We start from the raw sequence: 144,179 nt of genomic DNA, 5'->3' as shown, positions 1-144,179 counted from the left end.
CTCCCAAAACAGGGTTGTACTTTCCTCAACAGTTGTCGTCTTTGCATTCACAGCTTACAGGTTACGTGCAATCTCTGCAACGGGAGCTGCAGAAGATACACCATCGGGTTCGCAAATCGCTCCCCGATCCAAATGCAATAACAGGTGTTTTTTCTATTGAGCCAGGTGATTGGGTCGTCCTAAAGAAACATCAAAGAACCAGACTTGAGCCACGGTTCACCGGACCATACCAAGTCCAGCTGACGACACCTACCTCACTCAAGCTCGAGGGACGAGACAACTGGGTGCACGCAAGCCACTGCAAGAAGCTTTTCAGCTACACCAGAGAATGAGGGGTGTCATTTTTCCTTTTTCTTTTTGTTTGTATGTCTTACATGTGTGTGAACGGAGGAAAAGACGGCAGATACCCCAACCTTTTATTTAAAATGCATCTGCGTTTAGCCAGAACCGCCAACAAAACCAACTGTTGGGTATGCTCTAAGCCCCCACCCAGTCATCACATGTCTGCAATGGCCGCTGTTCATGCCCTATATGACATCCGCGTCGGCATGATAAAGCAAGGGACCCCTGGTCAGCCCCCACGTAGACATTTGTCGGTAGAACTTAATGACACATTTTTAGGTAGCATCAGTTTTAGCACCAATATTAGCTCTAGCTCCTGTAGGACCCTCGTCAGTCCATTATGGGTAACTGGACAGCTAGGCAGCCATCAGGTGTGCTTTAACATCAGCTTTGGCACAGGTAACAAGTTTGTTGGGACTACCACCTGTGAGGGAGGTATAACTGTCAATCTGACTAACCAGACTTCCCTTCTGAGTAACCACACTGACCGACCAGACCACGTTTGTTGGAAGGACGGATGTGATGTGCAGACTGAGGGAGCAATCCCCCAGTCTGTGCAACTGTTGCTCAGTACCAGAGGCCGAATGAGGAACTCCTCCTGCTCTGCTCTGACAGGTCCGTACTATTTTCTGTGTGGTTCGGCAGCCTATAGAACATTTCCCCAGAACGCGAAAGGTTCGTGTGCCCTCATAAAGCTAATCCCAGCATCCTATGTAGTGATGGATCATGAAGAGTTGATGGTCCACAAGAAGGTAAGGATGGCAGGGAGAGTTCGCAGGGAACTGTTCTCTGAGGGCGACCAGGCATGGGCTTGGTTCCCCTCATGGACAGGTTGGGGAATAGAACTTATGAAGCGCCTGAACAATTTTTCTGTCATCGTGGATAGTATGTTTAATGAGACCGTAGAGGCTGTCAGAGAAATTGCCCAAGAACAACGGCAGATGGGAATTTTAGTGCTTCAGGAGAAGATGGCCCTTGATTACCTTTTAGCCGCCAAAGGGGGATTCTGTGAGTTCATCGGAGAGGATTGTTGTACTTGGATAGAAGACACCGATGACAAGGTCCAGGCCCATATGGACAAAGTTAGTGAACTACAGGGAAAAGCTAGAGCTATAGCTAGTGAGGGTTGGAATCCGTTCAAGGGTTTGGGAGGATTAGGAGATTTCCTGTTCTCCATTGGATCTTGGTTGAAGGAAGTGAGAGTGTATATCCTGATGCTTCTCTTTTTCCTCTGCCTCTTATATGCCGCGGTGAGATGTTCCTATTGCCTCATTGACCGTGTAAGCCAAGCTCGGGCAGACAACCACATCTCCATGCCCGCTCCTGGGATCCCACTCCAACCACTGATCGGAGGAAGACCTCACCAACCAACCACCTTCTCTACAGATTACATCCTGGCTTCCCTATAATTTATCTCCCTGAAGACCACATTCTCCAAGACCTCCAAGCAAGCTTCAAGCCTCATCATGGTTTGTGTCTGCGATTTGGAAAACTGTCTGGGTTGAGACCAGCCTTGTGTGACCCCGTCTGCAGGGGCAATTTGAGAATCTGTTGCTGGATCTCCCCAGACCACCGTGGGATCACAAGCCTTATTCATACCACAAGTCTGTTTGTGGTTTTTGCAAGAGCCTTCCTGTAGTGAAGGTTCCAACGCTCTTGAGGATCATTGCTTTAATCAAGCCTGTTTGCGTCGAGTCTGCGTCGGGTCTTGTTGTTTCAGGTACCCCGTGGAGCTTTATTCTCAGGGACAACTACAGGAACTCTTTGAGGTTTTTGACACTACACCCATCAAGCTGAAGAAGATCAAGAAGGGACACGAGGAGAATATGATAAAACAGGAGGGAATGTCATGGAAATTTTGTATTGTTGGTTGAACTTTAAATGTGTCATATATTAGTGTTATTCATATGTCTCTCGTGTGGCTTAATTAAAGCTCTGAAGGCTGCAATTGGGCCATGCGCATGTACAATGTATGTATTACAGTACTCAGCTCGGTAATGGATGAGATGGTGGATCTGCGCTTAGAGACCGGCGTGTATACCACCACGGCATTCGATGCGAATGCCGCTGGCAGTAGACCGCGGGCCTGTATGCACATATCAGCAGCATAGTACCACATGGACTTCATAACGCAAGGCGCCAAGCGGTACGAACTCCACGTGTAGGCTTATGCATATCTTACAACCAATTACCAATCTGAACTGTATCTGGATGGATGTGTTTTAATAAAGATCGTATCGGGCCCATCCAGGTACAGACTGATGTTCCTAGGGGATGCTTGTACAGGGAATGGACATACTGCTAGAAGCTGGGAAATATGCTCTCCATAGAAGGGTCATGGGGGGAAGGGGAGGAGATATGCTCTCCATAGAGGGCTCATGGGGGGAAGGGGAGGAAGTCTGCTGACCTCAGAAGGCTCATGGGGGAGGACCAGTGATAGATAATAGGAAAGGCTATGCTCCAATCGGAATGTATATCCTGTGTATAGGCACTCCCCATTGCATTGATCGATGGGAGGGGATTGACTTTATTCATGTGGGGGGCATGTGTCTGCTTGTAATAAAACCGGGGGCTGAGTCTGAAGCCAGTCTCTATGTGAATTCCAACAGCAATCTGAAAGTGCCGTGTGATCATTTCCAGGTATAGGGAGCTCCACCCCCCGCATCTCAACAGAAGCTAAAAGTAGTTGGATGGGCAGGAATTGTGTAGTTTAGCTGCAGTCGTGGTAAGCAAGATTCGCACAGCTTTATGGGGGATTTCTGCGCATCCAACTGCGAGTACTCACGGTAAGGAGAAATTCGTTAAAGCGAATTTCCAAGACACTATCTATCTATCTATCTATATACATTCCTTATATATATATATATATATATATATATATATATATATATATATTTATACAGTGCTCAGCATAAATGAGTACACCCCAACAGATTTCTCAGAAAACCTTTACTTTCTTTTCAGAATCAACATTTTCTATGGGACATTATACTACAAAATACTCAAGGGCCATTGATTGCAAACAAGATTGTTAATTTGCACACACAAAAAAAGTATTTTTCCTAATAAATTCATTCAAGGCCATGTTGCAAAAATGAATACACCCCCATGAAAGTCTTAGGAGCAAAGCTAAATTTTAGACAATAAAATCCTAATTAACATGAATTCAACTACAGGTGAGTCTATTATTAATTAAACAGGTGTCCAGCAGACAGTTGACTATAAAAGGGCATTACTTAACAAAGAAAATCCCTCCCATTTCATGCTGTCAGCAATGGCACCACATGGAAGACAAATGTCACAAGGCCTGAGAAAGAAAATAATTTCCTTACACAGGAAAGGTGAAGACTGCAAGAAGATTGGCAAAGGTTTACTTATCAGTCAGAATACTGTAGCAACAGTGATACAAACATTTAACAAAGATGGAACAGTAACCAGCTCCCGGAGACGTCCAGGCCTTCCATAGAAGTTAAAACCTTGACAGGAGTGTCTTCTGATGAGAAGGGTTGAAGAAAATTGCCATGCAAGTTCACTGCAGTCAGATATAGAAGTAGAAAGCCAAACTGGGGTGATTGTTTCCTGTAACACAATATGGCATACAATGCAGAGAAATGGCATGCATGGGTGTCGTCCATGAAGGAAGTCTCTCCTAAAGCCCATGTACAAAAAATCCCACCTAGGATTCGCCAGGGCCCATGCTGAAAAAGAAGAAGACTACTGGGACTATGTACTATGAGATCAAGAAAAATGTTTTTGTAAGTGATGGCTTCAAAACTGTATGGCGTTGCAAAGGTGAGGAGTACAAAGGAAAATGCATGGCTGCTACAGTGAAACATGGTGGTGGCAGTATCCTTCTGTGATGCAGCATGAGTGCTGCTGGTGTCGGGGAGCTGCATTTCATTGATGGTATCATGAATTCACAGATGTACTGCTCGACATTGAAAGAGAAGATATTACCATCACTCCGTACCCTTGGTCATCGTGCACTTTTCCAACATGACAATGATCCAAAACATACATCTAAAGCCACTGTTGCATTTCTGAAGAATAACAGGGTGAAAGTGATTCAGTGGCCAAGTATGTCTCCTGATCTGAACCCAATCAAACACCTATGGGGAATTCTGAAGAGACAAGTTGAGCATCAATCTCCATCCAGCATCCAGGCTCCAAAAGAGGTAGTTCTTGAAGAATGGAAAAAAAAAAAATGTTGCAATATGTTGCCAACTTGTTCATTCTATGCCTAGAAGACTTTGTGTTTTCCTTACAAATCATGGAGGTCATACAACATACTAGATGCAGTAGTTTTAGTTGTAGGGTGTATTTATTTTTGCATCAACTAATTTGAGTAAAACTGAAGATTTTGTAATCTAAGTTATATTAACACTACTTTCATGTAATGAGCTAAACAAATGTTCTATAAAACTTTTGTCAAAATTTTGGAAATTGTCCTTGTATTCATTGAGATATTGATTAAAATCTTACTTTTCAAAAGGGGTGTACTCATGCTGAGCACTGTATATAAGGAACACTTTGAAAACACATCAGATCTCAATGGGGAAAAATATCTGACCCTAGCCAAATGTAAAACTAGTGAAAAGCAGTCAGAAAAGATGAGTAGGGAAAAAAATTTCAGTGGCCTCCACCTGTAAAACCATTCCTGTTTTGGGGGTTGTCTTATTGTTGCCCATCTAGTGCACCTGTTGTTAATTTCATGAACACCAAAGCAGCTGAAACTGATTAACAACCGAATCGATTCATCCAGCATGTATTGTTGTGATTAGCTGTGAATGGCCACAACTAATAACATGGTACAGATGGGTTGTTATTGGCCCTATCTGTACCATGTGATCACTGTGACAAATCACAGTGAGCAACACAGTAGTGCACAATGCATGGCTATGAATGGAAGTCATCCATTGTATACAATTGACATGAGATCTGCTATTATTGGTCACAACGATCACATGGTACCCGCACCAGCCCGATACACTGCTATGCCTGGTGGACACAGCGGGTGACAGATCATGCTGCAGTGTGACCCAATCTTGGCAGGACATCATATAATGTCCACCCAGAACATTTCAGCTCCCACTTTTCTGTCATTTGACTATAGACCGGTAGAGAAGCAGCTAAAGAAACAGTCTATGCTTGACCAGTATACCTACCGATAGACAAAAAGTGGGACCAAGACAGCTTTTTATGGAGTACACGGCAGTGGGCTCATGGGCCATAGAGGATTTCTTCAAAAGATGTCAGTATATGTACCGAGGGTGTCCCTCGAAGCTTCGCAGAAAGACGTCAAGATCCAATAATGTAATACAAATCCCCCCACGGTCTGTAATAGGGGATTCCAACAAGTGCTACGAAAGGGAACACAAATGGAGAGGTAGACATGGAGGGAACAAAACGACCCCAAGCTATATACCACAAGGCAATATTTGCTAAACTATTACTACTAGCGAAGATCAACTGTTTCATCTACAGTAAAGAACCCACCAAACAGTCTCACCAGGTGACATAATCTATGATCTTTTATGCTACTTGGACCACGCAGCTGCAAGACCATAGACAAATATGGTTAAAGAATTGGTGATCACAATTGCTACTTCGGTAATGGGAAAATACTTATGCCTGGCAACCGACACACTGGGCAACACGAACATGACAATACTGTTATTGAAGTGGTTAATATTTTGCAGCCATTTTTCTTTAATGGGACACTTATGTTTGATTCTACAGTTTTTACTTGGTCGTTGCCGGTCCCATGTCAGCCTGGTGAGGGTTTTGGCCCTTGAGTCCTCCCCGGTGGTCTACGTCACTTCTCAACAACCCTGGGTGAGATGGGGAATCCTCTTCGCCTATGCAGCCCTAAGAAATATTTTACTGCCGATGCCTATTGTAATGTTGGTGTGTACATGTTTATGATTTGCTTGTCTTTCTTTACTTTTATAGAACTCGTCTGCTCTCCATACTTATGCATAGAGATTTGATCTGCTGGCTGTCCATATGTTCCTGAATAATGTTACCTTAGATACCTGTGATACGTTATAACATTGTTAATTGTTAGCTACTACAGGAACAGCTGGACAGCCTGCTGGGAGCCTTAATTTTAGCATGACTTCCTCAATTGCTGATTTATTTTTTTAATTGAAATTGTTGTAATAAATATTTTCTATGTTTTCATGTTCATGACGTTACCTAGAAAATTCACACTCCTCATTAGTCTTTTTTCTGCTGTTCTCTTGGGATGTAGGTATCATTATTATAATTATCACATGTCTGACACATATTAATTAATACATATACTCTATCTATCTATCTATCTATCTATCTATCTATCTATCTATCTATCTATCTATCTATCTATCTATCTCTCATGTACTGTGTGTATCTGTGCAAAAGTTTAGGCAGGTGTGAAGAAATGAAGTAAGAATGCTTTTAAAATTGATATTTTAATTATTTTTATCAATTGCAAAATTATCAAATTATCAAAATGCAACATGAGCAAATGAAAGATTTAAATCCATTTAATATTTTGTGTAACTACCCTTTGGCTTCAAACCGGCATGAATTCTGACACTTGCACACTTTGGAAATTTGCACAAAGTAAGGGATTTTGTTCATCAATTTCGTATCTAAGATAAAACACAGTCATTAAATGAAACAGAAACAGCTGTGTAGGAGGCTTAAACTGGGCAAGGAACATTCAAACTCTGCTACTAAAGTGAAGTTGTGGAAGACAGTTTCATGTCACAGGTCATATACCAGGGCAAGAATGAATACAGCAACAAGACACAAGGTAGTTATACTGTCTCAGCAAAGACTCTCTCAGGCAAAGATTTCAAAGCAGACCGGGGTTTCAAGATGTGCTGTTCAAGTTCTTTTAAAAAAGCACAAAGAAACATTGAGGATCATAGATGCAGTGGTCAGCTAAGGAAATGTAATGTAGCAGATGAAAGGCACATTGTGCTTACTTCACTTTGATATTGGGAGATGTCCAGCAGTGCCATCAGCACTGAACTGGTGGAAACCAGTGGGACCCAGGTACACCCATCTCCTGACAAAAGTGGTCTTCATGGAAGAATTGCAGACAAAAAGCAATACCTCCAACATATTAACAAGGCTAAGAGCTTCAACTATGCATGAAAACACAAGAACTGGGGTGCAGAAAATTGACAGCAGGTGCTCTGGGCTGATGAGTCAAAATTTTAAATATTTGGCTGTAGCAGGAGGCAGTTTGTTAATGAAGGGCTGGAGAGCGGTACAATAATGAGTGCCTTCAGTCAACAGTGAAGCATGGTAGAGGCTTCTTGAAAGTTTGGGGGTGCATTTCTGCAGATGAAGTTGGAGATTCAGGAACAATGGTGTCCTCAACGCTGAGAAATACAGGCAGATATTAATCCATCATGCCACACCATCAGGGAGACATGTGAATGGCCACAACTTTATTCTGCATCAGGACAATGACCCTAAATATGCAGCTAATGTCATTAGGACCTATCTTCAGTGTAAAAAGTATTGAGACACCCTTCCAAATCATTGGATTCAGGTGCTCTAATCACCTCCATGGCGACAGATGTATAAAATCAAGCACCTAGGCATGCAGACTGCTTCTACAAACATTTGTGAAAGAAAGGGTTGCTCTCAGGAGCTCAGTGAATTCAAGCATGGTTCTGTGATAGGATGCCACCTGTGCAATAAATCCATCCGTGAAATTTCCTTGCTACTAAATATTCCACAGTCAACTGTTAGTGGTATTATAACAAAGTGGAAGCAACTGGCAACAACAGCAACTCTTCCATGAAGTAGTATGCCATGTAAAATAACAGAGCGGGGTCAGCACATGCTGAAGCACATAGTGCGTAGAAGTCGCCAACTGTCTGCAGAGTCAATAGCTAAAGACCTTCAAAGTCATGTGGCCTTCAGATTAGCACAACAACAGTGCATAAAGAGCTTCATGGAATGGGTTTCCATGGCCGAGCAGCTGCATCCAAGCCATACATCACCAAGTGCAATGCAAAGCGTTGTATGTAGTGGTGTAAAGGATGAATTGAACAGAGACTGCAAGCCAGGCCTTCTCGTCTGACATCAGTGCCTGACCTCACAAATGTGCTTCTGGAAGAATGGTAAAACATTCCCATAGACCCACTCCTAAATCTTAAGGACAGCCTTCTCAGAAGAGTTGAAGCTGTTGTAGCTGCAAAGAGTGAGCCAACTCAGTATTGAACACTATGAACTAAGACTGGGATGCCATTAAAGTTCATGTGCATGCAAAGGCAGGTGTCCCAATACTTTTGGCAATATAGTGTTTATATATATTTATATATATATATACTTTTTTTTTTTTTGTCCGGTGGGTGTTCAGCTCTAGTGGTAGATGCATTTTCCAAGTGAGTTCATGTATGTCCATAGTTTAGTTAAGGACCTGGTAGCCCACTTTTATTAAAAAGGCAAACAAGTAAAGCAAAAGTCCAACGTAAGACAAATTGCCAGACTATCTGTACCCCCTAACTGCCTCAGTTTTCTCAGCTTCCCAGACCCTCTAATGGTCTCCAAAGCCCACCTACCTTTCTCAGTCCTTTGGAAAGAAGTCCCTGACAAGGGAATGTAGTCTCTGAAAGGTACCAATAACTCTGCTGACAGGGGTCTGTGTCCACATGGCAACAACTGCAAATCCAAATCTCACTTCACTTGCAACCCTCACCAGAACATTATTATAAGTGCTGTGTGTTCCTGTACACATACACTGTTGGTTGTCCTCAATGCCCGGATACTGGATTAGGGATTTCTTCTCTCCCAAGCTATTTTAAAATCTCCAAACTACAGAGCCCCATCCGAAAATTCCAAAATCCAGAGAAATGTGCAAAAGCAGTTTCCTCTGTACAAAAGCAATGCTTTGTAGTCCTGTACTCAATAAATGGGCAAACCCTATGTCCTCTTTGAAAAAAAGTGGATGTGTGAGGACATCAGTGAAACAAAAACAATCCAAGGAATAAACTTCATTATCTTGATTTTACAATATACACTGTAAGTGTGGTTATGGGTTATGCTATACCTTGTTGCATATGTTTGTCACAATTAAATTACATTGTTGTCCTCAAATAATAGACATGTAATATACAATATTTGCCCCAATGGGCCAAGCTGCAGTATCACATATCTCATGCTAAGAGTGGTATATAAAGTATTTATATAAAATGTTATTCATTTATAGGAAACAAGCAGTTTTAGAGCCTGGCACTTTTTGAGGGCAGAGATGCATGCATTAATAAGGCTGAAATGTTTCCCTTGAGGATCTTCTCTGAGTTAGGAACCCTTTTCACTAGTTGAAAAAACTAATTTTGTGCTATGATTGCTTTAGCTTTACAGATGGTAGACACATGTGAAAAGCTAATTATCACTTGGTTGACAGTGCTTCTTTTACATGAAGGAGCACCACAGATTTAAAAAAAATTGATCTTTACATTACAGAATATATATTGCAAAAGCAATATATCTGTAAAGTGGATATATATTTTTACATCACAGAAACCTGACACATTAACAGGGGTCTGTAGACTTTTTATATCCCATGCATATATATATGTATATATATATATATATATATATATATATATATATATATACTTTCTGTCTTTCTGTCCATATTAGGTAGGGATATAGGATTAGCGTTATATTAAATTTTCTTGTTAGATATTTGTTAAACATTTTTTATTTCTTGAAAATCGCTTCAAGAGAATTCTGCAAAAGTGCCCAGCCAAGTGGCTCCAGCAGGTTCTGATTTCTGGAGAAGTGGATATTGTTCATTGGCCTATGAGAGAGACAAAAGAACTCCACTGGGTCTAATTCACCAAGCCCCAAAGGAAGGGAAACTAGGTTCCACAAAATAATCTTCAGTTAACCGGGATTCAGTAAACCAGTTAAGGAAAAAGTTAAAGTGGATCTATACTTAAAAGTTTTAAGTGATTGCTTTTGAATTGAGTGGGGAAGGGTTAGCAGTCCTGTCAGGTTTTTATTGTTGTCCACGTATAGAAAGAAAATATTTTATGAAGCTTTATGGTTACAGACAATAATCTTGTCAGACAAAAATGTATAATTTTGCTAATACATGAATTTAAATTCCATTAAAAGTACTTTCTAAGACATATCATTCATGAATACCTTCTTATACCCATCATACATAAACATATATGCATAGCTCCAATTCATCAAAATAGAATGTCCGCTTGATCTCAATATACATTATGAATGTATGAAGTGACTATGGGGAAGCTCTCATTCTTTTGAGAATTTTCTGGTTCCCAGTATTTTTTCCTTACTTCATACTTTGATGCTTTATACTGAGATCAAGTGGATATTCTGTTTTGATTATTTGGAACACTGTGCATATACTGTATGTTTATGTACGATGGGTATAAGAGGGAGGTATTCATGACTGTTAAATCTTCAGATTTAACAATTTCAATTATGAAATGTTAGCATTGTTGACTGACACGATATTATACTGTATGTACCCTAAAGCCCTATACAATCTATTCTTTCTCTACTTGTATAAATTTCTCTGGCATGTTGGTACACCCATTAAATGGAACTACATAATGGAGTCTATAAGCATACATGCATATGTAAATATTATTGTTGTCCATGTCTGTCTGGAGAGATTTACTCTCTATTTGTCTTAGCAACTATTGTCAATTAACTAGTTGAAAGTAAAGTCAGTGGTACATGGACCAAAATTTGTCCAGTGCAACAGGGACTGGTCGAGTTTCATTCCTTCTATGAGCACTGTGGTTTTACCTTCTGATCTACTTCTGTAAAACTATCAGATTATCTCTGCTTGATCAGTGCTGCAGGTTATAGCCTGCAATGCTGATCAGTGTATTCTGACTGTGGGAAACTCTTCCTACTGCCGGAATACTGTACAATAGCAGAGTGGGGAGAATTCCCTCATCTACCTCAAATGTGTAGATGGGGGAATCAGAACTCATCTATGGACTGATTAAGAGAAATTGCAAATTTTGTAGCTGTCACTGGAACATAAATAAAAGGGAAATCATTCCAAGTGGAAACTTGTTCTGATAACAACTGTCTAAGAGGCAATTTCTCTCACTTTGGTGAGATTTCTTACTTCTTTTCTCTATGGGACATCAAGTAAATGGAAATTTTCCCAGTCAGACATACACTGTGTACACAATTATTAGGCAAGTTTTATTTTTGAGGATTAATTTCATTATTGAACAACTACAGTGCTCTCGGTCAATCCAAAATGTTAATAAACCTCAAACCTGAATATTTAAGAAAGTAAAAGTGAGGTTTTGGCTTTCTTTGGAGAATATCTATGTGTGCACAATCATTTGGCAACTATTAGTGTGCAGAATTATGCAAATGTAGTACCCTCCTAGTTAGCTAGGGGGAGCTAACAAATCATTTTTTTTCAGCTAGGAAGCTGAATAGCAGAGGTGATAGTCAGAGAGTCAAATTTTGGTCAAGGTTGAGAGGCTTTGCAGATTAGCTCTCTGATACCTCCCATTGATCTAGGGATTTGGAGAAGTCTCTAGAACTCAGTGAATGGAGGTGAGGAGGAGCTGGTCTGCACTCTTGAGGGATCCTGGCCAATCCCCAGGCAGGAGGCTTAGCATTGGTTCAGGACAGCCCTTAAGAGTGATTAAGCCTGCTCAGTAGCAGAAGAGCTTGGGTGGAAGATGAAGTGAGAAGGCTGCAGGCAGGAGCTGGAAGGGAGGATCTCTCAGCCTCAGCCGTCCCATTAGAGAGGAAGCCTGGGAAGCAGGAAAGGAGCAAGCCCAGCACATGGCCTGAAGGCAGCTACTAACTCCACAAGCTTGCAGGAGAGGACTGTGAGTAATCCCACACCCCCTGGGAGAGATAAGGAGAGATAGCATTCTGGTGGGAAACCTGACTAGCCCCCTTCTGGGATTGCTGATATAAAAGTGGCAGATTCTGGGTCCCCTTGCCCAGGAATTTCCTCAGGCAGCTGGGTGAAGAGGAGAATTCATCAGGGGTCTGACATGGTACACCTGGAGAGCTGAAGAGCCCCTTCAGCTAAGAGACTTTGTTGTCTAACGGACTTGTACGTAGTTGCTAAGGAGTTTGTCCTCAGTTCACAGTTCCTTTGGCATCCTGTACGCCCCTCAACCCCATCCAAGTTCTATACCCCTTATAAATAAAATCCAAAAACACAAGCTCACTGACTGTTTACTGTCTCCTGTTTCCAATGTCTGAAGAAAATGCATGTTGCCTGGCTGTGCAGGACTACAGAGGAACCCAAAACTCAGCAACTCCTAATGGGGTAGTGCTATACAACTAAATGAAAAATGAAAATGTTTCCATCTCACTTGCTTATTTTCATCTCTTAAAGTGAGAATAATAAACAAATAACTCAAAATTTACAAAGAAACATTTCTGACAATAAAAAAAAATAAATAAAAAATTAGTGACAAATATAGCACCCTTCTTTTCAATAATAGTCATAAGCCTTCCATTCATGAAGTGTGTCAGTTTCTTGATCTGTTGACTATCAACTTTTTGTGCAGCAGCAACCACAGCCTACTATTACTAACCTTTCCCATCTCTATCAAAAGCTTTGGTTTAGCCATACTTTAAGTTTGTCCTTATCATAGATTCACCAGCACAGTTTTATTTAACAAATAAGTAAAAATAGTATTTGTTTACCATTCCCAATTAGAAGCAGCAGAGCTCTCTCACATATATGACAGTGCCTAGACACACTCTGTTCTTCTAGCCGCACAGGTAACGACTAAGACTAGCATCATAAGAGACATGCTGTATGCAACTTACTCCTGCTCCTGAATTCTGGAATTATATCAGTGTTGCACAGCTCAAATTTGCCACATCTCAGGGAGTGGGCGTACAGTGCCACATCCAAATATATCAAAAGAACAAGAACAAGAAAAGTAACAATGTTATGGTTTAAATATAGGACCTTTAAAGTCCCTTCATTTTGAAGGTTGTTCTCCCTTGTTGTTCTTTGGAATTACATTAATGTTGTCATCAGATGGCTGGACGGCACCACGAAATGGATCAAGAAATGGGCCTAGAGGCGGCTACAGAATTCTCACCATAAGGGCTCTATGATTTACAAAGGAAATATCATGAACTGTTTTAGGGAATAGGTTGTCTAAGCCAAGGTCCCCTTTAAAAATTAATGGTTCAAAACTAATTAGGTTGATCTAAACTTTTAAACAGCATTTTATACTTTATAGAGTCTGTAGTACTGATCTGTTCTATAACCAGCCAGAAAAATCTAGTACAGCAAATGCAATCCCTTCCAGATCTGTTTTCTGTTGCTCAGTTGATTGGATTATACAATTACTAAGGAAGCAGAATGACTTTTACATTACTAGTCTCCATCGTGCTTAGATTTGTGAAGCCTTTGTGAATGCTAGTGTACTGGGATTAAGGGTCAGGAAATCCAGCAATGAAATGAAGTCTCATAAATACATGACTGTAAATTGAAAGTACTGTGAGTATGTAACATTTGGAGGGGGCTGCCCAGGACACGGATCCCAAAGCACTTGTCTCAGGAATAAACAGACCTAGCTGGTGACCTGTCAGATCCACTCAATCCATCAGTGAGGAAGGTTGTCGTGCAAACTGACAAGCAGGCAAAGCATAGCAGGGAAAATGGGGATGAAGAGGAGGGGAATGAACCTGCAGAATGACTACACCTTGGTTTAACCCTGATTGCGGAAGTTAGGAATGATCACTGTACTGTGCAGCCTTTGTGAAGTTTATAAGACTCCTGCACAGAAGGGTTAAACTGCTATGGCCTGTAGCGCTCACAGAGGTTGGTCTCTGTGCACATAATTTTTATTTTTTTAATCTTGTTTAGTGCTTCATCTCAGATATACCAGATTTGATGCTGGCTTTGTTCTATTTCATGTGAAGCAGAGAAACAATAACCTAGCATCTAACAGGTCATTAAAAATATTACGTGCCTTACAAGGTAGGTTGTCTGAAAGAGAAACTATAGCTATATCATGTTGCTCTTTCAATTTTTAGGTATATGCATAAATACATAATTATCTTAAAGAAGAACTAAAGGCATTTTTTAAATTTTGGATAGAGCAAGGGAGACATACTGTAACTAAGGTTCAGCTGTTGGAACTTTTGCCCTTCAGGCCCCCTGTATGGTGGGAGCTGAGCAGCATATATAGGAATGGTATTTCTATGGCTTCTATATACTGTATGAAAGCTTACCACTGTCCTTGATTTCTAAGGAAGCAGCAGATGCTTGCACCCACCATGTCCCTAGAAACAGCTGATAACACTCAGAATCCTCGCAACATAAGCAAAGGGACGAGGATATCAGTAACATCACTGCCCCCGCCCCTTCTCTTATATAACTAATAGCTCAAGGAGCTGTCATGTGGCTAGTGGTACTGATAGGATCAGTCGTGTGTGCTGGGTCATCTGGGGTTTTTTGCTGGCTAGTTGGCAAGCAGCAGTTATCATGATTGACGATGGATTTACAACAGGCAACATTTTTTTAGTATTTTTCAGTCTTTTAATCAAAGACGTGTCAAATATTTTTTTTATGAATGAATAGGGGTAATATATGCACCAAATTCTGATAAGCCCCCGACCACAGACCCCCATGTAATGGACCCCAGACACCCACGACTGGGTATCTCCATCAAGAAGCTGCTTCTCAGGCTCTGGAACACGAGACCAGTGAATCTGGCTATTGTTACCTCAAGATCCAGACAACACCAGATTTGAAGTAAACCAGAGGTAGACTAGTTTATTTGAACTCAGATACAAGATATATACACTCAGGGGACAATCCCCCCTCCCTGCATAATGACACAGGGCGGGGCAATCTACATTTAGTAACAAGAGACACACAGGCATTCAAACTTCACACCAGCAGACAGTCCCATCAGGAGGGAGGGCTGCTGGAGACCCCCCCCCCCCCACTAAGCTAATACACATAAACACATACATCCCATAATAGTTTGCTCCCAAGCCAGACAAACAATAGAGCAATGGAATGCAGCCACATGACATTAAACAATCAACAACCCCCCACCCCACCTATCACCTAAACATGTCTACACAGTCTGAGACAAAGCTCATACAATATTAGGACAGATCACCGTGTGCCCCTAACAGGTACAGGGTGATTTACACATAAGAGAGATATGGGGAGCCCAGACAGGGGTTTCACCACATCTCCAAAGTAAGCTGGGTTCCATGGGCCCCCACCCAAAGTGACTCCTGTCACACCCAATAACCAACGACAAGGGTTGTGGGGAAGACACCCTTGTTCATATCAAAATGAGGATAATGTGCTTTGGCATGGAGGCCCCTGGCAAGGAACCCCCCATGTTGAGGGTATGTGGGTATGTGACCTGGTATGATTCCTGACTGGCCGAGCTGCATAATTAGATTATCAGATTAAGGGTCTGGGATGGATTTTTTCCTTTTTTTGAGGTTTCCCCTTAAAATCCGTACCAGACTCAAAGGGTTCTGTATGTATTTTAGGAGGGACTCTATGCAAACTTTTCTTTTAATTTTTGCTGTAGGATGTACTACAGCAAAAGTGGCATTTAAAAAAAAAAGCAAAAAAAAAAAGCAAAACAAAAAAAAACAAAAACCAGCACACAGACTCCAAAGGTCCCTCAAAATACATAGCAGACCATTGGAGGGTTCTATGTGCCTCCCCCAACCCCCTAGCTATATTTAAAACCAACTTGCCTATTAGCCCATAAGATGTTATAAGATATTTTGACAGATCGGCTCCCACTGATTTGAAAGGTGTTTGGGCATAACAGGTGCAGAGACAGCAATACAAACCTCACAGGTGTTCTAATTTGTCTCCACTTTAACCAAAATTAAAAAAAGCCTTTAGTTACACAGGTGCCACCCCATTATGGCACTGCTGGAGTCAGTTGCTTAACTTTTCTTTGAGTACTGACCTTCCTGAAATGCAGTCATACTGATTTTTTGTTATCTGCGGGGTTTGGCAACAAATGGGGTGTGATTTTGTAGGTGAGCATAATTGATAGGATGCCTCTGGATTTAATTTTGGAAATCTGGTAGCCATGAACAAATAAGTAAAAATTGAAATTCTGTTTACAAATTGAAAAAAAAAAACATTAACAGAATTTATACTAAGAAAAGGTCATTTCTATATATAAGCTATGCAGTTAATGAGGCTAGTGACACTTCACTGCATACTAGTTACTCTTCCTATGCAAAGAAAATAGGTGTTACTGTTAATTAGTTGTTTCTAGTGATTTCAATAGCTGTTCATTTTAGAACCATACCTTAATTAATTGTTTTTTTTTTCATCAAGGGGTTAGCTCTATGGCTGTTGGTTCTTCCAAGAGCGCTATGCTAAATTGTGTGTGCATTAGTGTATGGGAGTATTGTATATGTGAGTCTTCTTTTTGGTATTTCCACAGCCCAAAATATTTATGGGTAGTAGCCTTAAAAGCGAAATGAAGTCACAGAAATAGATATTTAGTTTGAAATACGTTGTACTAACAACCTTTAATTCATAGCTTTACCTTACCTTTCTCGTTGCAGCATTTTTGTGTAAATAAGACGGCCCAGAGTGTGTGTGTATATATCATGCGCTGCCAACAATAGTCTCAGAAAATGAAGTAGCTGCTAACACCTGGCTTTACTATGATGTATAACAAACTGATAAAGAAAATGGTGTAGCGCTGTGTATACTGTGATATACTTAATATAAATGGTGAAAAACAATACAAGATGTAAATAAAAGTAACTTGGTTCAATTATTGGTGTGACACTGTGTATGATCAATAAAAAAGATGTGAATAAAAACAACTTAATTCAAATATAAATGGAGTATGAAGTGTACCATGATTCAAATAAATAGTATAAATATTTTAAGTATATCAAAGTATACACAGCGTTACACCATTTTCCTTATCAGCAACTCAAAATGGTACTCAGTAGTTTGTATGGCCCCCACGTGCTTGTATGCATGCCTGACAATGTCGGAGCATGTTCCTAATGAGACGACAGATGGTGTCCTGGGGTATTTCCTCTCCGATCTGGACCAGGGCATCACTGAGCTCCTTAACAGTCTAGCAGCATCAGATGGACCGAAACATGATATCCCAGAGGTGTTCTATTGGATTAAGTTAAGGTGAGTGTGGGGACCATTCAATGGTATCAATTCCTTCATCCTCCAGGAACTGCCTGCATACTCTCGCTACATGAGGCCAGGCATTGTCATGCACCCGGAGAAACCCAGGACCCACTGCACCAGCGTAGGGTCTGACAATGTGTCCAAGGATTTCATCCCGATACCTAATGGCAGTCAAGGTGCCATTGTCTAGTCTGTAGATGTCTGTGTGTCCTTCCATGGATATGCCTCCCCAGACCATCACTGACCCACCACCAAAACGGTCAAGCTGAATGATGTTACATAACGTTCTCCATGGCTTCTCCAGACCCTTTCACGTCTGTCCTATGTGCTCAGGGTGAACCTGCTCTTATCTGTGAAAAGCACAGGGCACCAGTGGTGGATCTGCCAGTTCTGGTGTTCAATGGCAATCAAGCTCTATGGTACTGGGCAGTGAGCACAGGGCCCACTAGAGGATGTCAGGCCATCCTCATAAAGTCTGTTTCTGGTTGTTTGGTCAGAGACATTCACACCAGTGGCCTGCTGGAGGTCATTTTGCAGGGCTCTGGCAGTGCTCATCCTGTTCCTCCTTGCACAAAGGAGCAGATACTGGTCCTGCTGATGGGTTAAAGACCTTCTACGGCCCTGTCCAGCTATCCTAGAGTAACTGCCTTTCTCCTGGAATCTCCTCCATGCTCTCGAGACTATGCTGGAAGACACAGCAAACCTTCTGGCAATGGCACACATTGATGTGCCATCCTGGAGGATTTGGATTGCCTGTGCAAACTCTGTAGGGTCCAGGTATCACCTCATGCTACCAGTAGTGGCAATGATCCCTGCCAAATGCAAAACTAGTGAAAAACAGTCAGAAAAGATGAGTAAGGAAATAAATGTCAGTGTCCTCCACTGTAAAACCATTCCTGTTATGGAAGTCATCTCACCGTTGCCCATCTAGTGCACATGTTAATTTCATTAACACCAAAGCAGCTGAAACTGACTAAGAACCACCTCTGCTACTTAATTGGCCAGATCAATATCCCAGGAGTTTAATAGACTTGGTGCTATACTCTGATTAAAGTGTTGTTTTAATTTTTTTGAGCAGTGTATTTCCTGGATCCTCCCCATGTCAGCCTACCATAGGTCAGCTCCGCCCTCTCTGACCCCTCCAGGACAACTTCTTTCTTAGCCCATAAGAGCAGCTGTCTCTCCTCACTCAGCGTTCTTTTTTCATACTTGCTCTGGACACCTTTAAAAAAAAAATCATCTTTTTCTCTACTATGGCTATCCCAGGTTCAGTCTCTCCTGGGTAAGGCCCCTCGTTTGGTCTGTAAACCTCCCTGTGCAGTGTATTCCCTTGGCGTGAGTATTTTTATGCATGCAATGTAAATGACTGCACGTTGATTATGCCACCCTACAGCAGGTATTTCCATGGGGCAGTATAAATTACTGCTAGGAAGGCGGGTTTACATACTGTACTTGTGCATAGGTTAGATGGCGCTTATAGTTCCACACCTCAGGGCTTGCTGGCAATTGTAGTCCCATATCTCAGCATGTCTGTGGGCTGGCTGGCACTTGCAGTCCCACATTTCAGCACATCTGGGATCTGCCTGGGGCTAGTAATCCCCACATCATGGCGGTGGCATTTGTTCCAGCTACAGAGCAGGCTAGGTGGTATAGGTGCGGGTGCTGAACCTTCCGGGTTGCCATGGAGCTGCCGGGATGCTGTGTGGCTCAGGAAGCTGCTGCCTTATGGGGAGGCTGTCTCTCTGTCTCATGCTTCAGCTCTGTGTCTGCTGCAGAGGCTGCTGTGTCCACCGTGGGTCCTTCTGATGCTCTGCTCTCTGTAGGTCACCTCAGCTGTTTGCCTGTTTGCCGTGGCTGCATGCACATGTAATATGACTTTGAGATGTGCGTTAGGTTATATCCCCTCTTAGACTGTTACTAAATCTCCAGCTTCAAGCATTGAAGATCTAATGGAGAGGTATTTTTATTTTTATTTGTTATTTAGTTATTTCTTTTCTCTTTTTTCCCTGCTTTCTGGAATTATATTTTTTGTACCTTTTTGGCAGAAAGAACACTCCAGTGTGGAATAAAGCATCAGCCCAAAAGCTCAGTCCATAGCACTGTCTCCTGTTGTTCAGGACAAGTTACTTCACCAGAACAATCCAGGGTGGATTAAACATCCACCAAGTGGTTGTTCTAGGACACCATTGCCAGTTGCTCATTTTTGCAGAAACGGGATGAGGAAAATCATGTCACCAAAAGGCTCCCAAGAAGAGTAAATCCTCTGGCCAGCACAGGAAAAGATCTTCTATCACTTCCAGAGTCTCTTCTCCAACCCACCCTAAAGTAGGGCTTGTTGGAGATGTTCAGCTGAGGCATTGCCTGGAAAATTGGTGTGCATTTCCTATCTTAGGTAGGGGGCATGTGACAAAGCTGCAGACGCACAGCAGGTAAAATTGTACATTAAAAGATGCAGTAAAAGAAGGCTTACAGAGTGCATCAAAGAAAACATCTCACAGGCAGCATCTTCCTCAGTCTACTTTGGAGGATTCAGGTCCCACAGATACCTCAAAACGTGGGCCCCCAGAGGTTGGAAGCCCTGAATTTTCTGATGTGGACATTGAACTGGAATCTTGTTCATTTCATTTTTCTCTGGTGCCTTCCCTGGTGGAGACAAGAAAGGAAGCCATAAGGTGGCAGGAAGTGTGTTCTCCACCCAAAAGACAGAGAAAGTACTACCCAGATTTAAAAAAAAAAAGACAGTTCCTTCTTGTCCTTTGGAGACAATTGAGGATGAATGGCCAAAAACCTGACAAAAAATTAAATGTTCATAACAGAGTTTCAAAGTTATACCCATTTTGTCAAAGGGATGGCGGATTATGGAATATAGTTCCCAAAGTAGATGCCTCTTTACAGAGATTGGCCCACCACATACTGTAACTCTTCCACTTGAAGATTCATTTTTTTCTTTATGGAAACAAATGGACCGAAATATTGATACTGATCTGAAAAGGATGTCCACTGTGGCGGGAGCATCCTGTAGGCCAGCCTTTGCCTCTATATGGCTCTCAGAGTTTAGGTGGCAGAAATGGACTCCTCTGGTTCAGGATAATTTCAGTTTTTCAGGATGGATGTGGACTTCAGTGCTGAAGCGGCAGTGGATCTAGTCAGGATGATAGTAAAATTAATGGCTCACACAGTAGTGCCAAAAGAGCCTTATGGCTAAAACATTGGTCTGCTGACAATGCCTCTAAACACAGCCTTTGCTTGATTCCATTTGATGGGAAGCTCTTTTTAAGTCAAAACCTTTACAGCTGCCATTCAGCGGGTATCTGGTGGGAGGTCAGGTCTTACCCCGCAGGAGAAGACTTGGCAACGTCAGTCCTTTCGCTCTTTCAGAAGAGTTAAGGATAGTTTCAAATAATCCAGTGCAGTACAGGCCTGGTGGCCCATTTTTCAGATATTGGAAGAAGGTCAGTGTGGCATTTCCCAAGTGAGCCAAGTCTAAATCAAGCCAGCCAGTTAAGTCTTTCTGAAGGTGCCTCCATCCAGCCCTCTCAAGTGGGAGCAAAATTAGCTCTATTCAGGGAGGTCTGGGTAAAAGAAATGTAAGATACTTGGATTCTGGATATCATCCGAAGTGGATATCTGTTAGCATTCGCAGAAAGGCCCCCTCATGGAAACTCAAGTACTGGTGTATCCAGAGAAACTGAATTGTTTGCAGTATATATAAAGGAATTGTTAACAGCTTAAGCCATTTTTCCTGTACCAAAACAAGAATGGGGTGAAGACGTGTATTCCTCTTTGTTTCTGGTAACCAAGTCCTCAGGCGCCTTCAGACCAGTTCTAGGCCTGAAATATCTGAATTCCTTTATGAAGGCCCCAGATTTCAAGATGGATTCCTTGGAGACCATAATTTCAGTAATAAAAGTCAGAGACTGGATGGCCTCAGTGGATTTGGCAGGTGCCAATCTGCATGTCCCCATAGATCTGTCTCATTATCTCTTTCTCAGGATTGCTGTACAAGTGCCACTTTTTCAGTTTGTTCTTTGCCATTCAGGCATTACACCACTCAGAACCTTTACAAAAGTGTTGTTGCCCATCATAGCTGTTCTGAGACTCAAGGGTCTTCAGATATTTCAATACCTCGATGACATTCTTCTGTTGGCCCCCTCGAGGAGTCTTCTGATGGATCATGTACTGTATCTTAATCTGTAACACGCTCAAATGCTTTGGATGGATAGTCAACTATCAGAGTCAGTTTCAACTAACACAGTTCCTCAATATCTTTCTCCCCCAGAAGAAAGTCCAAGAAATCCAGACTCGGATGAGGGAAGTAATGAGTAGGCCTTGCTTATTGACAAACGAGTGTATGCAGCACCTGGGCCTTCTGTTATCCACAATCCCAATTGTTATTTGGGTCAGATGCTGAAGAAGGAAGTTTCAATTCAGTTTCCTTCACCAGTGGGATTATCACATATTGAACCAGAAGATACTCATACCAGATCTGATAGCCTGTTCATTAACCCGGTGAAAGGTTTTGTGCAATAAAAAAAAACCATGCTGGTGGGTTGGGGGCGTCCATTGCTTGGGTCACCAGGTGCACGATTTTTGGAAGAGGCAGACTACATAGAGTTCCAATCTGCTAGAGTTAGTAGCTTCCCAACTCACTCTGCTAAGGTTCCAGTATCTGTTATGTGAAAAAGTGGTGAAGGAGCTCTCAGATAATCTGGCTACAGTGGCTTACTTGGCCTGTCAAGGGGGCACCAGAAGCTTGCCTCTCCTGAGAATAGCCTTTGGGTGGTAGGGAATGTAGTCTCGCTTCATACCTCCAAGGAACAGAGAACATTATGGTGGACCAGAGTCGGAGTTTTGTAGATTGCAGCGAATGGGGCCACAATTCGAAATTCTTGGGGAAGAAACATGGGTGACACCAGACGTGGATCTGATGGCATCAGCCAAGAACTTCCAGCTTCCCCTCTACTCCTAATTTAGGACCAACAAACCCTGGGCCAAGATGCCCTTTCCAGGCTGTGCATCTGACACTAATGATGGTGCCCCATCATTAGTGTCAGTGGGAGGAATACTACTCCATCAGTGTCAGTGGGAGAAATAGTGCCCCATCGTTGGTGTCAGTGGGAAGAATCGTGCCCCATCATTGGTGTCAGTGGGAGGAATAGTGTCCCATCATTGGTGTCAGTGGGAGGAATAGTGCCCCATCATTGGTGTCAGAGCGAGGAATCGTGCCCCATCATTGGTGTCAGAGCGACGAATCGCGCCCCATCATTGGTGTCAGTGGGAGGAATAGCACCCCATCGTTGGTATCAGTGGGAAGAATAGCGCTCCATCATTGGTGTCAGTGGGAGGAATCGTGCCTCATCATTGGTATCAGTGGCAGGAATAGTGCCCCATCATTGGTATCAGTGGGAGGAATAGTGGCCCATCATTGGTATCAGTGGGGGGAATAGTGCCCCATCTTTGGTGTCAGTGGGAGGAATCGTGCCCCGTCATTGGTGTCGGTGGGAGGAATCATGCCCCGTCATTGGTGTCGGTGGGAGGAATCATGCCCCGTCATTGGTGTCGGTGGGAGGAATAGTGGCCCATCATTGGTATCAGTGGGAGGAATAGTGCCCCATCATTAGTATCAGTGGGGGGAATAGTGCCCCATCTTTGGTGTCAGTGGGAGGAATCGTGCCCCGTCATTGGTGTCAGTGGGAGGAATCGTGCCCCGTCATTGGTATCAGTGGGAGGAATAGTGGCCCATCATTGGTATCAGTGGGAGGAATAGTGCCCCATCATTAGTATCAGTGGGGGGAATAGTGCCCCATCTTTGGTGTCAGTGGGAGGAATTGTGCCCCGTCATTGGTGTCAGTGGGAGGAATAGTGCCCCGTCATTGGTGTCAGTGGGAGGAATAGTGCCCCATCATTGGTGTCAGTGGGAGAAATAGTGTCCCAACATTGGTGTCAGTGGGAGTAATAGTTCCCCATCATTGGTGTCAGTGGGGGGGGAAGGAATAGTGTTCCCTCATTGGTGTCAGTGGGGGGTGGAATAGTGCCCCATCGTTGGTGTCAGTGGGGGGGGGGGAGGAATAGTGCCCCATCGTTAGTGTCAGTGGGGAGGAGGAATAGTGCCCCATCGTTGGTGTCAGTGGGGGGGAGAAATAGTGCCCCATCGTTGGTGTCAATGGGGGGAGGAATAGTGCCCCATCGTTGGTGTCAGTGGGAGGAATAATGCCCCATCATTAGTATCAGTGACACCAATGATGGGGCACTATTCCTCCCACTGACACCAATGACACTTGCTGACCCCTGTTCCAGTATGGTGCTGCTGCAGCCAGCATATGTGGTTGCAGCAGCACCTCTGCACGGCACACTTACCTGCCGCTCCCTCACTCGATTTTCGCGAGGCCGCTCCGCTCTGCTTCCTCGCTGGTGATTGGCCGCCTGTGTGCCTTTCCTGAGCTACAGTTCTGGCGGCCAATCACCGGTGTGGAGGCGGAGCCGAGCAGCCGCGCGAACATCGAGCGGCCAAACTGAATGAAGGAGCAGCCGCGCTTCCTGGACTGGATCGTCGTGGGACTGGGACAGGTAAGAAACAGCAGCCCCCTGCCCACCCCTGTACTTAGTGTCCCTTCTGTTGGAAGGGGGGGGCGGCGGCGACACTGCGCCACCCCCCTAAAAAGTGCCGCCCTGACACCAAGTGTCAGCATGCCGTATACTGGCGTATAAGACGACCCCTGACTTTTGAGAAGATTTTCAAGTGTGAAAAAGGCGTCTTATACGCCGGAAAATATGGTATTTAAAAAAATAAGTCCACCTCTACGAGCTCACATGTGTTCAATGAATTCCATTCCTTAAATAGAATGTACAATGAATGATACCATTCTTAATACATGTGCAAGTTTTTCCCTTATACATGTCTAGTAACAGTGGCAGCATTAGAAAAAGTATATAGTTAATGTAACACCCTCTAAGTAAGCTATACAGGCTTTATTGTTTTTCTTTAGACAGAAGCTGGGTAGCAGCCTGGTATGAGTTAGCCTGGGAGTGAGGTAGTGAGTTCACCTCAGGATAGGCTGGGAAGCTCTGCAGACCAGGGCTTCTGTAGCCCTCCCACCCTTCCAGAAACTTAGAGAACTTTGTGGAAGAGGTTTGGAGGGGGGGAGGAGGCCAAGATCTGCATGTTTATGGGACCTTGGCCAACCCCCAGGCAGGGGTTTCCTTTCCCTGTCCTAACATGGCCATCTTTTTCTACAACAGTTTACTCTCATCCGAACTGGACACACTTGATACTATTTGACCACCCACTCCTTCTCAATAAACTCCACTGCCTTGGTCTCCGAGATCTAGCTCTATCCTGGTTCCTCTCCTACCTGTCACAGCACTTCTTCAGTGTAACCTATAACTCTTGTCTCCTCCTCTCCACTACCTCTTTCTGTAGAGTGCTCCAAGGCTCTGTTCTTGGACTCCTTCTCTTCTCTTTCTACACCTCCTCTCTTGGTCACCTCCAATGGCTTCACATACCACCTCTATGCCAATGACACCCAAATCTATCTCTCTACTCCTCACCTCATTCCTTCTATCTCCTCTCGCATTACTAACTGACCTATCAGCATGGATGTTGCACCACTTCCTTAAGCTAAATCTCTCTAAAACTGAGCTGATAATATTCCCTCCCCTTTGTGTACTCCTAAATGACTTTCCATCAAGATCAATATTACAACTATCAGTCTCTCCTCTCAAGCCAGGGTACTAGGTGTAATTCTAAACTGTGACCTATCCTTTTGGCCCCAAATCCAATCACTGTCAAAGGCTTGTAGACTTCACCTCCATAACATCTCTAAAATGTGCCCCTTCCCAGCCAATTAAATTAAAAATACTAACAACATACAAAGCCATCCACAACTCTGCCCCCAGCTACATCACCAATCTTGTCTCCAAGTATCACCCAAACCGTCCCCTCCGCTGCTCTCATGTACTCCTGCTCTCAACTTCCCCGGTCTCCTCCTCCCATGCTCCTCTCCAGGACTTTGCCAGAGCCTCTCCAATCCTCTGGAACTCTCTACCTGAATCTGTCTGGCTATCCCCTACTCTGGCTGCCTTTAGGTGATCCTTGAAAGCTCATCTCTTCAGGGAAGTCTATTATGCCTCTGAACAGACATTTATCACTTCCATCTGCTCATCCCCCACAGTTATAAACGTTTGTACTACTTGCCCCACCCTATTAGATTGTAAATACTTATGAGTAGGGCCCTCTTAATCCTCTTGTTTTGATTGTATTGTAGCTGTACTGTCTCCCTTTATATTGTAAAGCGCTGTGTAAACTGTTGGCGCTATATAAGTCCTGAATAATAATATTAATCACATGCACCTAGTTAGCATTACTAACCCAGTCCCCTCACCTAAAGGTGGAGATAGTGGTCAGAACCCTAAAACACAATGTTATATAAGAACACATAGGGCTTACTAAAACTGGTGCACACAGAATCTGGTGCAATCTGTGTATAGTAACCTATCAGCGTCTAGGTTTTATTGTCAAAGCTTAATTGATCTAACTAAAGTTAGAAGCTGATTGGTTACTATGCACAGCTGTACCATATTCTGTGTGTACCGGTTTTATTAAACCCCCCCCATAGTGTGCAGTAGACATTCAACTTTGAAGAAGAAGGGGTACTCTCTAAACTTGTTAACATTTGCAGGCCCTTGTGGCATCTTCCCAGTACATCTGGAGGCATGCACAGGGGTTCTGATCATTTCTTCCTTTTATATTTGTGATGAGCCATTAATAATGTCTGTTTGTGAGTATAATTATCTACTTTTATCTTTTGAATAAATGGTGTCATGATTAAAACACTAGGATGGTCTTTTGTCTTTTTGTATAAACAACATGTGGTTGAAATGAAGCAACATGTTGGACAACCAAAGGCAGTAAAAAAATGGCATGGGCAGCATTAGGACCAGGATCACCAGGCAAGAGATAGGGGTGGAAATATCCTGGGTGCTGGGTGCTAGCAACAGCCCTGGTATAGACACTTCTGTAAAAGACAGGATGCTGCACACAAAATCTTGCATTTAGCCTGGCAGCAGGATCAGAGGTAATAAATATCACTGCAAGGAATTTGGAGCGTGAATCAAATGTTATCATAATAAACATTATTTTCAAAGAGTGATTTTAATAAACATAACTGCCATTCAAGGACATCTAAAAGCCCATGGAAGATAAGTTACAATGTTTATACACCGACTATGCTGTACTGTGGAGATTTAATTAAAATGACTTGTGCGTACCAATCATAACTAGAAGTCTGGAGCAGGAATGCCTCTTTGCACGTGTCTGATGTATATGGTCAAATGGAGAGAAATCAGACAAAGCACAAATCCTGCTAATGAATCTCCTAGAGGACAAATGAGGGAAAAGGAAAATACTTTTCTAATCATAATTAACCAGAAACAGAATAGTTTTTTTCCCATTAATTGCTGGTCAGATTGACTTTTCAGTTTCTTGTAAATGTAGTTTAATGCTAATCATTAATTTTTGCGATGGCATTAATTGCATGAGAATTTGTTCTTCAGATCGTTGTTTCATGGATCTACTGTATTTTGAAGTGTACATTTCTTAATCATTAGGCCCATGCACATTTACAAAGCAGTAAAATGAATTCTAAGCATTGGAATGCAAAAAATTAATAATTTTTTTTTCATCATGTGTATTTTTTTTACTATAAAAATAGTAGAACCAACCTAGTGCTCTGTCTAAAACGTTAGTAGTGCTTCTACACTTGGCAATCATACATGGGGGGTTATTTACTAAAACTGGAGAGTGTCCAAGCTAAACTGAACAAACAGAAGTTAGAAGCTGATTGGCTACCATGCACAGCTGCACCAGATTCTCCAGTGCTCCAGTTTTAGTAAATCTTCCAGAATCTCCCAGAACTTTGCACACTTAAACTATGTCAGCTTTCTGCAACTGTCACTCCTGTATGAAGTACATCCTGCTGTTGTACAACTTATAGCCTTTTCCAATTTCAAAGGGATAAAACACGTTAATTCCAATATGTTCAGATATGCCTAGCAATTTTGCAAATATAACCTATAAATGATGTTTTATTTGCTGCAATGCACTCATGCAATCGTAGCCCAAACCATTTACAAGTAGAAGTAGACAGAAAATGCTATAGAGCAATGGTGTATTATCCAGTGTGCAAGTGTGTGTGGGGTACACTGGACCCGAGGAACGGGAAGGGGGCATTGTGCCTTGTCACACACTGCACACAAGGAGTAACCCGTTACCCAACCAATCCTCTGCAGCACGTCAATTCACCCTCCCAACAATGACCTCCTATTGCTCCCTTGCAGATGCCAGCTTCTCCTCCTCTCCAGCAGCTTTGAGTGCTGCAGGGGAGCCACAAGGGAATTCAACTGTCCAGGTAGATTCCTCACCCCTGCTCTGAAAAAAAACCCCATACTAGACTGGCATCCCACTCACTGATCCCCTGGTGGTGCCCCCTCCCTGCAGTGCTGCTGGCTGGATTCCTCTCCTCCTCCTCCTGCCGGCTGCTGCTGCTGGGGCAGGAGTTCAATGTCAGGATGGAGAGTGGGGGAAGGTGTGATAAACATGTCATGCCCTTCCTGAATGAACACAATGAATGATTGGTACTGATCACTCCTGTGTTCATTCATCACTCTGCTTTAATTTGTGAATGAATAGTAAACCTCTGTATAGAGGCTTCTATTCATTCATATGCAATGCAGCTAAGGTAGTGGAGAAAGGGCCATATTTAGAATGCCTCATGCGAACGAGGCCTTAGCAGGAATTTAGCAGAAATTTTGTAAGTTACGTTGTGTTTATGTGAGCTAATAATCGTTTCGTATATTCTGATTTATTTCTTATATGCATTGTTCTGAATCGATTTGTACTTCAGAAGTTATTTCAGAAGATTGGCTATATTCATTTTAATGTGTTAATCCGTTATTTCAGGAGATTACTTATGCATTCTGTTTGGTTTCGGTGGCAGTGGATCCATCAGAATCTCTGAATCATAACAAATGGAAAGAAAATAATTTGGGATTAAGAAGTTATTTTGGAAGATTGGCTATATTCATTTTAATGTGTTAATCCATTATTTCAGGAGATTACTTATGCATTCTGTTTGGTTTTGTGACAGTGGATCCATCAGAATCTCTGAATCATAACAAATGGAAAGCAATTAATTTTGAATTCAGTTGTTATGTTATGATTCGGAGATTCTGATGGATCCACCTCCATCCAACCCAAACACTATAAAAAGGAATCATCAACTTATTTCGCTTTCATACCTTACTGTATTTATTGCAATATGTTTCTATTTCATATGTAGTGCATTTTTTTATAATAATGAAAAATATGAATGCAACATAAAAAGTTAATGGAAATCAATTTGGACCATTCATTATGTTATGTTATTTTGAATGCTCCAGACATCCAAATGAAATGAATGAAACAAATGAATTTCATTGTTTCATTATAATTTACTTTGGACTTGTTAAAATAGTTACTATTGTGATTCGGAGATTTGGGTACATTCTAATGTCCGAATAACAAAACTTTTATAAGTTTCAATGAGTAACAAAACAAATCATACATGTCTAGTTGACAATAATGTCCTTTCTTCTGAAAATGCTAATTGCCAGGCTGTAACGCTGATCCTCATGCTTCAATATTTTTTTGAGTATCGAGAGCAAACAGGTAAATAAGGATTTTTTACTTTTTTCTGCCTCTCCTGATCTACATACAGTATGTGCTCAAAATCAGTGACTGGGAAAAAATGAAGCCAGAGAGAACCAAACAACTACAATTTTGAGAAGGAGATCAACAATGGTAACCTTGTATTTCTCTCATAAAAAGTGTTCTTTTAGGAGAAAGTACAAACAATAATGAAAACAGGTTCATATTGATTTGTGAGTGTCAAGAATTGTAGCAACAGCAACCACTGGATTTTTTTAGGTGACAGCTGATTTGCCACTGAATAAAGGACTATATATTATTAATCCATATATACAATTTGCTTTGGAAATCTATATGTAATTGCATCCATTCCTTGTTTAATTCCCATTGCTAAGTAACATGTGCTAACTTTCTCTACCTGACAGCACTGTCAATACTAATATTTTATTTTTTATGATTTATTAAGAAAAAAGGATTCATTCTAGCAAACATTAGTCCTGAGTGCTTGCAGTGGTTATGGCCAACCAATGACTCTCCAATATAGACAGGAGAAAATAAAGTAGTGATTTTTCTGCCTACATGCTATTTTTACTGCAGATATTATTTAAAAATATTTTCCTCTTTTCAGGAAAAAAACATTGCTTGAAATGTTAGATTTTAATACAAATAAATAACTAAATGGTGTAGCGCTAATAAATAAGTACAGAAATGTGCATAACACAAACATTAGAAAATGAGATATACAGTTGCAAGAAAAAGTATGTGAACCCCTTGGGATTACGTGGAGTTTTGCATGAATTGGGCAGAAAATGTGCTCTGAACGTCATCTAAGTCACAACAATAGAAGAACACAGTCTGCTGAACATAATACTACACAAACATTAGATGTTGCCATGGTTTAATTGAACATAACATGTAAACATTCACAGTGCAGGGAGGAAAAAGTATGTGAACCTTTGGACTTAATAACTGGTTGACCCTCCTTTGGCAGCAATAACCTCAACCAAACGTTTCCTGTAGTTGCAGATCAGACCTGCACAACGATCTGGAGTAATTTTGGACCACTCCTCTTCACAAAACTGTTTCAGTGTAGCAATATTCTTGGGATGTCTGGTGTGAATCGTTCCCTTAAGGTCATGCCACAGCATGTCAATCGGGTTGAGGTCAGGACTCTGACTGGGCCACTCCAGAAGGCTTATTCTGTGCTATTGCAGCCATTGTTTTGTTGAATTACTTGTATGCTTTGGGTCATTGTCCTGTTGCATCACCCATCCTCTGCGGAGCTTCAGTTGGCGGACAGATGGTCGTACGTTTTCCTGCAAAATGTCTTGATAAACTCTGGAATTCATTTTCCCATCAATGACAACAATCCGTCCAGACGCTGGGGCAGCAAAGCAGGCCCAAACCATGATGCTCCCTCCGCCATGTTTTACAGTGGGGATGAGGATTTGATGTTGGTGTGCTGTGCCTTTTTTTCTCCACACATAGTGTTGTATGTTCTTCCCAAACAACTCAATCTTGGTTTCATCTGTCCACAGTATATTTTGCCAGTAGTGCTGTGGAACATCCAGGTGCTCTTTTGCAAACTTCAAACGTGCTGCAATATTCTTTTTGGACAGCGATGGCTTCCTCCGTGGTGTCCTTCCATGTACTCCATTCTTGTTTAATTTTTTCCTTATTGTAGATGTGTCAACAAAAATGTTAGAATGTGCCAGAGATTTCTGTAGGTCTTTAGCTGACACTCTGGGATTCTTCTTTACCTCATGCAGCATTCTGCGCTGTGCTCTTGCAGTCATTTTTACAGGACGACAACGCCTAGGGAGAGTAGCAACAGTGCTAAACTTTCTCCATTTGTAGACAGTCTGTCTTACCATGGACACATGAACATCAAGGCTTTTAGAGATATTTTTGTAACCCTTTCCAGCTTCATGCAAGTCAACAATTCTTGATCATAGGTCTTCTGAGAGCTCTTTTCTGCGAGGCATGGTTCACATCAGACAGTGCTTCTTGAAACCAGTAAACCCAAAACAGGTGTGTGTTTTTTAAGGGCAGGACAGCTGTCAGCAACACATCCAATATCATCACACTGATTGGAGTCAAGGTTGGCTCACTCCTGGCTCCAATTAGCTCTGGGAGAAGTCATTAAGCTAGGGCCTCACATACTTTTTCCTCCCTGCACTGTGAATGTTTACACGTTATGTGCAATTAAACCATGGCAACATCTAATGTTTGTGTAGTATTATGTTCAGCAGACTGTGTTCTTCTATTGTTGTGACTTAGATGACATTCAGAGCACATTTTATGCCCAATTCATGCAAAACTCCACGTAATCCCAAGGGGTTCACATACTTTTTCTTGCAACTGTATATGAAATAAATGAATCACACGTGGCACACAAAACAAGTGAATAATACCACAAAAACCTGTGAGGACACAGGCAAAACCTCCCTATCCCCAACTGGGGGATCAAAACACAGATAGGATAATCAGTGAATAGAAGTGACTCCCTTCTCTGGGGAAACATATATATATATATATATATATATATATATATATATAAAAAAGTGCAACCCCTAATGGGGAAAACCTAGTACAAAGTGATGTGTGTTAAAAACACTTGACCACAGCAAAACAAACAATAAACAAAATGTGATAAATAAATGATGTTCAGTCCATAAAACAAGTCCACTCTGACAATCTCATGTGAACACGAATGAAAACGCAAATCGTGCACGTGATGAAAGTGAAACTCGTGCCAGCAATCGTGATGAAAAATCCTTAAATGGCCTGAGTGCCCCCTCACCTCCTCACAGTGACCACACGGGCCAGCTCACTTAATGGATCAACCACGTTACTCACAGGAACTACCGCGTCACTAGAAAGATGACCGCACTGGATAACATCAGTAGTACTAATATTCCTCCTGAGCACCCTCCAATTAATGGATAATCTTGCAATGCCGCTCACATCAGAGGATCATAATAGAAACAAAAAAGATCCTCCATAGGGTAATTCAGTAATTTATTAGAGTAACAACGCCAAAGAATGCCCACTCACATAGTAATGAATTCCAATCAGCCTTTCACGTCATGTAATGGGTGTACTGCATGATTTTCTGGTGTCCCAATATGGCGCCCATGCCGGAAATGACGTCACCACGCACCGGAAGTCCTGTCATGGAGTACCAATGCGTTACGTCACGGTAGTCACGTGACTTCATATCCTGATGACTACCGTGACGTAACGCGTTGGTGGGCGCCATATTGGGACTTTTTTATATATATATCCCCAGAGAAGGGAGTCACTTCTATTCACTGATTATCCTATTTGTGTTTTGATCCCCCAGTTGGGGATAGGGGGGTTTTGGCTGTGTATTCACCTCACAGGTTTTTGTGGTATTATTCACTTGTTTTGTGTGCCACGTGTGATTCATTTATTTCATATATATCTCATTTTGTCATGTTTGTGTTATGCACATTTATGTAGTTATTTATTAGCGCTACACCATTTAGTTATTTATTTGTGTTTCACTTATTGGTATAAGGAGTGGGTGTGAGCAGCTTAGGTTAGGGATTATCTATTGAAGCACAGGAGGATTTTTCCATATTCGCTAGATTTTAATACAGTAGTGCTTCGAAATCTACACTGAAACCATACGTCACCTACAGTAGATTGAATGTTATATTAGATATATGTGAGTTTTATCCCTTTGTCATTCTTACTCCATCTGCTGGTCAGATCCAATATTATTGTTGCTCTAATCTGACATAATGGAGATCCATTAACTTTAAATATTGGGCACAGTGGACTTTAATCCTCAAGTATTATAAATAATAATGAGATAAGAGTGTCATTGTTGTTTTTTAACAGTGATTCTTTTGTTTACATCCTGCTGACAGCAGATGAGTCATGGTTGTTAAGGACAAGGCGACCGCTCGCTCCTTAACAACCACAACTATTCACAATTAATTCATATCTGTCCGAAGATATACCGGGTGGATTAGAAAACCTTTCAAATTCACCAGGTATAACAAATATATGAAATTAATCCCAAAAACAAACCTGGGCCAGAACAATGAAAACAAATAAATAAAATTGAATACCTAATGAATGCATCCGAAATTAAATGAAATAGAATTTTCTGGTGTGCACATGTTTATTGATCACCAGCCCCAGACAGGCTGAGTATTGTAAAAATTTGTTTCTGTATTATAACAGTAACCACTTGTTCTTCAGAGAATGAGTTGAAACTATAAGTATCATTTTAAGTGGAGCTAAAGGCTAAAACTTTTTTTAATCTTCAGATAGAGTAAGGGAAAATTATAACTTCTTTTGGCTTTATTTTTGCCATCTGTGTCCCATTAAGAAAATGTCCCTTCAATTTCTGTCCCATAGTCCAAACAGGAAATAAGACAAAATCTCTCTAAAGTGAGGGAATTCCTGGTTGTCACCAGGGTCACGAGAACAAGTGCTCCCATTGGAAGATTTCCCCTCTATTCCTGTACTGACGACAACTCAAACTTTGTGATTTTCTTTTACTTTCACTTGTTCCTTTATTCGCTGATACTGGTAAACAGGACAAATAGAGAGGGTGAATCTCCCCAATGGGAGGACAGACAGCAGGTGTTCTCATTCTTCTCCACTCTTTCCAACAATAGGAAAAGTTTTGCCATTAGTTATACTTTAGGGATGTAATCATTGAATATCATCTAAATTTTAGTTTTGCTGAATGTAGATACATTTGCAAATTCTGCATTGGAGCCCTCTGCTCTCTTGGAGTGCAGTCATTGAAACCTTGCTAATTTACCAAAATAAATGTTAATCTATGCTTCCATTATTTAATGTGCCTAGAACTTTGGTCATTATGATGGATTTTGGATGAAAAGATACAGGCAAATGAGATGCTAATCGATGCACATTTCCTCTTGGCCCTTATGATTTGGATTAATAGACCTCATCAGTCTTCAGTCAGTTGTTGGTTATTTCAAAGCTGCTGTTTGATTTTGGTCCCTGTAATTCCCCTGGATCTTCTCTCTGATCTCTCCAGTTGGCTGAGAAGTTGAGACTCTGGCGTATCGTCAGCCATGCTGTCTGTTATTTAAAGCCAGGGATAAGTCTGGCCAGGAAGCCTGCTTGTGTCATTATATTGAACATGCTAGCTATGAAGTACTGTTTTGTGGCTTCATTTATCTCCCACTGGTTGATAGCAACCTCCACCTCATAGATAGGATGATTTCATACCTGTCAACTTAGTCCAGAATGATTTGGGTCGGTTGTGGCTATTAACATAAGCTACCAGTGATTTGTACTTCTGTCTCCGTCTATATTAAACATGGAACTACAAATCCCCAGACACTTAAACCATTGAAAATCAGAGATAGCGGGATGCAAGTAGATAACTATAGAAATAAACAGCATGGGAGGAAGAGTACTGGATACATACAAAGGAAATAAATGACTGCTTGAATAATGAAATATGTAATTTTATATGGTTTTTCAGTGGCTTGATAATTTGAAGAGTTTAGTTTGGCGATAAGTGATAGGGAGCAGAATGGTTCAACAAGTATAACTAGCTCCTGAATACTAATTTTTCTGATCATCACTTAAATAATTTGTTATTTTAAGGCACAGAATGTTGACAAAAAAAAACTTTCTGATTTTGTTTTCTAAAATATTCAGATGTAATGCCCTCCTGTGTAGATAGTTTTTTTTTGTGTATTGCTAGAAGCTTGGGTGTGAGTCAGCAAGGTTACTTCAGGTTAGAGCCGGACAGGTAAGTTCTCTGATACCTCCCTCTGCTCTAGAGAATTTTCTAGAAGTCAGTGGGCAGAGGTAAGGAGGAGCTGATCTGCATACTTAGGGGAACCTGCCCAATCCCCAGGCAGGAGACCAGGCATGGTGGCTAGGTTAGCCCTTAACCACTTCAGCTCTCATACCTGTTTACCCCCTATGGTCAGACCATATTTTCAAATTTCTGCTATGTGGCTATTCAAGAGTCTAAATTTGTAATTACTTATGATACAGAATTGATACATATATTGTTTTATCACAATGCTGATGTCACATCAGTTTTTCATGTCACATCATGTTGCAGATTCCAGTGCACATACAAATTTGCACATGATACTGTGTTGTGGTGTGAACAGGGCATATAGAGAACAATTGTTTTCTTTGTGCTTTTGCAGAACGTGTGCACTAAAAGAAACTGACATCTCTGCACATACTGTGAGTGAACCATTGACATAAAAAGGGGAGTAACAAAAGCAGTACATAGACAGGTTAGTTTCTTAGCAGGGTTTTAGGAATGCGAATATGTTGCAGAAGAGTTAGTACGATGTTACAGGGGGTGGGCTGCAGTTGACAAATCATACAAATTTAAATACATGCATATACATAGTTTAAAATTTCTCTGAGTTATATACTGTAGTTTTTTTATTAAAAAAAATTGATTGTGATTCTTTAGTTGGTTCCCAAACATTGTTATGTACTGTAAATCTGTTGTATATAAACCCTAACTGGGTGACATTTAGTTTACTAAACGTTCTATATCATAAACAATTGACAATTTAGTATTAAAGAAGAACTCCGGGATAGGCAAAAAAAAATCACCCATTAGTACACCCCTCTACACAAAACACTAAACAGTTAATACAATTTTGAAAATCCTTACTATTTAGGAGAAAAGTCTAATTGAATTTTCATGACCTCATCTCTGTAATTCAAAATATAACATCATCTGCTCTGCCATGGAGGAGGTGTAACAGCAGGTATTACATCATATCCTCTCCTCTCTCTCTCTGCAGTAATAGGAAACTACAGTTCCCATCAACCACAGGAAATTGTAGTGAATGTGTGCGGGAATACTAGGCATGTACATGTTGAATTTGTCTGAGAGTCTTGGTCTGCCCACCTTTGCAAGTGGGACTGAATTACATCAATGCTTCCTGGAGAACGAACTACAGAAGGGATGTGCCAAGACCAGTGGCTGTAGGAAGAGGAGTCATAGCAACCACTGGTTTTACAAACAGGAAAACAAATAGAATTAATGGTTTGATTTGAAAATGAATAAGCTTTTTCAGAGCAACTACTTTGTGAACCAGAAGATTGATGACATATTCGGTGAAGGTATGAAAAGCAGCAACAAGGGCATGTAAAGAAGCTTTTGCCCAGAGTTCTGCTTTAATGAAATACTGTTTCCACCTTCCTATATTCAATTCTTTTTTGCATCTCAGAAACTGCCTTCACCCTTCCAGTCTACATGCACTCACTCCAGTGTTCACTGCAAGTCACTGCTCAAAGTTAACTTCTTGATAGTTAGAGGAGTGCGTCCTGTCTGTGACATGGTGTTGGCAGGGTTGGTTGTAGTTCCCACAGTGATAACAAATGAGCACCATTGGGAGACAATTGTCCTCCTATAAACGGACCTGACTAAACAAGGATGGGTCTCCTAGTAATCACAGGACAGGATCACCAGGTATTCTTTTAATACAAGTTACAAATTTAAAACAGTTCGGACCAACTAATAAAATAGCATTAACATGTTCACATTTACATATTTTATCAATTGGGTTTAGAGTTACAGTATGTCAAATTAAAATTACCATTGGACCTCTTGCCAACTATCTGCAGACCACTAGACCACCACCTATGGGGTAAAAACAGAGCTGATCAGAGGCCAAAGAATACAAAGCAATTCAAGGGTTTTTTTATGAATAGTGTTTTTATTGAAGTAATTTGCTCATAATCACATCAATAACTAATAACTGCAGGTGTGATGTGAATTGGTCCTATAGAAAATAATTACATTTAACATTTTCCTTTGGCTGCCTGTGGGAAATGTAATGCATTATCACGCAGAAACCTTCACAAGTGTGAAGAGGCCCTAAGAGGCACTTTACACTTTTTTTCTGTAATCAGGGCGGTGTTTAGTATTACTAAGCACACATGTATGATATACCCTTTGATACAGTTTCCGCTGTTTTCACTGCCAACTGTGATATGTAATTAAAATTATGAAAATATAAAACCAGAATGTAATATTTGTTCTTTACTTTCCTTACTGCATTGCCACAGTCTGCCATTCTACATCCTGCAGAGAAACAAATGAGGGATATGTTACTTGATGTTGAAAAACACCTTGGAACTCCTTTAATGTGGACACACACTTAATAAGGGAAGATTTTCTATATTACAGAGAGTATATTGAGAAGTTTATTTTGCAGTACCCTGAAACATCTACATTTTGCCAAGAATTCCTCCTGAAAAATAGCCGTGCACTTTCTGATATGAGTGCCTAGGCACCCCTATTCTGCAGTTCTTATTTATTTCAGGTACTTATATAGCGCCGACAATTTACTCACTGCTTTACATATATATTTTACATTCACATCAGTCCCTAACCCTCAAGGGGCGTACAATCTAAGGTCCATAACTCACATTCATACATACACATACTAGGGCCAATTTAGACAGGAGCCAATTAACCTACCAGCATGTCTTTGGAGTGTGGGAGGAAACCGGAGTACCCAGAGGAAACCCACGCAAGCACAGGGAGAACATGCAAACTCCAGGCAGGTGGTGCCATGGTTGGGATTTGAGCCAGCGACCCTAGCACTGCCAGGTGGAAATGCTAACCATTTAGCCACTGTGCTGCCCATTTAGCTGTATATGTGCGTTGTGGGGTCATCTTGAGCATATGGTGTTGACATATCATTCTGTGGATCCGAGCTTCTTCTGTCACTCCTACTGCATCTTGATAATTGAACACAAGTAGTGATGGGCTGACCACCCACCTGTTCGACTGTGAACTTCAAACAGAGGGGACAGTTCACCTGAGTATGCAGTAAGGTACCGCACAGCTACTAAAATATCAAGTCATGCGGTATTAAAGTAGTGAAAACATTCTTTCATGTTTCAGCGGACAGTGTGGTTCCCTGCTGGCAGCTGAATGTAAAAAGAATTGCCAGCATTGCCCGACAATTAAAAAAAAAAAAATGGGGGTCCCTCCCAATTATGCCAAGCCCTTTACATCTGGTATAGATTTTGAGGGGACCCCCCCTCTTGAACCATACCAGGCCACATGCCCTCAACATGGGGGGGTGCTCTGGGGCAAGAGGGCTCCCCCCAAAGCACCTTGTCCCCTTGTTGATAGGGACAAGGGCCTCTTCCCCACAACTGTGGCTGGTGGTTGTGGTGGACTGCAGGCAGAGGGATTATTTGACTCTGGAAGCCCTTTTAACAAGGGGGCCCCCAGATTCCACACCCCCTATGTGAATGAGTATGGGGTACACGGTACCGCTACTCATTCACAAAAAAAAGGGTAGTGTAAAAAATGACAGCAGACAATCTTTGACAAGTTCTTTATTAAGAACAAAAATTAAAAAATGTCCCCCAAAGTAGATCCAACATCAATCACGATGCCTGCTGCCACCACCGACCCGAAAAAAAATAAAAAAATGCTCTGCTCTCGACTCTGGCTCCCGGCCGTCTGACAGCTGCACCAGGCTGACAGTTCTTTAACACTGTGATGATGTCACAAGGGGGTGGGGTCACCCGCCCCCTTGTGACATCATGCACTGTGATTGGCCAAAGAATTGCACCTGACCTGTGGGCGCAGTGCATTGTGGGGAACATTGAGTGAATAGCCCTACGAACGCCCTTACTATTTATATGTTTGCTGAACACACAAACGGCCAGTGTTCAAGTCAAATTTATGTTCAACTCGAACATCATGCCCAACAACACCCATCAGTTCACCAGTCATTTGGGAGCAGCTCTAACATTTAAAGGAAGGAAAGCCCAGATTCTCTACCAAGATGACAGTTAACCTATCTATGAATGCTCCGGAATCTGCAGTTGACCATACTGTCTTGACTGATCAAAAATTATGGAGATATGTCAATGTATAATGTGGCAGTTGAGACAGAACATGCAGTCTTATTAAATAAGGTATGCACAGTATACAGTGTACAATGCAAATAACTAATACAACAACAGTACTGTGGAATCATATTCCTTTACCTGAAAAAGTTGATACTCTTGTGTAACCCAAAAATCTCATGTTCAAGCTAGTTATCTCCAGACCTAATAAGGTATGGACTGTAAATTGCCTCCAGCATTGTTCCTTTTTCTTCTTGCTGGAGGCTGCCATTTTGCTGAAGCTCAGAACCCCTGAGCAGCAGTAAATCTTCTGTTTGTCAGTAGATTGGCCTCTAGTGGCTCTGATTTTCAGGCACAATACTGAAAATGTAGAACAACTGCACATCTGCAGAGCAGGGTGAGAAAGTGTATTGCTGTAATTTAAACACTATAGGCACTTATTTTTAATGTGGTAGTAAACAACACTTTAAAAACAAAAGTTTCCCCCTGCAAGGTAATTTCATAATGTGCTAGTATGCATTGTCAAACATTGTCATACATCTGTCAAAAGTAGCGAATATCACCTAAATGGTGCCAATGCATCTAAGAATTGGTAAGCTGCAATATAATAAATGTTTGTGTTTTGTTTAATGCTATAGCTATACCTGTAAAAGGGACCAGCCTGAAGTGAACTAGCAGGACTTCATTGGACATAGAGAAGAGAACGTTGCAGATGGACAGGTACAACTTATATAGGAGGGTTTGTTTCAGCTCTCTGTATCACCTGAGGCCAGGCACTTCACTGGGTATATGTAAGGGTTTACAATCACTTTAAAACACTTTGTTACTGTGCTATAGCTGAAAAACAGCTACAGCATGGCTCTGTTTTCATGGGAGGAAGTCCATGGACATCTTTCTGGAACTATACCCCCCCATATGCCCCCTGTAGGGCGCTCCCAACATGCTCTGTGATCACTGTGTCCTTTGGACACAGCTGATCACATATTGAGGTAAAGGGCCAATCACAGCAGCCCTAATCATGTGATCAGCTGTGACCCATTGCAGCTGATCACAATGTAAATGCACTTACCAGTTATCGGCAGTACTTTCTTCACACGCTGTCACAGCGTGAGGAGAGCAGAGCCAGCAACCGGCAAGTGTGACAGGGGCATGTACACAGATAGTTAGGGCACTGATCACCAGTGCCCTGATAATCAGTGCAGCCCCATCAGTGCCCATTAGTCCTGCATTTCACTGCCCATCAGTGCTGCAATCCTCATCAGTGGTCATCAGTGCTGCCTCAACAGTGCCACCCCATCAGTGCCAATAAGTGCAGCCTATCAGTGTCCATCAGTGCAGTCTATCAGTGCAGTCTATCAACATTTAACAGTGAAGGAGAAAAATTACTTATTTGCAAAATTTTATAACAGAAACGAAGAGAAAGGTTTTTTAAATTTGTTTTAATTTCTGTGTTTTTTCATTTGTTTAGCAAAAAATAAAAACCAGAGTGGTGATTAAATACCACCAAAAGAAAGCTCTATCTGTCTAAAAAAAATGATAACAATTTCATATAGGTACAGTGCTGCATGGCTGAGCAATTAATATCCAAAGTGCGATTGTACTCAAAGCTGAAAATTGTCCTGGTCAGGAAGGGGGTCAAAATGCTGGGTAGGCAAGTGGTTAATGACTGAAAGAACTGAAATCCAGTGAATGAGAGGGGCAAGTCAGGTACAGTAGGCCTGGGAGGAAAGAACTAGATGATGCTAGCCAACCTCCAGCCTGAAAATAGGCAATTTTAAAAAAAAGGAGAGGATCCATACTTCCCAACTGTTTCTTGATTTCCAGGGACTGTCCCACATTCAGTACAAAGTCCCTTTGTTGTCCCTCTTTCTTCCTCATTTGTGTCTCATTTTGGTCTGATCTATATAGTTGTATATAAAATGCACTATTTATCATTCAAAAAGTGTTTCACAATGCTAAACCTTTCATCCAGTTTCAAAATTGTATTTGCAAGTTTCAAAAGCCAGTAAAAAAGAATAGTAGTGGTAAAAAAAATAAATCTTTTTTGGTATAATTCCCCTTTTAAGGGGTGTGTGTCCTATGCCCACATATATTTGCCAATAGGTGTCCCTCGTTCCCATCTCATAAAGTTGGGAGGCATGGAGGATCCGATTGTACAAGACTGAAGGTAAGGCTGAAATTGAGTTTTAACCTGCATTGAATAATGAATGTGTAGGTTGGGTGGAGAAGACATCTGATCATATAGAAGCGTATACAACCTTCTCATCCATGATAATCTCAAGGCTCCATGCACTCTGGGTGTTTTGAGAACACTGGTAATGTTAGCTATGTAAAGTCACATTAAAAATGAGTTTTTCAGCTTTTTTAGCATTTTTGCATTAACGTTTAGCTGCGTTTTTCCACGTTTGCAATTTTTGGCATTCTTTTACCCCAAAAATTTTTTTGGGTCAAAAAAAGTCCAAAAACGCCGGTTTGCTGTGGTTTACCACAATTTACTGCATTTTACAGCATTTTGCCACGTTTTTCAGAATTTTTACAGCTAAAAAATCCCTCTAGAAATCCACTAGTCCTGTTTTTTTTTCCAGCCAAAAAACATCCCTGCCAAAAAATGTTGATTACAGTCTATGTGTGCATGGACACATAGGATAACATGCTGGGGGGTTTACTAGCTGTATAAAAAAATGTCAAAAGCCAAAAACAGCAGCTGTAAAAACGTCCAGTGCGGATGAAGACTTAATCACCATGCATTTAACCAGGTTTGGCTGTCTGCTTTATTATCCCCACTTAGAGCAGCTCAGTATAAAGTGCACTTAGTCAAAAAGCAAACACCTTTTGTGAAAACTGTTAAAATGAATATGTTGCATTCTGTACACATTAAAAGGCTTCATTGTTTCTGTAGTGACTTTCTGTGCATAATGGCGATCGATGCTTGAGCTGTTTCATCTATAGTCATGACCCTAGTTGTACCCCACCTGGGATTATGAAAAGTCATTAGGATTATCCTAGCCCTTATAAATATGTATTGTGGCAGAGGGATCTTGTGACATTGGCTGCACACTGCTGGTGTCAAAGGGCTATGTAAATGTTCTTTTATCAGGCAATATGCATATCCTGATAAAAGAATGATGTTTACATTGTAAAAGAAATCATTTCAACTGCATATCAAACCCAACTGTTTTCTAACCATGGTTTGCCCTAAAAATGTAAATAAGGTCAATTAACATCAAGGCCATATGATTCCGTCTAACTGGAATCTACCATTTTTTTATGTTTAGGTATAGTTGTAAATGTGACCATGAAATTGAAATGCTGTCAACACATGTTCACGTTTTAAACACATCCAGAAAAATTTAATTTAAGAAACCTTAAAGTATGAACACATTAAAATGCTGATATACAAGCCCACGGCAGCTTTCTTCACTGTCAGAACCTGTTGCATTAAACATTTCATGCTATATAGTAGCAAGGCATGCTAAACATATTGGTACAGTTAATGATGGTCATTAAGCCAGCAGTGCTTAATGAACATGCCACCACAAAAGAGATTTGTCTGCTAAGTGGAGTAATGTTGTCACTACTGAATTTCAGCATTTTCATTTAGATATACAGACAATAAATATTATTATTTTTAAATTATTACTTTTTATTATACTGGATTTATATAGCGCCAACAGTTTGTGCAGCACTTTACAACATGAGGGCAGACAGTACAATTACAATACAATTCAATACAGTAGGAAACAGAGCGCCCTGTCCGTTAGAGTTTACAATCTAAAAGGGAGGGGAGGGATTTATATCTATATATACTGTATATACACTATATTGCCAAAAGTACTGGGACACCTGCCTTTCCAAGAACAAGAACTTTAATGAAATCCCAGGCTTAGTCCATAGGGTTCAATATTGAGTTGGCCCACCCTTTGCAGCTATAACAGCTTCAACTCTTCTAGGAAGGCTGTCCACAAGGTTTAGGAGTGTGTCTATGGGAAATGTTTGACCATTCTTCCAGAAGCGCATTTGTGAGGTGAGCACTGATGTCGGACGAGAAAGCCTGGCTTGCAATCACTGTTCTAATTCATCCCAAAGGTGTTCTATCGGGTTAAGGTCAGGCCAGTCAAGTTCCTCCACCACAAACTCGCTCATCCATGTCTTTATGAACCTTTGTTTGTGCACTGGTGTGCAATCATGTAGGAACAGGAAGGGGACATCCCCAAACTGTTCCCACAAAGTTGGGAACATAAAATTGGCCAATATGTCTTGTTATGCTGACACCTTAAGAGTTCCCTTTACTGGAACTAAGGGGCCAAGCCCAACCCCTGAAAAACAACCCCACATCATAAACCCCCCTCCACCAAACTTGGCACAATGCAGTCAGGCAAGTACCGTTCTCTTGGCAACCACCAAATCCAGACACATCCATTGGATTGCCAGACAGAGAAGCGTGATTTGTCACTCCAAAGAACACGTCTCCACTGCTCTAGAGTCCACTTTACACCACTGCATCCAACGCTTGGCATTGCGCTTGGTGATGTAAGGCTTGGATGCAGGTGCTCGACCATGGAAACCCCTCTCTAAACCATAAAGAACTATTTTGATCTTGTCACTCCAGATTACAGTGTGCCAAAAGCTGTGAGGCGTGTTAAGGTGTTGTCAGGCATATTGTAACCGGGCTTTTTTGTGGCATTGGCGCAGTAATAGCTTCTTTCACCATACAGCTAATTTTTGTTCAAGTATTGTCATACTGTGCTCCTTGAAACAATCACACCATCTTTTTCCAGAGCAGCATGTATTTCTCCTGAGAATGCCTGTGGGTTTTTCTTTGTATCTTGAACAATTCTTCTGGCAGTTGTGGCTGCAATCTTTATTAGTCTACCTGACCTTGGCTTGGTATCAAGAGATCCCTGAAATTTCCATTTCTTAATAAGTGATTGAACAGTACTGACTGACATATTCAAGGCTTTAGATTATTTTTTATATCCTTTTCCATCTTTATAAAGTTCACTTACCTTGTTACGCAGGTCTTTTGACAGTTCTTTTCTGCTCTTCATGGTTCAGTATCTAGCTTGCTTAGTGCATCCATGTGAGAGCTAACAAACTCATTGACTATACAGAGACACTAATTGCAATTTAAAAAGCACAGATGTGGGAAATGACCTTTAATTGCCATTTTAACCTGTGTGTGTCACCTTGTGTGTCTGTACCAAGGCCAAACATTTCAGGGTATGTACATTTTGATGAGGGCCATTTTAGGGTGATTTCTGTTATCATTATGATTTAAAAAGGAGTCAAACAAATACATGGCTTCATATGATCACTATCCTTAACTAAAAGACCAATTTTTGGCATGATCAGTCATATTTTTAATATCAAGGCCAAAATTTCATGATTTTTGCCAGGGTATGCAAACTTTTGAGTATAACTGTATATATAAACATATACTGTACATATAAACCTTGGACAAGAATGAATACTATACGTGCCAGTATCTACTCTATTTATCAGCTTGCAATTGACTGGACTCAAAAACAGGAGTAAAAACATGTTCCATCAATAGCTTTGTGTACATATATACATATGCAAATGTATAGTCCACCCAAGGTGTGTTGTCCAAAAAATGTTTAAAGAATTTTTTTATGATTATCTGCAAATAATCTAAAGCACAAGTGTCAAACACAAGGTCTGCGGGCTGAATCCGGCCCTCCAGGCCAATTCATGTGGCCCTTGCACCTCTCCTGCAGGTACCCCTTTGTCTCCATCCACACCTTGTCTCAGCAGTCGGCAGCAGAGAGGAGAGTAGAACTCCTCTGCTAAATCCTGCACCTCTCAGGGAAGCCGCAGCACCCCTTCATCTCTGCCTCCCCTGGTCTCGGCATTCAGCAGACTCTGGCAACTGATTCGAATCCTCCTCTGGTCCACCTCCAGACCCTGCACTTTCTGCTTTCCAGCTCTGTCCGCAAAGGGGTGCACAGTGATGTTAGGGAGGGTGTAGGATTCTTGACATTTGATGTAATGGGTGGCGGGGTGCTCTGGACGTCTACTCTTACACATACAACACATACAACCGGCCTTCTGAGGGAAACCATAATGTTGATACGGCCCACGATGAAATGGAGTTTGACACCCCTGATCTAGAGGGTGAACAATACTGGAATATCTTAGGAGAACTGAAAACAGATATCTTTCCTAGGGTGGGCACAGTCCTTTATTATAAGTTGTGATAAAGCAGTATTCCACCAAAGGATTATGTCCAATATAATTTTCCATGAGCTCTGGGGTCAAATGTTGTCAGCAGCTCCCATATTTTAATATCAATACACTTTGTGCTTCCATACAAGGGTAAGAAGATCTTATATACAGCCTATAGAATATAGCAGGGGCATATAAAAACACACTGGGGGAGATTTACTCAAACTGGAACACTCTGGTGCAGATAGCTTCTATTTTCAGCTTATGCAATTAAGCTTTGACATTAAGCCCTGGTTCACACTGGATCCAATTTTGAAATTGTGAGACTTCACTTCACATGTCAGTGCAACCTGGCAGACATCTGTATGACTTCATGCACAGATATCAATCCAAGTCACACCAGAAATTGGCAAAAGTAGTAAAGGAACTACTTTTCAAATCAGTTCTACTGCTGATCAGAATGGTTCTACTGCCGATCATAGGGTGCTACTTGTCATGCGATTTGACACTGTCGAATCACATGACAAATTCTATCAGTGTGAACCAGGGCTAAAACCTGGAGGCTGATTGGTTACTATGCACAGCTGCACCAGATTCTGTGTTCACTAACTTTAGTAAATCCCCCCCAAAGTGTAAATATCAGTCAATGACATCCTTGAAGTTGTCTTCTTAAGCCTCAATCATTAGAAATCAAGCAAAAGCAAATAGAACTCTTCTGCCATTCTGTGTTGTGGAGTCTACAAAAGACACAGCAGACTTTCTGAACATACCATGGGTGTACAGCAGCATCTCCATGCCCCTGATGCCAAGTACCATCAAAACTGGTCAGGCAATGGTTAGTAGTTACAGTCTATTGCATGCTGATAAATAGGGCAGATACTGGGGAGGTATTTTAATTATTCTTGGAAAATGTATTATTATTATACAGGATTTATATAGCGCCAACAGTTTGTGCAGGACTTTACAATATAAAGGGAGACAGTACAGTTACAATACAATAAAATACAAGAGAGTTAAGGGGACCCTGCTCATAGTTACACAGTTACTCTGGCTGAAAAAAGACAAAAGTCCATCCAGTTCAACCATAGAAAAAAAAAAGTTATAATCCTATACCCACAGTTGATCCTGAGGAAGGCAAAAAAAAAACCCAGCAAAGCATGATCCAATTTGCTCCTGCTGGGAAAAAAAATCCTTCCTGATCCCCCGAGAGGCAATCGAATATTCTCTGGATCAACTTTACCTATAAATGTTAGTATCCAGTTATATTCTGTGTATCCAAGAAATAATCCAGGCCTTTTTTGAAGTAATCCACTGAGCTGGCCAGAACCAACTCTTGAGGGAGTCTATTCCACATTTTCACAACTTTCCCTGTAAAGAAACCTTTCCGTGTTTGGAGATTTAATTTCTTTTCCTCCAGATGTAAAGAGTGCCCCCTTGTCCTCTGTGATGACCTCAGGGTGAATAGCTCCACACCAAGTTCACTATATGAACCACTGATGTATTTATACATGTTGATCATATCCCCCCTTAATCTCCTCTTCCAAGAGAATAAATTCAGTTCCTCTAATCTTTCCTCATAGCTGAGCTCCTCCATGCCTCCTATCAGTTTGGTTGCCCTTCTCTGTACTTTCTCCAGTTCCCCAATGTAGGAGATTACAATCTAATATATATATATATATATATGTGGTATACTGTATATATACAGTATATACAATTTTATGTGTAAATAAATTAAGCTTTATGTATACAGTATGGGGCCTGGTTCACACTAGTGCCGGCCCTGCGGCCTGCGTTTTGTGGGCATGGCAGTTCATTCATTTGAATGGGCTGCTGTGCCTGCGTTTCACGCAAGGAAAAGGTGCATGCATCTTATCCAAAATGCATCTGCAGGGAAACCAAATAGACTTTTTGACCATGCAGTTTCCATGCTGTTCCCACACCCGCGATCACGCTGCGGAATGAGATGAGTGGGGGTGCTATTCAGAATGTCTCTCAAGAGAAATGTGATGCAGCTGCAGGTGGTTGTGGGTGCTGGAATCACATTGATTCCTTCACCCGCAACCAGCCCGCAGCATATGGGCTAGCGTGATCCAGGGGTCAAGATGTGAGGTCATGGTGGTTGTTTGAGTCCAAATCAGATGTTTATGCATTCTCTTTGGAGTGCTTGAATCTTCCTATTAAATGAAAGCCCAGCTTCAGATAATATTTTTTAAGCAATTACAGCACCTTTTCTTTGCTAAAAAAGGGTTTTAAATCCTAAACATCCCCACCCAATGAAATTGTTTGTTCCAGCCCCTGAAATTGCCTCTTTTACTGGACTGCTTGGTCTGTTAAAGGAAGTGGAAAAATATCAGCTGTACAGACTGGATCAGCGGGTTAGAAAAGCATGTCACCTGGTGTTTAGAAAAACAAAAGCTTCTATGTTATTGCTACCATATGTGTACCATATGTGTTTTTTTCCACTAGTTATTTCCATTCAAACAATGACAAAATTAGGACATTGCATTTTTATCATTATTAAACAATGTATTAATGTATGTACATGCACGCACACACCCACATAGAGAAGGCATGCGCTGAACATAGAACACAATTCTACTTATTAAAGTTCTTTAGGCATTTCACTAAACAATCTAACAGAGTGCAATTACAAGCTTTTGAAAAAAATAAAGCTGAAGGACACCAACAGAGGCACAAAAAGATCTGTCTGCATTGTCATTTGCTTATTCTTTAGTAGGTTAGCAGCCTGGGTTCTCCTTCCGGTTTCCAAGGACCTTTAATGTAAGTTTCTTCAATCCTGTTGATTTCCTATCTCTTTCACCTTACATGACATCTGGTGCAATGCATAACAACAGGGGTAAAAGCATATGGAGCAAAACTGCACTGCGGTCCCACAGATTTAAGTATATTTGAGTTTCTTAGCTACCAGCACTGCATGATGTTTCTGTTCTGGTTAGATGAACTTTCTTTTCAGATGAAAACCTTCTGTATATACAGTACCCACTTGTAGAAGCACACACAGCATGATCTAGACACCACTGAAGACTCTTTAATGAACCTTCTATAATATCCCACAAGGCCAAGGAAGCTTATTAAGTCTTGCTGGTACAAAAGGGTCACCAATGTCTTCATTTTGCTTTGTCTAAGTGGGAGGCCACTTCATCTGATGACACCATATGGCAAAATGTTCACAGTTTAACATTTTAAGCCATGGCATGTCTGAGGCTTCAATTTAAATCACACAGGCATACTCATTTAACTGATTTTGAGTGTTCCAGAAGTTGCAGAAGAGATATCTATCCCACATACACACACACCTACACCTAAAAAGGGGTAGATGTCCCAGGCTCACCAGTCTAGAGGGCCCAGAGCATTGCTGCCTGGGCCCCAAGTCAGTAAATATGCAGTGCAAATAAATCCCCCTTTCTGTGCCCCAGCTGTATGACCTGTGACGTGAGATATCTATCCCATATACACACACACCTACAAACAAGATGTGCTTTAACTGCAGACTGTCAGCTTTAATTTGAGGGTATTTACATCCAAATCAGGTGAACGGTGTAGGAATTACAACAGTTTGCATATGTGCCTCCCACTTGGTAAGGGACCAAAAGTAATGGGACAGAATAATAATCATAAATCAAAATTTCACTTTTTAATACTTGGTTGCAAATCCTTTGTAGTCAATTACAGGCTGAAGTCTGGAACGCATAGACATCACCAGACGCTGGGTTTCATCCCTGCTGATGCTCTGCCAGGCCTCTACTGCAACTGTCTTCAGTTCCTGCTTGTTCTTGGGGCATTTTCCCTTCTGTTTTGTCTTCAGCAAGTGAAATGCATGCTCAATCGGATTCAGGTCAGGTGATTGACTTGGCCATTGCATAACATCCCACTTCTTTCCCTTAAAAAACTCTTTGGTTGCTTTTTCAGTATGCTTTGGGTCATTGTCCATCTGCACTGTGAAGCGGCGTCCAATGAGTTCTGAAGCATTTGGCTGAATATGAGCAGATAATATTGCCCGAAACACTTCAGAATTCATCCTGCTGCTTTTGTCAGCAGTCACATCATCAATAAATACAAGAGAACCAGTTCCATTGGCAGCCATACATGCCCACGCCATGACACTACCACCACCATGCTTCACTGATGAGGTGGTATGCTTAGGATCATGAGCAGTTCCTTTCCTTTCCTTCTCCATACTCTTCTCTTCCCATCAATTGGGATAATGAGGGAATAACACACACCTGGCCATGGAACAGCTGAGAAGCCAATTGTCCCATTACTTTTGGTCCCTTAACAAGTGGGAGGCACATATGCAAACTGTTGTAATTCCTACACCGTTCACCTGATTTGGATGTAAATACCCTCAAATTAAAGCTGACAGTCTGCAGTTAAAGCGCATCTTGTTCGTTTCATTTCAATTCCATTGTGGTGGTGTAAAGAGCCAAAAATGTTAGAATTGTGCTGATGTCCCAATATTTATGGACCTGACTGTATGCATGTATATATATGTCAGTGCTGTAGCTTGCCACATTGGTAGAAGGAGTGAATGTCAAACTAGGTTCTCACAAATGTAGGTTGAGGGGCTCCAGAAGGTTGGTTCTGAGTAGAGAAAACTGGCTTTCAGTTCTCTCCAGGATTGGTGATTCCCAGATTGCATTCTGGAGTCAAGAAGCTTTGAAGAGTCTTGGGAGGGATGAGGTCTCTAACCCTATGCTCATGTCTTACAGGAGACCAGCAGGCTGAGTGTGAAGGCATGTTCAGTCTTTAAAATCAAGGGTCTGTTTGTAATTCAAGGCTCCACCCAGAAGGAAGGTTGTGAGCCAGTGCAGCAGGGAGATGCAAGTTAGCTGAGAAAGAGAGACCAATGCAGAGTCTAGAGTTTTGGTGAGCCAGTCTGGAGGGCCACACCAAGGCCTGGAGTGTGTGACCAGAGTACTGGCACTGCCAGAGCAAGCTTGGAAGCTGAAGGAAGCATTTATGTTGCTGTGTAGTTTTGAAGAGGAATTTTGAACATCCATGTGAAGGTAAACTTTTCATTGTGCTGGATTTAAACTTTTCCTTTTTTTTTTAATAAAAGTGGGTCAACAAGCTTGGAACCATCCACAGGAGTAAGTGCCATGGAAATTATTCTGGCAGCATGCCGCAATGAAGGGGGCTGGCCTTTGCATGTCACAAAATGCTCACAGGACGTAGAGACAATCACTGAAAAGCATATATGAATGACTTTATTCAAGTAAGCCTTTTCTTTTTTGTAAAATATTTTTGAAGCTTAAAGTGATTGTGACAGCTTACATGTTCTTTTTCGTTTTGTTTTGTTTTTTTTTAATGACAAACATGTTATACTTACATGCTCTGTGCAATGGTTTTGTACAGCAGAGTCCCAAACCTCCTCTTCTTGGGTCCCCTGCCAGTGTTCTTGGCTCCTTCTCTTCTCTTCTCTGTGCCCCACTAGCAAACTGTGTACTATGGGGGCACATCCAGAGCCAGGCTGTGAGCATCTATAGTGTCAGGGCTCTGTCCACAGCAGAGGTACTCGGAGACCTGGCATTCCTAAAAAGTACCTTGCATGGCCACAGAAAAGCACAGGCGCAAACTTATGCGCATTGGCACACAGACGCGAGCTTGAAAACGCATGTGCCCTGGTGCATAGTTATGCATGCATTAGCCCAGTTTGGTGCCAGAAAGCCTTTATAAGGAAGCCCATCATTCCCTCAAATTGCTGGTTGATCTCTGGCTCCCCAGTACCTTTGTCTGTGTTCCCTTGCTACTGTGATCTGCTGTTACCGATTTAGCTTGTTCCTGGCTGAATCTGCCTGATTCCTGATCTGACCCTGGCTTGGCTAACGGATATTCTCACCTGCTCTCCTGATCTGACCCCAGCTTGGCTAAGAGATATTCTCACTTGCTCTCTTGATCTGACCCCGGCTATCCTATTGACTATGCCTGCTCCAATCTCCACCCGGCATCTGACCTTGGCTTTGAACTGACTTCTCTGTGGTCCTCTGCTACTCTGAAGGCCTGCACACCTCTCACGGGTGCCTCCTGTCTGCAGACACCATTCCAGTGCGTCAGCTGTGCTCCTGGGTATACCTCTGACAAGCACTCCTACACCCGTGCTACTTTGGGCCTGACTCCTTCTGTTTCATATCCAGGGGAGTCTAGAACTTAGCTGCAAGGGAAGCGCTCTCTTCATTGGCCTCTAACACCAGGTACATGATATACAGTATAGTCAAACACAGCGTGGTACGACCCCATCTCCTGCTCTCTCCTTTTCTGGTTTGACTGAGAGCAGCATGAGTCAATGACTTCTGCTGCTCTCAGCCAAGCTTGTGAGAGCACAGAGAGGGGAGAGAACAGAAGTCTGGCACAGCACTGGATCGATAAAGGGCTCTGGTAAGTGTCATAGAGGGAATCTGTGGGGCACTGCTATTGTAAGGTTTTTTTTACCTTATCGTGGAGCTTCATTCTCTCAATCAACATGAACTATTTGTAATCCTTATGCTGCTAGCATTAGTAAATAGATAGGAAGTTACATCATATTGCCAAAAGTATTGGGACACCCCAGCACCTAGGCATGCAGATTGCTTCTACAAACATTTGTGAAAGAATGGGTCACTCTCTGGAGCTCAGTGAATTAAAGCATGGTACTGTGATAGGTTGCCACCTATGCAATAAGTCCATCCTTGAAATTTCCTGAATATTCCACGGTCAACTGTTATTGCTATTATAACAAAGTGGAAGCAACTGGGAACAACAGCAACTCAGCCATGAAGTGGAAGGCCTCGTGAAATGACAGAGCGGGGTCAGCACATGCTGAAGTGCACAATGCACAGAAGTTGCCAACTGTTTGCAGAGTCAATAACTAAAGACCTCCAAACTTTGTGTGGCCTTCAGATTAGCACAACAACAGTGCGTAGAGAGCTTTATGGAATGGGTTTCCATGGTTGCGCAGCTGCATTCAAGCCTTTCATCACCAAGTACAATGTAAAGCGTCAGATGCAGTGGCGTAAAATACGCTGCCACTGGACTCTAGAGCAATGGAGATGTGTTCTCTGGCATGATGAATCAGGTTTCTCTGTTTGGCAGTCCAATGGATGTGTCTGGGTTTGGCAGTTTCCAGGAGAATGGTTCTTGCCTGACTGCATTGTGCCAAGTGTAAAGTTTGGGGGAAGGAGGATTATGGTGTCAAGTTGTTATTCAGGGATTGGGCTTGGCCCCTTAATTCCAGTGAAGGGAACTCTTAAGGTGTCATCATAACAAGACATTTTGAAAAATTTCATGCTTTCAACTTTGTGGGAACAGTTTGGGGATGGCCCGTTCCTGTTCCAACATGACTGTACACAAGTGTACAGTCCTCACCTTAACCCAATAGAACACCTTTGGGATGAATTAGAGCAGAGACTGCGAGCCAGGCCTTCTAGTCCGACATCAGTGCCAGACCTCACAAATGCTCTTCTGGAAGAATGGTCAAACATTCCCATAGACACACTCCTAAACCTTGTGGACAACCTTCCTAGAAGAGGTGAAGCTGTTATAGTTGCAAAGGGTGGGCCAACTCAATATTGAACCCTACAGACTAAGGCCGGGATGCCATTAAAGTTCATGTGCACGTAAAGGCAGGCGTCTCAATACTTTTGGCAATATAGTGTATATTATATTTACTTGTTTTAAACTTTTTTTAACCATTAGCCGCCCGGCCAATGGCCGTTTGGCAGCTTCAAATGTGCTGCTGTATTCCGGGTGCATGCCATTTGGCGTGCTCCCGCACATGCGCAGTTTGCGCTAATGCAGATCTGTCACCGGCCGTGCACCTTGGACACGGCCGATGACAGATCCGAGTACCAGCTCCCGTTGCTGGTACCATGTGACCTGCTGTGACCAATCACAGCAGGTCACATGACAGTTGTATACAATGGATAGCTTCATTCATGATGCCATCCATTGTATTCTAGTGCCTAGCTGTGAATGGTCACAGCTAATCACATGCACATGTCATGTGATTAGCTGTGACCAAATCACAGCTAAGCACAAAAAAAAAAAAAAGCTGAATGAATCGATTTCATTCAGGTAAATGCTTGCTTATAGCAAAGTAATTCTTTGCTATAAGCAAATTGTGTAAAAAAAAAAAAAAAAAAAATACTGATCACTTCCCCAAAGTAGTACAATGTTACTATGGTAACATTGTACTACTTTGGTCATAGTAAAATATGAAAAAAAAAATCTTAAAAAAAATAAAAAAATGTAATAAAAAATTAAATATAATAAAAAAAATTAAAAAAAAATATATACCAGTCAGTGTCCCTGTTCACCGCCATGCCAGTTATATGATGACGCTGTACTGCACTGGTGACAGTATGTAAAAAAAAATAAATTGTGAAAATCATTTTTTTAATATTTTCATTTTCCGAAAAATTATGACAAAAAAATACAACTTCAAAAAACTCGCCATGCCTCTTATGAAGTACGTCGGACTGTCTACTCTGCAAAAAGGGGTCATTTGGGGGATATCTGCACTATTCTGACATTCTTGGACCTCAAGAAATTAGATTGGCTGTCAGTACTTCAGGATTGATCAATATTCAGATCTATACCATAGTTTGTGAACTCTATAACTTTCCTACAAACTAAAAAATACATCCTAATTTGGGTTATTTTCACCAAAGACATGTAGTAGAATACATCTCGGCCTAAATTTATGAAGAACAATTATTTATTTGTAAACTTTTATAACAGAAACAAAAGAAAAATGTGTTTTTTTTTTCTAAATTTTTGGTCTTTTTTTGTTAATTTAGCAAAAAATAAAAACCCCAGCGGTGATTAAATACCACCAAAAGAAAGCTCTAGTTGTGTGAAGAAAATGATAAAATTTTAGTTTGGGTACAGTGTTGTATGACCGCGCAATTGTCATTCAAAGTGTGAGAGCGCTGAAACCTGAAAAATGGCCTGGGCAGGAAGGTGTAAAATCGCACGGTATTGAAACGGTTAACATGTCTTCAGTTACTCCCTGGTTTTTGGCCTAGGCCAAAATTATGTAATACATCCCATGAGTCTTCATGGGAGGAGGGGCTTTCTCAGCTAAGCATACTCTCCTGCCTGCATGCCCCAGATAAGGACAGATAGATTCCAGGAAGTAAATGCTACATGAATCATCTGCCTTTACTCAAAAAGACCACTGCCAGAAATGCTAGAGGGTGTTCTTCAATGTGATTTATCAACAAAATAAATAATGGAGACATGGATGGATAGGGGAGTTTGGGTTGAATATTTAACATAATTGTAATGGTGTTTTTGATTTGTGGTGCTCATATGCAGTGTAGTTCTACTTTAATGTAAAAAATGCATTGCAGTTAAAAACCTTAGCCTTTACAACTACTTTAATTTTAAACGTACATGTGCTGAGTTGCAAGCACAAACATAAAAATAGCCTTTACCTAAATGTCAGTAGGATTATCTAACCAAAAATCTTATGAAAGAATTATAGCAGAGCCCATGGGTTGAATACCAACACCCAATGATTTCCTTGGTGAGACTGGCATAAGATGCCTCCTCGTTGGCGCTATGACCACCACCTCTCTCTATTGTTTCGCTCTATTGACCAAATAATAATAATAATACCTTGCTGTTTGTATTACTTTTGATAAGATTGATATTTTGTTGACATACTGGTTGCTTAGCTTTTAGGCATCTAGCTGTAGATGTATGTATACAATGTATTTGTACCTTTCTCTATGGCAAAAATAAAACATTGAAAAGAAAAAAAAGAGTAATAAGGCATAAAGGAGTTCTATGGTTACAACATACACTTTCATTTGAGAACATCAGCATTGTAATAGCAATACAAACAAGGTTATTTTTGACAATCCAAAATAAGCTTACTTGAAAAATCTCCTTTCATGTTGTGAGTTCTGCCTGTCTACTGGCTATCTCTTTCTGGATTCCCTGCATGCTTTGTAGTTTCTCCTTTGCCATTTCCTTTCAATTTCTAAGGACTTTAAGGTACCTTGCTGTCTGCAACCTGTGATTCCTACCTCCCGAAAATCCTCCTCCCAGCACCTTTGTAGTTCAGAAGGTAGGCTCTGTGAAATGTGTGACACAGCAGTGCCTACCCACAGGGCATAGTGAATACATGTCACAGAATTCAGGGAAGTAAATGTGTGGAGATCTTCACAAAGTACATTTATAAACTTCAAGATCATTCAGATTAAGAGGAGTAAGCTAGAAATAATTGGGAGGAAGTGAATATAATTTTTTTTACATTTTAACCATTGATATGCTTTTACCACTTGCCCTCCAGAGGATTTACCCCCCTTCCTGACCAGGCCATTTTTTGCAATATGGCATTGCGTTATTTTAACTGACAATTGCGCGGTCATGCAACGCTGTACATCAAAGAAAATGTATGTCCTTTTTCCCACAAATAGAACTTTCTTTTGGTGGTATTTGATCATCTGTGCGTTTTTTTATTTCTTGTGCTATAAACAAAAAAGATTGACAATTTTGAAAAAAAGAAACAATATTTTTTACTTTTTGCTATAAAACAGATCCAGTAAAAAATGTTTTCAGAATTACATTTTGTGATAAATTTAGGCCAAAAAATCCCAATACATGTAAATTAATTGGTTTATGTGAAACTTATAAACTTATAGCATCTACAAATGGCGGTATATATACACTGGAATATTTTTTTTTTTTTTTTACACTAGTAATGGCAGCGATGAGCGACTTATAGCAGGACTACGATGGGCATTCTGACACTGGGAGGGAACTGATTAACTGACACTAAAGAAATAGATCCTCCTGCGCTTATATGGGTGAACCTACTATAAGCTGCTATCACTCAACCTATATGATAAGTGAATAAACAATAAGTGTAAATAGTGAAGCGCTAGAAATGAATATGATATCAACATAAACTATACAGTGTACTGGTAAGATATTAAATATTATAATATTATAAATGTAGTAATAATGTTAGTAAGTGACAAACCAATAAATAAACACACTGGGCTCTGATCACATTTGGATCCAATAAAGTGCAACTCTAGTGATAACCACAATAACACTTGTGGTGACACTCCGTGATACAAATCCCACTTATTTGAATCCTTATCAGGATAAACTTGGTGATTAGACAATCGTGGTCCCTTATATAAAGGGAAAATATAATAGTGCTTGGTGCCTTATAAACACTAAATAAAATGAATGAATAATATTCAGTGCCTTCTTAAAGAGAAAAATAAACTAACAAAATACCCAAAATTCTGCATAAATAACAAAATGCTCCCAAAAAGTCCAATGAACACATATGCGTGATTCTCCAAAAGAAAAAAAATCATGCAAGTGATGAAGTGAATTGGTGATCTTCACTCTGGTGCCAAATCCTCAAAACAGCAGTGAAAGAAGCCCATATTACATACATTACAAAATGTTAGGCACACAATTAACCCCTTGATTGCCCCTAGATGTTAACCCCTTCTCAGCCAGTGTCATTAGTACAGTGATTAGTGTACAGTATTATCACTGATCACTGTATTTGTGTCACTATTGTTGTTAATGTTAGTTAGTCCATTAATGTACCAGCCAGCATCAGCTAGCACCAGATTGCCCGCCACACTATCACAGTCTCACTCGTTGATCATAGCCATTACCAGTATATATCATAGCTGTGTAAATTCCAGTATACTGTATATACCATAGTATACCATAGTTTGTAGACACTATAACTATTGGCACAGACCAATAATATACATATCAATGCGCTTTTGAAGGCTGTATGTGCTTAGGCATGGCGGTCCATTCATTTGAATGGGCTGCCGTGCTTGCGTTTCCTGCAGAAACCATTTTCCAATTATGACCTGCAGGGAAACCGGTAATTTTGACCATACGATTTCCCTATTTTTCCAGCACCATCACATGAGCTGCATTTTTACATGCGTGGGGGGTGCCATTTTCTTTATATAATAAAACATAAAAAAAAAAGTGTTGATCAAATACCACCAGAAGAAAGCTCTATTTATGTGGGGGAAAAAATATATAAATTTTGTTTGTGTACAGTGTAGCATGACTGCACAATTAAAGCAACGAAGTGCTGAATGCAAAAATGCTCTAGTCATGAAGGGGGTAAAACCAGAGGTCAGGTGGTTAAGTATAGCAAGATTGTTTCTATTAAAAAGTCTATAGTCAGTCACAAATGGTCCAAGGTAGAAAACTCCATACAGCACCAAGACGTGCTGAAACGTAGGGACGATGCTAATTACAAACTAGTCTGCTTCCCTCTACCTTTTCATTGCAATCACATTGCATAGAAGAAAACAGTCATTATATCTGTATATAATCCCCCTTTCAAGAAAGAAAATGTGTTGACCCTTATCAGATGAACTCCAGGTTGCTCTTATTATACAGTAGCTGAAGTAGATAATTATGTGGCTACAATTTTATAAAATACAATGCAGAATACATCTTGGATTCTCATTTTAAAAAAAGTATATGATTCTGCAAGAAAATATTCAGGGTCAAACTTTGAGATTGCATACATGAGTGGCAATTAGAAGGAACTGTTTGAAATAGGAAACCTATAAGCTACAACAGAGAACTAGAAAAGCTACAATTTCTGGAGAAATTGTGTGAAGTGTTCTTGCCTCCACCAGTAGTCTACAACTGGAGTGGGCAGAGTAACTGGGTGGAGTGGCTTGAGTAACTGTTGTGTGGTTGGAGTGGCTGGAGTAACTGTGAAAAGGTTGGACTGGGCAGAGTAACTTTATGGAGTGCGCAGAGTAACTGTGTGGAGTGTTTGGAGTGAGTAAAGATAGTAAACATTACACTAACCAATTGATTGATCAAATTTAAAAAGTGCACATGGCAAGCTTGATAGAGTGAGAAATGCATTTCAACTTTTAATTATTTAAAGTTTTAAAAACTTTAAATCCTACAGTGAAGAGCTTTATATTGTGAGAATCACAATACCCAGACCTACATTTTGATGCATATTATGTCTCTGAAATATTAAAAATGAAGGCACAGTCGCAGTTTAGAAATTGCCCTTCAAATTTGAGGTGGCTAGAGTGGAGTCTCAATGAATGTCAATGGGCGGCGTGAGTTGCAAACAAATGGTCATATTGTAAAAACTATCAGGACTATGGCTTATCCGTGGACATTTTTAGTGGCAGCAGGGATAGCTGAACATTTTGATATAAGATTTGTGTAGGTGGTCTTGAAAATGAGGGAGTGATGGTAGTTTAGAAATCATGTCCTGATTTTTCAGCTCACACTCTAGCTTTTGTCAGCTCCCACTCTAGTTTTGAACATTCCGCCATTCATTCCTATGGGACCAATTTCACCACAAAAACGCTGATATTTCGTGAACCATTCGGCGAAACGTTCCACAAGATAATAGCACACCAATCGGGAACAATCCACACGTTTCGGTATATTACTGTCTATGTAGTGTAAAAACTGTGGGAGGAGTTAGGGTGGTTAATTTGGCTATAATAATAAGAATATATATGTGAGATAACAGTAAGTGGTCTTGCCATGCAAGAACACTTAATTAGGAGATAGCTGAATGATACCCAAAATTCATTGATTCTAATGTCCTCTTTTAAAGAGCTCCAGCCAGCAAAGGCAGTAGAGTCACACCATAGCTTACGCCACTCCATGTACATTGCTATAGGCATTGCAATTCTTTTATGTGTGTTGCGGTACTTTTTTTGTTTTGTGCGGTTTATTCGATGGCACATTATTTTTCATTTACCTAACACACAGTATAATGTGTCACAATGTTCCATGATGCTTTTAAATGCTGCTTTATGGTGAGCACTGTGGGGGCATGCATGTGACATTGGATACAGCACGACTTTGGCAGCTGATTTTAGCCAGTGATTTTGCCTGAAGTCAGCTGCTTGGCTGTGTCCAATCACACACAGTGTTCTGTGTTTACAAAAAAAACTGAATTCTTTGTACAGGGAATAGTAATCTGGCTCTTTTTTTCTCTCTGCTAAGTAGGGAGAAAAAAACAGCCATATAGTTAAGTGAAAGAAGCACATATTACATACATTACAAAATGTTAGGCACACAATTAACCCCTTGATTGCAACTTGATGTTAACCCCTTCTCAGCCAGTATCATTAGTACAGTGATTAGTGTACAGTATTATCACTGATCACTGTATTCGTGTCGCTATTATTGTTAGTGTTAGTTAGTCCATTAGTGTACCAGCCAGCATCAGCTAGCACCAGATTGCCCGCCACACTATCACAGTCTCACTATCAGTCGTTGATCATAGCCATTACCAGTATATATCATAGAGGTGTAAATTCCAGTATATATACCATAGTATACCATAGTTTGTAGACACTCTAACTATTGGCACAGACCAATAATATACATATCAATGCGCTTTTGCAGGCTGCATGTGCTTAGGCATGGCGGTCCATTCATTTGAATGGGCTGCCGTGCTTGCGTTTTTCCGCAGAAATCATTTTCCAGATGCAGGGAAACCGCATGGTAATTTTGACCATACGATTTCCCTATGGTTCCAGCACCCTCACACGAGCTGCATTTTTACATGCGTGGGGGTGCCATTTTGTTTATATAATAAAATATTAACAAAAAAAGTGGTGATCAAATACCACCAGAAGAAAGCTCTATTTATGTGGGGGAAAAAATATATAAATTTTGTTTGTGTACAGTGTAGCATGACTGCACAATTAAAGCAACGAAGTGCTGAATGCAAAAAAATGCTCTAGTCATGAAGGGGGTAAAACCAGAGGTCAGGTGGTTAAGTATAGCAAGATTGTTTCTATTAAAAAGTCTATCATCAGTCACAAATGGTCCAAGGTAGAAAACTCCATACAGCACCAAGACTTGAAACTTAGTGACGATGCTAATTACAAACTGGTCTGCTTCCCTCTACCTTTTCATTGCAATCACATTGCATAGAAGAAAACAGTCATTATATCTGTATATAATCCCCCTTTCAAGAAAGAAAAATGTGTTGACCCTTATCAGATGAACTCCAGGTTGCTCTTATTATACAGTAGCTGAAGTAGATAATTATGTGGCTACAATTTTATAAAATACAATGCAGAATACATCTTGGATTCTCATTTAAAAAAAATAAAATATGATTCTGCAAGAAAATATTCAGGGTCATACTTTGAGATTGTATACATGAGTGGCAATTAGAAGGAACTGTTTGAAATAGGAAACCTATAAGCTACAACAGAGAATTAGGAGATAGCTGAATGATACCCAAAATTCATTGATTCTTACATCCTCTTTTAAAGAGCTCCAGCCAGCAAAGCCAGTAGAGCCACACCATAGCTTACGCCACCGCATGTACATTGCTATGCGCTGCCTTTAGGCATTGCAAGTCTTTTTATGTGTGTTGCGGTACTTTTTATGTTCTGTGCTGTTTATTTGATGGCACATTATTTTTCATTTACTTAACACACAGTATAATGTGTCACAATGTTCCATGATGCTTTTAAATGCTGCTTCAGTGCATTGGTGTGAACTGACAGAATAGAAAACTGGTCTTTCTGCCTTGTGTATTCATTTGACTGCATTAACCAGCTGCAACATTCGCCTGGTGCAAATCCTTTATAAACTGACCCATTAGTCTATAGAGTGGGTGGAGAGAGTGGATAATAGTTAGAACCTCCGTCAGATTTGTATTGCTGTCTTTGGCTCCATTGGGAATATTTTCCTCACATCCTGTCCTAATGATACTACTGTCACAGGAAAGAAGGATAAAGGTTCCCTAATAAAAGGACATAGCAATAAGCGTTTGATCACACCATGTCCGTTGAGCTGCCTTGATCTATGCACACAACTGTTTTCTAAGAGCCCATCGCAACACACTGTTGCGCACAAAGTTGCATTAAAGGAAGCTTTTTATTAACTTTCAAAAAACTTTAAAAATAACCCTGCCCCAGTAACAACACTTTAAATCCTAAACAAGGTAGTAAAAGAAGACAGTACATACTTTTCTTATTTCCAGTGCTGTCAAACTTCTCTTTGCTGTTGAGAAACTTTCTAAGATATCCAAGAGAAGCCAAAGCTCCTGGAGTGGGTCCCCCACAACTCTCCCTGGTTCCTTCCTCTGACCTCTTCCCATTATAGAAGACAGTACTGATGTATAGATCAGCAGGCAGGGTGGCAGGCAGGGCAGGTGAGAGCTGCAAGTAACCTAGGAGAATGGTATACTTGGAGCACTGGTTTCCATTTGGACTTCTACAGAAGATTTCTTAGCATTGGACAGGAGATCAATAATGCAGGAAAAGTGCCTTTTTTTCTGTCTTCCTTTACAGGTGTGCGTTGGTTTTAGATGCTGTACCCAAAATGTTTTGTTACCCCCCATTATGATATGACACAGAATGACAAACCTTTTGGACATCTATCATAGTAATTTTTTGTTAAATTAGATGTTCACATCTTGAACAGTGACTCCTGTGCCACTCCAAAACCTATGCTCCTGTTTGCATAGATATATATGTATCATGACACCTGTTGCTCCAGGCTGTGACACATGAAGGTGTTACGACACTATTCTTGAGAATCACTACCCTGGAGACTGTTCATTGATTCCTGTAAATTACCAGGACCGTCACCTGTTATCATAGCTGCTGTGCTAGTTTTGTCTATTGATTGCAACTCCTACATAAAATAAGACATTTTTAGGGTGCTTGATTTACCATTAACCCTCCAAAGGAACCGATGCATCTATTAATCCACCGCACATTCAGGGAAACTCACAACAAAATAAAATATATGGCAGACAGAATTGATTTTTTACTATTACTGTCATGATGGTTGGTAGTAATCATTTTAAATATTTATGACACAAACATTGCAGGAATATTGCACATTAAAATAATTTAAACAAATAAGCATGATTTCACTTGTATTAGGCTCTGCTTAAGAAGTGTAGTCGGAACACAGCTACAGGTCTGAGTTGTGTTCAGTTGTATATTTTATTTAGTGCCAACATTTTCAGCAGCATTTGCAAAGTATTGTTTACCATTCACATCAGTCCCTGCTCCTTTCATGCTCCAAAAGTTTAATTTCCTTTGTTTTCACACACTTTAGGACTACTTTAGGTATAAGTTAATTAACACAAACCTTGATAGGACCTCTAAACTAGCCATAGTGATATAAAACACATCCATCTTCCTCAATAATCAATAACAAAGCAAGGGAAGCTGGAGGGGATGGCCAGTTATAAATTTAGTGTTGAAAAGTTGATATTTGCATATCAGATAATCCATGTTTTGAAGGATCGCTTGACACTCAAAGAGGCTATTGCAAGTATGTGCAGTCAATTGAGGGTGCCAAATCAACATTGCTAAAGTTGTTTTATAGGTTTTATCCTATGAAATAGTTCACTTTATGCTCCTGGTTTATTAGTAATAAAGTGTTATTGCTTACGGAGGACACAGAATATAGACATACAGGTGTAAAATGTTAAAAATTAAAGGAAAATCGTAGGAGTCGCTGGAAATTGCTCATGTTCTTTTCCCAGTAGATTGTCTCGCAGCCAGGCACATGACCACCACCACTCTTTGGCTCAATAACAAGTCTAGGGGTGTTCTTTTTGTTTTTATTTTTGGAGTAAGAGTTGAGGAAATTGACTGGGAAACTCCAAAAAGAGAACTATGTACGGGTTGAGCACAGTAAACTCCTTTCTGAAAAGCCGAAGCAGAAGTCCTTACATATAGCAAACTGTGGACCTGGCTTTTTGTAGTAGAAGCAGGCTTCTTTCTTTAGAGCAATTAGAGCAGAGTCCCTTCACATAGAACTAGATAGACTAAGCTTTTCAGGACACCAGCTGATGCCCCCTTTGGTCAAACACACAGCTGGCTCTCTAGGACAAGTGGGGTGGCAGCAGCCCAAAAGTCTTTAAGATCTCTCTGAGCAGTCTGTACTCACAAATGTCCAGAAAAAGTTGGTTGCCTTCTTCCAACTCCCATGCGATAACTTTCTCCTGTGATACCAGAGTAGATATTCATCAGACAGCCCCTCAGTCAGCTCTTTGTAGCTTCAGCATCCAGGCCCTCAGGTCATCCATCTGAGGCCTCATGAACAGCAAACATGGCAGCACTGCTCAGAGGGCAGCAAGCCCTCCAGGCTGGACTTTCCCTCTGCAAGCAAAGATTCAGAAGCTCTGTGTCTCTGAATATTTATAAGACTCCCAGCAACCTTCCCTGGGATATTCATGTCTCTATTTGCATTGCTTCACACCTATGTTCCAGAGCAGGGTTTCTCAACCAAGGTTCCATGGAACCCTAAGGTTCCCTAAGGTTCCTCAAGAGGTTGCTAGGGGTTCCTTGAGCAAAGAGCAATTTCTGCCTCTTAGATACATTCTCACTGACACCATTGATCTTTTTAGCTATATATAAGGAGGTAATTCTTCACAATGGTCACAAATGTAAGGTGCATTCTTCTCACTGACCATCACACTAATGTACAATATATTGCCAAAGGTATTGGGACACCCCTCCAAATCATTGGATTCAGGTGTTCTAATCACCTTCATAGCTGTATAAACTCAAGCATCTAGGCAAACAGATTGCTTTTACAAACTTATTACTAATTATTTCACAGCTAACTGTTAGTGGTATTATAACAAAGTGGAAGCAACTGGGGACAACATAAACTCAGCCATGAAGTAGTAGGGCACATAAAATGACAAAGTGGGGTCAGTGCATGCTGAAGCACACTGTGCGCTGAAATTGCCAACTTTCTGCAGAGTCAATAGCTAAAAACCGCCAAAAACTTTGTGTGGCCTTCATATTAGCACAACAACAGTGCATAGAGAGCTTCATGGAATGGGTTTCCAAGACCAAGCAGTTGCATCCAAGTCTTACATCACCAAGTGCAATGCAAAGCATCGGATGCAGTGGTGTAAAGCACGCCACCACTGGACTCTAGAGCAGTGGAGAAATGTTCTCTGGAATGACGAATCATGCTTCTCTGTCTGGTAATCTGATGGGCATGTACTGTGCACCAGTGCACAAAGCAAGGTCCATAAAGACATGGATGAGCGAGTTTGGGGTTGAGGAACTTGACCAACCTGCACAGAGTCCTGACCTCAACCCGATAGAACACCTTTGGGATGAATTACAGCGGAGAGTGTGAGCCAGGCCTTCTTGTCTGACATCAGTGCCTGATCTCACAAATGCGTTTCTGGAAGAATGGTCAAACATTCCCATAGATTCACTTCTAAACCTTGTGGAGAACCTTCACAGAAGAGTTTAAGCTGTTATAGCTGCAAAGGATGGGCCAACTCAATATTAAGCCCTATGGACTAAGGCTGGGATACCATTAAAGTTCATGTGCATGAAAAGGCAGGTGACCCAATACTTTTGGCAATATAGTGTATCTACATACCATTCAATGAACACCTGTGAGCAATTCTTTGTTTGTTCCTCTCCTACCTTCACATTTCTGATTTGCCAGGAAGAGTTTTCACATGCATCAATTTCTTCTCAAACACATCCACTCATCAGTGACCAACCATAAATAACTTTACACCCTGATAGGGTCACTCTGTCACTGCAGAACTAAAACAGTAAACACCATTCTTTCCTGATACCCCAATACATTAGCATATTCCAACCAACTGAAATGAATGGGTATATTGTTTAGCTACTGCATCCTAAGCGTTTCTACAGGATCCTAACAGATGTTTGTTAAAAAAGCAATTAGGGGAAAAAAGGACTGGAGTCTTTCCATGAAAAGGTGAGTGCTTTCCTCTATTTATAAAGTCTTCTGGTCCCAGCTATTTCTTAGGTTAGAAATACCAGGTTTGGAAGCAATTTGCTCCTTTGGGAAGTGGTAAGGGCTTATGCACATGCTAATAGAAGGTTTGAGGGTAAAAAGCAGAAGTCTTGTATGGTTCATTCTCTGTATCATATACTGCTTATCGTTTATGTACAGTATATTATCCAGAATTTGTCTATAACTGTGAACATTAATTGTGGAAAGGATGAATATATTCTTCTAAAAAGAATATCTACATCCTGAAGAAGCTGGTAAAACCTGCAAAATGTGTAAGCATATGAGATATCTGTTGTAATTAAAATAGTATGTAGAGCTAGGCAAATTCAGATAAAGTGATAATTAAGTTTTTAAGGCTCACTTTTTTAAAATAATTTTTTATTGCCATACAGTAAAAAGCAATTACAAACAATGTCTCTCAACAGATCCATAGTTAGCAAACAAAAATGAATACCACAAAGTATACATTCCAAGTGGTTCCCAGTGTAGATGACAAGGTATGAAGGAAAGCATACCAAAGATCTACATGGAAGCAGTTGTCCAACAAGAATATTTTTTTAGTTGTTTTGTTAAGAAAGAAATAGCAGACCAATAAATTAAACAACTAATAAAGCATTTCAAACCCACAAAACCTCAGGAGTGTGTTATTTCGTCTCAGCACATTGTGTTGGGGGCAGGGGCAGACTGACAACTCATAGGGCCCCGGGCAATAGGGGATCATGGGGCCCCTGTGTCCTTGGCCAAACTCAAAAAAGCCTATGAAAAAGGTACCAGGGGCATCTTATGGGGCCCCCTACTGACCCCGGGCCCTCGGGCAGTGCCCGAGTTTCTAAATGGTCAGTCCGTCCCTGGTTGGGGGTCTACAATTCTTTTCCAAACCAGCTCATTAAACAACCATATCATAAATTACTCAACCCTCTGGGGACTCCTTTAGAATTTCTGGCAAGTCCTCCTAGAAAAACAAAAAAAATACTTTAATAAATTTTTTGGGGCATTCACGAGCCTCTTATCTCATTCCATAAAGCAGAAGATCTCCATTAACCAGTTGTTTCCATATAGCCAAAGTAAGAGTTTCCATTAGGGATGCACCGATACTGGTATTGGTATCTGTGCTGATACCAAGTATTCTCATGAGTACTCGTACTTGTGAAAATACTCCCAATACCTTAAGCAATACTTTGTGGTGCAATTTGCACTGTGACGGTGCTGACCAATCAGATGCCATCTAGCCTGAACTGTCATCGCTGCAAGGAGAGAAAGGAAAGCATCCAGGATTTCAAATCCTCGCCACTTTCTCTCCTCTGCTACCACTGACACTCAGCAGGGAAGTTCCCTGCACCGCTCTTGTGTGAATTTGGGCTATGACAAGCCTGGGTTCGCACAGGAGCAGTGAGCAAACCACATGCGATTTGGACAGGAGTCGCATTCCTGTTCAAATCGATATTTTTTGTGCGGCAATTAGCATCCATTAAGGCAAATCACACCGCAAAGTACCAGTACTCAGTATTGGCAAGTACTTGACCAAAAGTCAATGGTACCCGTACTCGCCGAAAAAATATGGTGTCAGTCCATTCCTAGTTTCCATATATATCCATCTCTTAGCAATGAGCTGATGTACATAGAAGAACAGAAGTCTAATAAACAGTTTTGAAGCATTACTCATTTCCACATCTTCAGTGGCATCCAGCAAACATAAAAGAGCATTACATATGTTTTGGAAGCCAAAACTGTCAGCCATAAACTCCATCATCTGAGACCAAAGAGCCCTGTCCTTTGGGCACTCCCAAGTCATGTGTATAAAAGTGTCTTCAAATAACTGACATTTGTGACATAGCATTGAGTCTGGGTTCACACTGATGTGGTCTGTAATTTGCAGCGTTTTCTGTGCGAATTCTGTACCGCACCAGAATCGCACCCCGTTCATGCAAACCGCTGCAGGTGTGTATGTTAAGTTAACAATACCCGGAAATCGGTCCGCAAAAAAGCAGTACGATGTGCAGAATCGGATCGCATAGGTGTGATCTGATTCTAGTGCAGACCCAAAAAAAAGGATCCTGCACCTTTTTGGTGCAGATGTGGTGCGATTTGAGCCATACATAATGTATGGCTCAAATCGCACTGCACACAATTCGCGTGTAATTGCACAGGAATGCGGTGCGGTTCCTGTGCGAATCACATGCAATGTACCGAACCGCATATATGTGAACCCGGGCTGAGTCCCTCTTCTGCATTCTAAACAACTGTGAAGGTGTATACTAAGTGTGATGCAAGTGCCCTATTTTTATCATTCTGTCAGAAGATGCAATTCCTTCTACTTCTCTTCCATCAACTTCGGCACAACAGCAGACCAATGATCTTTGACTCTCCCCACCAATTTCAAAGTACTAGGAGCCAAGGCCACATAATATCTAGAAATTAGCTTATCATGATCAGGGTCCAAAAGAATGGACTCCAGTTTAGTATCATCCAGGGACACCTCCCCTCCCCCAAAAGGATTATTTTTTTCTATGTAAGAGAACATTGTGGGCTTCCATATATGTTTTATAGCATTTGAATGTTATTATACAATTATTAAATAAATATGTGGTAACGATGGTGTAATTCGTATATTTGCATGTGTTAATCCAAAAAAGCTCCTTACATTTGTTGGGGGTGATAGAGCAAAGGGAATATAGTGTACTGTATAGGATCCTCATCTTTCTATTAAATTACCTATTTCTTAGGTTAATCCAGTGTCTGTACCAAGCACAACCCTCTCCTACCTGCAGTTACAGGCACTTATTGGGGACAAATTAAATGGAATGCTAACCACCTTTTTGTGCTCTTCAATTTTTGTGTCACTGAGGCAAGAAGTAAGTAAAATGTGGAACCACAGACAGCAATTACAGCACTTTTTGTAGCATGAGAAAGTGTCAGATCTTGTCTTTTTTGGTCACTGGTATAGGAAGTAATGGGACATGAATACAGCATACACAGGCTGACATGGTCAAGATAGTAAACAACAACTAAACACAACTCTTCTAAACTTGGAGCAGATGGTGCTCCTAATTAACAGCATCATTACAATGGAGCAGGAAGCTTAGTTAGTTTTCCTGTTTATTGCACAGGTAGACTGATGGTAATGTAGTGACCATTAACACTGGACAGCAATTTATTTCCAAAAAAATCATTTGTTGATTATGATTAGAGATGAGCGAATCGAACCAGGCGAAGTGGAATTCGTTTCGAATATCGGGTAAAATTTGATTTGCATCGAATCCGAATTTTAGCCAACTTCGGGTGCACGAATCAAATTTTTCCCGATCAGCCGGCAAAAGTGTCACTGCAGAGAGCTCCGCTATTTCTGACAGTTCTGACAGTTCATTTACAGCGGTTGAAACATTGTATCTATTTGTTTCCATTTAGGATACAGATGTTTTTATTCGGAAATAAATAGATACAATGTTTCAACCGCTGTAAATGTGAAGGAACTGTCAGAGAACTGTCAGAAATAGCGGAGCTCTCTGCAGATACACTTTTTACTGTACTGGAATACTTCTTCTTTTCATTCTTCTTCTTCTTCTTCTTTTCATTCTTCTTTTCATTCTTCTTCTTCTTCTTTTCATTCTTCTTCTTCTTCTTTTCATTCTTCTTCTTTTCATTCTTCTTCTTCTTCTTTTCATTCTTCTTCTTCTTCTTTTCATTCTTCTTTTCATTCTTCTTATTCTTCTTTTCATTCTTCTTCTTCTTCTTTTCATTCTTCTTTTCATTCTTCTTCTTCTTTTCATTCTTCTTCTTTTCATTCTTCTTTTCATTCTTCTTCTTCTTTTCATTCTTCTTCTTTTCATTCTTCTTTCATTCTTCTTCTTCTTCTTCTTTTCATTCTTCTTCTTCTTTTCATTCTTCTTTTCATTCTTCTTCTTTTCATTCTTCTTCTTCTTCTTTTCATTCTTCTTCTTCTTCTTTTCATTCTTCTTTTCATTCTTCTTCTTCTTCTTTTCATTCTTCTTCTTCTTCTTTTCATTCTTCTTTTCATTCTTCTTCTTCTTCTTTTCATTCTTCTTCTTCTTCTTTTCATTCTTCTTCTTCTTTTCATTCTTCTTTTCATTCTTCTTCTTCTTCTTCTTCTTTTCATTCTTCTTCTTCTTCTTCTTCTTCTTCTTCTTCTTCTTCTTCTTCTTCTTCTTCTTCTTCTTTTCATTCTTCTTTTCATTCTTCTTCTTCTTCTTTTCATTCTTCTTCTTCTTCTTTTCTTCTTCTTCTTCTTCTTCTGGCAACTCCACCACGCAGCTCATTTTTGTTCCAGTATTACTGTATTTTGCTCCTTCAAAATCCTGAAACTTTCTTTTGGCAGGTGTACAGACTCAGGTACTCAGTGCAGGAATGGTGGGAATCCCTCACAATGGACACAGCAGGTGTACATACAGACCCAGGAATTCAGCACAGGGATGGTGGGAACCCCTCATAATGGGCACAGCAGGTGTGCATACCCAGAACCTCAGCACAGGGATGGTGGGAACCCCTAGTAATGGGCGCAGCAGGTGTGCAGACCTGGGACCTCAGCACAGGGATGGTAGAAACCCCTCATAATGGGAACAGCAGGTGTACAGACCCAGGAATTTAGCACAGGGATGGTGGGAACTCCTAATGGGCAGAGCAGGTGTACAGACCCAGGAACTCAGCACAGGGATGGTGGGAACTTCTCATAATGGGCGCAGAAGGTGTGCAGACCTGGAACCTCAGCACAGGGATGGTGGGAACCCCTTATAATGGGCACAGCAGGTGTGCATACGCAGAACCTCAGCACAGGGATGGTGGGAACCCCTCATAATGGGCACAGCAGGTGTTAGGGGGTTTAACTCTCCAGCATCCATTAGAGACTGATATAGTAATATAGTTCATTCTTCTTTTCATTCTTCTTTTCATTCTTCTTCTTCTTCTTTTCATTCTTCTTCTTCTTTTCATTCTTCTTCTTCTTCTTTTCATTCTTCTTTTCATTCTTCTTCTTCTTTTCATTCTTCTTCTTCTTCTTTTCATTCTTCTTTTCATTCTTCTCATTCTTCTTTTCATTCTTTTCATTCTTCTCATTCTTCTTTTCATTCTTCTCATTCTTCTTCTCATTCTTCTTTTCATTCTTCTTCTCATTCTTCTTTTCATTCTTCTTCTTCTTTTCATTCTTCTTTTCATTCTTCTCATTCTTCTTTTCATTCTTCTTTTCATTCCTCTTTTCATTCTTCTTCTTCTTCTTTTCATTCTTCTTCTTCTTCTTTTCATTCTTCTTTTCATTCTTCTTCTTCTTCTTTTCCTTCTTCTTTTCATTCTTCTTTTCATTCTTCTTCTTCTTCTTTTCATTCTTCTTCTTCTTTTCATTCTTCTTTTCATTCTTCTTCTTCTTCCTTTCATTCTTCTTCTTCTTCTTCTTCTTCTTTTCATTCTTCTTCTTCTTCTTCTTTTCATTCTTCTTCTTCTTCTTTTCATTCTTCTTCTTCGTCGTGCCCCGTGACTGCCCAAATGAGTGAAGTGTGCGGTGATTCTAAGATCGACGGCACTCATCTGCATGTCATACTGACTGACAGTATTATTTCTCTTCCCCAGCAGACTCCAAGGGCATTTAAATTAAAGGTACAGTGTTCTGCACTAATATAAAGGCTCTCTGAAGCCTAGAAACCCTTTAAATAAGTTAAATTCGCGGCGAATAAATTTGCATCGAATCGAATTTCTCCCGCAAATTCGGCGAATCAGCCGAATCGAATTTTTTAATAATTCGCTCATCTCTAATTATGATAGACCCCTTTATATTGAACAAAAGCTTTATTTCAGAAAGACTATCACATAGGAATCCTGAGAAATATTACATTAAATGTGAATGACTATAATGTATATAATCCCACATTTGTGACACACCACATGAGTTCGACAGGGCTAAAAGTGTTTTGCTATTGATTTTCATTACTACTCCATGGCTGGTGCATATTGCTGCAGTGTCCAACAATAGTCAGCCAACATTGATGGACTCCAGCTGCCCCTGATAGCGTTTTTCCATTGTGACAATGTCCTGCTAAAATCTTTTATCATTTTTGTCACTGACTGCACTTATATTTCATGACAAGTGCACAAGAGTTAATCAGGACCCGCTACACCAGTGGTTCTCAACCTTTCTAATGCCGCGACCCTTTAATACAGTTCCTCATGTTGTGGTGACCCCCAGCCATAAAATTATTTTCGTTGCTACTTCATAACTGTAATTTTGCAGTGGGAGGAGTAGTGCCACGTCATTGGTGTCAGTGGGGGGAATAGTGCCCCATCATTGGTGCCAGTGGGAGGAATAGTGCCCCATCATAGGTGTCAGTGGGGGGAATAGTGCCCCATCATTGGTATCAGTGGGGGGAATAGTGCCCCATCATTGGTGCCAGTGGGGGGAATAGTGCCCAATCATTGGTGCCAGTGGGAGGAATAGTGCCCCATCATAGGTGTCAGTGGGGGGAATAGTGCCCCATCATTGGTGTCAGTGGGAGGAATAGTGCCCCATCATTGGTGTCAGTGGGAGGAATAGTGCCCCATCATTGGTGTCAGTGGGAGGAATATTGCCCCATCATTGGTGTCAGTGGGAGGAATAGTGCCCCATCATAGGTGTCAGTGGGAGGAATAGTGCCCCATCATAGGTGTCAGTGGGGGGAATAGTGCCCCATCATTGGTGTCAGTGGGGGGAATAGTGCCCCATCATTGATGTCAGTGGGAGGAATAGTGCCCCATCATTGGTGTCAGTGGGAGGAATAGTGCCCCATCACTGGTGTCAGTGGGAGGAAAAGTGTCCTATCACTGGTATCAGTGGGAGGAATAGTGCCCCAACACTGGTGTCAGTGGGAGGAATAGTGCCCCATCATTGGTATCAGTGGGAGGAATAGTGCCCCCATCATTGGTATCAGGGGGAGCAACAGTGCCCCAACATTGGTGTCAGTGGGAGGAATAGTGCCCCATCATAGGTATCAGTGGGAGAAATAGTGCCCCCATCATTGGTATCAGGGGGAGCAATAGTGCCCCCATCATTGGTGTCAGTGGGAGGAATAGTGCCCCAACGTTGGTATCAGTGGGAGGAATAGTGCCCCATCGTTGGTGTCAGGGGGAGCAATAGTGCCCCAATGTTGGTGTCAGTGGGGGGAGGAATAGTGCCTCATCGTTGGTGTCAGTGGGGGGAGGAATAGTGCCTCATCGTTGGTGTCAGTGGGGGGAGGAATAGTGCCCCATCGTTGGTGTCAGTGGGGGGAGGAATAGTGCCCCATCGTTGGTGTCAGTGGGGGGAGGAATAGTGCCCCATCGTTGGTGTCAGTGGGGGGAGGAATAGTGCCCCATCGTTGGTGTCAGTGGGGGGAGGAATAGTGCCCCATCGTTGGTGTCAGTGGGGGGAGGAATAGTGCCCCATTGTTGATGTCAGTGGGAGGAATAGTGCCCCATCATTGGTATTAGTGACACCAATGATTGGGCACTATTCCTCCCACTGACACCAATGATACTTACCTTGCTGACCCCTGCTCCAGCCTGAGCTCGCTCGCTCCCTCCCTCTCCCATGGTATAGACACTTACTGGTCAGATGTCTTCCTTCTCCGGCCGCTCTGCTCCTCTTCACTCGCTCGATCTTTGCGGTGCCGCTCGGCTCCTCCTCTCCAAGCTCCACCTCCTCGCCGGTGATTGGCCGCCTGTGTGCCTCTCCTGAGCTACAGTTCCGGCGGCCAATCACCGGCGAGGATTGATTCCGGGGGTGTGTCCAGATGACAGGGACGGCATGTCATCCCGCCCACACCTGGAGACGGATAGAGGAGTGGTGTCTCGGTTCCTAAAGCCATCGGAAATATGTGTTTTCCGATGGTCTTAGGCGACCCCTGTGAAAGTGTCGTTTCGACCCCCAAAGGGGTCGCGACCCACAGGTTGAGAACCGCTGCGCTACACCACCATTTCACTCTTCCACATACCCACCCTTTATAAACTAACATTAAAGGAAAACATAACACCGATTGGAGTAAAATGGCCAAACACGGCCTTTTATTAACACTTCAACTTCAATACACAAAAACATTCCTTAAAACAGAAACACATAATCAAAGTTGTTGGTCTTCGAAGGCACCAAAACAGAACCGATATCCACCTGCGGAACCCATATTACACTAGACCTCCAGCCGCAACGCACCAGCTCGGAGACAAACATACCATCCGCAGTGCAGAACCACCACCTTCCAGTTAAACCTCGGTTAACTGGAATGCGCCCGGGCACACCATACCACCGATGGGTCCCAAACTATTATCTTTAACTTCACAATAAGTGCCACCTTCAAAGACCAACAACTGCCACAGCACGCTGGGTAAGCCCTTACCCATGTGTGCCAGGCCACACCCGAACGGCCCGCTGTACACCATCCTGTAGACCCAGGGACCATAAATCCATCCCTACTGCGTTAAGGTGCACCTCAACTCTACAAAGGTACCGCCAAGTATCTACCTCTAACTCCAAATGCCGGACAACCAGCCCCACATTGCGGATAAATAACCGCCCCACCTCCTTATTGACTTTTATACAGGCTTTGTCCAGCCGCTCCACCGATCTAGCCAAACTCCAAGAAGTGTGGGCGATCATGTCAGACCACACAACCACCATATCCAGAAATTCCCTGCGCAACCGAAGAAAGTTCAACTTGACATCCCGCACCAGCTCCCACATGGACCTAGCCCCCAAATCGTTGCCGCCCGCATGGAGCAAAAGCACATCCAGCGGCCTGTCCAGACGAGTAAAACGCTGCACCTCAGGGAGCACAAGACTCCACAACATGCCCGGCACTCCAATCCAGCGGAAGCAGGCCGACTGCCGAGACAACCCCAGCTGCCTGCCATTAGCCCTCACATCAGCCCGCCTGGCCCCCCAAAACACATAGGAGTGGCCAAGGATCCACACAAGGCACACCGCACCACCTGAAAGAAAAAGGACAACCAATACAACCAGAACAACACACCAGAGTGACAGACAAAAAACTCCAACCCAGCCCAATGAAAAACACGGGACCCCCCCACCTAGTCCCCCAACAAATACGGACAATGTACAGGCGAAATCTATGCGACTCCCACCGACCAATACGTTTCACCACGTTATCAGACGAACCCCACCGGGCGTCCTCCGTAGCCGCCTCGATACGAAAATAATGCGAGTCATACACTGACACATGCAACCCAGCCACCGCTAGACACTTCCGAAAAACTGACACAAATTGAAAGGGGGACCCATAAGCATGCACGAAAAAGGACCTCTTCCCTGCCGGACGGCGGGATAAAAAAACCCGAACCGCACGCACCGGGCACACAGGTGAAGCAGGAAGAGCAAAGAATTGAACCCGCACGCCACGACCCAACTGGTCCGTCTTGGAGCGGCGGATGAGCACCTCCACCCACTCCCCAGTGCACTCGAGCTCATCCACAAATAACCCCCCAAGAACCGATTTAGACGAACTAACCAGCTCGCCTATCCACAACGCCCTAAAAAAGGCCACCGCAAAGGCCGCTGTCCACCTCATAGTCCACCTCATAGTCCAAAGAACACAACGACCTCAGTTGCTCGAACAAAGTCCCCAATAACTCGAAAGACCCTGGCCGATGGAATCCCTGCGCCGATGAGCCCTACGATAATCACGAATAGCCTGGCAAACCCAGAATTATTTAGTGAAATCCCGACACCCTTGTAATTCAAAGAAAAGGGCCAAACCGGCGATTCACCGCCGCCGCTGACACACCCCGCTCAAAGTTCCTAGCCAAGAAGTACAGCACAGCAAGCCCCACCTCAGGTCCCTGCGGATCAATGCCGACCTGTTGCAACAGTTCCAGCCACTCCAGCCAGACCTTGGAGTATGCAGACCATGTTGCCTCACTCACCGAACGCCGAATCCAGCCCGCGACGACCCCAAGGCAATCCCCCACAGCCAGTCGGGACAAGGAACCCCGCGTTGCTCCACTGTCGGCGCCAACTCTCGGAATTTGTCCCACTGAAAACGAGACAAAGCGTCAGCCAGAGGATTATCGACACCAGGGAGATGCACAGCATAGAGAAAAACATTCAATTGAAGGTAACGCAACAACTAAATGACGAAGCAAGCCAATCACTGGCTGCGAAGAAACAGAGACCCGATTGATGACCTGAACTCCTCCTGATTTTCCCGAGTCAAGCGAATAAAATACAAAGGGGAAGTAACCCCGGACATTCTGCCGACAACTGGCAGCAGAACACCCGACCCATCGGTAGGATACAACGAGCAAAGTCAAGCTTGCCCAACAATGACTGCAAGGCCTGCAGCTGAATCTTACGCTTGCCCAAGACCCCACGAATTTCAACCTGGATGGCCAGCAGCTTATCTTCAGGCAGAAGGCACTCCATCGCACCAGAGTCCAAAACAATGCCCAGGAAAATCATCACAAAAGCTGGGCCCTCCGTCTTCTCTGAAGCCAGTGGAAACCTGAAACGCTCCGCAATGTGTTGCAAAGTGGCCAGCAGAACCGCACACATGTTGGAAGCTGGCGAACCCACACAGAGAAAATCATCCAAATAATGAATGACGGAATTATCCCCCGAGACATCCCGCACCACACACTCCACAAAAGAACTGAATGTCTCGAACAACACGCAGGAGATAGAACACCACATGGAAAGGCACCGATCAACATAAAACGAGCCCTGCCAATGACAACTAAGTAAACAAAAGCTGTCAGAATGCACTGGCAGCTGCCAAAACACTGATTCGATATCAGATTTGGTCATGAGCGCCCCGCATCCGTAACGGCAAACCCAGAAAACTGCTGCATCAAAAGACGTAGAAGACACAGAACATGACTCTGGATCGATAGCGTCGTTCACCAACCCCCCTTTGGGGAAGGAAAGATGATGAATCAACTGAAATGCATTGGGCTCCTTTTTGGACACAACCCCCAAGGGAGAAACAACTAGGTCTGGAAACGGATCACAAGAAAAAGGGCCGCCCATGCGTCCGAACCCCACTTCCTTACGCAACGTAGCCGAAACCACCTCCGAGTGCTGCAAGGCAGACCGCAAGTTCTGCGCTAAGTGTGGGATCAAATCCAAATTACAAGGGATGCAAAAACCCTCAGAAAACCCCACCGCTAGCAGCGAGGCAGCCGCCCGATCCAGGTATCTATTTAGGAAAGGCTGCATCCTTTCCACCCTCACCGGTGTCGTCCCTCTTACCTGCATGCTCTCCGGAAGGGCCTCTACCCTGCCTGAAACAGCACGACAAGGAATGGGAGCCCCCGCAACCGGAACATTCGTGTTTAAACCAGCAGGATCCCTCGTTGAACTGCCAACAGAAACCCCTACGCTTTGCGGCCGATTGCCCTGGGGAGAACTAACCACCAGCCCCACCTTGAAAAAACTGACCAGGGGCCTGCGCTGGAGTCATGAGTCGCATCCAAAGGCCAATGTCCTTGTGGTCCCACTGCAAAGATGGGCGGATGGCTCTACGCTGCCGAAACTGTTCATCACAACGGAGCCAAGCGGTACCCCCGTAGACCCTGTGAGCCTCGCTAATAGCGTCGAGATAACAGAAGAGCGCTGAGCAATGCTCCAGAGCCTTCTCCCCAATGACACTGGCCATAATCGTGAAAGCCTACAACCAGTTAGAGAAGCTACATGGGATAAACCGAAAACGCCACTTTTCCAACTCTCATCAACACGTGACCCATCGAAAGGAAAACGTTCCAAAGGCAAGATTGTGAAGATCTTGACACTCACCTTTCAAAATCTTCTCCCGACATCCGGCTGCAAGTGCGCACCTAATGGGCCCTCGAAGCAAGTATACACCTCACACTTAGCAGAGTCCGCCAAGCAGACAGGCTCCAAAACCCGTGCACCCTCACGCAAAAGCGTGGATGGGCCCACAGGGCCAATACTACAGGCCTTCGCCGGAACCACCCCTGGACCAGAACACGGAGAAGAAGAAACTGCCAACCCCCGCACCTCAGCAAGGTCCCGCCCCTGGACCCCGATCACATCCCCACCATCACCTGGGAGCCACGCAGAAGCCGGCCCAGAGCCCACACTACCACCATGCTCCAGGCGCTGCAGCAAGTCACGCAAGCCAGAAAATATCTCGCCCAGACCTGCATCAAAACCCGCCAGGGAAGCACCAACGCCTGCCACTGCAGGGGCCGCGCCGCCATCCAAAGACGCTGCAAAAGGGGTGACCCCCACTCTTCAACAGATCCCTCAGAGCGGAATAGAAAGAGACAGAAGGACTGAAAACATTAAACTCACCAAGCTGCCCAGGAGAGGTCCCATCAGCTGCAGGTCCAGACTCCACTGCCGCCGAGCGGCCGGCCGCCGCACCCGCATCGGATACCGACAGCTTGCCCTCTGAACGGTCCTCTTCTCCTTGCCTGTCGGATGGCCTCCCAGTCCCTGGAGCCATGGGTCCCGCCGGTCTGTGCCGCTCACGACTCCGCCTCCCGGCACCAGACACACCCACCGCCATCCTAGAGATCCGTACATCCGCACGCCCAGCTGCTCTCCGCCTGTCAGGGACCCCAGTGGTGCTCGGGTCTGCACATGTGTGGTGTGCCTGGCCGCACTAGCGTGCAAGCATTGGGACCAGGGCACCTGCGATTGGAGCGGTGCTCGCGCATGCGCACTTGCGATTGAGGGCGCGAGCCTGGCACCAGAGCGCAGGGCGCCCTATTTAAAACAGGTTAGGACTGCATTGAATTGCCGTATGGTCTTACCTGTTTCCTGAAGTTCCTGATTAGTAGATTGTCTTGTTGCTGACCCTGCCTGACCCTGATTTGCTTCTGTCTCCTGTTCTGATCCCTGGCTTGTCTGACCATTCTCCTGCTTAGCCCTGCACGTTCTGATCTCCTGTTAACGAACCCGGATTGTGACCTGCTTATTCCTCTGCCTGCTGATTTTGTACCATGCCGCCATCACTGTTACCGACCTGGCCTGCCCGACGCTGCTCTTGTGACCTCCTCACATCAGACTCTTACCTGCTATACACCTCCAACGGTGCTTCTACCACAGCTGGGTGAACCCAGGGGCCACGACCTGGTCTCGGCCTGCTCCAAGTCCATCCCCACCATCAGAGGCCCTGGTGAACAAGCAGGTAGGGGCTTAGATTCCGTGCCTTGGGGGAATCCAGTCTGTGGAGCGCTAGAGGCTACCGCGGTAGGATCCCTGACACCGCTCAGCGCTGTTCTTCTTCCTGTGCTTCAGAGCTGCAGCTCCAGGCCTCCCAGAGGGACAACCGGTCGCAGGAGGGGACAGCCCGGCGGCCGCAGCAGTGCGTCTCCCATGCTGGGTCCCCTCCCTGACCAGTGCCTCAACAGAGGAGGAGCCGTTGCCATGGTAACCTCTCTGCCGAGCGAGTGGGGGGGAGGGACTGCCTCCACGTGGTACCCCGCCCGCCGAGCTCCGCCGTTAACGGGGATTCCTACCGGCCTCCCCATGAGCAGAGGCAGGGAGGGTCCCGATCGGGGCTCCCAGGTTGGCGTCCAGCTCTGGGAGAGGAGCCTGGGCTAAAGTGCTCCGGAGGCTGAAACCTCTGAGCGCGTGGTCACTCCCGCCCCCCTACTGCTGGCGATGAGCCCAGGTCCCCTAGCACAGCAGAGACCCGGCTCTGTAGCCAGGCAACCCCGCGGGAAGCAGCAGCCTCCCAAAGCTGGGACATCAGACCCTCCATCGCACTAAATCCCAGCAGACTCACTGTGTCCAGGAGGGGAAGCAGCCAGGTGAAGCTCTCTCTCTGCATTCTCCACTGCACTGCTTGACGACCCTCCCCATCTACACCCCAAGGTGTAGAAGACCCCACCTTCCACCCCCCAGCTACCAATCAGGTAATATCCTATTACACTTAACCCACCTCATACTTTCTTAGCCCTTTCCTGTCTTTTTTTAACCACTCTTGGCCTAGTCATGTCTGCCCTGCGATATTTTCTTTTTCTCTCTTTTCGCTACGGGCAACTCTGGAAAGAAGTCTAAGTGTGAATGCAGAAAATGAATCTTCAATGACATGTTGCACTTCATGGAGTTTTATGCTGTAAAACGTTTGTCAACCAGCTGAATGTAGTTTGGTGCTCTGTAGTTGCCAAGAAAATTCTCAATGGCATCCTTGAAAGCTTTCCAGGTGATTTTCTCTGGCCCCACTAACAGAACTTTGAACCATTTGTCAGTGATGACGTATCTAATCTGTGCACCAACAAAAATTCCTTATTTAATCTTGGCATCTGTTATTCTTGAAAAAAATCTTTCTCAAACAATGAAAACCTTCACCTTCCTTACTCACTGCTTTTACAAAATTTTCCATCAATCAGAGTTTTATGTGAAGTGGAGGCAAAAGTATCTTTGTCAGATAAACAAGTGGTTCATATGCCTTGTGTTTCTGTCCTGAAACCAAATTCTGTCTCTTGCACAGCTATCCCATTTGAATACATAACAATAGTTCTAGGTATATTTGAGCTGCATTCCAAGCCACTACTTTTAGATCTCCACAGATATTATAGTTGTACTTAGTGTACTGGATGTGCTGTAGCAACAGTTCCATGTTTGCATATGTTTTTTTCATTTGTGCAGCATAGTCAACAAATTTCAAAACAGAGGATTTCTATAAATCAGTATGTTATGGGCAGCACAGTGGCTAAATGGTTAGCTCTTCCATCTAGCATTACTAGCAGTTGTCGGCTCAAATCCCAACCATGGCACCACCTGCCTGGAGTTTGCATGTTCTGCCTTTGCCTGCGTAGGTATCCTTTGGTTTCTGGCAGATTGGATCCTGTCTAAATTGGTCCTAGCATGTTCATGAATGTAAGTTAGGGACCTTAGATTGTATGCCCCTTCAGGGTTAGGGACTGATGTGAATGTGCAAAGCGCTATGTAAATTGATGGCGCTATATAAGTACCTGTAATAAATGTTATAGGTTAAATTGTGGGTTATTTTCATGATTAGCAGCCAGAAATCTATAAGATACAACAAAAAATGTTCAGAAAGCAAAATCTTTGTTGTCCTGTGTAGTTTTTTTTTCTGAAACCAGTTTGTACTGGACACAGCTTGCTATTCTTCGATAACTTTCAGATAACACACTGGGGTATCCAACAGACAATGCAGTTTCAGTATAATTTATAGTATAATATAAGCAAAATAAGTAGGAAGATTCTTAATGTAAAGTATATTGGTTTTTGGTGGAGCTCTATGCTTATTTAATTGCTATTTCTACCTACCAATAGTTGAAAAAAATCAATTGTTTGCAGAGATCAATAGCTCAAAGTGAAATTTACACACAGATCTGGATGAGTCATAGCAATTAATTACCCCTTATCAGGGATCATGGTCTAAGTTTTTTATCTTTCTGAAGTGGAGCTCCTTTTCTATGCTGTCTCACTGGCTAACCCTCGGTGCTTTGAAAAACCTATATTAATTAATAAACTATTATCTGCATAACTAAATAATTTTTTTTTTTAAATGATTGCAACATACTTCCTCTTTAATTGACAATGCAATAAACTTACCAATTAAGATTACAAATCACAGTGCTGATTAGACCAGTACTATGGGTTTAGCACCTAAATGAAACATATACTTCTGGTACGGTTTTCATTAATATGTACAGTATGTCAAGCCAAAAACGTTATGCTTAGTGTTAGATAGAGTAGGGGAGGATTACAATTCCTGCCATTTATGGCTCTGTTAAGCTACATACACATGGGCTGAATATCAACTGAAATCAGCGGGTACAGTAGAAACCGTCTTGTGTATACAGATCGTTGTTTGACAGAAGCCGATGTCATGACCTTCTGTTTAACAAGCATGCTAAAAGACCAGCAGCCGATCAGCGCTCTCAGCAAATGGCTGCGAGCGCTGATTGGTGTATTCTAGTGGTGGTGGGGGGTATCGCTGTACTAACATTGCATAGTTAGTACATAGACCTCCTCGGTTTTTTTTTGTTCAGCCCTGAAAAAAAAACTTCTCTCAACAGATCCATACTGTAGCTAGCAAACAAAAATGAATACCACAAAGTATACATTCCAAGTGGTTCCCAGTGTAGATGACAAGGCATGAAGGACTGTTAAAGCATACCAAAGATCTGCATGCAAGCAGTTGTTCAATAAGAATATTTTTTTAGTTTTGTTAAGAAATAGCGGACCAAGAAAATAAACAACTAATAAAGCATTTCAAACCCACAAAACCTCAGGAGTGTGTTATTTCGTCTCAGCACATTGTGTTGGGGGTCTACAATTCTTTCCCAAACCAGCTCATTAAACAACCATATCATAAATTACTCAACCCCTGGGGACTCCTTCAGGATTTCTGGCAAGTCCTCCCAGCAAAACCATACTTGAGTAAATTTTTTGGGGCATTCATGAGCCTCATATGTCATTCTATAAAGCAGAAGATCTCCATTAACCAGATGTTTCCATATAGCCAAAGTAAGAGTTTCCATTAGGGATGCACCGATACTGGTATTGGTATCAGTGCTAATACCGAGTATTTTCATGAGTACTCGTACTTGTGAAAATACTCCCAATACCTTAACCAATACTTTGTGGTGCGATTTGCACCGTGACGGTGCTGACCAATCAGATGCCATCTAGCCTGCGCTGTCATCGCTGCAAGGAGAGAAAAGAAAGCGTCCAGAATTTCAAATCCTCAACGCTTTCTCTCCTACCACTGACACTCAACATGGGATGCCTGCAGGGAGGTTTCCTGCACTGCTCTTGTGTGAACTCGGACAAAGCAAGCCTGGGTTCACACAGGAACAGTGGGTAAACCACATGCAATTTGGACAGGAGTCGCATTCCTGTTCAAATCGCTATTCTTTGCGGTGCAATTTGCATCCATTAAGGCAAATCGCACCGCAAAGTATCAGTACTCGGTATTGGCAAGTACTTGACTGAAAGTCAATGGTACTCGTACTCGTTGATAAAAATATGGTATCGGTGCATTCCTAGTTTCCATATACAGTTGTGTTCAAAATAATAGCAGTGTGTTGAAAAAAGTGAATAAAGCTCAAAATCCTTCTAATAGCTTTTATTTCCATACACACAAATGCATTGGGAACACTACACATTCTATTCCAAATCAAAACATGAAGAAAAATATATCAAATTTGTGTTGTTCCTCTATCAAAATTGAAGAAAAGTGAATATTAGACTGTTAAAAAAAATAGCAGTGTTTGTATTCTTCTTTATAAACTCAAACATTCACTATATAAACTGAAAAATGTTTGAAGATTTTGCTTTCTTTTGAATCACTTATTTAATATTTAGTTGTATAAGCACTGTTTCTGAGAACTGCTGTACATCTGTGTTGCATGGAGTCAACCAACTTCTGGCACCTGTGAACAAGTATTCCAGCCCAGGGTGATTGGACTACATTCCACAGTTCTTCTCTATTTCTTGGTTTTGCCTCAGAAACTACATTTTTGATGTCACCCCACAAGTTTTCTATTGGATTAAGATCCTGGGATTGGGCTGGCCACTCCATGACGTCAATTTTGTTGGTCTGGAACCAAGATGTTGCACGTTTTCTGGTGTGTTTGGGGTCGTTGTCTTGTTGGAACACCCATTTCAAGGGCATTTCCTCTTCCGCATAAGGCAGCATGATCTGTTCAAGTATTCTGATGTATTCAAACTGATCCATGATCCCTGGTATGCAATAAATAGGCCCAACACCATAGTATGAGAAACATCCCCATATCATGATGCTTGTGCAACCATGCTTCACTGTCTTCACAGTGTACTGTGGCTTGAATTCAGTGTTTGGGGGTCGTCTGACAAACTGTCTCCGGCCACTAGACCCAAAAAGAACAATCTTACTTTCATCAGTCCACAAAATGTTGCGCCATTTCTCTTTAGGCCAGTCACTGTGCTCTTTGGCAAATTGTAATCTCTTTAACACATGTCTTTTTTTCAACAGTGGGACTTTGTGGGGGCTTCTTGCAGATAGCTTGGCTTCACATAGGCGTCTTCTAATTGTAACAGTACTCACAGGTAACTTTAGACCTTTGATCTTCCTGGAGCTGATTCTTCTAAAACTTGGAGCAAATGGTGCTCCTAATTAACTAAAGGGGCATTAATTAGAAGTGATCCATTCTTGTGTTCTGTGGCTGCATCAGGCAGAGCACACAGCGCAGAGAATGGAACTGCATGCTTTGATATTACAGGGATCCCCATTCTCTGCGCAGCTCAGAGCATAGGGAGGAGCCTGTGTAGTCTCTGCTCATGTTGTGTGATCACTGCACGGGCAGAGAGGGAGGAATGTGAGCTGCCTGGTGACAGTTCACAACCTGTATGACAAGGTCACACCTGGCAGGAATCTGCGGCAGTTTTCTATAAAGAAAGCTGCCCTGTTCCCTCTATTAATCAGGTGCAGACCTGTGCTAGTTTCTATTTCCTGCTTTAATAGAAGCTGGAGTAGATAGACCTGAAACAGCATCATTACAATGGAGCAGGAAGCTTACTGTATTTTTCGCTCCATAAGATGCACCTGACCATAAGACGCACCTAGGTTTTAGAGGCAGAAAACAGGAAAAAAAAAATTCTTAACTAATGGACTGCAGACAGTACAGGAGATGACCAGAGACTGCGGACAGCACAGGGATGACCAGAGACTGCGGACAGCACAGGGATGACCAGAGACTGCGGACAGCACAGGGATGACCAGAGACTGCGGACAGTACAGATGACTGTTGACCTTTGGGGAGGTGGGGAGCGGGTACCTGAATTTGACAGGTACCCGCTCTTACTTCTGCAGAGTTTTTGTTTGATCTTACCTGTTCCTCAATCCAGCCGCGCGCTGTCTTCCCGGCTTCTGTAATGGCGCTCGGCATGACAGCCTTGTGCCCAGTGCGCATGAGCGAGAAGCACTTGCGCTTTGTGATTGGTCCGGCGGCTTCTGGAATCTGTCATGTGTCCCAGGTACCGCCTTACCATTCACAAAAAGCACCGCTTCTTGAGCATGTGCACTTGGCACCCGGCTGTCATGCCCACACTACAGAAGCTGGAAGACAGCGCGCCGCTGGATAGAGGAACAGGTAAGATCAAAGAACAAAGAAGTAAGAGCGGGTACCTGTCAAATTCAGGTACCCGCTCCCCACCTCCCCAAAGGTCAGCAGTCATCTCCATAAGGTCCCGCTGCAGAGCTGAGCGGCCGGCCCAGTATTCTGACACGGCCGCGGTGGAAATACCGGACTGGCTGCTCCATATTCGCTCCATAAGACGCACTGACATTTTCCCCCCTTTTTTGGGGGGAAAAAAGTGCGTCTTATGGAGCGAAAAATACGGTAGTTAGTTTTCCTGTTTTTTGCACAGGTAGACTGATGGTAACGTAGTGAGCATTAACACTGAACAGCAATTTATTTCCCCCAAAAAAATTGGTGATTATGATAGACCCCTTTATATTGAACAAAGGTTTTATTTCAGAAAGACTATCACATAGGAATCCTGAGAAATATTACATTAATTGTGAATGACTATAATGTATATAATCCCACATTTGTGACACACCGCATGAGTTTGACAGGGCTAAAAGTGTTTTGCTATTGATTTTCATTATTACTTTGTGGCTGGTGCATATTGCTGCAGTGTCCAACAATAGTCAGCCAGCACTGATGGACTCCAGCTGCCCCTGATAGCGTTTTTCCATTTTTCCATTGTGACAATGTCCTGCTAAAATCTTTTATCATTTTTGTCACTGACTGCACTTATATTTCAGGGAAGAAGTCTAAGTGTGAATGCAAAAAATGAATCTTCAATGGCATGTTGCACTTCATGGAGTTTTATGCTGTAAAACGTTTGTCAACCAGCTGAATGTAGTTTGGTGCTCTGTAGTTGCCAATAAAATTCTCAATGGCATCCTTGAAAGTTTTCCAGGTGATTTTCTCTGGCCCCACTAACAGAACTTTGAAACATTTGTCAGTGATGACGTATCTGATCTGTGCACCAACAAAAATGCCTTGTTTAATCTTGGCATCAGTTATTCTTGAAAACATCTCTTTCTCAAACAACAAAAACTTTCACCTTCCTTATTCACTGCTTTTACAAAATTTTCCATCAGAGTTTTATGTGAAGTGGAGGTAAAAGTATCTTTGTCAGATAAACAAGTGGTTCATATGACTTGTTTTTGTGTCCTGTAACCAAATTCTGTCTCTTGCACAGCTATCCCATTTGCATATATAACAATAATACTAGGTATATTTGAGCTGCAATCCAAGCATCAGAGCCATTACTTTTAGATCTCCACAGATATTATAGTTGTACTTAGTGTACTGGATGTGCTGTAGCAACAGTTCCATGTTTGCATATGTTTTTTTCATTTGTGCAGCATAGTCAACAAATTTCAAAACAGAGGATTTCTATTAATCAGAATGTTATGGGCAGCACAGTGGCTAAATGGTTAGCACTTCCACCTAGCAGTACTAGGGTTGCCGGTTCAAATCCCAACCATGGCACCACCTGCCTGGAGTTTGCATGTTCTACCTGTGCCTGCGTAGGTTTCCTCTGGTTTCTGGTAGGTTAATTGGATCCTGTCTAAATTGGCCCTAGTATGTGTATGAATGTAAGTTAGGGACCTTAGATTGTATGGCACTATATAAGTACCTGTAATAAATGTTATAGGTTAAATTGTGGGTTATTTTCATGATTAGCAGACAAAAATACTGTATGTAAGATATAACAAAAAATATCGAGAAAGCAAAATCTTTATTGTCCTGTGTAGTTTTTTTTCTGAAACCAGTTTGTATTAGACACAGCTTGCTATTTTTAGACAACTTTCAGATAACACACTGGGGTGTCTAAAAGTCAATGCAGTTTCAGTATAATTTATAGTATAATATAAGCAAAAAAAGTCAGCCCCCCCAAAAAAATCTTGTGTATCAGGCATTAGAGGTACCTACCCTCCTCTCCTGTCCTACTGACAAAGGTTTCACCAGGAATACAATGAAGAAAAACCTGCAACAGGAACACAAACATAAATAAAATTCTGACATAGTTTCTAGTCTTCCCTACTCTACTAAAGTAAAGCATTTTTATTTCTGTCTGTGTTGCTATTGCAGAATAACCATTGCTTCCTGTCAGGAAGACTGGAAGTGAGGATAAATCTCTTTAATGGAGTCCTAGATAATAGCAATTACTTGCCAGGGATTGTAACCCTTCTTAACTCTATACAAAACTAGAAAAAAATGGCTGGATTTAGAGAAAAAGTGGAGACAATGATACCTTAGGCAGTGCATGGAAATGACCCACTATAAAAAGAAAAGGAGTTCTGAGTAATGGCATTTTACAGTGAAGGACTGTAATAAATGACCCACCCACTGGATGTTTAAACTGTAGGCAAAATTACATACATGATTCAGCCTAACTCTAGCATTAGCAATGCAATTGTTATTTTCCTCCCTGTAACATTGTTGATTTTGCCAGTTGATCTATTAATTTTTAACTTTCATTAACAGGTCAAGCTGTCCAGCAAACTGCCAGTTAGAGGGTTTAAACAAGCCATTTACTACTGGCAGGGGCATTTACATTGGTCAGCTTTTATTATACATTAAACTTTCATCCCAAAAGAAAAAAAAACTTTTAAGGTTTTAAAGGGCTAGCTGGTCTCTTTTACAATCATCATGGGCAACCGAACTGCTCACTACTTACCATTTGCCATCAGCTGAGCCTATGTTGATAATCTGGCTATGGTTGTTCTTCTTGACATATGCCCCTTTTTATTGCATACCTCAGGATTATTACTATCTTTGCTACCTTATAGCCTTACACCTCATATATGTGAACTACTTTGTACCTTCTCTTCTGTTTATTCATAGTTTGGAGTTGGTTTACTAAAACTGGAGAGTGCAGAATCTAGTGCATCTCTGCATGGTAGCCAATCAGCTTCTAATTTCAGATTGTTCAATTAAGCTTTGACAAAAACAAAACTGAAAGTTGATTGGTTTCTCTTGTTCAATTGTTTTATTAGAGAAAGGACTAAACATACAAAGACACAGAGTAATTAACTCCATAAAGAAACGGAAGGAACAGAATGCACAAAAACACAACACAATGACAGGGATGCAGCCCAAAAATGTATAAAATAATAGTGGAGGTAAACATTTGACAGCTGCAATGCAACAAGGTATATAATAAACAGGAATTCTCATTGGTGCCCATCAAGAACATATCATTACAAACCCTCATGGCATCAGAACCAGTGGTTAGAACCACATAATATAGGTCAAGAGGGTTTTGAGACTTCTTAGTACTTGAGGAAGGGACACTAAGGAATCTGATAATATAGAGAGGCGAAGAGAGATAAACTAGTGAACTATAACTTAGCTCCTGAACAAGCCAGAAGTCAGATGTGGCAGATGTAATATTGGGTAGTAGCATCCTGTAAGATAGGCAACCACTGGTCAGGGGAGCTCACTGGTAGAGAGAGAGAGAAATGAGAACAGGGGAGACTCTACAAAAATCGGAAAAGAAAAGGGGAAACAGAAGGGAGAAGAAAGAAAGTATAGAGGAGGGGAAAAAAGGACAAGAGCAGGCCCCGGGGGGGGGGGTTAAGTAATCCAGGAGAATCTACGTGAGGTCTCCTAAGCCATGGACTTAAGATAGTCAAGGGAATATTAACGTTTCATAAATGTCAGCTGGGAGGAAATAGTCCACCCATGGTTTTCACAAACGTTCATATTTCTGAACCCTATCAAGTAGGAGAGCTTCAACCTTAGCATGTATCATGGCCCTGTTAATTCTATTTTTAGCTTCTGTAATATTGAGATGAGGAGTCTTCCAGGCCTTTGCAATGGCTTGCTTTGCTGCAATAGTGACCTGCAGGAGAAGTTTAAATTGTTGGGGAGCCACGCCTAGAGGTTTTTTGTTGAGTATAGCTGTGGCCGGGTCTAAGTCCAAAGAGTAGCTAAACAGGGTAGAGAGGATACTAAAAATGTTGGTCCAGAATAATTGGACCAGTGGGCAGCTCCACCAAATTTAATGGCGCACGCCATTGTCTGGACATCCAGGAAAATAAGTGGGAGGGTAAGATGGGAGAAATGTAGTGATCCAGGCAGGGACCGGGTACCACCACATAAGCACTTTATAATTCATTTCCCAGGCCACTATATTTTGTGAAGCTGATTTGATAGCTGTCCAAATATCAGACCAGTCCTTGATGTTCAGTTGCAGACCTAAGTCTCGCTCCCATTTAACTACATAGTGAAGTGATGTGTGGGGCAGCGGAGCCAACAGCTGGATTTATAAAGTAGAAATTAAACCACAAACATGGGGATCATTTTGGCATATACATCCCAAACTGGTCATATTGGGTTGGGAGGGGTCCATGCACAGGCATGGAGTGAGAAAGTGTTTAATTTGAAGAAAACTGAAAGGTTCAAAGTTTGGGTTTTCGTATGACTCACAGAGGGTAGAAAACTATTTAAATACATCAGGGGTTGTATACTTATAAGCAGAAATTGGCAAAGGACCACTTAGGAAATGAAGAGGGGGAAGTCCAATCTGGATAAAAGGCTGGGTTCTGGAGATAAGACAAAAGTGTGTTATGAGGAGACTGTAAGCTGAACTTTGAATTTGGGAGGTTTGGCTACATGGGCTGCTTGATAGTACTTAGTAAAGTTTTGGAGTCCTACGTTACAATTGAAGTTAGAAGAGTAATAAAATTGTTTTAGAGAGACAAGGCCTAGCCCTGCCTTAGTAAGATGTAAGATCTGCAGAAAATTTGATGGAACTAGGATCAGTAAAAAACAAAATAAATATAGAATTTTTGGCAAGATTTCCATTTTGGCTACAGTGATGTGCTCCAATCATCCCAAGTAGAGATGAGTGAATTATTCAAAAATTTGATTCGGCTGAATCGCCGAATTTGCGGGAGAAATTCGATTCGATGCGAATTTATTCGCCGCGAATTTAACTTATTTAAAGGGTTTCTAGGCTTCAGAGAGCCTTTATATTAGTGCAGAACACTGTACCTTTAATTTAAATGCCCTTGGAGTCTGCTGGGGAAGAGAAATAATACTGTCAGTCAGTATGACATGCAGATGAGTGCCGTCGATCTTAGAATCACCGCACACTTCACTCATTTGGGCAGTCACGGGGCACGACGAAGAAGAAGAAGAATGAAAAGAAGAAGAAGAAGAAGAATGAAAAGAAGAAGAAGAAGAAGAATGAAAAGAAGAAGAAGAATGAAAAGAAGAAGAAGAAGAAGAATGAAAAGAAGAATGAAAAGAAGAAGAATGAAAAGAAGAAGAAGAAGAATGAAAAGAAGAATGAAAAGAAGAAGAAGAAGAATGAAAAGAAGAAGAAGAAGAATGAAAAGAAGAAGAAGAAGAAGAATGAAAAGAAGAATGAAAAGAAGAAGAATGAAAAGAAGAATGAAAAGAAGAATGAAAAGAAGAAGAAGAAGAATGAAAAGAAGAATGAAAAGAAGAATGAAAAGAAGAAGAAGAATGAAAAGAAGAAGAAGAATGAAAAGAAGAATGAAAAGAAGAAGAAGAAGAATGAAAAGAAGAAGAAGAATGAAAAGAAGAAGTATTCCAGTACAGCAAAAAGTGTATCTGCAGAGAGCTCCACTATTTCTGACAGTTCTCTGACAGTTCCTTCACATTTACAGCGGTTGAAACATTGTATCTATTTATTTCCGAATAAAAACATCTGTATCCTAAATGGAAACAAATAGATACAATGTTTCAACCGCTGTAAATGAACTGTCAGAACTGTCAGAAATAGCGGAGCTCTCTGCAGTGACACTTTTGCCGGCTGATCGGGAAAAATTCGATTCGTGCACCCGAAGTTGGCTAAAATTCGGATTCGATGCGAATCGAATTTTTCCCGATATTCGAAACGAATTCCACTTCGCCTGGTTCGATTCGCTCATCTCTAATCCCAAGGGCAGAACTGACCATGAGGTCATGAGATCAAATAAGTGGGCAAACACTGGTGGATAATTAGCTGAGAATAAGATGTGGGGTCAGCTGTGAATTTTATTCCCAAGTAAGGGATAACATGGGGTGACCAGAAAACAGGTAGAACGTGTTGAAATTGCATTAGAGTCAACGAGGGCAAGGATATATTAATGAAGTTTAATGTCTGTGGGTTCAACACTAAACCAGAAACAAACACAAACTGGTCTAAAGTCACAAGAAGATTGGGGGTGGAAATCAGTAGTGAGGACATAAAAAGGAGCATGTCATCTGCGAACAGACACAGCTTATGGTGATGACCTCCGAGTTCAAGGCCCTTAATGTCTGAGTTGGAGTGAATCAGTTTGGCCAGGGATTCGATGGCTAAGGCAAATGGGAGCAAGGACAGAGGACAACCCTGACTCATCCCTCAACAGACGAGAAAGGGGTCAGATTTATAGCCTGCATACTTAAGATATGTTGTTGGAGTGGTGTATGATATCCAGTTAAGGAAATGTGGGTCAAAGCCACAGTGTGAACTGTAGGTAAGGCCAAAAGATTGTGTTGAAAGCCTTTTTAATGTTCAACAACACAAAACAGGCAGGTATACGTTGAGAGCGGGGCTGCATGAGATAGCAGAACTGTCTGATGGCCATTATCTCCAGCTTGTCTAAGGTAAATGAAGCCCAGCTAGTCTCTATGAATAAGAAACTATAACCAAGTTGAGATGTTTCAGAATAGAATTAAAGGCCTTAACCAGCGTTGGAGTTAAGAGATCAGCAAAACACTTGTAGAAAGTAACTGTGAAGTCGTCAGGGCCCTGTCGTTGGATTTCAAAGCTTTCACCATATTAAGGACCTCTAAATCTGATAGGTCGCTCTAGAGATGCACGCTGTGATGCTGTGATGTGAATCAGTAAAAGAAAATCAACATTAGGCATGTTAATCCACATTTAGTAAAGATGTCCAAAGGGCCTCAGGTGTGCAACATAAAACATAAAAAGGATTGGTAGGGGGAAGACTGAAGCTATGTTCAAACAATGACAACCACAGCAGAGCTAGGAGAGTAAAGCTAGAGCAGAAACAACGTTCTCTGAGAGACCATGTTATCCAGTCTCAACAAACAGAAAAAATACATAAAATACAAGCTATAATATACTGTTATTCAATACAATATAACAGCCTTCCCCTAGCAGATAATCACTTCGGTAAGGTTGATAATACAATTGGAGGCATATGAAACATACAATTTATTGATAGTGAGGGAGTCATGGTCACCAATCCGATGGTAACTTCAGAGGTAAGGGGGGGGGGGGGAATGAGAACAAATACAACCAGTGACAATTTCAAAGGGACACTGAATGTGGTAAAAGCAGGGTTGTTACATATTACCATCAGTTCATGGAATCAGATGGAGTGAGGGATGGAGAGGTAACTCTACCACTCTTGGAGGAGCCTCAACGACCATCATCAGAAGTGGAGGTAGAAACTGTCTGTGGTGAACAGGAAGCAGATCACCGATGCTGGTTGTCAGGGCTCCCGGGTATGACCAGAGGTGTGTGACTGACGCAGGGAAACGCAGACTTCAGATATGTGATAAACAATATAATTTATTAACACTAACCATACAAACATAAACGCAGTGCAATACTAAAACATAATACAGTGCAAACAAACCAAACCAACTACCCACAGATAACAGTACATACAAGCAAGCGTCGTCAGGCAGGCCGGGTCAATATCAATAGGGCAGGTAGGTACAGGGGGAGCAAGCGGAGATGGGTCGGGGTCACAGGCCAGGTTCAGCAGGTAGCTAGTAGCGTAGTACAGAGGGTCAGGCAGAGGGATGGTCAGGGTCACAAGCCAGGGATCAGAACAGGTAGCAAGCAGCGTGGTACAGAGGGTCAGGCAGAGGGATGGTCAGGGTCACAAGCCAGGGATCAGAACAGGTAGCAAGCAGCGTGGTACAGAGGGTCAGGCAGAGGGATGGTCAGGAGCGAGCCGGGATCAGAGCAGGTAGCAAGCAGCGTGGTACAGAGGGTCAGGCAGAGGGATGGTCAGGGTCACAAGCCAGGGATCAGAACAGGTAGCAAGCAGCGTGGTACAGAGGGTCAGGCAGAGGGATGGTCAGGAGTGAGCTGGGATCAGAGCAGGTAGCAAGCAGCGTGGTACAGAGGGTCAGGCAGAGGGATGGTCAGGAGCGAGCCGGGATCAGAGCAGGAGAAGTCAGCAGCGGTTCAGATCAGGCAGGGTCAGCAAAGGAACAGAAACAGGATGCAGGACAGATACAGGGCCCAGGACAAACACAACACCAAGGCAGAGTTTGCAAGCCTGGCCATCCCTTAAATACACCAGTATCATCAGTTCCAGGTGTTAGCTGGCTGAAAGGTTGAGTCTCTGATTGCTGGGAGCACCCGCTGGCCAGCCCTGGTACTGCAGATCAAAAGGCAGGTGAGTCCCACCATTGCTGGCCAGTCCATTCCTGACACTGGTTATCTGGAAAAGTTGGTGGGGCGGTCAGACGCAGTTCCAGTAGACGAGAATAGAGTTCCTCTGGGGTCTTGCAGGTGTGCTTGTGACCTTCATAGGTCAATCAAAGAGAGGAATACCCCATGTATAGGTGATGCGGTGGCATTGCAAGACCAGCAGATGTGGCTTGAGAGCTCAATGTAAGCTGAGAAAGGTCAGCAAAAAGCTGACAATTATGGCTTTGGAACAGAACAAAAGCACCTCATGTCGACGTGCAGCAGTAGGAGTTGTGTCAGGAATGGACTTGCCAATAGTGGTGGGACTCACCTGCCTTGTGGGCCCGGTGCCTGCCACTCCGCCTGGGGGCCCGGTGCCTGCTGCCCTGCCTGGTTGCCCGGTGCCTGCCACCCTGCCTGGTTGCCCGGTGCCTGCCGCTCCGCCTGGGGGCCCGGTGCCTGCCACCCTGCCTGGTTGCCCGGTGCCTGCCGCTCCGCCTGGTGGCCCGGTGCCTGCTGCCCTGCCTGGTGGCCCGGTGCCTGCTGCCCTGCCTCGTGGCCCGGGGCCCGCCGCCCTGCCTGGGGGCCCGGTGCCTGCTGCTCCGCCTGGTGGCCCGGGGCCTGCTGCTCCACCTGGTGGCCCGGTGCCTGCTGCCCTGCCTGGTGGCCCGGTGCCTGCTGCCCTGCCTAGTGGCCTGGTGCCCGCTGCTCCGCCTGGTGGCCCAGTGCCCGCTGCTCCGCCTGGTGGCCCGGTGCCCGCTGCTCCGCCTGGTGATCCGGCGTCCAGCCTGATGTGCCTCTGTCCGGTGCCCAGCCCGACGTGAGGGAGTCATGGTCACCAATTCGATGGTAACTTCAGAGGTAAGGGGGGGGGGGGGGAATGAGAACAAATACAACCAGTGACAATTTCAAAGGGACACTGAATGTGGTAAAAGCAGGGTTGTTACATATTACCATCAGTTCATGGAATCAGATGGAGTGAGGGATAGAGAGGTAACTCTACCACGCTTGGAGGAGCCTCAACGACCATCATCAGAAGTGGAGGTAAAAATTGTCTGTGGTGAACAGGAAGCAGATCACCGATGCTGGTTATCTGGAAAAGTTGGTGGGGTGGTCAGACGCAGTTCCAGTAGACGAGAATAGAGTTCCTCTGGGGTCTTGCAGGTGTGCTTGTGACCTTCATAGGTCAATCAAAGAGAGGAATACCCCATGTATAGGTGATGCGGTGGCATTGCAAGACCAGCAGATGTGGCTTGAGAGCTCAATGTAAGCTGAGAAAGGTCAGCAAAAAGCTGACAATTATGGCTTTGGAACAGAACAAAAGCACCTCATGTCGACGTGCAGCAGTAGGAGTTGTGTCAGGAATGGACTTGCCAATAGTGGTGGGACTCACCTGCCTTGTGGGCCCGGTGCCTGCCACTCCGCCTGGGGCCCGGTGCCTGCCGCCCTGCCTGGTTGCCCGGTGCCTGCCGCCCTGCCTGGTTACCCGGTGCCTGCTGCTCCGCCTGGTTGCCCGATGCCTGCCGCTCCGCCTGGGGGCCCGGTGCCTGCCGCTCCGCCTGGTGGCCCGGTGCCTGCTCCCCTGCCTGGTGGCCCGGTGCCTGCCGCCCTGCCTGGGGGCCCGGTGCCTGCCGCTCCGCCTGGTGGCCCGGTGCCTGCTGCTCCGCCTGGTGGCCCAGTGCCTGCTGCCCTGCCTAGTGGCCCGGTGCCCGCTGCTCCACCTGGTGGCCCAGTGCCCGCTGCTCCGCCTGGTGGCATGGTGCCCACTGCTCCGCCTGGTGATCCGGCGTCCAGCCTGATGTGCCTCTGTCCGGTGCCCAGCCCGACGTGCCTCCGTCCGGTGTTCAGCCCGTAGTGCCTCCATTCGGTGTCCAGCCCGAAGTGCCTCCGTCCGGTGTCCAGCCCGAAGTGCCTCCGTCCGGTGCCCAGCCCGTAGTGCCTCCATCCGGTGCCCAGCCCGAAGTGCCTCCGGCCGGTGCCCAGCTCGAAGTGCCTCCGTCCGGTGCCCAGCCCGATGTGCCAGTCTTTGATATCCTGCCAGTCACCCGGGTGGTGGAACATTTTGCCCAGCTAGGACTGTTTGGAGGCCGCTCCTTGAGGGGGGGTACTGTCAGGAATAGTGGTGGGACTCACCTGCCTTGTGGGCTGCAGTACCAGGGCTGGCCAGCGGGTGCTCTCAACAACCAGAGGTTCACTTCGGCAATTAGCCATCACCTGGGGCTGATTGCAGGTGGTGTATTTAAGGGATGGCCAGACCTCCAGTCTGTGCCTTGGTGTGTGTTTTTCCATGGGCCCCTGTATCTTGTAACCTGCATTCCTGTTCCTGTTTCTGCCTGACTTGTTGCCGACCCTGCCTGATCCTGACCTCTTCTGACTTCTCCTGTTTGATCCCTGGCTTGTGACCCTGACCATTCTCTGCCTGACCCCCTGTACCTGCCTGTCCGTTAGTTGCTGTACCCGGCTCGTGACCTGACTACTCTCCGCCTGCTCCTCCTGTACCTACGTGTCCGATAGTTATCGACCCGGCCTGCCTGACTACGTTGTGCTCTATATGTGTATGTACCTGTGTATCTATATCAGTTTAGGTTTGGGTTTGTATGTATTTGTGTTAGCTTGGGGTTTGGTGCACTGCGTTTATGTTTGTATTGTTAGTCTTAATAAATTATATTATTTACCATATCTGAAGCCTACGTTTCCCTGTGTCAGTCCACACACTTCTGGTCACACCCGCATCCCTGACAAGTTGTTTCTCTTGTGGTAGAAGTGAAGTTTAACAACAATGTCGTGCGGAGCTCCCTCCGGTTTATTGATGGCTCTGTGGATCGGATTCATTTCATGGCGCTCGGTGGGTATGGATGGGGAGAGCTCCTGAAATATAGCTGTTATCGTGGACTGGAGATTGACCACCGACTCAGGATACCACATATGAGCAGATTAGAATGATGGGCCATGTTTTCATAATTATCCAGCTGAGATTGTAGGGAAAGGTTTTCCTTTCTTCAAGCTCATCTGCGTGATTACTGAGAATGGATTCAAGGTCATCCACTCTCTGCTCTAAGTCAGAAGTGAGCTGGCATAGCTCACAGATCTTGCTGGAGAGGCGTTCTGTAATCTGGTCTGCAGTCCATTTAAGAGTCTTCTGTAACATGTGTTCGATCTGCAAGCAGATCAGGTTGTGGCGGGGAGGATTGGGATGGGGTGGTAATGGTGTAGCCAGGAGTCCTCCCTGATACGCAGAGGCTTTAACTTAGGAGTGTGCGATGAGTCTGCATGTGACGAAGATGACAGTGCCATCTTGGAGGAGGCCCAAGATAATACCTCACGGATGGTTTTCACCTTAGGTCTCTAACGGGAGCCTCCCATGACCATGATACCAGCTCCGGGGTTCCTCACAGGACTGCACAAGGCCACGATAGCTGAAGATGTGGCCTGATGGCACTTTAGGTGGCGGTGTGAACCTCTGTGGTGCGGAGCGTTAGGCAGTCGTGACCAGCTCGGACAGCTTTGCGCATGCGATCAGAGTGAGTGTAGCCACCTTAAGACAGGAAATCTGCTACTGACAGGATGTGAAAACTAATGGCATTTTTTGACATGACTCTAATTGTGACTCAGAAAAGCAGAGACTGTTGTTCTGGGCAGTATCCCAGAAACTATTTGTACCACTTACATCGAAAGTATAATGAGCAAGATTCCTAAACTGAAAAGGCTTTTATATAAATACCAAATGACCTTTTTCTCCCTTGTATAAAACATGATGACACTTCCGAGCATCAGATGCATAGGCTATTATGTTAGGATTAGCTGCTAGATTATGTAAGGCTAGCACAATCACTTTTGTTTCTATATTACAAGTGGGGGGAGGGATGGGTTAATCATCTCTTTATTAGAACAGACCTTGGGTGTCGCTTTAGAACCTTCCACAAAACAGCAGGGACTACTGTTACCATATAATTAAATCCAGAATAGGCCTCCCCGACTCCCTCCTAAGGCAGAGGGTTAATGCTCTGAGTCTGATGAGGCATCGTTGTAGGGAGGGGCACCGTTCAGATAACTTGGAGATTGTGTGTAGCGGAGATCACATTAAATCTCACCGCCTGTACCCGCAGAGATGTTAACGAGCCAGGCAGCTGAAATGGGGGGCTAATTAAATTTGCGTGTATTACTTCTCAGGCGAAAATGATCATCCCTGCTGCAAGAGAGACATAAATAACGCGGGCCAGCCCTGGAGCTGTCACATCAGGGAACAGCTAATGTCACATCCTGTGCCAAACCCAGAGAGATCCGTAGAGCATCACTGGAGGCCTGTGCACAGGAGAAATGCAAATGGGTATGGGGCCCATTGGACCTTAGTGGATGTGCATTAACCTCTTCAAAGCCATCTGCCAACCATGTATGCCCAGCTGCATAGCACTAGCGAATGATGATATTTGGTCAACAGTCCTGAGCAGCATTAAAAAGCATATCTGTAATAAGCAAACTGAAAAATTATACAGAAATACTGAATTTTATACATAAACTTCAGCACTCCAGCTCCAGCACTTTCAGCTGAGCTGTTTCTGATTTGTGATTTTTTTTTAATTCTGCAAGTGTTCTCAAGTGGCCTTTTAACACTTTTAGATTATTACAAAAAATAATTTCTGGTTAAATATAGTTTTCTTTTTGGTCATTTGATACTAAAATAGACAGTAATACAAGCCTCATATATCCTACTTTCTATAATTAATATGTAAATTAGTGAGGTATGCAAGCATAATATGTAGTAGTGCAAATATACTGTATTAATATTTATTAATAAGTGTTGTCAAGTCACCCTCAGCTTATGGCAACTGCATGGATAGTGTTTCTCCAGAATGACCTGTATTCTTGTGTTCTAAGTCTATCTAACAGCAATTTCATAATTTCTGTGACTGTATATATCCACCTTTTTATTGTTGGTTGTCTTTTTCCCTTTTTAAGCATGGCTGTCTTTCCTCAGTTAGTTAGTTCTTTTCATATGTCCAAAATCAGCCTGCTACAAAATCCTTATATTTACTCATTCATAATTAAAAGTGGAAATTAAAGTGGAATTTTGTGCTTGATCTAGCTAACTTATTCTAACCACCCTGTAGAAGGAAAGATCGCTCCAGTTCGGTCACATGATCTCCCCAGGAGCCAGCTTCAGGGGAGAAGATGGACAGCCAATAATGGATGGAATGTCATCCATTGGCAGCTGTAACTTATCTCCCTGAAGCTGGCTCCTGGGAGCAAATCATGTGACTGGACCAGAATCCCCTGAGAATAGGTGAATATAAGCATCTTCCTTCTACAGGCTAGCTTGGAGGTGGGTGGGAGCAGTGTTAAGCTTAGTTAGATCTAGACTGGAATTCCACTTTAAAACTTAAGTTTAATTAACAAAAAAAAAAAAAGATTAGCACAAGGAACAGTACTTATAGCAGTACTTATAGCAGTCCTCTGTGTTGCCGTCTCCTGATTTATATTAAATCTTCCTGCTCTGATCCCCTATCCCCCACTGCCAGTCTTCCGGTGAGGAGGAGGTTAATAGAACTGAGGGAGCTGTAACAGGCACTCATCAAGAGAGCCTAGCTATTTTCACCCTTTCTGCCCAGCTCCTCCATTCATAGAAGCCATACTTCTTCTAGGGTTGAAAACCGATTTATGAATGGAGAAGATGGACCTTTCAATCATCCACCCATTCATTCATAGAAGTGAAAGTAAAGCCTCTAATAATGTATGAGGTGGGCAAAAAGGATGGGCATAGTTGATGAGCGCCTGTCACAGCTCTCTCAGTTTTTTTAACTTCTGTTGAACCAGTAGATTATGGCAATGGGAGTAGGGGAGGGATTAGAAGCTGAAAATTCCATCTAAACCAGGCAAAAGCAGCACAAGGGACACATCACACTAACAGTAAGTTGTGTCCATTGTGCTTTTTTTTTTAATTTAAACTTAGGCTTTAACTATGACTGGGGGGGGGGGCAGGATCCCTTGCAAAAATGAGCAAGTATGTACACCATACTTGTAGATTTTCCTTCTAGTTTTCCCATCTTCAGCACTGATAGCTCCATGCTCTCTGTCATTGCTGGCAATTTCTCTAACACTTATCCCAGACGGGCACATTTTTCCTCTGACCACTGGATTGACACTGATGATGCAACTCTCACTCCAGAGAAATTAAATTACCCTGCCTTCAGGCTCCATTTTCCTCTGCTTACAGATGCCAAAAGTAGATCAAGAGTGTACACTACAATGAGCATGCACTAGAAGCAGAGTACATTTAAAAAATTACCAGAAAAAAGAGAAAAAAGCTTTTTGGCAGCAGAGATATACAACGTCTCCAAAACCTTTATTCTTCAGCAATTTTATTTTTGTAGTAATTAATTAAAAGTTTAGTGTTTACAGTCCATCTCAAATAAATCAAATACAGTTTAAAGGGTAGGTGTACTTTTTTACTTGCGAATCCTAGCACGCTTATAATAGCTCGTACTTACAGCCCACTCCTTTACTGAAAGGCTACCATAATAGCGGCTGCATGTGTGGGTACACTAAAAAAGATTTTGTACAGAAGCTGTACATCACCAGACAGTAGGCACAATAAAGATCTCCAGGACCAGGGTTGTGGGTCAGTATGAAATTTTATGAATGAACTTTGGGAAAGGAAGGAGCACAAAAGGATAAGTACATTAAAAGTACACTTGTGCTCCATAGAGTTGAGCATGGACTAGCATACAAAAGTAGTAAACTAAGTTGTTTATTTTTCACAAGGAGATGCCATGGGCAAATATCACAACTACTGAATGTGAAGGTACAGCTCCTCTAATATGATAATTCTGTTGTACCTGATTCTCACTGCTTGCTGATTTTTTGTTCTTCAAATACTGCATTAAAGGATAAGTTCACCTTTTGTAAGATGTTACATGTTACACCCATATTCAGGGTGTAACATGTGTGACCTGGGGATTCGTTAGCTAAGTGGTAGATATGTTGTTTAGTGAATTCCATTTCAGATGGAACTGTGCTTAAGGACCTGGTAGCCCAGTTTTATTTAAACAGCAGAAAACAAAAGTCTAACAAAGTTTCCCATGCAGGGGTTCTTCTACAGCAAAATACCAACCCTGGAAAATGTCCAGTCACCTGACACTCTGGTCAGCAGTACCTCTGCTCTGTTTTGGTCACTCAGACCTCTGGATATTCAGGCTCCCTTGGCCTAGGTGACAGCACCTTGCTGTTCAGGCCCCACATGGCCTCTTGACAGGCTTTTCCCAGAACCTCAGACTTGCTCCTTCCGGATTCCCTCCAGCCCCCTGGACTCACTGGCCTCGGCTTTCTCAGTCTCCCAGACTCTTGTAGCTGGCCAGACTTTCCAAGTCCTTGGGAGAGAAATACCCCTCACAAAGGTTGCAATCTCCAACAGGAATGCCTAGATCTCCTAACAGGTCTCTGTCTCCAAACAGCAGAAACTGCTCCTCCTCCCCTCCACCTGCAACTCTCAGCATACCTTCATTATAACAGCTGTGTTCACTTGGGCACACTCCCTGGACACTGGGTTGGAGATTTCTTCCCTCTCAAGTCACTTTGAAATCTCCAAACTACGGAGTCCCATCTGGATATACCAAAATCTGGAGGAAGCTGCAAAAGCAGTTTTCTCTACTCAAAATTAACACTCCATAGTCCTGCACCCCGCAAAAGGTGTAAACCCTGTGTCTTTTTCCTGACCAACTTTACAGTGAAAGAGGCTCACCCTTTCACACGTTACAAATGCACCGACCCCCACAACCCCCAAGTTGCTGTTTTAACAGCGAGTGGGGGATCTTCTTCCTCCTGCTCACTCTCACAGTCTAAAAAAAAAGCTGCCATGCGGGGCTCTGCATGTGGATGGGAAAACTACTAGTCCCAACAGCATTTGCGGGTGTCAGCTTGTAGTTCACAGTGAACTACCAGGGTGCTGTTGAGCACTCTAGGTAGTTCACTGAGCTTCCTATCAGTGTGTAACTGCCTGCCTGTATCAGAGGTACGGGCAGACAGCTACACAGACAGTCTGCAGGACTGTGGCATTACACCTATCTGTTGATCATGGATGCAATGTTTTACGGGTCCCTAACAAAAAAAATAATAAATGTATATTTTTATACCTGCAAAAAAATGTGCATTTATTTATTTTTTTCAAAAGTAAACATCTGCTTTAAAGTTCGTGTAAAGCCATTTTTGGATAGATTATGGAATCGATTTGATTTTTTTTTTTGTCATTTGTGCTCCATTGAAGAGATTTTCCTTTACTTCATGTCATGTGAACACAGAAGAAAGGAGGAAGAAATCTCTTAAAGTAAAAAATGTGGTTAGTTCCCACTTAAACGGTTGTCACAGAAACAAGTGTCCCCATGAAGATTTGTGCTCTATTCCAGTGTTGGTGGAAACTTGAAATTTTGGATTTTCCCTTACCTTCAGTCCAGTGACAACAGCTAACAGGGCAAATATGAAGGGTTAATATCTCTCTAAGATATAGAAAGCATTAAAAAACTGACAAGGGTTCTGATATTTACCTAAAACTAGAATAGTGTTGCCTTAAGATCTACTTTAAGCTACAAATATAATATTAGTCTTTTGTTGGACTTCAGAACATCTAACCTGCTTCTAATCTCCTTAACATAAGAAGACAAGGCTAACAACACTGACAGGGATTTCAGTGCAGCATATACATTGTGTTATTGGCACACTACAGAAGATAGGAGCCCAATGAATTTTTGGCAAATCAATAATTAATAACATGGAAACATGTACATGTATTGAAGAGATGTAATGTTTTGGGTTTTTTTTATTGAAAACGGATATACAAATGTACACTTAACAGGAAACAAGGACCTCATCTATCTTCTCCATGAATAATAGTACAACTAAACAGACAGACGAAGAAACTGTCCTAAACACAGATTAGGTTAGAAAGTACATACTGTATGTCCTATACATACAAATTAGCTGAAATGTATCTTCTAAAATGTCATCAAAGTTAAGAAAACTATGATGGCTCCTAAAATCACTAAAATCACAAACTCTTAAGGTGCTCACATACTGCTCCTGATTGATATTTTCAGTGTCAAAAAATAAAATATTTCCCAATATGGGCATGTTCACCAGAGAACTTTATGAACATTGTCCATGTAAACCTCATAAATACTGAACGAGGTATGTAACAGGCCCTGAGTGATCAGCGATTACTTCTACCAATAGCTCTCTGGATAAGTTTGTTTGGCTAAACATTCTAAGCATTTCATCTGAGTGATCAGCAATTACTACTACTGTACTACAGTAGCTTTCTGGTGATTGCATAGTGGTGGTGGAATGTTTCACTGGATCCTATATCACCTGTTTGGAATTGAACACGTTGCTGCTGTGTCTTATAGTGCCACTGACACATTATTTGTTCACCTAATGGACTGTTTGTTTGTCCCATTGACATATACTTGATGGATTTTATTTGTTCATTGCTTCACTGAGTTACACGTTATTAATTTTGCACCTATGTCTCACTGAGAGATATTTATTTAATTTGCACTGGTGTTTTATTTGATTTTGATGATATAATATTTATATCATATAAATAGTTTTTTAGCGCTGCACTATATACATATATGCTAGAGAGAGGTGCATGCCTGGAGCATGCCCTGGCATAGAACTATGAGTTAATCAAATGTGGCCAAAGCATTGATAGAGATTCTGCATAGGTTCTTTTTAAAATAGGTTCCAAACCCCAAGTCTCAACACCTGTTGCCAAGTACACTACATCATAATTTTAAAATAAAAATCCCCTTTAAAGGTTACAAGCAACAGTATTAGAACAGTTTCCTAGTCCTGCAGAAATGTACCCTGGTCATTAGCTGGTGCAAACATCTCTTGGAGTGAAGCCCAGATGTCAGGCTTTATTTAACAGCAGTTGATGAAACATGACATTGTATGTACCTGGAAATTAAACTGGGTGGCTATCTTTATGTTGGCCATGCTGGCTGCAATTGGAAGAGAATATTGGCACTTGAAAGGGTACAAGTTGGGAGTAGCACCCCAATGACGTATGAGGGAACAGATCATTGGGATCACTTCATTTGTAAAGTAACTTATGCACACCTTAAGAAGTTGGATGAGCATTATCAACTTGTACTGGGATCCTTGAGGGTTGTATGGCATCGATTAGGAGTAGGATAGTTAGCTGTCTTTGTGAAGGTAGAGCATGGGGCAAGCTTACTGTAGTGCAAAGACTAAACAGAGTGTTACATACATACATTTTGCACCATTCATCAATTGGCTAGCTGAGATAGAAAAGTGGAGAGACATTACAAATATCCTAAGCTGTCAATGCCAAGCCTAATGGTTGACATCCTATATTGCTTTCAGTAAGAGTGTAGTTTAGAGCCATACTGGGAGAAATGCACTAGAGTGCCATCAGGTATTGTGTACTTTAACAAGTTGCACTGTTAGGCTGGTGTAGTGCACAGGTGGCACTGTTTGGCAACTACTATGCAGAGAGAGAGTGGAGGAAAGGGAGGGACTCATGTTCCTCTGGGGCTTGTTGGAGCCAGTAAGGGTCATGGTTACCCACAGTCCAGTGATTTTCTCAGTGCCAATTGTCTTGGGCATGAACATCCTGAAAAACTTAGACTTGCCCTGCTTGCTGGCAGAGGTTGAAAAGTTTTGTAAGCCCAAGTTGGGTTGTGGCTTGTGGGAGGTCTGGCTCAATGTGATTTGTGCTTCTGACGCCTACCACTGGGCAAGCTAATGGCAGACTGAACAGATGAGCGTTGTCAGTACTCCTCCAAGGCAGAAGCTAACACTGGCCTTGTTAGATCAAACTATTGTTTGATCTGTGTCTGCCTGGGCCCACAAGAAGCTACTAGGGGTATGGTCATAGTAGAAACCCACACCCTGTCCAAGGTCCATCAGGTGCTGGACCAGCTAATCAACTTGGAAACCACCCCTGTTCCTCTACCACACTGCATGATCCTCCCAGACCTCTATGTGGTGACCAAAGAGTTGCATTGTGGGGTCTCAGCCTGCAGTTGAAGCTATATGTACTCCGCTGCAGTGGGAAAAGCAAAGAAAGTTGCAGCCCATGGGCTGCCCTGTTGTCCTAGTATCCAAAAGGATGGTACTTTAATGTTTATGTGTGGACTATCACAAACTCAACACCTATAGGGGAACCAACCCATTGCCTTCGGTAGAGGAGTTGCGCATGGTGTTGAGGCAAGCTTGTTAATTTTCCACCTTGGACTTGGCTAGTGGGTACTGGAAAGTCCCAGTGAGAGAGCAGGTAGAAAACAGCCTTCATAACCCCTCTGAGACTGTACAAGTTTAATTGGATGCCTTTTCAGCTGACCAACACCCCCAGCACTTTTCAGGGACTGATGGAGTGATGGTTGGGAGATTATAACTTAGAGACTGTGCTGATCTACCTAAATGACATTGTAATTTTTTCTAAGACTTTTGAAGATGGCATTCAGCACTTGGACAGGGTGATGGGGAAAAAAATTAAGTGTGAAAGAGTAAATTGGAGCCCTGATGGGAAACCATCCCATATCGAGTATTATTATTATTATACAGGATTTATATAGCACCAACAGTTTGCTCAGCGCTTACAATACAGACAATACAGCAACAGTACAGTTCAATACAAGAGGGATAGGAGGACCCTGCTCCTTGGAGCTTACAATCTAGGAAACAATCATTTCCATCATCTCCTGTGTATAACATGTATCTGAGGGCCCTGAAGATGACAGGAAACATTTCCATCAAATTATATTGAGGTCCTGTGTGCTGACTGAAGATCGTTCCACCAGGCCCCCATTGACAGGAGGAATGCTGGCACTGCAGAAGTCCCTCCTATCCTGGAAGTTCCAATGGAATGGTACTTGCTGCACCTATGGACTCCAGCAGCCCTGAAGATGAAGTCCCTGTGGTTCTGCCTGAGGATCGAGCTGCAGAGTGGAGTGAGAAACATGAGTATCAAAAAAGAGTTTTTTAAGCTTTATTGTGGTGCTTACCCAAATGACTAATAAAAAGTACAAAGCAAATAAATATATGCAGCTGCCCCTTTAAGTGGATTTTCACATCCTGCCTAGTGTCCTGAGGCATGGAACACAATATTAATAACACAAGCTATATATACTGGTGCCGGTCATACAGGCGCTGTAACATCTGAGTTCAATCCCTTATTCTTATATTTGCTTTATTACTTGCAATAAATACTGCACTATGATGCTTTTATATGTTATCTCCTGCTCTGTTACTGAATGAGTGACCAGCCACTATAATGAAGGAGCATCCAGGGAACATCTTAAAGTGAATGCACCCTTAAGCGTAAAAGCGCTATTTGACCTACCTTTAAAAAGGGTCATAAACCTCTGGTGAGTGTGCATTTGTTTTGTAAGCACAAGTGATGAAGACGTTGGGAGATTTATTTGACAGAAGAATTTCACACAAAGGATTATTGAATCACAGTGTGGTGCTGGGATTTGCACAATACTGGACTTTTTTGCTAGTTTATTCACTTTGGATTCGTTATTTATGTTGTATTTTAGAGTGTGCAAGCACCATACCTTTACACGTTATTATATAGAAACATGAATATCCTGATACATTAGGGATGCAAGTGTTGGCCCAGGTGAGGGTGTTATGCCTACCCATGATAACCCCCATGCATCTGAGATGTCAGAGCAACCTTCCATGTTTGAGAATTCTGTTGTTGAACATGAAAATCCTGACGAAGGACACTATTTGGTCCAGCTGGGGACAGTTGCTTACCAAGTACTCTAATTATGTTGTGTAAATGTACTTGTTATCACTGCTGTTTTTGTGTGTCTGATGACTAGCTGTATCCTGTTGTTTTTGTTTGTTGTTTGCCGATGCCAAAGACAGCATCTGTCAAAGGATGGGAGTGTAGGCAGGTGCAGCTCGGCCTCCCTGCACAGGTGGTGCTGTTTGGCAGAGAGAGCATGGAAGAAAGGGGGGAACTCATGTTCCTCTTAGGCCTCCATAGGTGTCATCAGGAGAATAGCTGTCTGATTGGACTCTGTTGAGTTGGATGACCTCAACAGCTATCTTTAGTGTGGGCAGTGCTAATAAATAGCACTGCCCCTCTTCAGTTGGCATGCATTTTGCAAAGTGGCTTGGTCAGGGACTGGGACAAGCTGAACAGGAACAGGATGTCTAGTGCAGGGAAAGGTTCCAAAAGAGGATGGAGTAGGGACTGCTTGCCTGTAACACAGCAGCTATTCCACATCCAGGTGCCTTGTTGCCAGACCACCTTCCAGCCACCTTCTCTGTCAGATGTTGCCAGGCATCATAAGTTGGTTTTTAGATTTCCTCTGCAAAATTCTCTGTAAGTGCTGCTCTGCCCGTTTGACTACGTGAAATAGTTCCTTGTCGAAACTTTTGTTAATACACATTACTGCAATCCCTAGTCACCATGTGAATTCTTAATCTTCTAGGTACCAAATGCTTGGCCCCACCCACACACAGTCATGGACTATAAATCATAGCAGAACACAGGACCTTACTGAATGGAACATTTCTGTCTGGTTATGGAATGTATGCAGGCTCACTGTATGAAGTTCTGGCTGGTTTCTGCTTGGAGTAAAAATCATTAAAAGTTGCTGTGTCCATGAAACATTATCTACTTTCTATCCCCTGTCTGACTTGTGCCCAGGGATGTGTTTAGAGCTATGCAGTTCCATAAGCATGAAAACAGTAATAATTTAACTGTATAGTTCCTAGTTGATTTTTTTCAATAATATGGGTAAATGAGAGGATTTAAGGGAGAATCTGCAAGGAAAACTCCACTGTATGTTCCTTTCTTGCTAAGAGTAATGGAAGTAGATGCTGATAAATAGGTAGGCAGACGTACTCATTACCCCTACACTGGACAGCCACCGCAATGTTCTCCAAGTCAAGCTGGTAATGGTTTTGATTGATGTCCTATGTCTTGCTGGGGATGGATGTTTGCTAATTATGTGAAGAGTGTGACACCTGTGCCCTCTGCGTGCAAAGCTTGCACCTGCTTTAACTCCTACTTAATATTAGACTTACTGCCAGAGGGCTCTTTATTATCGAAAGCGGAGGAGAGGTAAAGGTTCATTCCCACATCAAAAAACTCATTGAATTTGCAACCCAGTGAATGAAATCACCCAAGCAGTACCTTTTCTGTTGGTTTTATATGATTTTAGACTGCAGGCAGCCCTGAATTAATATGTACTTTAGCAAGCAGCACAGGAACAAACACACATGGTATGATTCCTGTTTACAGGAGCTATGAGCGATAAGAACATTTTCAATATCATATTAACATGTATTTAAAAGGCAATTAACGTTGATAACTATTTCACAGGGCTTTCATCCACAGATAAAAGACTAAGCATGGAAACTTCTGCACTATTTATAGGTGAAGTTTATTTTCCATTTCCAGTAAACGTATGGTAAAATTATGTGTTCAGGAAACATTGTGTAGTCAATTACATCTGTCCATTTAGAAATAATTATGGCTTTTAGTAAGTACATATAACAAAAAAAGAACTTTTAAAATTGTATAATAAAGACAAGATAGACATTATGTTACTGCACATCCCACTTTTGTAAGGTAATTAAAAATGTTCTACATTGCCTTGAAAGTCTACGATAACATTAGAGTGTATATACTGTATGTGTGTGTAGCGCTACTCCCATAGGAGCCGTGGGAATATTGTCCAAGTCCTCCCCAAATTCTTTGCCTCACAGCCAGGCACAGAGGCTCATTCACTCGTTTCTTCAACAATCAGTCTAGCCGTATTGTTTTTGTTGTTTTAATTTTTGCAGAATTGGGATAGGGATGGATGACATGAGTGGAATACTCCAAATTAAAAACTGTGTACATTGAGGATTTTGTCTAATCTTCAGAACAAGCTACATCCGAGTCTGTGCTTGAATCAAATAGTAGACTTCAGTTTAAGACAGTAGCAACAAGCAGTAGTAGTAACAGCAGTAACTTCTATAGAGCCCCAGAGCAATGTCCCTTTAAGTAAGTTGACAAATGGACAAAGCTCTTTGGAACACCAGTTGATATTCCCTGTGCTAAACCCGCAGCTGATTTCCTAGCACCAGAGGGGTTTAAACAGCATACAGTCTCTAAGGTCCTTAAGGATGTCTGTACTCACAAGACCCGAGAGCAACTGGACACCTTCCTCCGTGATACCAGACCAAATCTTCAGGAGACAGCCCCTCAGTCAGCATAGAAGAACCTGGGTCTCAGCAATTCACGCCCTCAGGTAGCCCACCTGAGGCCTATGGCAGCAGCTGCCTGGGAGGCAATGGGCCCTCTCCAAGGCTTGGGCAGTCGAAGCCCTGAAAGACCCAGTGTGCTCACTGAATATATATACAATTACCCGGCATGCCTTAGAGCACCTATCTCTGGTATAGGCTGAGGCTGTCTCAATATTCATGCTGCCATCTGTATAGCTTCACAACTATCATCCAGAATTTTTTTCAGTTTCCTGGATACAGAGGAAGCTAGACACACTAGCAGCACCTGAGCACACAGAGCAGACATCACTAAATGATCACAGCTCGCTTTGTACAATGAGCTAAGTATATATTTACCTAGCAATAATCAGAGCCACTTTGCCTACAGAGTAACAACTAAATTTACCTAAAGGTGATATATACATATATATATACACTGCATGTAGCGCTTTCCCTCAGAGGCTACCAATCACGGACAACAGAACATGCACTCTGGCTCCACTAAACAGTGTAGGGGATGTCTTTTTTTATTTATTGCTTGTAGAACTGGTAAAGGGAGAGGGGTTGGGGTGGTATGGGATACTCCAAAAATTATGACATTTAAAAGGAGGACATATTTCACTAGGTGCAATTTTTAGAACAGTCTTTAGGCCAGAAAAAGTGGGGTACCAGAGCTAATATCCAGTAGAAAATTTATCAGAATGTGCTACAGCTGCCACCCCATAAGTAGGACAGCACACAGTCATTAAATCTTGAGCTTGGGTCAGTATTCACAATATCCTAAGACAGCTGCACACCTCCCTGCTTCCACCAGGTGGGTTCTTCTGACAAAATCCTTAGCTTAGAAATTAGGAATAGCCCCTGCAGCTCTGACACAGCTGAGACCTTGATGAACATCAGCCAACCCCAGCAGGACTTCCTCAAAGCATTCTATGTTCTGGAAGCCCCCAGCACTCAGGGGGAAACAATCAAACATGCAGCCTGTGCAATCCAGAACAGCCCAAAGAAATCAATACCGGCTCGAACAATTACAGAGGAGCCATAAAAAGCTAAATTTACTTATCCTTATTTTCTTAAACATATTCTTTCCATTAGTAAACACGGTACCATCTTCAGTAACTTCTGGTGAACATTGAGCATTCCTCTTTTGGACTGTAGAGCCATAACTAACCAGCACAGTCTCTGGTATTCTTTACAATACATACTGTATGAAGGACTCTCAGAAAATATTAGCAAATAATGTACAAAGCCTCTGCAAGCAATTGTCAAACTTTACATCTTTGGACACATTAACCTTGTGAAAGAGACCCTCTTCTATGATTGACAGCCATGAGATAGTAGAGGTTTAACCATATTATAGAGCCTCTAATAAACCACATTATAAAAGGAAGCATGCACCTTTGACCCTGTTACAAATATACTCAGGAAAAATTGTGAACTCTGAAGCTGAAATTGTCAAAGCCACAGACAGCTAATCAGGAAAGTAAGAGTTATTTGCCAGATGCCTAGCAAGTTAAGCACTGTAATAACATTCCACAAAATCTACATATAGTATTTGAGCAACCAACAACACATAATCAAAACATCCAGCAGTCAAGGCTTCTTTCCTATTATGGCAACCTGCAGGGCTTTTTTTCAGCTGGAAATAGGTGAAATCACCACCTCTGCCTCAGGCTCTCTGCTACCTGCTCACCACTATCACTTGTACACAGAAGTCCGGCTTTTGTGTTTAGAAAGTGACAGCTTGTCTCCTAATTGCTCCCACAGATCTGATCTCCAGAGTAGCTCCTACTGTGTGCAGGATGGGGAGATGCAGGTGCCCAGGGTGCAGTGCAGTTTTCCAAGGTGTAGGGGGTCATCCAGTGGTAGGTTGCACCCTCTGTGATCTCAATTTTTGTCCCTGGTGCCAGGATGCTGACGCCCTCCACTAGATAATCTCCCTGCAAGTGAGAGAGGTGGAGCCACCTATAGTGTTTGGGGAAGTACTATAGTATGCTGGGTGCTTCAGCTTAATACAGCCACAAAAGTATGACACATGGAAGATAGTGGAGCTTTAACGGAGGGGGTAGAAGATGAAGGTGGTGGTGGTGGTGGTGGTGAAGGGGGGCGGGTTGTGTGCAGAGGTCAGAGCTGAAGAGGGGTGAAAGTGAGCTGTGGAAGAGGGCTGAACTATAATGCACACATGGAGTCTGTATTCCATATGTGGAGAATTCCTGTACTCTGCACCCTGTTTGTGGTGTACCCATGGACTCTGCACTCCATATGTAGTGAACCCCTGAAATCTTCACTCTGTGTGTAATGCACCCCTGAGCTCTGCACTCTGTGTGTAACGCACTCCTGAACTCTACACTCTGTAGGTAATGCACTCCTGGTATTTAATGCCCCTTTAGGACCCTTCCACTTTTAATGATCTTTCACCACTTGTGCTATTTGATGTGGTTTGACGAGTGTATGTAGAGTGGGTGTTTGTGGGCCTAGGTTGGGTTCCTGTACCTATTCTCTGAGAAAAAAAACCCTGGCAACCTGTACCTTGAATTATGTAGATTAGCCACTGAATGGCGCTCTTAGTGACTTAGTACTACCACTTAGTTTCTTGGTTTGCAATTGATGTCAATCAGGGCAGGGTTTTGTTTTTAATAAGTTGGTTGACTCATAAACATATACTGTGAGAAGAAGCAGTCCCCAAAAATTCACATCAGACCTTTGTCAGCATGCATGCCTGGCAGGACAGGAAAGGCGGAAGGGCAAGCAAGGTCCCCCCTTCCCCTGAACCAATCAATGGTGTCACAGGTATCCCTGTGACATCATTGATCAAGTATGGTCATGTCCAATATGTCATTTGGGAGACCACATCCCTTTGTTTTTATATCAACTGTCATCCACTACACCTGTCAGCAGCAGGTGATTGATTGTTGGAATGAGACATGTGTCAGAGGTCAGTGTTTTTTTTTTTGTTTCAGTGCATTGACTGGCATTGTAAATCATTATTGACATGGATCTATATCACTGTATAACTTGACTGATGATGCATATACATCATTAAAGGACGTGTCAAAAATGCGTGCGTGTTTTTATTTACTCTATACTTTTTTGTTTCTAGGGGTACTATGTACTCCTTACTCATTCACATGGAGGCCGGTATCTGGGGACCCCCTTATTGTTAAAAGGGGTATCCAGATCCTGATAATCTCTGAGCCCTCAGATCCTCACAACCACTGGGACAGGATTGTAGGGAGGATGCCCTTGTTGAGAGCATATAGCCTAGTATTGTTCAGAAGGGGTAGATGCATGCCCACCCATTTCCTGACCTGTCAGGCTGCATTCTGAGATAAGGATCTGGTGTGGAATGTTGGGGGGAAATTTACTCCTTGTTTTCTTCATTTTTGCATGCCCTTCCCCCCCCCAATTAATATCTATATCAGACTTAAAGGGCCTGGCATGAATTAGGGAAGAAGCCCTATGCCTTTTTTTTTTTAAACTATGCCCAGCATCTTTGTTTACATGACCAGGAATTCCCTTCACCTCTATCGGACCTTTATCCTATATGAGGATCGCCCCATGTTAATGAGGATAACAGCCTCTTCCTCACAACCTTGGCCCAGTGGTAGTGGGGGTTTCCAGGCAGGGGGCTCCCTTTAACCAGTTCCCGTCCGGCCTATAGTAAAATGACGGCTGGACGGGACTTTCGTCGATCCAGGTGGACATCATATGATGTCGTCCTGGATCGCCGCCTCGCACACACCCGTGGGTCCATGCTGCAGCTAGACCTGTCACTGGCTGTATCCACATGCGATGACTGATCTGTGTACCAGCCCTTTGCCAGTACCATGTGACTGCTGTGACTAATCACAGCAGGTCACATGACAATTGTAAACAATGAATGGCTTCCTTTCATGCCATCCATTCTATACAACTGTGTTGCTAGCTGTGATTGGTCACAGTGATCACATGATACAGACTGGGCTAATCACAGCTCATCTGTGTCATGTGATTAGCTGTGGCCAAACACAGCTAATCACAAAACAAACTATATATATATATATATAATAAAAAAAGGAAAATGTAATTTTATTTTTTACTGTCATTAGTCAGTGTTCCTGATGACTGCCACACCAGTTATATGATGATGCTGTACTGCACTGGTGACAGTATGTAAGAAAAAAATTGTGAATTTTTTTTTAATTTCTTCATTTTCCCAAAGATTATGACACAAAATGACAACTCGCCATGCCTTTTACTAAATACCTCAGACTGTTTACATTCCAAAAAGGAGTACTATACTGTCCTGACCTTTTTGGGCCTTAAGAAATGAGAACGGTCGCCAATACAGCAGGAATGATCGATTTTTAGATATATACCATTGTTTGTGGACTCTATAACTTTCCTACAGACTAAATAATATACACTAATTTAGGTTATTTTCACCAAATAAATGTAGCAGAATACATTTTGGTCTAAATTTATGAAGAACAATTGTTCATTTGCAAAATTTTCTAACAGAAACAAAGAAAAACTTGTTTTTTTCCCCATATTTTCAGAGTTTTTTCCTTCATTTAGCAAAAAGAAAAAATACCACTAAAATAAAGCTCTATTTGTGTGAACAAAATGATAAAAATTTAGTTTGGTTACAGCATTGCATGACCGCGCAATAGTAATTCAAAGTGCGACAGCGCTGAGAGCTGAAAATTGGCCTGGGCAGGAAGGGGGTAAAGGTGCCCGGTAATGAAGTGGCTAACAATATGAGTGCACCCAGATACTGCTCCCCTCAAGTCCTTTAAACAAAACTGTCCGACCATGTAAATCCATTGTCAATTAAGTTGTCCTGGGAAGCAGATTCTCATCAATGTAACTACTCAACTATGTAACTATGTAACTATGATCAATGACAATGAACTACATCTACCAAAAGATAAAACCCGACTGCTTTATTTCTGCAATGACCACTCACCAAATGACAGATCCCCAAGCTGTCAATGGCAATATAAGGGAAGCGGGGATAGTGGTGAAGTCATTGCCCAAATATAGCCATGACCATATTCTCAATGTTTTTGCTGAAATTTGGCCATGTGGCCATATTTAGGCAATGATGTTACCCCCTATCCTGGGTCTTTACTTACACGACTGGGAAATCCAGGCCATGTAAGTAAATAGGTCAGGTGACTTCATTGGCTGGTAAGGACATGGTAGGTGCAGGCACCTGCTTCTTCCTTGACAACTATTGACAGCAGAAAACTGTCATGTTCATCCACTCTAAATGTCCTAAACACTTGGTGTTTAGGCAAACATCCAAAGAATGAATGTCTGGTGTAAATATGCTGAACATTTGGCTCATCCTCATTGCTGGTAAATTTCTAAGAAGGTGTGTGGGTGACAGTGCAGATTGTAAAAAAAAAATAATCAAGTTTATTAGATATATTTTATGATATTGAATACAGTAGGTTGGTGGATTATCAGGCACCTCATCCCCCATACACCAATCACATTAAAAATTTATGTATATACAGGGGACAAATCCCCTGTATATATATGAATTTTTCATGCTATTGATTAGAAATGTGGAAAAAGACTGTTTTCACATACATTTTCTATTAGGATCAATACTGTGTACAACTTAAGAAACAGTTGAAGAATGTAATAAGTTATCAGGAAATATGTTATCTCAGTATGTTGGATTTTGATATGGGACAGGTAGGTTTTGATACTAACATATTCAGTGCTGATAAGGTAAGTATACAAATTGTGGGGGTTAATTTAGTATTAGGTCACAGATGTCTTTAATCTTTTGCTATAGATTTATAGAGAATCTTCCCCTCCCCCCTCCCCCCTCCCCCCCACCTCCCCATTTTTTGATAAAGCAATTAAAACATCATTGCTCCATAACTGTTCCTTTCATGTGCCCCAAAAAGTCATTTTTGCTATTAAGAGAGAGTAAAAAGGGACATCAAGGGTGTAAAGTGACATGTAATGTCACAACGAATCAACAATATTTTTCATCAATAAAGTCCATCTGTATTGATACTTGGAAATATAACTGCAATCCATTAAAAATGTGTACACACTACATATGCATTTCAACCTCATAATAAAATCCCATCATATATCAAAATTAATATAATAATAGCCAGCAACAAGCAAACATCCTTTTAATGTTGATCCAGCGGTAGATAAAATTTTGTCTTTGTCAGTTAGCTTGTGTGTCACTAGGTGGCTTTGTGCCAGAATAGTGTCTGGTTACATCAGACAGTGTCATCAGGTGCTATGCCCCTTTTAGGTAGAACCCTCCTACAGTGATGTCATGGATGAGGCAGCATCCACATGTAAGTCAGGATGGGAGGAGCCCTAGTTGCACTTGAGGCATGGAAGCCAAGCACTCCATACCTGCACAGATGTAACCAGTCAGAGGAATCCTGTACACAGGGCAGAAGGCCTGGGAAGAATAGATCTGCACCAAGAAGAGTGAACTGTAGACTTTCTGACACTTTTGGTGGTGAAGGCTAGGATTTCAAAAGGCCTTTTAGGCCAGGCCAAAATTTCCCTGAATGATGCTATTCCCCTGGAAGGTCTCTGGAGAGGTGTACCTATGGAGGAGGTATCTACGGAGAGTTCAGTCCTGTTAGTACTAATGTCCCTGGGTGGAAGGAGAGACTTTAGAGGGAGATAGCTGTTTAGAGTGCTGCATATGCTTTTGCATGTGACTACTGCAGGCCATCCACTAAATGTGATTAACTATGTATTGTCAAATGACTCTGGAATGTATGTTGATGTGATGTGACTGTTATGCCATTCCCTGAATTCCATCAGTAAAGTGCAGAAATTCTACTAATTTGTGTGGACATTCCTTCCTTGGGATATAAAAGGTCAATGGCCGGGTAAGTTGTGTGGAAGCCTTAGGTATGGAGTGGGCATAATAGGGTGGAAGGTTCGACTTCAGCAGGAGGGACAGTGTTCTAGCAAAGACAGGAGTTTGGGCAGGGACGTGTGTGCTTGGGTCCAACTTCAAGCCAATGACAAAGTCCCTCTTACATGCAAATGGGATATTAATGATTCTACAGGTTTCACAGTTCATGCAGAAGATGCAGAAGTTATAAACTGTTTTGTGTGTATTCACGGTAACATCCAAATGTTAATAATGTGTAGCGCTCCTCTAGTTAGCTAGGGGGAGCCAGACAGGTTTTTAGTTAGGGGCTAAGTAGCAGCCTGGTATGAGATAACCTGGAATGAGTCAGCCAGTTCTTTTTTAGGTCAGGGCTGAGGGCTCTGCAAATCAGTTGCCTGCTACCTCCCCCTGCTCTAGAAACTTGAAGAGGAGGGGTTAGGAGGGGCTGATCTCCAAACTTGGGGGATCTTGACCAGTCCCCAAGAAGAAGGCTTGGCATGGGGCCAGGATATCCCTTAGGTATGGGAGAGCTTGACCAGCAGGGTAGTAGTGTTGGGTGGGAGATGAAGTGAAAGCTGGAGTGTGGAGCCTGGGACTGGTCCCAGAAAAGGGGCCTACCTGCAGGCAGGAGTTGTAAGAGAGGATCTCTTGGTCTCTACCATCCCCAGAGGGAGGACAGCCTGGGAATCAGGGAAGAAGCCAGCCCAGTGTAAGGCCTGAAGGCAGTCACCAACCCACAAGCTTGCAGGAGAGGGTTAAGTGAGTAATCCCACCACCCATGGGCCAGATAAGGGGAGAGGGCAGTCAGGTGGTCAACCCAACTAGCTCCTCATCTGGAGCTGCTCTGCTAAAGTTTCTGGGTTCCCTTACTCAGGGATTCCCTCAGACAGCTGGGTAAAAAGGAGAATTCTTCCGGGGTTTGAGGTGGTATACCATGAGGGCTGGAGAGCTTTGCAAGAAGAAACCTTTTTGTCTTTGGACTTGTATAAAGTTGCTAAGTTTGTCCTCAGGTTCACAGTTTCTTGTGCATCCCATATACCCCTCAATCCTATCCAAGTTCAATACCCCTTAATAAAACCAAAACAAGCTCAAAACAAGCTGTCTCCATTGTGCAAGGTCTGAAGAAAAGGCTTGTTGCCGGGCTGTGTAGAATCATAAGGGAACCCAAAACTCAGTGACTCCTAAGGGGGTAGTGCTACAAATGGTACTACCAATTTTTCAGACAGACAAGAACTTGTGGAAAAAAAACTTCAGTGGAGGACTGCACAGAACGAATGCAAGGAGAGGAGAGTGCTGAAGGACCTTTAAAAGTAATGTATGTGGTGTAGGATCCTATCATGGATCTCCATCTAATGTCCATATCTTTTATGTTAGGTAAAATTTCCCAAAAAGAGGGGGAAACATTTTATTGTCTATCATTCACGTGTCTGCCTCAACTACCTCCTAAGCTCTTTGATTCAATATTTCATATTCCCCAGGATGGTTGACCAATCTATCATAAAAATTCCTTATATACTAATTTTACATGTTAAATTATTGTTAAGCTTAGAGTCAAGCATTAGGGCAAGAACTCCCCTTTTTCTGCAATTCACAGTACTGCACCATGCGCATGTTAGTGGGTTATGGTACTATTCATTTTTAAAGGCCCCCAGTGCACTAAAGCAACCCAACTGCATTGCAGGGTACCACAATGCAACACAGCAAAAAAGGATCAGGTGCATTTTCTTTTGTGTTGCGGTGTGCTGGTAACCCATTCAAGAATAACTGGCTGCCTTAACATAATCCATGTGTGATCTAACATACATTAACGTACCACACAGATGTGATCCAGCCTTAGGGTGTTAATTTTAGGATTGTCAAACAAATCTATTGTATGTTTTGCTATGACAATGCTGATGATAGAAAATGAAAGTGTATGTTGTGACCATAGATTTACTTTAACTATTAGATTTAATGCTGGACTCCAGCATTAAATCTAATGCAGGTAAAACATAGTGCTTTCATTGCAGATAATTCAATAAGATATGCTGCTGTGCATGAGCATTGGCAGAAATTGGAGTACTGGAAAGAGCAGAGTGAGCAGAGAAATAACTTCATCTGTCTTCTGCTGTCCCTTCCTTGTCCAATCACAGGTTGGTGGTAGGGAAGTGACCAAACTATTTTGTTTATTTGCAGTAGAGACATATCGGGTTATCAATGTGGCTCTGCTCTCTGGCAGATCTCTGTAAATCCCATGACTGGATAGAGAGAAATATAAATCCTTTGGTAGGTAAAAAAATGTATATATGTGTATATGTATTTAAACTGTGTATTGATTTATTTTCCTGAGGATCGGCTGTCAGTGTTCATTTTAAAGATTTAGATTACGGTTTAGGGGTTAGTTTGAAAGAAGTGTAATAACCATGGCGTAATGAACACATCCTCTGAGGAGGCAGATTCACTAAGTCCTACCTGACAAATGATCAAGCTGCTGGTAAGCCATTGCACAAGCTAGACTTAACTTGCTAGATGTAGCAATTACATGGAATAAAGGCCTACTGTGTGCGTGCATACTCTCAGATCATAAAATGTCAGTTCTCTGGTAACACCATTGTAACACTTTGTTAGTCTGATTATGGTTCACAGTTAAATGAAATCATGTTATCTAGTGGTTTCTAGTTTAGGTATTTAAATATTTGTTTACAAAATAAGAAGAGCTGGCTGTATTTTCATTTATTTTATTAAAAAAGGGGATAAGGTATGTATGCATAGTGTCTATGTCAGTGTTGCTCAACCTTTTTTTAGTCAAGGCACACTTTAAAATTATGGACAGTCTCGAGCTACCCTCTAAAATTATGGACAGTCTCCAGCCACCCTCTAAAATTATGGACAGTCTCCAGTCACCCTCTAAAATTATGGACAGTCTCCAGCCACCCTCTAAAATTATGGACAGTCTCCAGCCACCCTCTAAAATTATGGACAGTCTCCAGTCACCCTCTAAAATTATGGACAGTCTCCAGCCATCCTCTAAAATTATGGACAGTCTCCAGCCACCCTCTAAAATGATGGACAGTCTCCAGCCACCATCTAAAATTATGGACAGTCTCCAGCTACCCTCTAAAATTATGGACAGTCTCAAGCCACCCTCTAAAATTATGGACAGTCTCGAGCCACCCTCTAAAATTATGGACAGTCTCAAGCCACCCTCTAAAATTATGGACAGTCTCGAGCCACCCTCTAAAATTATGGACAGTCTTGAGGCATCCTTTATAATTAAGAACAGTCTCAAGACCCCTGTAAATGGTAAAAACCTATGCACTGCTATGTTCCAACTATAGTAATCATATCAGGGAAGAAGATTGCTGCACTCACTACTCTGGTGTACACACACTCAAAATAAATAAATGAAAAAAATGTGGTGCGCTATCTCATCATAAATAGAACCATAAGCTTTGGAAACATAAAGTGACAGTCCCAAAAAATTTTACAGATAATAAACGTCCAATCCAGTATATTTTGCATTATCATCCAGCTATAATCAACACCATTCTTGACTTGTGGCCCCACTCCCTGCTCACCTTGACTATTGACCTATAAATTATAATAGGCCAAAAACATGCTTTATAAGAAAAATGTGTCTCCAAATTTCTGATCCGTGACGTGTTCCTTCCACGTATTATGCTTCTTTAAACTCCAGATCCGTGCAAAATAAAATAAAAACATACCATAGTGCAATACCGTTTTGTATAACCAAAAAATAAACGTGTTACAGTATCCACTCACAATAGACAAATTATATATGACTCCGAATTATGGTGAACATATATGCATTACTCCACCGTGCCGACTATATTGTGGTGTTTCCCATCACCGGGTAGGTGCACCATGCACTTACCTTCTTCCCTGACCTAATGTTTAGGTCACACACGCTTAGGGATGAAACCAGATTCTGCTTATCCACTGCCAATCTTTAGTAACTACTTCATTAGTTCTGGCTCTTTAACTACTTCCATACCGGGCACTTTTACCCCCTTCCTGCCCAGGCCAATTTTCAGGTTTCAGAGCTCTCACACTTTGAATGACAATTGCGCGGTCATACAACACTGTACCCAAATTAAACTAGAGCTTTCTTTTGGTGGTATTTAATCACTACTGGGGTTTTTGTTTTTTGCAAATTAACAATAAAAGACCAAAAATTAAAAAAAATACATGTTTTTCTTTGTTTCTGTTATAAAAGTTTGCAAATAAATAATTGTTCTTCATAAATTTAGGCCAATATGTATTCTGCTACATTTCTTTGGTGGAAATAACCCAAATTAGGATGTATTATTTAGTTTGTAGGAAAGTTATAGAGTTCACAAACTATGGTATAGATCTGAAAATCGATCAGTCCTGAAGTACTGACAGCCAATCTAATTTCTTGAGGTCCAAGAATGTCAGAACAGTACAGATATCCCCAAATGACCCCTTTTTGCAAAGTAGACAGTCCGACGTATTTCATAACAGGCATGGCGAGTTTTTTGAAGTTGTAATTTTTTTTTCATAATTTTTCAGAAAATTAAGAAATTAAAAAAATGATTTTCACTATGTTTTTTTACATACTATCACCAGTGCAGTACAGTGTCATCATATAACTGGCATGGCGGTGATATTTTTTTTTTATTAAATTTTTTCTCTTTTTGTAAGATTTGTTTTCATATTTCACTATGACCAAAGTAGTATAATGTTATCATAGTAACATTGTACTACTTTGGGGAAGTGATCAGTATTTTTTTTTTTTTTTACACAATTTGCTTATAGCAAAGAATTACTTTGCTATAAGCAAGCATTTACCTGAATGAAATCAATTCATTCAGGGTTTTTTTTTTTGTGCTTAGCTGTGATTTGGCCACGGCTAATCACATGACACAGCTGGGCTGTGATTGGCCCAGTTTGTGCATGTGATCGCTGTGACCATTCACAGCTAGACACACTTGTATACAATGGATGGCATGAAAGGAAGCCATCCATTGTATACAACTGTCATGTGGCCTGCTGTTATTGGTCACAGCAGATCACATGGTACTGGCAACGGGGCCAGTACACAGATCTGTCATCGGCTGTGTCCGAGGTACACGGCCGGTGACAGATCTCGCCGCATGCACAATGCGCTTTCCTGAAAGGACGCCATATGGGCCGGGCGGCAACTGATTAAGGGAACATGCTCTATAGGGGGCTATAGGCCGGGCGGCAACTGATTAAGGGAACATGCTCTCGGATATCCAGTGGAATTAAGGTGTATATGATCAAAGATAAATGGAATAGATCATAGTGCAACCCCCAAAAATATGAACATTTTATTCAAGTAAAAAAATGCACTCACAAAAGTAATGAATCAACAGCATATCATAGCCATCAATCAAAATGGTTCCTCACATCACTCCTGCAAGTTTGAACATGACTGAAAGTGACATCACTAGGCTCCGCCCGACATGTTGCATCACAGGCCACGTGACTTCTTCAGTGTAACCTTGAAGAAGTCACATGTGAGGAACCATTTTGATTTGATTGCTGCCATTACTAGTATAAAAAATAAAAATAAATAAAAATTAAAGTATATATACCGCTATTTGAAGATGCTATACCTTTCACGTAAACCAATTAATATACACTTATTGGGATTTTTTTTTTTGCAAAGACATGTAGCAGAATACATTTTGACCTAAATTTATAAAGATTTTTTATTTGGATATGTTCTATAGCAAAAATATATATTTTTTGTCTTTTTTTGTTTATAGCACAAAAAATAAAACCACAAATTTGATCAAATACCACCAGAAAAAAGCTCTGTTTGTGGGGAAAAAAATTACATAAATTTCATTTATGTATAGAGTTGCATGACCACACAATTACAGTGCGGAACAGAAGTATTTGAACACCCTAAGATTTTGCAAGTTCTCCCACTTAGAAATCATGGAGGGGTCTAATATGCACATTGTATGTGCATTCCCACTCTGAGAGACAGAATTTAAAAAAAAAAATTCAGGAAATCACATTGTATGATTTTTAAAGAATTTATTTGTCTTGCACTGCTGAACATAAGTATTTGAACACCTGAGAAAATCCGTGTTAATATTTGGTACAGAAGCCTTTGTTTGCAATTACAGAGTTCAAATGTTTCCTGTAGTTCTTGACCAGGTTTGCACACACTGCAACAGTGATTTTGGCCCACTCCTCCACACAGATCTCCTCTAGATCTGTCAGGTTTTGGGGCTGTCGCTGAGCAACATGGAGTTTCAGCTCCCTCCAAAGATGTTCTATTGGATTTAGATCTGGAGACTGGCTAAGCCACTCCAGAACCTTGATATGCTTCTTACGGAGCCACTCCTTGGTTATCCTGGCTGTGTGCTTCGAGTTATTGTCATGTTGGAAGACCCAGCCACGACCCATCTTCAATGCTCTGACTGAGGGAAGGATATTGTTGCTCAAAATCTCAAAATAAATGGCCCCATTCTTCCTCTCCTCAATAGAGTGCAGTCGTCCTGTCCCCTTCACAGAAAAGCACCCCCAAAGCATGATGTTACCACCACCATGCTTCACAGTAGGGATGGTGTTCTTGGGATGCAGCGCATCCTTCTTTTTCCTCCAAACACGACGAGTGAAGTTTAGACCAAAAAGTTCTACTTTGGTCTCATCTGACCACATGACTTTCTCCCATGCCTCCTCTGGATCATCCAGATGGTCATTGGCAAACTTCAGATGGGATTGGACATGTGATGACTTGAGCAGGGGAACCTTCCATGCAATGCATGATTTGAAACCATGACGGCGTGGTGTTCTACCGACAGTGACCTTTGAAACTGTGGTCTCAGCTCTCTTCATGTCATTGACCAGCTCCTCCCTTGTAGTTCTGGGCTGATTCCTCACCTTTCTTATCATCAGTGATACCCCACAAGGTGAGATCTTGCATGGAGCCCCAGTCCAAGGGAGACTGACAGACGTCTTTAGCCTCTTCCGTTTTCTAACAATTGCTCCAACAGTTGATCTATTTTCACCAAGCTGCTTGGCAATTGCCCCGTAGCCCTTTCCAGCCTTGTGGAGGTCCACAATTTTGTGTCTGGTGTCTTTTGACAGATCTTTGATCTTGCCCATGGTAGTAGTTAGCATCTGACTGACTGTGGGGTGGACAGGTGTCTTTAAAGATCTCCGACAGGTGCTACTAAGTTAGATTAATGAGTGGAGTAAAGGTGGACTTTTTAAAGGCACAGTAACAGGTATTTGAGAGCCAGAATTCTTGCTGTTTCTTAGGTGTTCAAATACTTATGTTCAGCAGTGCAAGACAATCAAATTCTTTAAAAATCATACAATGTGATTTCCTGAATTTATTTTTAAATTCTGTCTCTCAGAGTGGGAATGCACCTACAATGTGAATTTCAGACCCCTCCATGATTTCCAAGTGGAGAACTTGCAAAATCGCAGGGTGTTCAAATACTTCTGTTCCTCACTGTATTATTAAAGTAATGCAGCCCCGTATCACAAAAAATAGCCTGGTCAGGAAAGGGGGTTAATCTTTCTAAGGGCAAGTGGTTAAATGTCTCCTGAAGATACAGAAGCTCCTTTTAACTAAGCTGAACATTCTTATGCCAAAAGAGACCTTCATTAACCTCATTGTTGTACTTTTATTTTTACAGAAAGAAAATAAAAAAGCCCTCCCCACCCAAAAAAAAAAACTCTAAGAAAAGGACCTGTTTAATTGCTTTTTAGTAGCTGAGTGAAAACCAAGGCAAAATCAGTAATTTTGCAACTCAGTGAATTCTGGTTAGCTCTACCTGTTACCTCTATGTAGTTTGTCTTGTTCAAGAAGTTTATTAAACATATTCAGATACAACAAACAGGGTTAACAAAGGCATAAAGTCTAAAATGTTTACATGTGGGGGGTAACCTCAGAGATGACATCTATGTCATTTTTAATCTAGTACATGTTCCTCCTTCTTGGCTGCCTATAGAAAAGGAACTCATCTTGGTCACACAGGTTTGGTCACTGCTGGTGCAAAGAGTCAAACACTTCATCCCACAGATTGTCAAAAGGAGTCTGAAAAGTTACTTATTACATGAGTAATACTGTTGTTGCTTATTGTTTTGCCCAAGCTCCATGCACAAAAGACGACCATTGCACACTTCATTACACGATTAGCTGTCAGGGCTTTGGATACCTAAATTGTTTGCCTGCTTTTAATACACTTCCACAGAAGGACCTTTTTTGAATTCTGTCATCTACATCAGGTGACCAAAGTTTGAGCAAGTAATTAAACTTCTAAACTCTACTTTTATTTCGGCACTTTTATCATCATTCTTCATATAAAGTCTGCTTGTGTATGCACATTATTATTATTATACAGGATTTATATAGCGCCAACAGTTTGCGCAGCACTTTACAAAATGAAGGCAGACATTACAGTTACAATACAATTTGGAAAAAGATGAAACAGAGGGCCCTGCTCGTTAGAGCTTACATTCTAGGATGAAGGGATGTGATAGAGTTAGTGATATATACATTATTAGTGTAATTTTCCTGTGGCTTATCCTACACTTTTGAAATATGCAAGTCTCCTGTTTTGGCTGTACAGGTTTTATTTTCATCCTCCCTGTTGAAGCCAACACTGCTGATCTTTAATTCATGTCATTTTTCACATAGATGGTCTACAAAAGAAAAGATGCAAAAACGAATCCCAATCCTTCTTTTTCCAAATATGTCAGCTCTTCAGTTGTTGTAGACATGGTTAGATAATTCTTGTTTGATCTGACATGAAATCTGTTTGTTTTTTTCCCTTTCTATCAGGTCTCTTGTACTCATCATATCTGCTCAGTTCTATTAGTGTACCTGCATATATTGCCATCTCCTGAGGCCTGTTCTCAGTGCTACATTTACAATGCAGCTCTAGGTCTTTGGGGAACTGTGTGTTCTCAGCCCCTCAGCATTCCTCAGGCTCTTTTCAAGGCTGTTTCACACAAGGGTGCGTACAGGTGGGGAGATGGGAAAACTATGTCCATAGGGGATTGCATTTGGATGGCATGTGGTGCTCTAGGCATCAATTAGGTGCTGGCTTGGAAATGTGACTAAGATGTGTGTGCCTGAATTCTTCTCTGTAAAAGGGAGAGAAAATACTGAAATATGAAGCTCATCCTTCAAATGATATGCAGGTGTTAAATTAGTTATAAATTGCAGTTTACCAAAAGAGTAATGTTTCTAAATGCCTGCTTTCTGGCTTGTCACTTTTTTTCCTGTAAGTAATTTACATCATATTGGAAAAATGCTCTAGCTGTGTTGTTTTACTATGCAGCGTTGTGTACAGGGGCGGACTGACCATTTGGAAACTCGGCACTGCCCAAGGGCCCGGGGTCAGTAAGGGGCCCCATAAGATACCCCTGGTACCTTTTTTCATAGGCTTTTTGAGTTTGGGCAAGGACACAGGGGCCCCATGATCCCCTATTGCCTGGGGGCCCCATGAGTTGTCAGTCTGCCCCTGGTTGTGTAATATAAATAAGATAGCACTTTGTGCTAAAGAACCAAGGGCCCTATCAGTCCTGTATCAATAAAATAAATCAAAGGAAAATTTCTTCAAAGATCATCTCAGAAATACTGTAATTCCTCCAACAATTCTGTAGGTAATGGATGGACCTTCCTGCCCTCTTCGGACAGCGGGAATCCTTACATAAATATGCTAAAACAGAAAAAAAAGAGGGTATACCGGCCTTGTGCATTAACAAAAACACATTTATTGAATATTAAAAAGAATTACAATATAGTCACAAAAGTATGTATAGACAGGCACATCAATAGATCCAATGTACAGTCCAATGGCATAAATGTAGCAATGCCCAACGGCTAGGAATGATACTTACACATTTCAAAGGCAGATCCCTCTTCATCAGAGCCACACAAGAGTGTGTACAGGTAGGGAGATGGAAAAACTATGTCCATAGGCTATAGCATTTGGATGGCATGTGGTGCTCTAGGCATCAATTAAATGCTGGCTGGCTTGTAAATGTGACATAGGCAGGCCATACATAGGACGAATTCTGAATAAATTTTCTTTGAAAATCAGAGATTTTGTGCAATTTTTAATCCAATGGTGCCACCATAGATTTTAAAATTCAACCAACCAAGCATTTCATTTAATCTCGTATTGCTACATTAAAGAATTTTGTGGCTGGGATTCTTCTTTTCTTTTCAGGTCACAGCTCATGCTCATTTCTTTTTCAGTTATATTTATTGCATGATTCTCCCATGGATTAGGAATTTGTTCATTTTTCTAAACATTTCCAACATGCCCAATCACTCAAATTCGATGGCCGACTAATGGTGTACCATTCGAACGAAAATTATTTTCGAATTTGACCCCTGTATTGCCTGCATAAGATGTATGTGCCTAAATTCCCCTCTGTAAAGAGAGAGAAAATACTGATACTATGATTTCATTCTTCAAATGATTCTTAGGTGTATCAATAAATTAGTTCTAAATTGCAATTTACCAAAAGAGTAATGTTTCCAAATATCTGCTTTTTGGCTTGTCATTGGCTTGTCATTTTTGTATCAATGAAAAGGCAGGTTGCCTAGAAATGTGTCACCGCCCCCTTGGAGGATTCCCAGCAACGTCCTGACGTCATTTCCTGCCCGGTGGCCATCTTGGATGTGCCTCAAGCTGGCTCCTGTACCCACGCTGATGTGAGAGATCAGCAGTGCCCGCCCTGGATTCCGGTTCTTATCTGTGCCGCGACTCCTGGTTACTGCGCCTGCCATCCTCACTTCCTCCTGTGGGACCCGCCTAGAGCGCCAGCCGCGCAACACCTTGGCATTGCAGCCATCCATTTGTGAGGTGCAGCACAGATGACACCCTCCTCCTTATATATTGATGCCTGATATCTACCCACTTCTTGTGAGTTTTTATAATCTTGTGTGCAATAAACTGTTATATTCCTACTGCACTTAGTCTGGCGCACTTCTCTTTTTTCTCTATAAATTAGTTATAAATTGCAGTTTACCAAAATAGTAATGTTTCCAAATATCTGCTTTTTGGCTTGTCATTAGCTTGTCATTTTTGTATCAATAAATTAGTTATAAATTGCAGTTTACCAAAATAGTAATGTTTCCAAATATCTGCTCTTTGGCTTTGTCATTTTTTTCTGCAGTGTACTGAAAGTAATTTACATTATATTGGAAAAACACTCTAGCTGTGTTGTTTTACTGTGCAGTATGCTGGTCCATGGGAGCACTCAGAAATTTAAAATACAGTATGTAAAACTAAAGAATGCATTAAGATTTAAGGTATTGATGCAGTTTTATAAAAATAATGTTTAATGCTGCTAAATCTTTTAATAATATAATACATGTCAAGAAGTCTTTGTTCAGGCTAGGTCTATGACAGGGTGACAATGCCCTGGACATGTTTCCCAAATGTCCAACTGCAATGTCACTCTGTGACATGACTGGACCATTTAGGCCTCATGCGCACGTAGCTTAAAAAACTCCACTTATACAGGTGTTCAGCCATTTTTTATGTAAAAGCACCTCTATCATAAAAGAGTATGTTTTTGTTCCCCAGAATATATTTATCTAGGTGGATGCATCATTGGTCCAATGCTGCATTTGTTCCCTGCCGGCTCTAAGTGTCAGAACATCAGTGATCACTTTTTGTGGCCAGTAAAATGCATTTACACTCAAATGCCATATGTACATAAATGTGCGTAAATATGCACATAAACGCACGGACATAACGTTACATTAAAGGCTATATGCTATGCCAAATTCTGAAAAATAATTTCAGCTTATTTCAGTAAGCCCATGTGCATGAGGCCTTAAAGTGATATTAACCACTTGCCGCCCTGCCACTGTAGAAATACGGCGGCAGGGCGGCACTGGCAGGCAAAACCACGTTTTAAAACGCAGTAAACAGATAGGGGGCGCGCACGAGGTGCGCCGCCGCCCTATCTGTTCCGCCAATCAGATGTCAGTCGCCGGGTCACAGCTGGTCTTTACCGGCTGTTTCCCAGCGATCGGCGGCAAACAGTGACAGAGAGCACAGCTGCAGTAGCTGTGCTGTCTGTCACTTCCCTGACAGCTCGAGGACGAGCTGATCGAGAAAGAAGAGTTTCTCTCTCTCGATCAGCCTTGTCCTGTCCAGCACACACCCTCGCCCCCTAGTAAAACACTCCCCTCACTCAGATAACCCTTCCCTGCAAAATAAAGTTAACCCCTTCCTCCCCAGTGCCATTAGTACAGTGTCAGTGGTTTTTTTTTTGCACTGATCACTGTATTAGTGTTTTTGGGGATGTCAGTGACCCCAAGTCAGTACCCCCCAATGTCAGAATGTCCGCCGCAGTCCCGCCATAAGTTGCTGGTCGCTGCCATAAGTCACTGATCGCCGCCATAATTCTCTGATCGCTGCCATTATTAGTATAAAAAAAACCTAAAAATCCCAGTATCTTTCCCGCCATTTGTAAACGCTATAACTTTCACGTAAACTAATTATTTACACGTATTGGGCTTTTTTTAGCAAAGACATGTCGCAGAATGCATTTTGGCAGAAATTTATGACTAAATTTGATTTTTGCATTTTTTTTTTACTGGACATGTTTTATAGCAAAAAGTCCAAAATATTGTTTTTTTTTTCCTCAAAATTGTCAGCGTTTTTTTTTATAGCACAAAAAATAAAAACCGCACAGGCAATCAAATACCACCAAAAGAAAGCTCAATTTGTGGGGAAAAAAAGGATGTAAATTTAATTTATGTACCATATGCATGACCGCACAATTGTCCATTAAACTTGCGCAGCTCTGTATAGCAGAAAAATGGCATAAATTGCAGTATTTATACCATAGTTTGTAGACGCTATAACTTCCACACAAAGCAATCAATATACACTTATTGGGATTTTTTTTTTACCAAAAACATGTAGTAGAATACATTTTGGCCTAAATTTATAACCAACTTTGAGTTTACTATATATTTTTTATAGCTGAAAGTAAAAAATATTGTTTTTCTTCAAAATTTTTGGCTTTTTTTTGTTTATAGCGTGAAAAATAAAAAGCGCACAGGGGATAAAATATCACCAAAAGAAAGCTCTATTTGTGTGAAAAAAAGGACGTAAATTTCGTTTGGGTGCAGCATTGCAGGACCACACAATTATCAGTTGAATTAGTGCAGCGCCGAGTAGCAAAAAGAGGCCTGGTCATTAAGGGGGGTAAATCCTCTGGAGGTCAAGTGGTTAAACATTCTTTTTTAAAAAAAAAAAAATAATAAACATGTTATACTTACCTGCTCTGTGCAATGGTTTTGTACAGAGCAGCCCCAATCCTCTTCTTCTGGATTCCCCCACACCCAAGCTGCCCAGTCTGCATCTATTGACACAGACCGGGTGACTTGGCTCCACCCCCACTCCTCATCACATCATTTGATTGACATCATTTGATTGACAGCAGTGGGAGCCAATGGCTCCCACTGCTATCAATCTGCCCAGAGAGGAAGGACAGAGCTGGGAGATCCTCAGCTTTCATGCATGGTATTGATCATGAATGGGCTCAGGTAAGTAGAAGGAGGACCAGGAGAGGGATTCTGTTACACAGAAGGTTTTTTACCTTAATGCATAGAATGCATTAACCACTTCCAGTCCGGACACTTTTACCCCCTTCCTGTCCAGGCCAATTTTCAGCTTTCAGTGCTATCACCCTTTGAATGACAATTGCGCGGTCATGCAACACTGTACCCATATGAATTTTTAGCATTTTTTGAGACGGATAAAGCTTTATTTTGGTAGTATTTATTCACCACTGGGATTTTTTTTTTTTTTCATACGTAAATGAAAAAGTCCAAACATTTTTTTAAAAAAGTGTTTTTCTTATAACATTTTGCAAATAAATAGTATTTCATCATAAATCTTGGCCAAAATGTATTCGTTATCTTTTTGGTAATAAAAAAAATAATCCAAATTAGTTTATAACCAAAAATGATAATTTTTAAACTTTTTTTTACATTTTATAAATTTTTTTATATTATTATTTATGTTTTTTTTTTTACATACTGTCACACTAGCCGTACAATGACGCTGTACTATTTGTGGGGGGTGATGAAGATTTTTTTTTTTTTTTTTTTTTACACTGATTGCTTTTACACCCATAAAGGCTGTAAAAACAATCATTTCTCCTTCTCTATATCTGCATTCTTGCAGACATTGAGAACTACTGTGTGAGCTGTGATTGGTCACAGCTTGTCACATGGTACAAGGCTGTTGTGAATAGCCTTGTACTATGTGACCTCTGTGATCATTCACAGATTTCACACGTAGTAAGCAATGATGTCACCAGTGACATCTTGCTTACTACTCTACATGTGATCACTGATTGGCCAATCAGTGATCACATGATCGGGACCTCACACAGAGGTCCAGTCTGACAATCGGTGTTCCACTGCACAAGCAGGGTGTGGGGAGGACGTTTATAAATGGCTACCCGCCCCTGCACTGTCACCATCTGGCCGTTTATATACATGGGCCGGACAGGAAGTGGTTAAGGTAAAAAAAAAATAGTATCCAATAGTCCACAGTAAGCGCTTAGGAAAGCTGATTACAATGTAAAACCACAGCATTTAGAACCACTCTACACAAACATTTTGCAGGCATGTTGTTGCCATCAGGAAACCCACCATGAGAAATGCCACACAGCCATCATTGGAGTGCATGCATATAGAGAAGATGTGGCTGTAAAGTGACTGGAGGAGATCAATATTAAGTTTAAAACAAATATTTTATTAAAAATAAAAAGGAAGTTTGTTGATTTGTACAGTGCTTTACCAACCCAATGTCCCCAGTTAGGCTTTGAATCATCTTTACCATATATATACTGTATATACCATATAAAATAAATTAATTTTAGAACAGGGGACATAACTGTAATCCTACTATTTTTTGCCAGTTCCTGTGCTTTGTTCACGGGTACTTTACTTATACAGCTGCATGGATTTGATAAATCCACTATGTAGCCAACTAAAGAAATCAACACTGAAAATCAAAGAGTGTACAGGACAGGTTATTTCCAACATTTGGTATTTTACCATCTTGGCTGGTAAAAGTCAGACTTGTTGCCAATCTTACTAATAGAAAAACACTATAAAGCCTGTATTTTCCAGAAAAAGTGGCAAACCTATGTGTAACCCTACTTGTGTATTTAGATAACAGCACAATGTGCCAGAAAGACATCCCGGATCAGTTAATCCATGGCGTAAGAAATAGACAACACTGCAGGAGAGCTTTGCATTTGATCAGTTGAAGTTGGCTTTGGCATTTAGCATTGTATTAATACCATTTACTTGGTGTATTTTTTTTGATAGATGAAATATCATGGCATAGATATAAAGATATGCATTTATAGACAATAACATTTTTGTGCAAATCAATTATCAACACTTGGCTAACAGTTGTTTCACTATGCTGGTCATAAATTTTAGACAAAGATTTTTTTTACGTTTAGTCTCCTTCCATGCTATACAACATAGATGGATGAGTCTCCTGCTAGAGCCATTGTATTTTGACACTATCAGGAACTTAGTTAAAAAGTCAGATAAAATGTTAGGTTTAAGTTTAGAGGTAAGGTTAAAGTCTAGGTAACATTTTTTATTACCTTTAATTACTTGTAATTAATGTACATTACCTTTTACATTACTGCTCTGCATCCACACTCTTTGTATATGAGTCATTAAATCTCAGTTTCAATCTTCGTGATATTTCTTATGGACTCTTGTGATGGCACAACCATAAAAAATATAACAAAAATAATTCTGCGCTAAATGTCTCATACTCAGAGAAAATAAAGCAGCTGACATAAAATTGCTGGTAACAATAAAAGTAAACAAAAACTACAAAATGTAGTGCTTAATCTCTCATAATTGACATAAATAATACAAATAAAAGAAAAATATAAAAAAAAATCCTTCAGGTAGTGGTAAAGTCTTTCATATATCACATTGGGAAAAGTGTGATGAGTTGTCACAAAGAGAAAAGATCCTCCACCAACACCATACAAAGCCTCTTACCAGAGGGATAGACCATAGGTCATGCGGTCTTACACAACGTTTATGATCGATCACAAGGAAGAGTAGGACCAAAACACTTCTCCACCTGAAGGCACTTCCATAGCTCGCACCACAAAGGTTGTACTTTAAAATAGTGGAAACATAAGAGAGAAAATTTGGAACCATAGGGCTTCTCCACCACAAGATAACTCCTCAGTCAATAACGTAAAAGTTATACTTCATTGGACCAACTGAGGATGTTAGGGTGCATGTAAAAGAGAAACAAAGGCTCCTCATGGCATAGTATTAGGAAAAAGCAAAGTTTAATAGAAGAAATACACTTACATACCAACAGTAGTAAAAGCATATGGGTTTGCTTATTGCTTCCAACCGATGCAATTTATGACGAATCCCGTGGGGTGGAGGTACATCCTCTGACCATGGCCCTTTTGTCTGTTGGAAACAGTAAGCAAACCCATTTGCTTTTACTACTGTTGGTTTTTAAGTGTATTCTCCAATTGGCTTCAGGCGCTTGCCATATTGGCGAGCGTTATTGGTGAAAAGACTCCGGGACATTGTTTCTCTCTTTTTTGTTACATGGATTCCATTGGGGAAGCCCAGAGGGTTTATGGGGGGGTTGCATGGTTGCACAATAATGAGAAATTTTGGCAACACAAGGCGGTTCGGCCTCCCGTGCATTGGGATCACAAGGATATTGGTTTGTGGATGCCACTGATGACGCCTGCATGGACTACCGCTCATCTCTTTCCAGGGGGGGGGCAGTGATGCAGCCTCCTCTGTGCAGCCGGCTGCACATCGTAAAGGATATTGCTGGCAATTCAAGGAGGGATCGTGCAAGTTTTGATCTGCATGCCGTTTCCGTCATGAGTGCTCAGGCTATGGGGGATGCCATGCCTTGTCACGGTGCTTTAACCACGGAAAAGGGAGAAGTGGCAACACTGGAAAAAGGGAGGATACTGGTGAAGGTAAGAAGGATGGTACCATTTTTAAAATGGTATTCTAATCGGATGGCAGCTCACCTGTTGCAACAGGGTTTCACGGAAGGTCTTTTTATACCGTGTACATTGCAGGTTGTTCCTCCTGTGGCGGATAATTTGAGATCGTCATGTTTGCATCCGGACGTTGTTCTTGCTAAGCTGGGCAGGGAGGTGTCATTGGGTCGCATTGCTTGTTTGTTTACCCGCCGGTGCCTAATCTTGTCACATTTGGGTATGGTTCCTAAGAAGAAGCCCAATAAATATAGACTCATTTGTCGTATCTGAGAGGGGGTTTAGTGAATGATGCTATTGATCCGGATTTTTGTATGGTTTCTTATACTTCTTTTGATACGGCGGTGGCGTGGGTGTGGTGGTATGGTAAGGGTTCCTTGTTGGCAAAAACTGATATTGAGGCGGCATTTCGCTTGTTGCCAGTACATCCCAGTTGTATCCATTTTCTGGGTTGCAAATGGCAAGGGCGTGTTTTTGTGGACCGGTGGGCTGTGCCATATCCTGTTCCCTCTTCAAAAAATTCAGTTCCTTTTCGGAATGGGCTGTGCATGGTTTTTCTGGGTTCATCCATTATCTGTATGATTTTCTGTGTATTGACTCCCCCCCCCCCCCCCCGGGAAATTCCATCTCTGCATCTATACTGATCATGGTTCAATAGGTTTTTGAGTATTATGGTGTCCCCTTAGCTATGAATAAGACAGAGGGTCCGACCACAGAGTTTTGTTTTTTCGTGGATTGTTATCTTTACGGAGGCCATGGAATGTCATTTGCCTCTGGATAAACTGGAGGATCTTTTTGGAACGGTGTCTGTGGTTGGTGAGTACAGAAAAATTCGACTTCATGATTTACAGTCTTTGTTGGGTAAGTTGAATTTTGCCTTCCACATCATACCCATGAGGAGTGTTTTTTGAAGACACCATCACATTAGGCTGACTTACGATCTACGAGATGGTTTGAGGGTATGGCGGACGTTTCTCAATTCCTACAATGGCAGATCACTTTTGTTGAACGGGGCTATGTTCAATTTTGATCTAGAATTGTTTACTGATGAGACAGGCTCTGCTGGTTTTGGGGCATATTTACAGGTCCAGTGGTGCACAGGTCAGTGACCAGTGCAATTGAGGGAGGCGGGGATGTTGCGCATTCTGACTTTGTTGTAGCCTTTCTGATTGTTTTATCCGTGGTTTTATGGGGTCCTGGTTTTTGGAATAAACGCATTAGATTCTGTTGTGACAATGTTGTGAGTGTTGTACATGCCATTAACAATGTTTCTGTCTTCTTTGTCTTCTTCGTCATTTGGTTCTGGAGTGTTTATATCTTAATTGTCATGTTCTGGGTGTTGATAACTCATTGGCTGATGCTCTATCTCATTTTCAGTGGGACAGATTCCGTCGGCTGGCACCGGAGGCGGAGCAGCGTGGGATCCCTTGCCCAGATCACTTGTGGAGCATCGCCTTGCCTCTTCCGCAGTCCTGATTTGGCAATCGGTTTGCAAGTCCACTGCAAGGATGGCAGCATCTGGTAAGTGAAGTTGGGTGGTAGTTTCAGAGTGGATAATGCCCTGTACCTCCTTCTTTATTTCATTGACTGAAATTTTGAGTCTGGTGTATTTGCTTCGTTGATGACCCCTAAACTGACCGGCTTGGCCTTCCAGTTGGAACTGTCCGGTCAATGTGATGTTATGAAGGATTTCCTTGTTTGGCAGGCTATGCAGGGTTATCAGAAGGGCCATGCGGTTCAGGATGCCCGGTGCCTGGTTTCTTTTGAGGTTCTCCATGATTTGGTGGGCCAGTTGGATGGAATTTGTTCATTGCTATATGAAACTGCTCTTTTTTTGGGTGGCATTTATGCTGGCCTTTTTTGGGGCTTTTCGATTGGGGGAGTTGGTTAGTAGGAACATGCGGGGAGATGGTGGTTTGGCTGTTGGTGATGTGGTGTTGCAGGATAAAAGATTGTGTATTTTTCTGTGAAAGTCAAAAATGGACCAATTGGATTGGGGCTCTTGGATTGAGCTGCCCGAGGTCCCCTTGTCCCAGGACTGTCCGGTTCGGGCTGTTGGGTAGTTTATCCAGTTGAGACCCAATCTTCCTGGAGTTTTCTTTCTTCATGAGAATGGGATGGCACTGTCTTGTTTCCAATTTTCTTTTAGAATTGGGGTGGCTACAGAGGCTGCCCAGTGGGGCTTGGACAATTGGGTTGTTCAATGCATAGGGCGCTGGGATTCGGCTAGGTTCCGCTTACATGTATGTCCTCACTTATTGCAATGGATACAGAATGCCATTAGTTGAGGTTGGCTCTCCTTAGCTGGTGCTCATGGAGTCTGTTAACTGTTCTTTCTATATTGTCTCTCTATGGCATGTGTTTGGGGATGTGTGTTGAGGGTGTTATACTAACCCTCACCCTTTTTGTTTTCTCCTTTAGGTTCTGAAGTCTGCTTGGTGTGGATCCCTGGCCATTCTTACGTCTTTTGGAGGGCTAGGCAGGCAGAAGTTGGGCGGGAGGGTCGATTTTCTTGGAGCAAGGCCAGGCTTTGTTGGATTGGTGTGCCTAGAATGTTGTGGTCCAGGGTTGTACCTGAGATCCACCATTATTCCCGGTTGGACAGGCCTCCCGATGTTCTTGTTCTGCATGTAGGTGGCAATTATTTCAACCTACGCTCTATGTGTGAGTTGATCTGGGACATTAAGTTCTATTTTTTGTACCTTCGGTCCTTTTTTTTGAATACTGTTATTGTCTAGTCGGACATGGTGGCGCGACCTTCTTGCAACCTGGCTCGCTCGGTCCAGAAACTCAAAAATGCCAGGATTAAAATCAACAAGGAGATGGCACATTTTTTTTGGGCCTCCAAGATGGTATCCAGCAGGCATTGTGGGTTTGAAGGGCTACACGAGTGTAAGGGCTCACACTCATGTGCTGTGGCAGGGGTCGCTTGGTCTTTGAAGGTGGTGCTGCAGTAACATTTTTAGAGGATTATGAGTTGGGCCCATTGTAGGTATGGGTGTCCCTTGCCAATTATTAGGTTACATTGGTAATTTTGTAGTTAATGGGCTGTATCTGGGATTATGTAGCTGTAGCATTGTCCCCAAGGTGGTGCTGGGGGCCTTCTCACTGGGTGGCAGATACAGCCAAGTTATTTTCTATGATTATCAGTGGCTTTAAAGACCTTGGATCTGGTTAGGATTGTCACGACCCGCGGCCGCCGCCACCAACAGGCGACAATCGCACAGCTGCGACTAACAGTAATACGTCAAGGCCACGGCGTCAGACCCCAGACCTTCTCACCAAACTCGTGACCGAAGGGCCGGCCGATCCAAAACCGTGGTGTGACGCGCGTAACAAGGCCCCACCCAGCTGCACCCTACACAGCGATTGCCCAGCTAATGGACTACAATCGGTGCCTGCAGCCTGAATGCGCTTGTTACTGGGTCGAGTTAGTTACGCAACTGACCCTCTACTGCCACCACCACTTTTGTCGGAGACTGGGAAACTCCCGTTACCAAATATACACTATAATGATTGAAATATTGATCTATATAGCACGGCCCGCGGACCTGCTATACAGAGATATATAACAAACAGTAGCGTCTCTTCAAAGGCAGGGATTCGTGAATTGCAAGTAAGTGCTTAGAAACAGTTTAACACTTTCAGAAAGAAAGATTTATTACTAAAAGCGTTGGATGCAAATAAATATGTACAAAGAGATATCACAAAAATATATATATATATATATATATATATATATATATATATATAAAGACACAGCAAACATAGAATAGCGAGGAAATTACAGGGTAAGTTACTTGCCTTGCCTGGTTTTAGCAAATTCAAGATGCAGAGCAGAAAGGTTCTTTGATCTCCCCTTGTTAAGATGTTGCTGGGAGATCTCTGTGTGAGTGTCAAAAACTTTTCACTCTCTTAAAAGTCCCTCTCAGGGGAAGGGAGGGGGGGCTCTGACTTGGGAGTGGTCATTGGGAAACTCTACACTAAATTACTAGCTTCATATCCCGTGATATGAACCATACAGTTGACCTGAGGACTGTGCACTTATTCTGGTCGGTTTGATAATGAGTGGGCTTACATAGTTTTGGGTGATAAAAGTGACACCTTCGCAGACTGGCTGGCTCCACTTCTCATGTCTTCCTGGTTGTTCCACACCATTTGCCAGGAGATAAAGTCTGCCTCACAGGAATGCAGGGGGATGTGAGGATTCCAGGAAGACCTCAAATACACAGACAGAACACGAAAAAGAGGGTTGAGGGGGAACTCCGCTCCAATTCTGATGAGCAAGTTTGCCACACCTCCCCCTTAAGTGGTTGCCAAGGAGTGAGCTACAAGTTCTCTCCTGACGCAACCGACCTCTGTCCAGAGGTTCCTCTTGGGACGTCCTGGTACCGCTGTACTGCGGGAGAACCGAATTCCGTCTGAACAGGAAGCCGTTCTCTCCAGCAGCACTGCTGGGCCGACCAAGTGAGTGGTCACGGGTGGGTACCAGTCGGCTGTGGCTATCCGAATCCCGTTGCAACTGCCGGGGTGCTCACCTGTTCACAAAACACTTCGGCTCAGGGGTGTCCTTTGCTAACATATTAATATGTAGCTTCTTGTCGAGGTAGAGAAGAAGATTTCCCTCTCCTACCTTCTTCCTCAGGCTTAGGACTACATCTGGCCTGAAGGTAGTAGCGTCCGTGTGCACCGGAACCGGACAGGCGAATTCTGGGCCTCGCCTCCCAGTGGTGTCCACAGGTACCTTCATCCAAGATGGACAGTCCTCGTTACCTGCTAGCATCCAGGACACCAGTTCCTCCAGTTTCCTGTCTGCTAGGTCAGTCACAGGTCCAGCTGAGCCATGATCATCGCATCCAGGCGTCTTACCGTAGCCAGCTGCACCCACGACTGACGTAACCTGCTTTTTGGCCTGGGGAGCAGACCAGGCCTCAACTGCCTCAGTCTCCCCACGCCCAGACCTCTGGGGGTCTCTTTTTACTGATGGGTTCCTAAACTGAACCACTGACATGCCCCTCTGACAGTTACCCTTCTTGGCTGTCGGACTGGGCACAGGCGGTTTGTTCCAGCCTAGTGACAGGGGCCCAAGTGGCTCTTCCCAGACAGGGCCGAGCACCGCGAGGCCCCTATAGTGGACAACTGCACCCAGGTCCACTGCGCATTGCGGGCCACTCCTGACCGCGGGAGTGGTGGTCAGTGCCTTCTCAACCCCAACTAGCTTTCCCGTGGATTCAGGCAAGCCACATGGGGTAGTGAAGGCTGGCTCGTCTGGAGCTTGCTGGGTTAGAGATGGTGGCCCATGCTCCTTGCTCAAGTCCATGATGGCAAAACAGTAGGCACCTTCCGGATGCTCCATTGCCTCATGGCTCCTGGGTATGGGGTAGGCCACAAACCCAGGGCTGGTGTTCAGTTTCCCAAGGTTCTCAGAAAGCCTGGTCATCGTATCCTGCTGGAGGACAGCGGCCACTAGGACTGCCCAGACTCTAGCTGATCCCTGGATTCCTGACTGTGCCATTCCCTTTGCCTCTGTGGCCGAATCAGCCAGCACCTTCTGAATCCAGACACCATCTATCAGAGGCCTGGGCAGCCGCTCCGGACCCCGAGTGCTAGGGAAGGGTGATTGGGTCTGGGCCCAGAGGCCCTCTCTCTGTAACCCAAGCATCAACCTTCCTTTCACTCGTAATCCAGGCCTGCTGCCTCTGACCTCTGTCTGTCTGCCTGTGAACTCACCTTGACAAGTGAGATTAACTGTCAGGCTTTCAGGCTCCCAGCCTCCAGTGACTAGGCCAGTCTTTTGTTTACTCTCCCCAGCAGGGGGGTCCACACCTAGCCCTGGACGAAAATTTCCATATGAATGGCTTTCCAGAGCAGTCTTCCCTGTGGGACTACAAATCTCAGTTAGCTTACCTCTGAAGGTCCTTTGAGACTCACTTTCCAGGGCTGCCTGAAGTGTGGAACTACAAGTACCAGCCAGCTTACCTCTGAAGGTCCTTTGGGACTCACTTTTCAGGGCTGCCTGAAGTGTGAAACTGCAAGTCCCAGCCAGCTTACCTCTGAAGGTCCTTTGGGACTCACTTTTTAGGCTGCCTGAAGTGTGAAACTGCAAGTCCCAGCCAGCTTACCTCTGAAGGTCCTCTGGGACTCACCTTTCAGGGCTGCCTGAAGTGTGGAACTGCAAGTTCCGGCCAGCTGTGGTGTGCCTTCCTTAGCAGGGCAACTCACAGTTAGCGGGCCTCTGAAGCTCCTTTGGGGATCACTTTTCAGTGCTGCCGGAGGCGTGGAACTACAAGTCCCAGCCAGCTGCCTAGTCCTATGCAAGGCCAATGGCTGGGCACTTATCAAGGCACAATCTTCTGAGCCTGGGCAAGGGACAGGCCTATCCAAGTCATCCCCTTGCTCAGCCCCCAGAGATTGTACCTCAGCCCCCAACACTGAAAATGCATCCTTTGTTTCATCACAAATCTCATTGTTAGCATTACCAACATTGCCGTCAACAATACAAACATTATCAATGACTTTACCATCAATGCTACTGATATGATCCATGACATTCCTATCAATGCTACTGATATTATTACTGACATTCCAGACTGTATTCCCAATGTTACTAACATTAGTAAGATCACCCTCAGTGTCACCACAACGATCCTCAACAGTCATGTTCATAATATCAGTGACACATGAGTTCAATACCTCCCCAGGCAAGGGGATTTCTTCTTGTTCTCCAGCTAATGGAGACTCCTGTAGCCCCACACCATTCCCAGCCCCCTCCCTCTGTCCATCCACCGATGGCCTAGACATAACCCCAATATCTGTCCACAGTACCTTGGCTGGTCCAGAGAGTTCCAGAGGGCCCTTCCGGGTCTTCTCGGCAGGAGCATAATACGAAAGAAGAGCGCCTAGGTCAGCACCCAACAAAACAGGGGTGGGCAGTTCATCCGAGACCCCCACCTCTCTCATCCCCCTCCCCGCACCCCAATCTAGGAATACCTTTGCACAGGGTATGCGTGAACGGGTCCCCCCAACTCCTGCGAGGGTCAGGAACTTTCCTGGGATGAGGTTCTGTGGCTCAATCAGCTCTGGTCGGATCAAGGTGACGTCTGCCCCGGTGTCCAGGAAACCAGTTGCAGACCGGTTGCCCACGGTAACGGGCTGCAAGTTGTCGGGGGTTACCCGCATCTTCCTGCGAACGAACAGCACAGAAGAAGAGTTGCTGGCCGGCTGGCCAGGTGATGTCGTCTGCTTCTGCTCAGGACACTGGGTCCTGAGATGTCCGGCTTTCCCACAGGCGAAACATCTGCGGGTGTCAGGCAGGAATGGCTTGGCTCCAAGCGCTGCAGGGTTGGGCGGAGGTGAAGCTTGACTCACCGAAGTAGGAGAGGTTGCTAGGGACGATTTCCCCCCTTTCCAGCTGTTTGGAGGAGCCTTGCGAGGATCAGGCACTCGTGTGTGGACGAAGGTATCTGCCAGGTCTGCTGCAGCTGTAGTAGATGCTGGCTCCCTCTCCAAGACGAACTGTCTGACGTCTGCTGGACAAATGTGCAGGAGTTGATCTCTGATCATGAGATCCTCCAAAGATTCATAAGAATCAACTTTCAGTCCCTTAGTCCACTGTCAAAATGTGGTACGTAAGCAACTTGCCACATCCGTGTAATAGTCCCCAGGTCCTTTCTGCATGGACCTGAACCGCTTGCGGTACACTTCCGGGGTCATCTGGTACTTCCGGATAATGGCATTTTTTAAAAGTTCATAGTCATCATCTTGCCCCTCTGGCAATTCAACAAACGCGTCCAGGGCCTTGCCTCGTAGCCCTGGTGTCAAGTACCGAACCCATTGAGCTTGGGGCACATGGTACTGACGGCATGCTTTTTCAAAGGACAGTAAGTATGTGTCAACGTCACTGTCCTTTTCCATCACTGGAAACTTGGCTGCGCCCACGGAAAGAGTGGCATCCCTGTGATCTAGGGACCCGAGGTTCTGACCCGCTTGCTGCTGGAGCTTTGCCATATCCATCTCGTGCCGACGATCAGCTTCCCTCTGCACCACCTCCCTCTCAGCTTGGCGTTCTGCAGCTTCTCTGTTAGCCGCTGCTTGGCGTTCCTCTCTCTCTGCCGCTGCTTGGCGTTCAAGGAACTGCAAGTATGCCATAGGATCCATCTCCATAACACGTTTCAGGGCTTCCTGCCTCTGAGAAGAGTCTCTGCTGGTTACCGGCACCACGTTGCTAGCGCGCTCAGGCGGTGGTGTGACGTTAACCTTTGGTGATCCTCCAGTGTCAGTCTCTGTATGCCCATCCTGTGAGGCTGTCTCTGAACCACTGGCAATGTGGGTAACGGGAACCACTCCATGTTCAAGTTCCCCAGAGTTCTGATTTGCTCGGATATCATACTCCACTAGATCACTAATCAAATCTTCACGAGTTTTGCGACCGACGTCCAATCCTCGTGAGGCACATTCAACTTTCAAATCACCTTTGCTCATTTTCTCGTAATCTGCTTCACCAGGCATAATTGCAAGCAAAGATAGAAGAGAAAAGTAGGAAAAGAAAATAGCTGTTGCTATGTGTCTCTCTATACACACATATATATAAAATAAAATATGCACCGCTAGTTTCTAAGGACTGTTTCCACAAAGGTTACAATCCTTCAGTGCAGAGCTAACTTTTAACACTGCACTGAAGCTCTTAATGCAATTATCCCACGTACGCTGCCAACAATATGTCACGACCCGCGGTCGCCGCCACCAACAGGCGATAATCGCACAGCGGCGACTAACAGTAATACGTCACGCCCACGGCGTCAGACCCCAGACCTTCTCACCAAACTTGTGACCGAAGGGCCGGCCGATCCAAAACCGCGGTGTGACGCGCGTAACAAGGCCCCACCCAGCTGCACCCTACACAGCGATTGCCCAGCTAATGGACTACAATCGGTGCCTGCAGCCTGAATGCGCTTGTTACTGGGTCGGGTTAGTTACGCAACTAACCCTCTACTGCCACCACCACTTTTGTCGGAGACTGGGAAACTCCCGTTACCAAATATACACTATAATGATTGAAATATTGATCTATATGGCACGGCCCGCGGACCTGCTATACAGAGATATATAACAAACAGTAGCGTCTCTTCAAAGGCAGGGATTCGTGAATTGCAAGTAAGCGCTTAGAAACAGTTTAACACTTTCAGAAAGAAAGATTTATTACTAAAAGCGTTGGATGCAAATAAATATGTACAAAGAGATATCACAAAAATATATATATATATAAAGACACAGCAAACATAGAATAGCGAGGAAATTACAGGGTAAGTTACTTGCCTTGCCTGGTTTTAGCAAATTCAAGATGCAGAGCAGAAAGGTTCTTTGATCTCCCCTTGTTACGATGTTGCTGGGAGATCTCTGTGTGAGTGTCAAAAACTTTTCACTCTCTTAAAGGTCCCTCTCAGGGGAAGGGAGGGGGGGCTCTGACTTGGGAGTGGTCATTGGGAAACTCTACACTAAATTACTAGCTTCATATCCCGTGATATGAACCATACAGTTGACCTGAGGACTGTGCACTTATTCTGGTCGGTTTGGTAATGAGTGGGCTTACATAGTTTTGGGTGATAAAAGTGACACCTTCGCAGACTGGCTGGCTTCACTTCTCATGTCTTCCTGGTTGTTCCACACCATTTGCCAGGAGATAAAGTCTGCCTCACAGGAATGCAGGGGGGATGTGAGGATTCCAGGAAGACCTCAAATACACAGACAGAACACGAAAAAGAGGGTTGAGGGGGAACTCCGCTCCAATTCTGATGAGCAAGTTTGCCACAAGGATCATTACTGTTCAGTTAATACATTGATTTTCCTAATGCATTATTTATTTATTTCAGGTATTTGTATAGTTCTGTCAATTTACGCAGCGCTTTACATATATATATTGTACATTCACATCAGTCCCTAACCCTCAAGGGGTGTACAATCTAAGGTCCTTAACATACATTCATACATACACATACTAGGGCCAATTTAGACAGGATCCAATTAACCTACCAGCATGTCTTTGGAGTGTGGAAGGAAACCAGAGTACTCAGAGGAAACCCACGCAGGCACAGGGAGAACATGCAAACTCAAGGCAGGTGGTGCCATGGTTGGGATTTGAACCAACGATCTTAGTACTGCCTGACAGAAGTGCTAACCATTTAGCCACTGTGCTGCCCATAATGCATTGATATTTAATAGTTGTTATGTTACATAAATGGGCTGCTATGGCCCTTTGACACCATCAAAGGAGAGTTGTGTGGTTATTTCAAGTGGGGGAAGGTTGGGGGTGGTTTTCCTTATTAGGTGGCTAGTAAGTGGTTAGCCTCAATATTCTGCATGTCCCTCAGTCAAGGATTTTAATACATGCACATGTTTCTGTACTGAACTATATAAAGAATTTGAGTTTAAGGATTAGGGAAAAGGGTGATGTTTAGGATTTGGGGTTAGAGCTAGTATTATTGCCATACCAAAACTTCTTATGCCCCATAAGTGTCAGTGTCGTATACATGTAGGCGATGGAGCTTTACTCAGGTAGAGTTTGTTTTTGCTTAAAAATCAAACACCATTGTGTTTGGCACTTGAATTGTTGCTATTCTAGTATTACATAGCTTATTGCAATTAGTCATTCTTACCTGCTATCACTATATGCAATGCTGTTTCCCATCCTTGATAAAATCTCCCACAACTATCAGAAAAAACCCAGTCTAGCCAGTAGGCTTCTTTTTTTATTTTTTTCTAGCTGTGTCCTCACTCCCTCCTCTCAAAGATTATGCTGACACCTCACTGATTTGTTTTTATCTCTGCCTCAATGTCACACAGTACAGGTCAGTGCTCAAGGGCCTCTGTCCCTTTGCTTGCCTTCAGTCACCCCATCACTGGCACCCCCTGCTTTACTGCCTACAGTAATCCATCCCCTCTCCACTACCTCTATGTCCTCTCTTTGCTGCAATCTATCACTTGCCAACCGTAGCCTCTGCCACATGAATCTGTCTCTTTATCAGCCCATCAGGAACGCGTTGATATGTTCAAAAGGTTGGACATCTCCCTATGCCCTGGCATGCATATCGATTCCACTTAGCTTTCCATTAATAGCTGTCGCAAATTTAACACATTTAATTAACCCATTCAAACAGCTCCATAATAAGAAGCTGGACTGTGAGCTTTTGGACACTGAAAGATTTGCACAGGGTTTAATGGCTGATAGATGTGTCTGTCTGTTCTGTCCTTGTCTGCCTTCCCTGTCATTGTCACGGCATTTCAATAGCATTCACGAAGTACAACATGTCGAATTACTTGTAACCACTCAGACAGGGTGAGTATAGTGCAAGCTTCTGTAGCTGCTGAAAGCACAATTCACCTCATTTGTTTTGGATGGGGTTTGATTTGGTCATGTTTTTCAGGAACAAAAGAACCGTCTTTCTGGTTAAATACCATGTTGTGTGTTTCTAAAAGCACCGTTGTTCCTGTTTCAACTTCAGTGATTTCATGTAAGTGGTTTCTGCATTAAGTGTATCTATCAGGTCAGGTCATTAAACACAGCCCTAAGGTTAAAGTAGATGTAAACTCAAAGGAAATTACATATTGCTAAAGTGTCATGTATCATGAACAATTTCTGTGTTTCATTTTAATAAAATACTTGTTTTGTCTATTTTTATCCTTTGTTGCATCGCAGCACAGCTTGATCTCCTTCATTCTCTTGCAACCACAGGCATGCGCTACAGTGGTGGTTACATGTGTGCAGGTGCCAGGGCAATATTCCTGATGGTAAAAACAGTGTACCATGTCTGTATAATGTTTGTTGAAAGAACCACTTGTAGTTTTCATTGGAAGCCTATATGACAATGTGGGAGCACAATTAGAAGACAGGACAGAGCATTGTCACTTTGTAAAAAAATGAAAGTGGCAGAATAAGGACATTCATGGCAAGAATGAAAGCTGCATATTCAAATTAGTAAAAAAAAATGCCTTAAAATTACTTTAAAGAAGACATTAGGTCAAACTATTTTGGCCCCACTTCTCCTATGGATCACAGGAGTGCACTTCATTCTGCACGCCTATGCCCGTTTTCAGCTAACATTACTCAGCCAGTCCAGACTCTGAAAATATCCCAACTTTAAAGTGGAGCTCCACCCAAACAAGGGAAGTTCCACTTTAAGGACTGTTCCCCCGCTCCTAGTGAAGAATTGGCACCTTTGAGGAGCAGAGGGGTAGGTGTGGATAGCCAATTTTTACAGGTACCCGCTCCCACTTCTGTTACGACCGCCTAGGCAATCGGAAGTGGAAGTTGTCCCCCTAACTGCATGTCTTCTGGGATATGTGACCGGTCCCAGAAGACTACGGGACCATTCACAATGTGCAATGCACAGTGGACAACCAGCTGTGAATCTGCAAGCTGTCACAAGCAGGTGCCCACACTTAAGGTGCTGGCACCGGGGAGAGAGGACAGCCTGTGAACTCGGCTGGTGCGAACACACTGCTGGATCGTAGATCATGACTGTTTTTTTAAAAGTCAAAAACTGTAGCTGCTAACTTTTATTTTTTTCAGAGGAGACTGGAGCTCCACTTTAAAGTTGGGATCCACCCAGATGCCTGGAACAGC

This window comes from Staurois parvus, unplaced genomic scaffold (genome assembly GCF_062004578.1).
Source record: "Staurois parvus isolate SC_StPar_1 unplaced genomic scaffold, SC_StPar_1.0 ptg000025l, whole genome shotgun sequence".
NCBI classification, from domain to species: Eukaryota; Metazoa; Chordata; class Amphibia; order Anura; family Ranidae; genus Staurois; species Staurois parvus.
This window is presented reverse-complemented; position numbering follows the sequence as displayed.